This window comes from Megalops cyprinoides, chromosome 7 (assembly GCF_013368585.1).
Source record: "Megalops cyprinoides isolate fMegCyp1 chromosome 7, fMegCyp1.pri, whole genome shotgun sequence".
NCBI lineage: Eukaryota > Metazoa > Chordata > Actinopteri > Elopiformes > Megalopidae > Megalops > Megalops cyprinoides.
In genome coordinates, this window is record NC_050589.1 from 24963435 (window position 1) to 25085330 (window position 121896).

Here is a 121896-nt window from a genome sequence, read left to right on the forward strand (position 1 = left end):
ACTGTATGTATTGGCATGTTTTAAATTTCGTGGGAGGACTGTGGTGACACTGAGTTGACGGTGGTAAATAGGCTTTGTGAAAAGAGGCGTCGCTGTTTGTAAGCCAGATGACAGGCTGAAATGCCTGCTCCAGATCCTCTCATTCCCTTGTGCCTGGGAGACATGCTTCCTCCATAGGTGATGGATCTACTGCTGAGGATGGGCCAGAATAGCACCTCTGTGCATTAATTTCCAGCCTCCTCCTCCAACCACTCTGTCTCCCCTCCGCTCAGCCCTGTGCAGGTGTGTGTGCTCTCATACACATGCACTCGCGTGCGCACGCACACACACGCACACACATACACACACACACACACACACACACACACACACAAATATGCAAACACTCATACACAAACATACACACACTCACAAGTACACATTCACGCACCTGCATACACACACATGTACACACATGTGCACACACACACACTCTCATTCAAGCACATGCAAGTGCATACTGACAGGATGCTACACTGCACATTCACTTATAGCAAGACTTTATGCTCTTGAGACACAAGTAACTCTTAAAAAGGAATGGAACTGCAAGCAAAAAGCTACACTGTGTGCCAGCCTTCTTAAGCACCTGGCAGACAGAATTAGGTGTGTGGAACTCACAGAGCAGCACTCTCTGTTTCTATATCGCTGAATGTGTTCCCAACCTGAGATGGTTCGCTAAGTAGGCTAAAAAGATCTCTCGCGGTTTGGTTCCTGAAATCAAACTCAAGTGACCTCTCTCCAGTACTGCAGTTCCAAACGCAACACCATCAAGCCTGAATTGCATTATCAGCAAATCTGCTGACTATGCTCACTCAAAGTATGCTAAATGCATAGCTTCTGTATCTATTGCATGTTCCCTTTATATTCACATACACACTAGTTATAACTGTGTGTACAAACTAATAACCGCAGACTCCTGTCAGTATCAAGAATGATGCTATGAGCATGTACCAAGGATGCCTGGACTGTCTCCTCTAATGTATACCCTCTCTGACACAACCTACCTTACCACCTGGCCACCATAATGCTCCACACTCCATCTCAGCATTCAATGCACATAAAATTCAATTCAATGATGTTAAAACTAATGTCTTTTTCAAAACATGAAAGAAATTATTTTGTTGCAGAAAAACTGAAGGATCATTTCAGAATGATTGCTGTAGTAAAAAGGTGATTACCTTTAAAATGGGAAATTTAGAGGAGTATGTTTATACATTGTGCTTTCACATGGCCGCCAGTGTAGGTTTCCGCAGCAGGGGTTTTAACCACACATTTTTACATTAGGGCTATTTTTCATGCTGTCATTGCTGACACCTCTAAGTCTGCTGATAAATTAGATCAGCCTGGATTTCACTGCTATATAAAGGTAAATAAATAAATACATCAACATCATCATTATCGAAATCAGACTGCCTCAGCCAGATAGCTACATTGGCAAGGGCTGACTTTAAACACATTGTACCGACATAAACTCTGAGGCTGAGGAAAGCTTGACGGATGGCTGAATTCTACCAGCATCCATCATTAGACAACTAGTGCTAAGTGAGTTTTGGCAAGCTATTATTTCTGCATGTTTCACCATGACATTTATTACGTGAGGTATATCAATACAGCAAAGATTATCAGATTCTCTATGTAACATCAGAATATCTGATACAAAGCACTGCATTAACCACATTACTTTGTCCCCTTTGTTTCCTCATTACTTAGTTGGCTGAACAGATGGCACACATTTCAGAATCCAATTATTTTATTTATTTTGTATTTTAAAAAAGCTCCTGGTAGGATATTTTTGCTTAAAAACAAAAAAAGCAAAGAAAAAAAAAACCATGAGTTTGAAAATGGAACAGCTAACGGTTATGCTTATGGTCAATACTGTTAGAAATTTCAGTCTGCTATAAGCTTTATCTTTCTGGACGCAATAATGTGAAAATGCTGGTTTTAACGCTGCATCCTTACCAATGAACAAAATGTTTAGTGTATTATTCATTCAATTTTCTACTCCTGGACTTCAGAAAGTCTTTTAGACACTGTGATTCTGGTTTAGCAGGTAAAATAACAGCCAATAGATGAATACAAAATAAGCAAAACTACAAGATCAGCAGAGGGTACAACATCCTTCCTTTCAAACACTAAAAGAAAAATACAGGCACATCATTCTTGATAATTGGATTCTGTGGAACATTACTGTAATGATTATGGTGAGATGATTGCCCTGCAAGAAATTGGAAAACAAAAATTCCCTGACATGCTTTCATGATAAATGTACTTCTGTAGTCACCTGTTCCAGTAGTTTCCATCTGTAATTTGTGCATCTAATGGCCTAGTAATTGTGGATATGAATTTGGGAGACCTGATTTAACTAAATTGAGCTCTCTGTAAGATTGTATTCCTGATTCTGCTGTTATTGCTACTACTTCACTCTTCAGGGAAGCATTTTGGCTTCATTCAGATACAACAGGCAGTGAAATAATTTATCACTGCTCATCTTAAAGTGAGAACGATGAAGTAAAATTGGTTCCATGAAAAACTCTCAGCAGAATTACAATGCAGAGATTCAAATATGCTCAGCAGGCAGGTTATTGATATGAAAAAATAGACACACATTGATCATCAATGGTAATGTTTTTTTTTCCTGGAAGTTATTATTAACTGAAATACACATATTTTATCATAAAACTTTTTGTTGAAATAAAAATGCACAGTATGTATGAAGAAAATGGAGCACAAGGGGCATTCAGTTTAAAAAATCTATGAGCTAACTGGATGCATCAGCTAACCAAAATAACAGGAATATGTCACAGTATTGACATCATAATAGAATACCGGACCTTGTTCTGGAGCTGGTTGTGTGTAACATATTGGTGAATTTTCCAACTGATTTTTTTCTGATTGAATTTTTTAAATAAAAAAAAAAACACTGACAGCTGTCAACTGTCTGTACAAAGCTAGTCATACTCAGCATCTTAAAGTTATATCAGATCAGTCTGAGAGCTTTGCAACTGTGACTCATCTCCATTTGTCCAGGCAAAGTGTTTAACTGCAGGAAACTGTTCAGAGCCTGTGTCCTCAATGATGCATTAAAAACAAAATGCACCCATGAATACATATGCCCTGTTTCGTTGTTAAGAAGCAAACACTTTAGGAGTCTGTCCCTCCAGACAATGTGCAAAGTTCACAATGCAACAGATAAACTCACCTGTTGATAGGACATGCTAAATAGTGCATAATTCTCCCAATTTAAATCAAATGTGTTTGTGCCATTTATAACTGCTACCATGCATGATATGATATGAGAATTATAATGTATCACAATGTAACTTATTGAGTTACTGAGCTTTTTAATAATACACCCTTGTGTATGCTTATCACCCCTCAACTGTACTAACATGGGCGGTTTTCTTGTAATTTGTGCACAAGCAATGGAATCTGAAACAAATGGTAAACATTGTGTAACCTTCATAAAGTAAAATAGCATGCGTAAACTTCAAAGTTATAGCCAAACCAGTGGAGTTTTTGAAGTAACACACACAGACAAAAAAAAAACTGGTCCATGCAATTTTTGCCTGTTACTCTTGGGTGTTAGTGTGATTTGCTTCCTAGTCAGCCAGACAAGGTGAGGAAAAGGCAGGCAGAAAAAAGCGAGTCACCAGTTTAGCCCCACTCATGTTGCTCATGTGACATTTTCAGGAAGAGTTCATACAGTTTTCTATGGAAGGGCAAATGGCTGAATGCTAATCATTGTCACTGATTGAATAATTCATTGGCCCTTGAATTCCCTAATGAGTTTGGGCTGTAAGAATGTTTACTATGGAGAAGCGCAAGAACAGAGAGGAGTATGACAGCAGTGTAAGTCAGTGTTACAAAAGCACGCTACAAATGTGATGTGATCATGTTGAGCCATTGTGAGATGAGTAATTTGGCCCAAGTGACAGAGTGAATCTGAGAGACAGAGCATACTAGCAAGCTAATGGTCAAAGATACAGTTACTCTAGCACATACAGTGAAATGTGGTGGCTGGTTTAGCTGGTCATTAGAGTGTTCAATATGTTAAGCTTGACTGTCATTCCTCTGGGGCCTGATAATGTTCTTGTGGTATGACCCTTTGTCCCATGGACTTGTGCAACTTACTGTGAAAAATGTTCATCTTTGGCAAAGGCTTTATTCTGTCAGCACGGTTTCTTGTCGTGTTCTTCGTGCTCTCCTCCGTGTCTGGGTGTTTTCTGGGGAAGGTTGCATCCTCTGTGCCAGGCCAGCATTTCCTGGTTTGCGGCTAAATTCCCCCCACTGCTGTGCCTTCTCCGTTCTGTAGCTCACTGAGGAGTGCAAAAGAAATTTGACAGCCAGAGCTTGGAGGTAGTAAGGGACACTTGTACAGTAAATGTTGTGTAGACGGTCTTTGATGTAAGTTTGATTTTTGCTTTGCTTTGACTTTGATTATTGCAAGCTCTTAAATTTAGGCTGTCACAAGTTTGAAAGTACCTGGGTCAAGAAGCAAAAGAAAATATTGGTTTTGCTTGCCCAGTTCTTCCTCCATCCTGTCTATCTCATAACCAGGATCACCACAACTTAATGATTTAAGCCTTCCATGAGCAACACAAGGTCTAGTTTTCTCTACTTGCTCCATATTTGCGTGGAGGGTCTACTTAGTCTGCACCTCTTGCTTCATTGGATAGTGCTCTGCATCATAATCACCTTAAAGTTCACCTGTACTTTTCTTAGGGAAAAAAGCAACCTTTGGTTTAATGCCAAGCCTTATAAATCAGTCTTTTAAAGGCCATTTACTTGGTGCATGCGTGGAACAGAACGTCCAACCAAACATTGCCCTTGGGTTCTCATCTCTAAGACTTAATAAATTGCTCCAAGGGCCTTGATTGTGAAATAAGTTAACACTCCTCCTGATGTATGCACATAAAATAATAATGGGAAGGTGAATTAATGCTGATTGTTATTAGCAGTGCTGTGGGGAAGCACTTAGAGTGTTTGCACGACACAGAGCTGGTATGATTCTCGGGTGAGCGGTTCCCCAGCCCTGCTGTGCTCCTCTCCCTTGCCTTTCAAAGCAGTGAGTCCGGTGCTTTCTTCATGCACTGCATTCCCCTGAAAAGGTCAGCCTGTCTCCTGTTGCAGGTCATCGCTTTCCAGCTTGTGTCCCTCTTGTGTCCTTGAGTTCTGAAGCAGCATGCTTCTGTCTTCTCATTTTAACAACCCTAATGCAGGCAGGCCTGCCTTACACTGTTGAAAACATTCCAGACATGACTGAATATTATTCATAGTCTTATTAATAAACATAAGAGTATGTTTGCACAGAAGATGCCCTTATCCAGTGCAACTGCCATTGTTTTCATTTTGGTCAAAATAGTTATGCTCATCCATATGTAAAGTGAAGGATTTATTGAAGTTACAAACAAAGGAGAATTTACAGACAAACCTGTCCTGTTAATAAAAAATAAAAACTGCGCTTACCACATCCTTTCCACATTTCGTTTCCCTGTTTATGATGTCCATATGGGGGGTCAACAGCCTTGGCCCACGGCCATGTGCAATCCCTTCTTCAGACTACAATCCAAACAAAGTACCACCATAACCACAGCAAATGTCACCTTCATGCTTTGACTATATGGAAATTTGTATCTACTGAAGTGGGTGACTCCCTGACTTTGAACTGATCATGCAATGCTCCATGCAGTACAGAAGAATCAAATGGGGGAGACAACACTAAAAATGGATGTATCTACACTTGGAAAAAAACAACAGCTGTACCTGCTTAAGAACACAAGACAGATTTCAACAGGTGAAATATTTACTGAAGTAATTTCTGGGAAAGGACATCGCTCAAGAGTCTGACAGCGGAACAACACCTGGGAATCAAACCTGCAACCATATGGTTAGGCACCCTGTTCCTTAAACATGATGCTGAAGTGCTGCCCATGCTGTTTCTGTAGCGTGAGATCAGGGGATTTGACTTTTCTTGCAGCTCGTCATAAAACCCATTTGATTTCCCGTCTTTCCCAAGATGAGTCAGCTGACAGCAGACGGGAGCGGGATGTTTCCGGAGCAAGGGTTTGGTTCGACATGACGAGCGTGCAAGCTTGGTCAGAACCTTCCCCCTCTATCTGAGTGTAAGGCATTCCAAATGTCAATTAGAAATGGCTTTGGAGAGGTGCTCCATCCGATGAGGGCATATGCATAAAAGTTTACCGCCACGCTAAACCTGACGGAAACACAGATGCTGTTGCTTAGCGATGCGTGAAAGCATACACTACAAGATTCTCTGGCCACTTCGACTTTCACTGTCAGAGACGACAGCAGGGACAGAAACACCTGCATTCCTGACCTGCATGTAAGTGAGGTGATGCATAAGAGGAAATCGCATCACTATTCAAACCTAACATCTGTTTTTAGTAGGTGTAGCCAATTTTTCAAGAGGAAGACAATTCATCTACTGTATAATTCATAGAAAATGATTGCCAATTAATTGTTATCAGTAATGTAATCATTAATAATCAATATAAATATGCACAACTGGCTTAAATACCACTTTTCAGCTTCCTTATCAGTCAGCACAGTATTGCCATGACTAATGTGCACTGCTGGAGGAATCTTAGAAAATGGATTTGTTTGAGCTATGCCTGTCCTGGTGATGTGCGATATTATTCTCACACTGCACCATCCAGTACGTATAAAATGAGAGGTTTTCCCTGGCACCATGCTAATTTACATTTACATTTATTCATTTAGCGGACGCTTTTATCCAAAGCGACTTACATAGGTTACAGTTCTTTACAATGTCATCCATTTATACAGCCGGATATTTACTGAGGCAATTGAGGGTTAAGTACCTTGCCCAAGGGTACAGCAGCAGTGTCCCAGCGGGGATCGAACCAGCAACCTCTCGGTTACGAGTCCTGCTCCTTAACCACTATGCTACACTACCGCCCCTAAAGGTTACCAGCTAAATGCTGATAACCTCTTCAATTTTATGCAAACTTGATCTTATCTTCATAGGGCATTGATGAACTGTAGTCTCCAGCTTTCCAATCTACCTTGTTTTGGTGAAATAGTAAATGTTTTAATTGGAAAAAAAAAAAAAAAACAAAGTCTGCGAAAATGACTGTGGGCGACATTCGATACAGGTGGATTGTATGTAAGCAGTGACAGATGGATACATTTGGTGAATGAGGTTCACTCAAATAATCTCCTCTCTATCCATCAAAGATCAGAATGGAGTGACCCATCGTGGACCTAATTTTAATTCATCTCAGATCAAGCTGTATTGGTACCAGGGTTAGGTCAAAAAAAAAGAAAAATATCATACATATGATGAAAACTCTGGTTTTACCACATTACTGTCCAAACCATTGCTGAAACAATATGGTTTGTGTTTCTTATATTCATAAAGACATAACTGCTTTGGCCTTTTCCCACCAGAAGAGAAAGAGTTTAATATGTTCCCCTGTAGCAAACACATGACTGATGTTTCCCGGCTTCTTTGGAATAACCCCTGCATGTAGCGTGTGTTGGAGTGGCCTCTTGATGTACAGACACGCTCCACACTCCTTAGCGCCTGCTGTCTTGTGTGTTGCTTTGCCCCACACTTCGGGCACGCTCTGGCGTAGCGTGACTGTCCGTTTAGTAATCCCACCCGAGTGAGACGTAAAACACGGTCAAAGATCCAGAGATTTTGTGGATTAAACAGTTCTGTGACCAGATCCAGGCTCTGCTGTGACTTTGGGGAGTGCTAGAAAAGCAATTCCCTTTAATTACAGTGTGGATTACTGTGTTGATCTGACTGTGACTGCGCATGCACAAGCCTTTGTACAGTCACCAAAGGCAGTTCATTAGCAGTGCTGCCAGAATTCTACTCACTTCAATGTGCAGTAACTTATAGATCCTACAGCATATCTGAAAATGAATTTTGTGCAAAGAATCAACAAAAAAATGTTTAGAGGATATCTATTTTTGGTCCTTGATTGTGATAGAGGGTACAAATGTGCTCAGATCCAGTTTCACTGAATTACAAAACGAATTGTAAGCATCAGGACTGAAACAATGCCTTTCAGAGTGGATGATGTGGTAATGACATCAGAGGGGTGTGAGGAGGCTTCACGCGTAATTACTCTCATTTTTCCTACTGGAAAGTTCTGTGATGCAAGTGAGCTGCCAAGGCATCCTGGTATCCCCCTTGAATCACTTCCTGTCCACGTAAATCATTCAAAGGGGTAAGCAGCGTGAACATGATACCGTGCTGTCTCCAGTGCTCTTGGGTTAAGGATGACCAAACGTCATCCATAATGCAACGCAACACTGAACCAGATCCCAGTGACAACGTACCTCTGACCACTTCTGGACCACAGTGGCTCGGCGATGCGAACCCTGTCCACCCACAGATTACAGCCAATGAGACCTCCGCCGCTAGTGTGGGCAGCCCTGCAGGCAATTCTGACACAACTGTCACCATTATTGAGCACTCAGTGTTTGAGGAAGGGGAGGGTCTTACAGGGTGGAAGTGCCCTGGTCATTTCATGTAGGTGCATTCTGAATGTTTTTATATATTTACATTTATTTTTCACCTTACATGTCATGTTATATGTTATGGAGTAAACAAATCATTAGGAGCTATCATCTCATATGAATGAATACAAGAAAGTGAGCCACAACACAAATCTTTTGATGAAAGTTGAGACAACACCCCAGGACTCAGTGTGGCAACAAATGATTTTCAGATCATCGATTCATATGAACAAGCTTACTTCAGTCTAATGACTGGGTACTCTGAGACTGCAGACAAAATGCAATCCCTTTGCTTTCTGTTTCCATTTTGCCTCCAGCACTGATACTGCCATGATTATAAAAAACAGTGACTGGCAACAGATTAGAACAGTGCAATTCATGTAAGTCACAGTTAAGGTAGTTGGTATTAGACAGCATTTGACAACACATTTGTATTACAAGAACAATTTGTCTGGTGTCTTCATAACAGGAGATGCTGTAGAAAAAAATCTCAGCATGTATCTGCCGATATCTTATTATTCACTTAATCACATGCTGTGCATGATGTTGAATGTTTTTTTGTGGTTCTGTGTCTGCATTTTACCAGCTTCCTGTCTGTAAGTGAACTGTCCCTGTCGGTGGTTGTATTTCTTTTTTCTACTGTCCCTGTCTGTGATTGTATCTGTAATTGATAAGCCCAGTCCCGTTTTTGGGGGTGTGTGTCTGTTTTTTAAAGTGTCCCTGTCTGTATTGTGTATCTTTTTTCAGCTGTCCCTATCTTGTGTTTGCATGTCTGTTTTAAAGCTATACCCTTGTGTGTGTGTGTGTGGATTCAGGCGTGTGGGGAGAGAGGCAGTGTTGGTCGGGCTGACGTGCAGTGAGGACGTCCATGTGACTGGAATATCAGAGAAGGCTGAGGTCACCGAGTCCCCTGCATGTGGAAAAGCCCTCCTGGTCTGAAAATGAGTCACCCGCGCCCTCCCTGTCACACACAGTGTCCTCACTGATGTCTACTGGCAGAGGGCAGGGGACAGCTCTCTCTCCCCTTCACAGGAGCACCTTAATGAGGGAATCGATCGGTTTTAATAGAAAGGACGGACGCGCCGCAGAAAGCATCATTCACTGAGTGTTCACCAGGCATATCGCCCGCACTCGTTTTGGTCAGCGTGCCATTCGTACGTAGACACGCTAAACATACATTTGGCAGACAGATGCGCTTTTTAGCATCTGTTATTTTACCACTGAATGCTGCGGCTCATTTACTCTGTCTTGTCTTCCTGTCTACCCACCCACTGTTATAAACAGGGCTTTGACGTAATTGCTATTACATTACACTTAAATGCAAACATGCATTTAAAAGCAAAATGCCCAAACTGGCTCTTTGCAAATGGACATTGCAAATGGTCACTTGAAGGACACATCATCTCAGAAAAGACTTAATGTTATTTTCATGATAGAACCTTACTTTCACTATTTATCTTTCCATATTTTTATTCATATGTATATGTATGTGTATGTTTACTGAAAATTGCGTAAATTTTATAATTCAATATATTTCAATGTTCTATTATACATATATCCATATAGCTGATCTATATATCTCTTTGTCCAAATAAGATTTTTTTTTACATCTTACAGTACACGACACCACCAACACTTACTTTTCACCAACACTCCAGCTTTTCATACAACTCATAATTTATGAGAGTTATGAGAAGTTATTTTATGACTCATTTCTCACACACTTCCCCAAATAATTATTGTTGTGATCTTTGTCCTGGTGATTCGCTCCATTCCTGCCATATATAACTGCTTTGAGCATGTGCCAGTACCAAATAATATTTATTTATTTATATTGAGGCATTTTCCTACATATGATCTCGCTAGTGCAATCTCTGAATTGAAATCCTTTTCTCATGCAAAGGTAGCTAGGTGAGGTACGGGGGTAGAAGCTCCTGGGTCTGGCACTGACATACGGAAAGATCAATCACTCTAGGAACAGGGACTTTGTTACAGCCTATACAGATCTGTCAGTCTATCCCTCTCACCAGCTGTAATCCTAACTCTAATCCATTAAAAGGGGACACTTGCTGTAACCTATCTCCTCTGTGACTACACTCAAGGTGCTGCAACTGTGGTCTCTCAGTGTAATATTCTCTATATTAAGTGTAGGACACTTTTATCACAAATGATTTATTCCAAGGGCTTTACTTTACACTGAAAAAGACAGCTTTGCTGTCAGTTGACAATTAAAGTATAGTGACAAGATTGGCCACATTTCGGTACAATTTTTCATAAGGGCAACAACTTATCATTAAAAAAGATATGCATTAAGAATTAAAAAGGAACCTATAAATACCATTGACACCTATAAATACCAATGGGAAGAAGCAAATAATGTAACATAGAGGGAAGAATGAAACTGTAATGGGATCTTGAGGATAATTCACATAGACACAACTACAGCTGTTGAATGGAATAATGCATGGACAGCATGGACTATTAATACGTGTAGTGATTCTTTTGTTCACCTGACTTGATTATGGACAAAAGTATAGGAGACACCCTATAATCATAGCACTGGGTGTTAGTTCAGTTTCATGTTAGTTGTACTGTGCATTTTGTGATGTGTTCAGTCCTTCCTCAGATCTTTTCAGTCATAACTAATCTAATTTCCAAAATCACTCTTCTTTTTCAAATTACTCAGCAAAATAGCTGGTGATGTACAAAATTTACAGTGATCAGTGCATGATTTGCAGAGTACTTCATACAGCTAATGCAAATTCAATGTTTTAGAAAGATTTACTCCAAAAACTGACTCTGACCTCAACTGAACTGAACTAAACAATAACCTCTGTGTTATTGGTAATTCCATAACTGAGGTTCATTTTTGAATAATATTTTAAAATATTCAGGTACCGTTTTAAATATTGGTTATTAAATGATCAAGTGAAACATTATATAGATCTATTTTTGTTCTTTTTTGAACTAAAACAGACTGCATCAATACTAGTAAGTACATAGATATCATGTCCACATCCACCTGTATCTGGAATTCATCTGCATGAGAAAACTGGGTTGAGGAGCTAATGAAACAACCAACCAAACAAACAAGCAAACAAAGAAAAATCCTCTGTCTTAGGCCCTTGGAAGATTGGATGTCCCAAACTAAACCAGACACCTGTCAGACAAAGAGCCCCCTGTAAGTGAGCCCTGCTGAGCTGTGATTACTGCTGGAGTTAGAGCTGCCGTGTCTTTGGGTGTCTCAGTGCTTCACGTCGTCCAAAATTCGCTAGCCTTGAGATAACTGGAAGTCGTGTAATACCTCATCCACACTAGAGGGAATTTGAGGGGTGGCTTCTGCTTTGAACCGAAAAATCCCCAGATTACAACCCACGTAGGAGACCTCAACTCACTTTGCTGCAAGTGTCAAGTGGCTTCAGACGGCCAGCTCTCCTAAGTAGGTGGTTTCAAGTGGATTAAGGAGACTGTTTTGAAGAAAAGAATCATGGATTTAACCCATGAGAAAAAGTTTTTCAGAGAAATTCAGTTGTGCATTTATTCGCAAATAGTTAGCTAATGGCAGAAATTGGTTTTATGATATTTTTGACCATGGAAGTTGAAAAATGCAGTTGTTGGAGCAAGGCTGAGACAGCTTTTTTTAACCTCTAGGCAGGTGATGAAATGTTTTGACTGTGCAAATTTTACAGCTGACAGATGCTAGCTAAATCATATGTCACTCAGATTTATTTTGGGCTGTTAGGTAACAAGCAGTAACATCTTGTTTTTTTGATGTTTCGATCTACACATTTCACATTCAGGGCTCAGCGGTCAAATGTTGCATATGCACTTATCTTATATTAAACTCACCTTCTCCTTATTCTATAGAAGTAGCTGTGAATGTTTCCTAAACCATGTCTGGTTGTGGCAGGTGTCAATGCAGGCAGTTTGAATATGCTTCAAGTGGACCTAGTGTAAAGAGAGTTTAAGAATTCCTTCCGAGATACCCTTGACTTTCTTTGTTTAGGAAGGCCTTTGGTTTTGCCATCAACAGTTTTTTTTTTTTTTTTATCAGTTTATTTTCCACTTGGAACAGTGCAAGACACATTGCTTCCATATCAAAAGCAATGAAGTTACATCAAGGGATTTACCCAAAATAACAAAACAAAAGAAAATATTTTCATGGACATCTGAGTTGAGTCTTTTTACCATAAAGAGGAAATAAAGTAATACTACACCTCTGCCTACTGCCTTTAGAATTATTGTTCCACTTTATCAAGAATTGCATCCTCTGCTGTAAGTGTTTTCCAGGTGGCTCGGTGCCGTCGAATGGTATATCTTTCCAGAAGAACAATCAAGTAAGTAGTCTGGACATGTCAAGTATTTTTAACAGGGAGGCGTTGATGAACTGCACCCAGCGACGGCTGTCTTTTGTGGAATTTACGATAAAGGTCGAAAGAAGGTTTAATCGCATCCTCGTTTTCTCACCCTGGTTAACCGACAACTGACATGACGTGTCTCCCCTCCCCCGTGCTATCTCTTTACACGCAGTTTGGTCTGATGCCAGATAAAGATAAAAACCACGCTGAAAATATGATTCATTTGCGTGATGCAGGGCTAAACCGAATCAGTCTGTTTGTACGGGGGCCGATAGCGAGTGGTTCCGCTTTAAATCTGTCATCTGGCGTCTCCTGACTGCCTGCTGATGACAGCAGCGGATTAACTCTCTTTTCTGTGAAATCCAAAATCGGTTACCAAAGTGGAAATTAAACAAATGGGGTGTTCTCTGCACCTCCTAGGGAAACGTCGATGCTGGAGCGCATCACGACCCAAATCTTACGGTGGGATTATATAATCAGAGTGATTTATGTAACGTGTGTCCACTGAAACCTCGGCAAACCATGTTTATCTGAAAGAGGAGAGAGGAATGCAGTAATCTCAGGCCGCAGTCTCAGAAACATGCCTATCCGTTCGTGCATGGAAAGAACAGTGGTAAGAGCATTTCTCCAATTAATGCTTCTGCACACCTGGGTAGGTATTATTTTCTTTGTAATGTATGAATCATCTTTTTGTAAAATTTCCCCCCTTTTTGAAACATCCATATCGACTGTATTAATCTCTGAATGACCTTCAATGTGTCTGATGACACGCAAAAAGTTAGAAATTAGAAGTTAGATTAAATCAGATTTAGTTGCATGGAGAGTGGGTCCATTGTCCTAGTCTTTAACACCGTGTGCCATTATAAAGCACATGAAACATGAAATGTGAAATCGCATGCACTCATATTAGAGAGAAATTGCTGGTTGCTTAGGGGTATCACAAGTCTTCTCAATTACCGTTCAAAATGTATAAGGTTATTATATTATTATATAGGTACATTCAAATGTGTAAAGTGGAAACAAACCTTATGTAGTCTGTATTAGCCCTGGTTGGGAACTCATTTTAAATCATTATGCCATTTCCCTATCCCATCTGCTCCTTGTTAATTATTGCAGTACATATTACTGCCCTTCAGAGGTATAATACCAATTTAACAGACCCCCACAGAGAAATCAGCCATGCATCATTAAGAGGGATTGCTTCATTTTGTGATATTGGAAAAACAAAACAAAAAATAGAGCTGATTTTCATTTTGCATTGATTTGGCCACTAAATTATTTTCACATAAAATTGTTTTAATTTAATTTCCTTTTGTTTCATCATTAAAGTCAAAACACTGCTAATGTAATGTAATGTGAAACACTGAGATGCATTGACGTTCACTGTTGGTTGTTGCTGCTGTCACGCAAAGCCAGAATAGCATGGTAAGCAGTGTGTGATGTTACTGGTGTGATTAGCAGTGTGTCAATTACAGAAGACAGCTACCTTGCGTTACTCTGACCCAGTTGTTGGCTAGAGTGGGATTTTATAACACTTTACTGTCTGTTTAATGGCTGGGGCAGTGATTTTAATGAGCATGTGACCTCATGAGCGTGTGAACATCCATGATTGCAGTAACCAAATTATTAATGTCAATGCAACATTGCATAATGTGATCTTTTGTGCTCATGATTCAATAGGATTTATCTTCCCTGATATCGTGTTTCACCATTGTTATGGCTTATTATGGTCTGGTTGCATTCGACTGAAACGCACTGTCAGAAAACACTTGTCTGGTTCTGTGACTTAATCTGCAGTGCAGTAGCATATGTGTGCATTTGCTGATCTTGATCCGAGTTGAGACAGAATGCTGCAAAAGGAAAACCTCTGAAGTGCTCCCAACAGGATAGAGTGTGCTGCAGAGGGGAGTTAAAGACTACAACTACTGATGCATACCTCTTTGCCAGGTTGATGTCAGGTTATTTCAGTTTAAGATCAGGGTGGAAATGACAGACACAAGCCCTGTAATGGGGATAGCTGGCCACTGCAAAATTGGGAGAATATTCCATTGGAATTGTTCACTAATAAATGAGGTTGCCCAGAGAAGTGCCGTCAGAATGAAGTTTATAGACAGGGCCAGAACCATGATGAGCACAACAAAGGGTGATTATTGCTGTTATATATATTTTTAAAAGGACATGCGTTCCATTATAGTCATTGGTGTTTCCCACAGTGCTCCTTGTTATCCCCAAGTGCCTTTCCCTCTGGTGTGGTATTGCCTGCTTGGTTTGATTGCTGTCATGGTGCTTGACCACTATGTATGACCAACCCATGGCCACACTCTTAAGTTGATGGTACTATCTGATTCTGGTATGGACGTGCAATGGGTCAGTTGCTGCTACCATAAATGAATTATCTCAGGCAAACTTTGGTCTGGGAGCTGAAATGCAAGGGAAATAAGACAGGGAAGAATCGTAGCCCCTGCACGCTGCTCAGTGCTCCCTTGTGCAATTTATTGTTACAGCACAGCAAGTGACAGAATGGGGTCATGTGACTAAAGTGGAGCCATGTGACACAGCGGGAGGCATGTGACAGAGTGAGGTCACATGTTGGCTCGTGGAACCAGGAGACGGAACAGAGCCTGCACTTTTACACCTTCGTGAGCACAGCTCTGAGTCCGCAGATGCGTGTTTCTGACGTCTCTCGCCTAGCCTAAAAAAAAAAAACCCACCGCTCCCACAGCAAATCTGTGAAGGGTGTGAACCCTGCATCCCAGTCACTCCTACCGCCTGTTCACACATACTTACGAAGCTATTTTCAGTACTGAAAAGTTTTCATGCAGGTCACAAAGCCTTTGTCATAAGTATTAACTTGGCATAGCTAAGTGCAATTAATATCGGGTATATTGTAACATTGATGGTCATGAATATTCTCAAAAAAGTGAAAGAGATATATCGACCCCGCCAGAATTTTCTGGCAGCGCTGGTTCATAATTTACACAGGTATGAATGTTTCTTGTCACAATTGTAATTGTGTGCTCACAGATGATTCTGGAGAGATAGAGTGCAGGAGAATTGATTGCACAAGCACAATTCAGATGTTACTTTGGGATGATAAAAATGACAGCTTGCATCCTGAGCCACATTAATCTCACTGCAGTAACTGGCTATACAGGAGTTTTCCCAGACAGATAATTTCATCAAAGCAGCAAAGGGCAAGACGATGACAAAATAAGTTTGCTTCTGAAAGGGTGCCACCTGAATATAAATAGAAGCCATTAATCATCTTCAAAGGTAGGCTAGATATTGTGGTACCTAATGTACAAAACAATGTCTTCCCAAAACTTTTCTCTGACGTAAGTATTTTACGAATACATAAAGATGATTATAACTCTAGTGAAGATAACCCTTTCTCCCCAAATTTCTTTTGCAGTCACCCAGATGAAAGCTGATACCCAAGCAAAGCCAACCTTTACATGTTCTGCAGGATTTCTTTGTGTACTTTTTGATTTTTTCTTGGTATTAGAATCAGGAAAGACTTGGAGGGAGCGTCATGTTGCCGTGGTGATGACCCTTAGTGAGGAGTACAGGGATGTCTCTGAGCCTTTGCAGCTATGGGAAGAGATTATTCATAAACGGACTTGGCACTCTGGCGCTGCCATCTGGGCACAGAGATGGGATCAAAGAGTGTCCCCATCCCCTGTCCCGCACAGGGTGACACTTTGATTGAATCTGTTACCTGAGTTTGCCTTCTGTCATGGCTCTGGCCCTGCACTCTACCCTTCGTCACATGTCTCTGCACCAGCCAATCCCATCCAGCCTTGTGTGAAGTTGGCACTGTGTGTAATCTGGGGGTTGATTGTAAAGGGGAATGGAATCAAAATGTGTCATTTCCAAAGGCAAGATTAAAGTACAGGCTAATGGTTTGCTGTTACTCTGTTGTCATGGTAACCCCTTTGACTTTGCCGTAGTTTTTAATGTTTGAAAGTTTAACCCGCATCTTCTACAGTCAGGCTCTGTCAGTCAGTTGTGACATTTTGCACTGAGTACAAAGAGGCATGTTTGATTGAAAAAAAAAAACACATCCCTTTGTCACTTTGTTACTGTCTCATTGCAGAGTTTAATCTGTTCAGGTGGGTTTCCTGTTTAAAGAGCTGTGCCACCTGAGTCTCTGTTAAATGAATCTGTCTGTCTTTTTCCTTTTATCTTCCTCTCTCACAAGCACATATTTGCATGCTTTCATGCACACGTGCACAAAATGCATACTTAAATGTGTGTGTGCTGTGCATACATTGGAATTACTTCTGTTTGAAATCTAGTGTTTCTTGTGAATAGTAGGTGTTCGGGTAGATAGTAGGTTTAACATACAGTATCAGCCAGGGATCACAGGAAAGTCAGGCTTGAGCGAGGCTTTTAAACAAAACTCGTCCTAGCACTAGCACTATTCCATGCCAGCACTCTAAATCTCACTGGTGTTAGAATATCAATGACAGCACATAGACTAATTTTTCATTTTCATATTGAGCATACGGTGTCAGAGATTTGGTCTCCTCTCCTCCCTGCACTGAAATTGGTGGTTGATGTTTGGTTTTGGTGGTCAGGAAGTTACATGGTAAGTGGTTGAATAAACCTTGAATCAGCTCAAAAAATGAACTTGCAGTGACATTCAGTTATTGGCAAACACATTTGGCAAATGAGGCGTGGTCCATTTTGGAGCCTCTTTGAAACGGACAGGGCGTTTGATTTAGGTTTGCGAGGAGGCCTTCGAGCATGACCGCTTTTTTACCACATTCAAAGCAAAGATGGAGACGGTGATCACTTCCTGTTACTCGCACGCTTGCCTCCGGGGCCTGCCGATGACGGCTCGCCCCACTCGCTCAGCGCCATTCCGGGAAGACGTGGCACCTGCACGGCATGGCACCGCACACAGAGGACAGGGATCCATACAGCTAGCGACAGACACCACTTTGTGGTCAATAAGCAAGCGTACCCCACGATAAAAGTCTGCCGCCCTGGTTTCCTCCTGTTCAACTTTCAGAGAAAACTTCGCCTTTGTCTCCAAGCATCACGTCAATTCACTGTCTTCGCCTACTGCATCCCACACCTTCTCCACACATCGCAACATCTTCCGTGTATAATCCAGGAACAGGTTCTCAGTTCATCAAGTTCGTTTCTCACTTGTCACATTCACGTGTCTGTTACCTAAGACACACACACACAAAAAAGTAATTTTGTTTAAAAGAAAGAAATGGGATTTTGGTAAAACAAGAATTTTTAATTACATAGATGTATAAATTGGCAGTATATTCATGGGGGGCAGCTGGGCTGCATCTTTAAATTTAAAAATGCATGCCTCATTCTACTCTGATGCATTTAATAACCTATAAAATATGGTCTTTAAAATCTTAATACATTTCCGGTATTATCTTCATTAAAGGGCTGGAGGCAGGGGAGGCGGTGTGACATATATCAAGCTGACAATGCCTGAATACTGAAACCGTGCCATTTCTAGATTAACCTTGATGTATTTGTATGCTGGAAATATTTATTACAGTCCTCTCTTGTAAAAAGTATAATCAACTTGCTGATTGTTTGAAGCAACAAATAAATGATGTTGTCCGTGTTTAGTGGTGTGTGACATTAATTACTTCCACTTTCCCTTCAAGTATAATGTTGAGAATGTTAACCGGAAATTCAGCCAGAGATTCAATTCACTTCAAAATTGTTTATGTTAATTAATGCACCTTTAACATGATAAACCTATCAATATATTCATAACTCTTTGATGGGAACATGGTTGCTATGGTTGCCCCTGGTTTCTCTGTTCATCTCTCTCTCAGATGCACATACTCACATATTTCTTCATTTAACACAAAGGTTATAAAGCTATGAGTTACAAATATGTGGAATATTCATATCCAACATCCAATGAATGAATGTCAGTTTCATTTTTAATTCATCTTGATGTTGAAGGTAAACATTCTTTTCTGAAGACCACAGGCATTAAGAGATGTTGAGTTTTAAGGTGATCATGCCCTAAACCTTCACTTCCTGTTTCCCGTCCCTTGCAGGCATTCAAGGCATGGAGTGCTCACTTCCTGTGGACGGGCGGCGTGTGGCCCTGAGCCAGCTCTCTGAGGACAGTTTCCGGGAGTGCCAGGTCACCCTCACGCTCACCGACTATCTCATCGTCATCTTCTCTGGCATCTCAGTCTCTGTGGCCGCCATCATGGCCAGCTTCTTCCTGGCTTCCACTGTCCACTGCTTCCAGCGCTGGAGCAAAGCCAACAAGACAGACGATGAGGAGAGTGATGCCTGAGAAGCCCCCTCCCCACCCTGGTGACCGCCCACTCCGACCCTCTGCCAGGACATTCAGGAGAGAGGCAGAAAAGCTGTCCCACAATGCTCTTACCATGTGAAATCCCGCTTACCACACAGGTGCCCCGTATGAATCGGTGTCGACCGCTCTGTCAGGTCAGAGTCTGGCCCAGATGCTGAGAGGGGTGGACGTGGTGAGAACCACGCGATGAGGACAGTATTAATAACGTGGACTGATTCATATTGTTTTATGTTTCTTAAATGGGAGCATGTGCCCCGTGAAGCCTGGGCCTTGAGATTGAAGCTGCCAGTGATTGGCAGCACAAAGTGATTCTTGTGTGTCCTGCCTTCCAGCGCTGTAGTATTTAACCGTCTTTTCATGCGAGTGGTGGGAAGTGAGCAAGCAGCTGATCTCATCTTTCAGCTGATGGTTCTTTTAAAAATGTAATCCAAGTCCAAGCAAGCCACAAGACAATAATGGTTCAGTATTGACTGAAGGTGAAAAGTCTGCACTTTCTTTTTTTAATTATTACCTTCAGACATGTTCCTGTAAGGAGTATTATGAAAAAGTATTACCTGTCTGCTCTTTTTTTTCCAGACTGTGCCAGATTTGCTGATATAACTCACTTTGGTCATGAGAGATTTGCACTGTATCCCCATTACCGCTGATAGACAATAAATATTCATAACAGAGGACAAAGAGCAAAGCTGGCACATTGCTTCATTGATTACTTTTTATCATTCTGTCCTTTAAAATTCCTGCTGATTGAAAATAGAGAATTGTGGTAGATTCCATAACTTGTAAACAGCTCACTTGGATTGAAATGGATTTGCTCTGTCTGCTGTTCCATATCTTCACCACGGTAAATGACTGTGAGGTTTGCCAGTTTGCACTTTAAAGGGTGGGTGGGGGAAGAATTGCACATGGGTTGATAGCACTCTGGTCCATTTAATGAAATGGAATCATCCTAATCTACCAAAGATCAGGTTTAAAGACATGGGGTTCATTTGTCAGTGATATCTGAAGTGGTTGTGCTGTCTACCATGACTAGTCTAGTGAAATACCATACTGCTTAGACTATTTCTATGAGATTTACCTCTGTCCATAAACTTGTTTAAATATAAATACTTAAGAAAAGATAGGTTCCATATTCTCTCCAGTGGTTTTGATTGCACTGGATATTACCTTGTAAAGCTGGTCAGGCTGTTTTTGAAGAATTTATTACACATCCTAATTTTTTTTTCATTCATTGCAATACACTGTTTACTCTGCTAACAGTGAGATAGACAATTAAAAAACAACACAACCTGAAACTAAAAGTCTGCTTGTGTTTAAATATAGATTGTAGATGTAACTGCATTCTAATCTTTATGAAATTTGTAGATTTAAGAGAACAAAATGTCCAATTTATTTAAGAGCAACAATGGAAATAGCCATTGAAGGTAGGCATGCTTCACTCTAGTCTCTGTATTACTGAATTTTGTGGGCTTAAGTGTTATTTTATCATTATCTCAACAATGGACCAAGACATTTTTGTTTGTTTGCTTTTTTTTTTTTTTTTAAAAAAAAGGTTTAAGTTGATTTACCCCTTTTATGCTTGTATTGTATGACTTTGTATTGCCTTGCGCAGCTGTTTACGGGATTTCACATGGTAACAGGATTGACAAGCGGGATTCCTCCATGGACTCATGTCTCTCATATCTCGGCCCAACTGGGTCGCTGCATTTTGAGCGATTAGAAGGGAACTTTGTCTTGGCACTCTATACCCTCCAGACTGTGTTACAGCGGTGGAGTCTTGGACTTCCAAAGAGTACGTCGGCTTTCCTGTTGTTTAGGGGTTGCTAAACTAAATGATGTCTTATTTGTCTTGATTTTGTCTTACTGCCCTCTCTGAGCTTGTGTTGCCGTGGTAATAGGCTGGATAAAATGCCCTAATGCAGAAACACCACATGGTATATATTGGTTGTATGACAGGATTTACTTTAGAAATACAGGTATAGTGCCTATTTTGAGACAAACATTCGTTTCATCAAACTCATATCAGGCAACAAATATCAGAACCTTCTTGAGACAGAGCAGTTTGTTTTCTGATACTAAAAAGTATGTGATGTAATCATTAATGTGCTTCAGTGTTCTCAGAAGTAGTTTTCACATACAGTACATGAAAAGTGATATGCAACATATATCCTGCAAAGGGGGAAGAAGAACCCTTCATGTCTGTGAAAAGTCCCTTCAGCTATTCCATAGTTATTATTTGGTTTGCAACCCCTAAATCATGACTACATTTTCCTTAGGATTTTACTTGATAAGTTTGCACTCAAAGAAACGAAACCTGTCTGGCCAGAATTTATTCATTTTTGAGTTTAGTTTGAGTTGAGACATACAGGTACAGTTGTGGTGTAACATAAGTTGCCGTTATCATTGTCTACGGTATAGCTACAGCGTGTGCAGTAAATGATCTTGTACTGTCTTTCACTAACAACAACAGATCATCGAGGTGTGTCCTTCCTTCCTGCCATGCCATGCAGTTCATTTCCAGTGGAATTTATGTACCTGTATTTTGAACCCCTGTGCATCCCTGTTTTTTCCGGTTTCATTCCGTACATTTCTCTTTTGTTTTTTTAGAGGTATGGCCCGCCCCCACTCCTGTTAAGGATTTGCTTTATTTCCTTGGTTCCTGACAATAAGGATGTTTTAATTAAGAGTGTGAGGTGAGCCTCCCTGGTACAACACTAGCGTGCTTTACTGCGGGTAATTTCAGTATCTTTGCTGGTGACCTTAGCAAGGACAACTCGCATAACATGCATTTCTCAATTTACCCATTTTGTCCACTTGATATTTACTGAAACACTTCGAGTTAAGTGCCTTGCTCAAGGTATTTAACCTGCAGTCACTGGCCTGTGATCCAAACCTATGACCGTCTGGTGCAAGCCCAGTTACCTAACAACAACTCCACATTCCACATCCACATGTGTTACACTGGGAGTGGAGGGGGGCAAGCAGCACGGTGGTCTGAAGAAAAAATGTGCAGTCTTCTTGTCAGCTCTGGTTCTGCCAACCATTAGAAGGGGTCTAGTTTAATAAACTCAGCTGCAAATTTCCATAAAAATTCTGGCAAGTGAAATGCAAAAGGAAGGGTGACCTCATAACTCTGCTCCATTACTGCATTTCACTGTACAGTTTAGTAGGTCACAAGGAAACCACTGAAGAGAAAAATAAATGCAACCAGTAATGTTAGTAAGCTGACATGGTGGACCCAACTCCACCTTTGACATCTGCTCCTGGTCACCAAAAGACTATATTCACAGTACTGAAACTTTGCTTATTGATTTTGGTCAAGTGACAGAGTAATCCTTTAGATATTATCAAGGCAGGGCGCATGTTTCTGGAATATGTTTCTGCAAAGATAAAAAAAAGTCGGAGTAGTTTCATCTGTGGATAAAGGTCAGCGATTCCCAAGACTGTAAACATTTGTATGGGTCATATATATGGGTCATATGGTTTATCTTGATAATGCATTTTGCACACAATACAGTACCAAGTCTTTGATTTGTATGAACACAGACTGTAAACATTAGTTTGGGTCATCTCCATAACACATTGCATATGCAGGATATTACCTAGTCTTTAATCTGTTTGAACATTTTCCCACATGCTGCGATTTAGACACACACTTTGAATTTTATGCACAACGGAAGTGACAGACCTTGCTGCCGGTAATATCTGCCTTTTGTGTGTTTTTCTAGGTACCATCTCACCTTTCTTAACCTTTGTTAAGACTATTAATATTTTATTGTTCTTAGCATTTTATACGGTTCCTATTTATACCAAACTCTTCTTTTTTTTGCTGAAGTGAATATCCCAATTGCCATGCTGTCGAATCAGTAACTAACACTGTAAGATCGAGATATATATGTGTCTATGTTTAGTTATAAAACTCAAAATGATAAAAAATACATTTTTTAAAGAGCTGTGTGTTTGGTTCGTTTGTTCTCTTTGGAGAAGGGTTAGGGGAAAATGGAGCTGTGATAAAAATGTGCTTAGATAGTCTCATAGGAGGTGAGTACACCTCAGTGATTATAGGCTATGTTGTAATGTTAAAGACACAGTGTTTATTTATTTGGCAACATTAACATGTAATGTAATGTAATGTAACAGCTATGGTGTAAGGAGCAATGTGTACTTGAAATAGCTAGAAGATTCCTGAAAATATTTCATGGTGCTCCTCTCTCCTCTCTTCAGTAATTCCATCTGACTGGCATTTTTGACCTATTGGTCTCCCCTGTGACTGCCTACCTTAGATTATTTCAGCTGTGAGGAGATATTTGCCAAAAAAGTTCAAGCTAACCTTTCCTTCTTTTTAAATTAATAGACGGGCGATTTCATCACAGGCTTGGAGCGCAGGTCTCCAGGGGGGCCTTGAAAAAATGAAGCCATTTCAGTCGCTGACCACGACGCTTATCCAGTGTGAATCTCCTCTCCTGAGTGTAGTGCAGATTTCAGATCAGCTCAGTGTACACAGTGCAGTCACCTCCCAGCTTCCCATCGGGCACTGAAGAGACACTTCATCCCCTCCTACCAGCTCACTGGCCAGAGATAAATTCTCTGCACCACACTGCAATGTGACATCAGAGGTCCATTACCCCAGCTCATAATCTCAGTGATGATAACCCTGGTAATCATAGGATTCCTGCCGAAGAATTCCAGAGTATTTTAGAAACATGTCGCGTCCCTAGTAAATAGCTCCTGAAGAGCTGTTGTAAACAAATATGCAATCTCACAGTGGCTGTGCACCTGTATGGCCTGTGCCTGCGCACCTGGGTGGTCCGTTTCTGCAAGAGTAATCGATGGATTAATGCACGACATTCACACCTCTTTCACCCTCTCTGTAATCTCCCCTGCTTCCACTCTACTGCTGCAGAGGTGTTTACTGAGTGGGGTCTGACAGAGTGAAATTTCAGAGGTGAAATAGTGGTCTAGGGGGGCTGCAGACCGGAGGGCTTTGGAGACAGGACAAAATTTGGACAGGAATTGGAAGCCAGTACTTTCACAACCAAGCCGGCGTGCCATGAAAGAATCAATCTTATCTGCGCCTGCACCGACACGCACAGTCTGAATAATGTGCCATGATGGACTGCCTGGCTTGTCAACTGGATGAGGTTTATCAGTTTGTTTTATGTGCCCTGTCAGAACGTTAACCTCTACCTGCGAAAAATTCCAATGAGGGAGGATTAAGTTATCAAATCTCTGCTCTTTTTTAACACATCAAGAAATATGCTTTTATGGCGTAGCGTGCAGAACACTGATAAACTGTGTTGGTCGATTTCATGATGTAAGCAAAAGGTGAAGTCCATCCAAAAAAATTAATATATCGATATGTGGCAAGATGGGGAATATTTTGCAACATTTCTTTTGGCTGTTATATTTTTGAAAACATTTGAATGCCGTTACATTTTCATCACAGCATGGGCGGCTATAACGCAAAGCTGTGGTAAGATTGATGTTTGAGGAGTTCTTGAGAGTTTCTAAATCATCAGCCCTCAGAAATGTGTTTGACGTAAACGCTGCATTGTGAACACAACCCCCCGTGATGTTGCAGCACGTCCGTGAGCGTTCCAGCAGTACAGGGTATTTCTGGACATTGCCGGGGATAGGGGGGATCTCCGGGAGTGAGCTGCACTGACTCGTGTTGTGAACCAACCTGACAGTGCACAGTCGAACCTCCCGGGCAAACAAGCGCACAGAGACAGAGCAGGGAGTATGCTGTTAGGACATAGCTCCTCCCCGACGGTCCCTCAGACAGAACAGGAGCGTGTGAGAGACGGGGGGGAAGGGGTGGGTGCAGGGGGGTGTGTGTGTGGGGGGAGGGGATAGGGGTAGTGAGCTTGAAGCGTAATAACGGTTTGTGCATTTCGCCTCGTCATCTTCTTCAAAAAGCCAGACAAATGGAGTAGGAGCAGGAGGGGGAGAAAAAAAAAACAGAAAATGAGGATTCTCCTGCCATCCATTTCGTTCTTACGGTTGCTATGGTTACGTGGCTGGGAGCCAGTTTTGTGGAAGGCCACGACTGGCAACAAGAGGGAGAGGCATACAGCTTACAGCCTTATTACGTCCTCTCTCTCTCTCTCTCTCTCACACACTATCTCTCTCCCCCCTCACCCTGTCTCCTTCGCCCCTCACTCTCTCATGCACCCTTTCTCTTTCTCTCACTCTCTCTCCCCATCTTTCTCTCTCTCTTTCTGTATTAACAGGACTTGGCATTTTGGGAACTGCACAATCTTGCCGTGCCCACTATACTGGTCTCACGCTCCTGATTTTAAAAAGTAAGAACATATAACGTTTTCAATGATTTTTTTTTGCTTGTTCCATTTTGTTCACTACCACTTGCAGCCCACGCGTTTGAATTAGAGAGCCACCTGGTTAGTCCTCCCAGATTATCCAGCCCTCACCTTCTGACCTCTCTTTCTCTCTGAGACACTGCAGAGTCCTGTTGGTGGACAATGTTTCTGACAGCTCTCTGTGGTTTAGAGGAGCATTATGTGCTGAAAATGCCAGGCCTATAGTTTAAGCCTAATCCTCCATGCGTTGTTGTGATATTTCTGTTTTTTTTATACTGAGTGTGGAATGATACACAGTGTCCTGCTGTTTAATGGAGTGGGTCAATGGATATAGTGCATTTTAATATGGTAGGATCTGTGCAAAAATAAGCAAGTGAAAGCACACAGGATAAGCTGCTAGCACATGTTCTGATTATAGATATAGCACCTTCAACAATGGAACAAAGACAACAAACTGCAACTGTTTTTAAGGAAAAATACATTTGTACAAGCAGTTTATGATAACACCGCAATATCATCCAAGGGTGGTAAACATTTAGGCCAAAACACGTAACTGTAAACACATAATCGTAAATCACACTATTTTATTCTGTTTAACCCATTTGCTGGGTGATTACAATTAGCTAGTTACCTACAGTTTTAACTTTTAAGCCTCTGAGTACTCTTTCAAAGGTCAAGGAAACTGGTATAGCAGTCAAACCAATGTAAAGGAATTTGACGATTTGACGAATGCAATATGCACTTGACTGTTGTAACCAAGATGAGTTTCTCTTCACACAAAGCGAAAAGTGCTGCTAGTTGGCTATTAGTTCAACCTCTGTGGAGTTGTTTTTTTTCCTTTGCAAGGCGTTGATTGCCTTGATAAATCCCCATATCTGTTGTGAACTTTTAATTGGTTGATTGTTAATCAAGGGGGAACTGTAAACTGGGTCTGTGATTTAATTAATTGCAGATTAAAATTTGCTGATGTTTCTGAAGGACTAAAAGACAGGACAAGGTCTTGCTCTTTTTAGCTGCATTGGAGTTTAGCATGGACCTCATAGTAGGGTTTCGTTTTAATCTTTTTTTGTATTTCTTATTAAGAAAGTGTATTCCACATTTATTTGGCCTTGTTTGTCATTTCATCCTATTCTGTGGACTCATCCTGCAAAAAGCTGCATAAGAAATTTACCAGCAATGCAGTTTACGTAATCATTCCAAACATTTATTCTCTCCTGCTTTGCTGACAGCCAGTGGTATGACCTCATTTTGCTACTCTTTCTGCTTTTTCAGGCATTTTTTTGGTTCTATATTTTCCAGCACAATTTATTTAATTGGTCATTATACTGAAAATGTTTCCCTCCCACACACAAATGATGAATGAAGGAAGCCATAAGCCTCAGTCTATCCCAGCTGACCTTCATTATGACTAGGCTAGAGGATTGTCCATCTCACTGCAGGGATGGAAACATTGTTCCTAATGCACAGCGGTTTAAGCCATTCTAGCTCTTACTGGGAGCAGGTTATAGCACCATTAAAAGGCAGCTTCCATGAAGTCCACTAACCTGTTTTCAGTAAGACTTGGAATGACTCAAACTGCTATGTACTGGGATTGCTATTTCCATTCCTGTCACAGTCTACATCAGCTCAATCAGTACCAGCAGGTCTGGCTTCAGCTTTCTACATCAGTTTGTTTTCTACCTTAGCCTGTTTCAGATGTTTGCATCCATGAAGCTTGTGCTGTGGGCTGTTCTCCTTAAAGGCCAGCAGGCTGTGTGTCATTGGCTACAGGATCTGCACCTCTAGCTGCACATGTTGCAGGGATCACCACAACATGGACACCTCCCTGTGCAGCTCTTTATGTCTGCATCCATACAAAGACCATGGAAGACCACTGAGAACCTTAACAAAGGGAGCCAGCCTGGCTCCTCCTCTGCAGTGGGAAAGGGCCATAGGAGTGATTGTCCTCATTTCATTCTTCATTGCAGTACTGAAGTCTATTTATCCATGTTGATCTAGACATCCTGAAGACCATTCTCAAGGACAGGGATACTCTATCATCTGTTCTATTATGGTGACTGGGAAAAATAATAACACTTACATTCCTACCTCCTCCACACTTCAAACATTTTTTTTTCTATTGGCACAGGTGTTCGGGATACCTTGGGGGGGGGGGGGGGTATTTAACCTCTGCAGTGCTGGGATATGGCTACGGTCTAGGTATAGTTCTAGAAAAAAGACAAAATTAACAAACCATGAGCTTTTAATTGACACTAGTGGAGTTAAAACATTGCTGCGCAGTGCTGCCCACAGTTGAAGGTCTCATTCACCACAAGCATAAAACATTATGAAGTCGACAACCCCTGAGCCCCAGGCAGGAAGCTGCAGGAGGTAGATAGGATGTAACGCTACACCTCGATGGAGACGCGAGGTATGAATAATTCCGCGATGGCTCACTGAAGGATTCAGGTTGAGAATGAGGTCAGGTTGCAGTGTAACGGGAGCCATGTCAGGCTTGGCTGCTACAGTATCTCCCAGGACAGGACTGTTTGGATAACAGTCAATAATGTTTTTATTTTTTTTTTAATCCAGTGACAGTCACACCGGTCCAAACTCTGATCCATTGTGGAGTCAGGGATCAGGACCCCAGGGTAACACCAATAGGAGTGTGAAGCCAAAAGCAGAGACTGTTTCTCTGACATGGCAAGCTTTCCTGTCCTCTTCTGTAAGGGGTACCCCATAGAGAAGGGCACTTTAATCCCCAAAAGTGTGCCAATGGATACAAAAGATATCTTACACTCATGTTCTGGAAAAAAAAAAGAACAGGTACTGACATGAGAAAACCCATTGTGTCACAAAACAAATACAAGAACATGTAAACTGTTAAATGTAACAATTCAATGAATTTGTGAACATTAGAAAGGAACCATGTGCAAAAGGCCTTTGCACAATCAATGTTTGCAAAGGGAGTGGTGAAAAACCTTTGTGGGCTGCCAGAGATTTTTAACTAAAGGTGTAAAACTCATCTATAATCTGATATACATCTTTTCTATTAACACTCAGCACCATTCAACCGGTCCATGTGCCAGTGACACTCAAGGCCTGACATCACTTTGATATGGATGTAGGAAGAGCACTGTTAAATTATTATACAGTAATTTTTGCTATCTATTAGTGACAACAATTTCCACTCATCTGCCTTCAAATGTTTCCACATACACACTTGTTTACTGTCATCATAATTCATTTTCCTAGACAGTGCCACTTACATAATATCCATTTAGGCAACTGGATATTGTAGAAGCAATCGTGGCTAAGTACCTTACTCACTTTATTAAAATTGGCTGTCATTAGTTCAGGTCTGCTTGTAACCCTGAGCCAAAGCTATTCACAGCCGGTTGCATTTCAGTCGGTGCTCCTCATTCGAAGAAGTGAGTTATTATGATCTTGTCTGTGAGCGAGGAATAATTTGATATCGGGAAGGAGTGTCAAACAATCGAGGTGCGTTTTCTTCTACCGGCACGCTGCTGAGAGTGCGTGGTGTTCGTTCTGAATCAGTGACACGAGCATCTTGAGAGTGACAGCTCAAGCCACGTGCTGCATGTGTTGCAATCTCATTGCTTCCGTGTAATCCACGCTGCACGAATATTCGCAGTGCAACCGTACACTCAGCGCTTCAAACGCATGTTGAGCCAGCCGAAACATCTCACTGTTTCCGTGGCCAGGCAGACTCATCTGCACATCTCATCCGCAGACATCAGCAGCTATGATCAACAGAAGGAAACAGTTATTTTATTTAACTGCATTGTGAGGATTAACATCAATTTCCAGGAGGGCTGTGGTTTTAAATGAGGTGTATTTAAACAAGAGGGATTCTGAAGGTAATGTCTCTTAATCTGCAGTACAAACCTCAAAACATCCCTGGGCTAAATGTGTAAATAACTCTGATGTGTGTTTTAGTTGTCATCAGAGTCAGAATCAGATAGGTACATGGGAATCATCCAAGTGGAGTATTTTATCTGGTAGTTTTTTCCTCTCTCAAAAGAGTGAGAAATCCATGCAAGCAAAAAGGCACAGTAACACAAAGGACTTCTAGATTTTTTTCAGTTTTTCTGTTTGTTTGTTTCATTTTACACTGGGACATACTTGCTAGAAGAAGGAGAAAAAAAGATCCTTTAAGAGAAGGTTGTTATCTGTCTGTCCCCAAAAAAACACAGTTGTGCCTTACAAAATCACGCTTGGCATCGGTCAGCCACTACATCTCCTTCCACTGAGGCAAACAACCTGCCCACGTAGCAACCAGCCCTAACTTGTGTCACAATTAAATTTTATTTTATTTTATTGTGAGATGTGGTTCTGATAAAAAGAAGTTACAGCCCAGAGGAAGTAGCTGAGATTTAATACCTGACTGCCCACCAGATGAACATCTTATAATATGTTTACTGGTTTGTGTTTGTACATCTGGGAGAATTAATCCTGAGAAAATGCGCTAAATGAAAACAAAGTCCAAAAGTAGATGAGAAGCCAACCTACACAATCTTTTTAAACTCAAACACACAAAATTTCATAGCTTTTCCATGATGTTAGGTGAGCATCAGTGTCTGACCAGTCTAAAGTAATCTCATGGTGTCTTTTAAAAGACATGCCTGCTCTGCAATCACTCCAAATGTAGCAATCAAAAACAAATTTTGACACCAATTAAAGATCCCACAGCATTCTTCAGATGAGTCTAGCTCTCAGCTGAATGTGTCACTGTGTACAGATGATTTTGCCTCAAATCGTGCTCATGTCTGACCTTTTTAATTAGAACAGAGCCAAATTAATCCACTGGCTCTACTGTACAATGTGGGTGAACGAAACAGAATATATTTTAGCATAATTACCTGTAAATTCATTTGAAGTTTGGAGCTCTGTTTATTCATGCTCCCATCCCTCACGACCCGGAGTTATCCGCCTCTATTAATTGTTTTCCTGGTTTCATGCATAGGAGGAAGGCGTCCTGTGGTGTCAGATCAATTCTTGGCGCTGTTGTGACAACCCCACACCACCTGACCATACGGAGGGCAAGAGACAGAGACCATGTTTCAAATTTTCGGCCCGTTTTCAGCGGCCCGACTGTCGGCATAGAGTTATGGAAGCATGGCCATATATTCACCCTGTGAAGGTCAGTCTGCTCTGAGGTGCTTAATGGTTTCTGTCATGTCTGGCCTTATCCAATCTCAGCATGATTAAAATGCTTTATTCTCAGAGTTTTACAAAAGGGAGGCACTCCAGAGGTGTGAATGTGCATTGATAAGACAACAAGCAGAGCGATCAAAGACGTAACAGCACTTTGGATATTGCAGGCAGAGGGTCAGGGCTGGTCTAGGCTGAGTCACGTTTTACACCAGGGCCGCTGCAGTTGAGAGGCAGAGATTAATCTGTGCTTTAAATAATCGCTGTGTTAATTGGGTAGTGCTCATGAGAGGAATGCAGATAGCGTTTCTAATTTTCCTCAGTGTAAAAACAGAGTGATTTAATTTACATCAAATAATCAAACAAAACACCGGCTGTAATGTATCCATGGTACATCCTAAACACAATAAAGGTTGATAATGATCCAGTCGAACGTGCAATGTGATGAGGAGGGGGAGCTATGCTACTTTCTGAAGGACAAATTTATGGCTGGGTGATTGATTTATTCATAAACAAGACACCATAGACAAATTACATTTGTCATACTGCACTACATGAACTATACAGCCAGGTACTTAAACCCACTCCCCAATTATTCACCTAAAACAGGTAAGTATCAATCAAAGGGTCCATCCCCCAGAGCATTTTGGCCCGCTGTCCATCATTTCTCCCATACACATCCGTGATTCATGCATCTGAAAAAAGTTAAAAGCAAATCATACAAACCTAACAGACTGTGTGCAATGGTTTCCTGAATCTGTGTGCTCAAATTCAAGTTATAAGGACCCAAAGAATTCAAACAAGACCTCCAACTGTCAATTATTTCTCGTATAAATATCCATTATTAACACATCACAAAAACTACCATTGGTAAGCATACAAAAAGAACATACGATGTACATCATTGTTTCCAGAACATGCATGCTGAATTTGAGGTCCTAAAATGGTAGGAAATTCAAACTGGACTACACAGTGTCAATCACTTTTCCTATAGACACGCACAACCTTAACCCTAGCTCTAGCCCTAACAATAACCCCAAAGATTAAGCACCTGAAGTGCAGTAAATTTTACAAATGTGACTTTCCTGTGTTACTAGTCTAAAGAAAGCTGGATGGAAATCATGCTGGATGATGACCTCACAAGACCAGAGTCCAGCAGCCATGCTATACTGGGAATTGGGACATCACCCTCATCTCAAACTGACCATGGGATCTGAGTACAGCAGTGTAAAGAGTTCTAAAATCTCAATTCATGATGTTATATACATTTGAAATCCCCATCCTCCATCCTCCCTGGTGACCCATTAAACCACAGTGGGATGCTGTGGACTGTCTTGCTAGATGTAATGATATTTATCCCATGGACACATTAGCAAGGGCATCGCACCACCCCCCCCCCACCAAAACTAGTGGCCAGATGTGGAGGGTGGGGGATCAGCGATCTGGAACAGATGGCGCACTGTGCCTGTGCGGGTGTATTTTTGGATTACATGGTGGCAGCGGGCACGACACCGACCCGGGACGTGGAGATCCACATCTGCACTCCTGACTCATAACGAGAGCACTCTGCAGACCGCTACCGGACTGGCTCATGAGTTGGAGGTGAGGAGAAGAAGATATTGAATGCCCCACAGAAAGTGAGATAATATCACAAGTCTCTTTTTATTTAATTTCTCTTATACTGTTTAACGTTGATTTTTCATGTTGTTTATATTATTCATAGATCGCTTCCGAATAATAAATATTAACTTGTGTGTTGAGGGGGGTTGTGAGAGGCAGGTAAAGGACACCTAATATACCCTTTCCACAGACATGAACTCTAGTAAACCTAGCATTGCACTGACCACTGCACTGTAGTATTTATTCAATGCGTTCACTCATTAAGTGGGTCATGGGATTGGAAGGTTCGGGAGCCCCTGGCACACAATAATGTAACTGATAGTGGGGATCACCACAGATGACTAAGAGACAGAATCTCCCATTACTAGATACTGGGGGCCTGAAATGTTGTCAAACACACTGTCCAGTTGCAATCCTTGACTGCACACTGACAGGCCCCTCCAGAGTCTTCGGGCCTTATAACCAGTGTCAATGAAAGCCATCTTCACTTGAACAAAGAGTGTAATTGCGGCTTCAAACTTCACAGGGAGACAAAGCCCAGCTGCCACTCTGTGATGCAGTGCACTTCAACTGGCTGTCTGCTGTCTTATCATAGGTTGTCATCCACAAATCAGCAGCAGCTGCTTCAAACACACAGTGCCCCTGCCTCCTCCTCGTGTGTGAGCTGGTCTGACAGGTACAGTTGGTTTCATTCCAGAGGCCGCAGATGTTTCAGTGTTTGTTTTGTTGTTTTCTCCCCTCACAGAAAATGACTGAATACCCCTCTGTGTATTAGATTTTCACTTTTGAAGTGATAAGCTGTTTATGTGAGACACAAAGGGAATTGACACAGGCTTATTCAACACACAGTACTGAGATGTCAGTTGAAATGCATTATGCAGACTACATGCTTCTGACTTCACTCTCTATTTCTCGGCCGCAGAGCTCTGCCTCAGCCTGCTCTCATTTACAGTTATTTCACATTATACATTTATTTATTAAATTATCACATTACATGAAATTTGGTTGTTTATGTGTTGGGGACAAGTCCCCACTTGGACATTGGTGTATTACTGACAGAGATCAGATTCATAAATTTCCCCATTTGTGGCTATGTATAGTGTGTTTTTTATGTATGTATGTGTATGCAATATATACATTACATATACATTAAAAACAAACCATAGAGATTCACAATGACAATTATGAATTATTATAAATTTCATCATAAAACACTTTTGACTCATAGACTCAAATTTGAGAGGGTTGTATATAAAAAATAATGTCAGTCTTTAAAATGGAATGGATTTGGGCAATACAACAAAGAGGATACAGTTCACAAATTAACACAACATTTCGTTGTTTTGGTTCAGCTATGGTGAGTAAGAATAGCAAGCCTGTGTAATCAACAAGTTTGTCTTCTCAGTTCACAGCCATTTTTGAGACATTCTGTTTAGAAATGTGTTAGTGGCACAACTCGCTTCACTGTTATGTCAATAAAGCTCACTTTGAATTTAGCATTTTAATTGACTTTGAAAGACAAAATACCATTTAATATAGCTTGACTCTAAGGTTTGTGCCTCAGCTAGAAGCAAAAAAAAAAAAAAAAAAAGGTGGAATCTTTTACCTACTGGCCGAGTGACCATCTCTGTAATAATGAGACTCCCTACTGGCTTGGGGGAGTCAATGCATGGGTTACCATGGCAATAAAGTGGCTGGCTGCTGTGTGGAACACAGGCGTGGGTTCTGGGATGTAAAAGAGAGCAAAAATAATCTGTAGTTTACTATAAATGGATCTCCCTCCCTCCCTCCCTCCCTCTCTCTCTCTCTCTCTCTCTCCCTCCCTCTTTCAGTCTCCCCTCTAGCATACTAACAGCCATGCTGACTCATTTAGCCCCACCTCCAGCGAACACATCACCCTCTCTGCTTTTATCTGCTGTCACCTCATTTCCCGTGTTTTTAATGCACCACTCACTCACTCACTCATTCACTCACAGCACTTTGTTATTCACATTGGAATACAGTCCAGTGGTTCAGAATTTCACACCAATCCCCCTTCCACAGTCTGCATTCTCTAGCTTTCTTTCACCTTTTTCATTTGTCAGCTCTCTCTCTCTGTATGTGATAATTAGATAAAAATGCAAAATCACACTTCTCCTGTGATGACTTCTGGGTATTGAACAAGAATAGGCAAGATTACGTTTTTTGTCCATCTGAGCCCCATGGATAAGAGTAAAATACAATAATGACCAAAGGTTAAAGGTCAAAGCATTTTGAACTAACTTGCATGTATTTTAGTATTGTGCCTATGACGCTTTTCCCAAGGGTGACCTGCAATTGAAATATTATCAAGCACAGCTGAAGCAAACGGTACATAATAAGTATTTAACGTATAAGTGGAACTGTGAAGAATGCAATGCAAAATATATTAGGCAGTGCACTTTTTCATGCATGACATCGTATTCACATATTGTGGAATGTGTGATATTTCTACAGTACATGCATAGGTGCATGATAGTCACATTTAGGGTTTCACGCTTTGCCATCTTTTTTCTCTTGCTTATTCGTTAGAAGATAATCAGGTTCTCCAGTGCCTGATACATCCATGACCAGCGCGGTAATATCGCAAGTGTCAAAGTCTAACATCGTTTCTCCACAGAAACCGTTTCTCAATCAACATGCATTGGCCAATTCCTACCTAATCGTCAGTTAAGGTTAAACGTTCATCGTAGCAAAGTACCAACTCTGTATTGAACTGCGTAGTCTCAGTAGTCTCATGAATTGTTACCAGGAATTAAACGTTAAATATTTACAGAGAATCACTCGCTGAGTAGGGAAAACATGCCCTCTTGCGATAAATGGTTGAATTACAACAACCGGCGTAACAATGTACTAACGGAAGCACATGCTAATCATTTTTACTTGCAAACATGTTAAATACAACCGTCAAGTTATTTGTACGCAGATTACAGGTTACCCCCAAACCCTGAAACGCATTAGTGTTTTCCACGTTAAACTGTGGTATTATCCCGTAACTGTTAGGATGCTCGAGGTGTACCTTTGACCTCCGCCCACTAGACGTCCTCAGTTAAATTTGTACATCTGGCCGCTGTGTTTTGGTCATGTGACAGGAACATCGAGTTGGAAGTTCAGCGAGACAAGGAAGCGCATACTGTTGTTTTTACACCCGTGATGCTGACATCTAAGGGGAGGAGAGCAGAAAATAAGCACAAACGAAGCGGCGATAAACAAATACCTGGCTTGCTGGCTGGCCGGCCAGCCAACTTTTCCTGTCACGCCACCACCGACACAGTATGCGTTCGGACGCTGGTGACTCGTTAAAATATGTGCACCAAAAGAGAGCACCTCAGTTAGCAAGACTAGCGATCAAATTCACTTGCTATGTTAGTTTCGGTTACAACCTTGCCTACGCCTCTCTTTGCGTGTAGCTAGCTGACTGCCTGCGCGGTGACATTTCTGTGTAGCTACTCTTTCTCGCACTAACTGGAAGGATATTGTAAACTAACCAGCGGATGATTTCTGGGATACGTTCCACATCTTATTTCAGACGCTTTAGTTTGTCGCTAACGTTTTACTACCTGACAAGGACAAGTGTCTCGGCAGTAGTTTCTGTCACCATGGGTTCAAATTACCCCTACACTCCGATGTGCTTGTGAAGCGCGTTTGAAAGCATCCACAAACAATGGTAAGTTTCCTACGCTCGGCAGCTAGCCAAGAAGCTTTCTAACTACTACAGCAGCTATCTGACATGGTAGACTGGCTAGTATGTAATTTTGAAGGGGCTTGTTCCAACTAAATATTTTAAGGCGGACGTATGGTTAACTAGTCAAACTAGTATGGAGATCACATTTTTCCTCCAACTACCTGTATCAGTTCAGTACCCACCTACTTTTCTAATGCGAATATCCCGTCAGAGCTTTTCCAGTCCTTGTCAACATTGATTGCTGGATAGAGGCTACCCGGTTAGCCAGCTAGCTTCTATTTCCAGATATTAATAGTCACATTTCATGCTCTGTCTGAAAGCGGACATTGTGGCAGCATGGACAGACAGTTGTTCTAAGTAGCATAGTTAGCCAGCTACTAGTATTTCACTTTAGAGAAAGGGAAAATGCTAGTCAGTTAGCCACGATCGAATGCCTTTTGCACGTCGTAGCCTGAGTTTCACTATCGATTCTAGCAAGCGTAACACCGTCATGATGACAAGACTAATTAGGTCAGAGTGGCTCCTTTTGCATCTGAAATACTTTGATAAGATGACTCTCGTGTAATCAGTAAATTTCACGTAGAATCAGCCACTCCTTCACTCTTCAGGGAGGAAACGAAATCCACACGACGAAGCTTGAGTTTTTCATAAATAGTAGGTTTGACCTTAATGGTGGATCAAACCAGTACTTGTTGATTCTGAAGTGGATAGTTGGGGTGGGCTTTGAGTAGTGTGTGCTTGAGTGAGTGAAGTTTATTAATTTGTCTCTTTGGCAGGTTGCAGAAGTTGGAGAGTGACCTCTGAGTCCCCCCCCCCAAGCCTGTCCTTTGAACCCCCAGACCCCCCTCCCCACTTCATCCCACCCCACCCCCCCTTTACCCCTCTGACCCTCATCATGTTGGAAGGTCTTGTTGCCTGGGTACTCAACACCTATTTGGGGAAATATGTCAGCAATCTTAATACAGACCAGCTTTCCATTGCTCTTCTCAAAGGTACTCATAAACTGTAGATTTGTTTGGGTGTTTTGTGCATGGACAAATATATATACACACACACACACACATATGTATATATACACATACATACAATTCAATTTATATATTTATATATTGTATATGGTAGTCTATGTTATATATATGTGTACAAATACATATATGTAGTTTGTGTGTTTTTTTCTAAAAGGTTATAAGAGTGTATATGCATATAAATGCATTAAAGGGTATTATTGTTTGTGTGCATTAAGGGGGGCCACATGTCTAGCTGAGTGTGTCTCTGGTTCATTTGTGTGTGTGTGTGTGTGTGTGTGTGTGTGTGTTCAGGGGCAGTGGAGCTGGAGAACCTTCCTCTCCGACAGGATGCACTGCGAGAGTTTGACCTCCCCTTTGAAGTCAAAGCGGGTGAGTGTCTGAGCCCAGAGGCTCCAGTGATGTCAGTTATCCTCCGCAGTGGCTCTTGCCACAAAGTGTCCAATGGAGTGGAGATGAGATTTGTTCTCTAACATACTTTCCATTAAAGAAATCATAATGAGTACATCTGTCTGTCTGAAGAATGGCTAAGCAGGTAGTCATTGCTTTATGTCTTTGAATTACTTTCATTTTAAAACATCAGTTCCAGATCTTACAGAGAACATAAATATAGTAGATGTGGTGGGAGACAAGTCTTGCATAAATAAAAGAAAGGACAGCAGAAAATGAACAAAACTGCAGTGATGGTTGTGCTTGCTTTCTGTGTAGGCAGTGCACTCAGTTCTGTTTTTCTTCTGCATAGAATATCACATCACAGGAATGTCAGCAGACACGTATATCAGGCAGAGTGGCCTCATCTGCTGATGGCGTGTGTGTTATGGCTGGTGCAGAGAAAAGCACATTGCTTCCTAGTATGGCTATGTGCTGTGTTGCACTCTGCATTGTAATGAGTTCAGAACTTTTTTTTTAAAAGAATGTATTTATGAAGTAAAGTCTCCAGTGCAGTTTGCTCTGTGATGATAATGCAGTGCTACAATTGTGTCACCACTGAGTCTCAGCACAGTTGAATTGAACAGCGATGGGGCAAGTTACATTTCAAATCTGAAAGCAAGTTTTACTCCATTATGCTGTGCTCCAGGTTGTGGTCACAAAAAGGTCTGGCACCTGAATAATTAGTATCCTGTAATTTTAATAACTCTAGGCTCTAATAAACTCTAATTAAGTACAAGTGTAGCAGCGTTGTTAGCTTGGTATGGCATTTGAAAAGCCTCTATCCTTCCTCCAGGCTTCATTGGGAAGATCACCCTCCAGATCCCGTTCTACCGGCCGCACAGCGACCCCTGGGTCATCTCCATGTCCCAGCTGAACCTGATCATCGGGCCCGCCCGTCTCCAGGAGTACGATGAGCAGCGGGAAAGGGAGGCGGAGCAAGAGCGCAAAAGACAGCTGCTGCAGGCGCTGGAGGACAAGTGGAAGGTGAGAGTGGATAGAGACTCAACAGGTTAACCCCTCACAATGCATGCCTACTGCGAGCAGGAGTCAAAGCTGCATGTCCTCCTTTGAGTCATAATGTGAATGGTATTTAAGCAATGCTGAATATTGTAATCTCTTCATGGATTAGATGCCATTATCCAGGGTGACATCCACGGCATGAGATAACTATGGTAATAAATGCATCATAAAACCAGACTCATGAAAATATATTAGAATAACAAAAGATCATATTAGAAACACTGCAATAAAAGGCTATGTGGAATAATTTTGATACAGTACAATTTAAATTATAATGGTTCAGTAAGAAAAGCATTTCCAGGGTTGTTAGATGAAAATTTCAAAGGTTGTTAAAATGTTCAAGAGCAAGGCAAATGAAAGTTAGTAAATGAGGCATGGACTGAACAGCGACTAGAGAGCAAGGCGAATGCTGAAGTCCTGTTTCAAGAAAAGTTGTTTCTCCAGGAGATGGCGAAAGGCAGAGAGAGACTACGCCGTTCTCATGTTGACCGGCCGTGCACTCCACCAGTGGAGAGCAAGAGAGGAGACAGAGACAGAATTAACATCAGGAGCAGGGAGGGACAGGATAGTCTGCCAGGCGATGTACTATGCCACTTTTTCTCTCCGTTTTAGACGGCCAAATTTGACTTTACCCAAAAGAGATAAATACAGTGATGTTGTTTTGATGTTGAGCAGTGCTTCATATGGAAAGTGCATTTGTCACATGATAGCTGTACTGTGAGGTTTAATGCCTCTGTATTTTTCTGTCATATACTCTCTTTGTGATTTTTTGTGCTGCTCACCATAAGCTTCCCAGTATTAAACACCTTGTAGCATGATGCTTTGACCTTTGATTTGCTCCTCTTTTCCCCAGAGTGAGTGTGAACAGAAAGGCGAGTCTTACTGGTACTCTGTAACTGCTTCTGTAGTTACCAGAATAGTGGAAAACATCGAGGTAAGCTGTGGGGTGCCTTCATTTATTTTATCATTTCATCATTTTGTCATCGTTTTATTAAATGAACAAGCCAGTTAAATTTTCGTGTACGACACATTCAGAAGGGTTTTAGAAATTGCTAGCTGAATATTGCAGTATTAATATCAGGGTGTGAGAGATGTATTTTTTTATATGAATTTGAATCAGTAAAGTCTGCAGCCATGTTGAATAGAATGTTACTCATTTGTTTCCTGCTACGGTCCTCCCTGTAGCTGAAGATTCAAGGGGTTCACTTGCGATTTGAAGACAACTTCTCCACTCCTGAAAAGCCATTTTCCTTCGGCGTGTGCATTAAGAACGTGTCTGCACAGAATGCTTCCAAAGAACCGGTGAGCTGCTGTTCCGAGGTTCCAGAAGGTTTCCAGTGAGTATCGGCCAGCCAATCACAGGTTGTGGGGTCACAGGAGCCATTCGGATGTTTTTCCCTCCCTGCAGGCAGAGAAGCTCCTGAGGCAGAAGCAGCTAGAGATAGAGGAGTTCAGTGTGTACTGGGACACGGAGTGTTGCGTGCTGGGAGATCTCCCCACAGCTGAGATCCAGGTAAACCATCAAGCGCAGAGCACGGCTGAGAAATGGGTGATTGATATCGCTCTATTTTTGTCTCATGAATGGATGAACAGCAAATATTAAGGCGGCACTATGGGCAATGGCAAAGATGAGCTTGCTAGAAAAAAAATGACTGCACAGCAACCAGTCAATTTTCCAGCTGTGCCGCAGAAGCGACCTGTTGTCAGCTTCATTGCAGCGTGCACAGTAGTGAGCTAATTGGTACTGCGAGATAATTAACTTCTAATTATTAAGCTACTTTGGGATGAGTAACTTGTAGCTTCAGCTTGCTCAGATGTGGAAAATAGTTTTCCCCATGACGGACTATCTCGGTAGTATAACACGGAGCTGCCTTTTATTAATAAGCATGAGGTTTGCATGCGCTGTAACCTGTGCCTTTTTTAATCATTATTCTGTGTTGTCGCTCCCATTGAATCCCATAGGAGGCCATGACGAAATGCATGCAAAGCCGAGAACACCAATACATCTTTGAGCCTGTGTGTGCCTCTGTGCTGCTCCGGAGGAACGCCTCCAAAGAACCCCTGAGGTCCCGCCACACCCCACGAATTGGTGGCCAGGTGCAGCTGGAGCCCCTGTCTCTGCGCCTGTCACAGGTACAGCTCCACCCCACGGGGCTGCTCTCATGTCAGCACTGGGGTTCAAAGGGAAACAAACGGCCATAATACTGCGATGAAGAGCGGTTGGTGTCATTCTGAATAGAATGGCCACTCTCAGGAGTGGTTATCCTACGTTTACATTGTACTGTTTGAGACCAATCCATCGTTTGTTAGGTCCAGTACCAGCAGATCATGGCCTTCCTCAAAGAGTTGGACCGCAGGGAGAGAGAGATGCTGTTTCGCAAATGGAGGCCCAAAGTCCCTGTGTCTGGAAAGTGAGTCATTGTTTATACAGTCATTATGATTATGAGCTGCAGATCTGTCTTCTCAAAATCCCAAAATGCTGGACGATTTCCAGCAGAGGGAGGATATCTTTCCTCAGTGACCACCAATGTCTAGTGCCTACCTGTTTGATACATGAGCCATTTAATGCCAGTATACTCCACTTGTCAGCTGTAGCACGAAGGGAGGGATGTATGTAGCCAATTGGTGCATTTTTACTTTACTTATTGGGCAGACTTTTCCAGGAAGGCTTATAGAACAAAACAAGAAATGTCAGGAGAGGCAATGTTAAGAGTGAATACACAGTTTTACCTTGTTTTATTACCAAAAACCACACGATCATCAGCAGTTTCAAGTTCACATTTACATAGATTGCTTCGTATTTGAATTTATTGGACGGAGGACCTGCCATATTTTTCTGAGGCCTTGCTCGATATCAGGCTCATGGTATGTGTTCGTCTCTCCCTTTTTACACTGTTCCATTGTTGGTGAATGACAGCTGTCTGTCTCCTCCAGCTGCCGGCAGTGGTGGATGTTCGCCATCAATGCCAACCTGAGTGAGATCCGGGACCAGCGGATGAGGGGGAACTGGGATTTCGCCCTGCAGCGGGCCCGGGACGCCCAGCTATACACACACCTCTACTTCCAAAGGCTAAAGGGGTTACCCCTCAGTGCACAGGAGAAGGTGAGGCGGTCTCCGCCAGCTCCGATACTGAGTGCACTGTGCATGCAATGTCCATTTCTGGTTCCATTAGTGTTTAAGGAACTGGGACTGCTGTTGGTCTGAATCCCGGGTAGACCATTTTAATCAGTGATTATCCGGCTGTGTAAATGGATAATATGTTCAAATATGAGCGCAGTAAGCAGCCCTTGATGAGATGGGAGTCTGCAGAGAAAGACAATAAATACATTAAATCATAATGACATGCACACTGTGCTAACCCTGAGAATCATCAGACAGGCCAGAGTAGAACTGTACCACTGTGTGCGCTTTAAGTTTGTTCAGTAATTTTGTTGTAGAAAATGAGCACATAAATATGAAAATAAGAACCATACAAATTGATCCAAAAAGTTAAGTCGGAGTTCATTCTGAAAGTTCTCGCCTGAAGTTAGACCCTCCATTTTACTTTTTTTAATTCCATGATTTATTTGCAGGATTTACGAGCGGGGTGCATTAAGGGAATGTAAATGTCAGACGTTCAAAGCAGAACGTGTGGACTGAGTGCCATATTAAAGCCACATGTTAGCTGTTAGCAGGAGGGCCCCTCACTCTGCAGTCAGTTAAGGGCAGGAAGTGAGCTGGCTGGACGCAGACACAGGACGTTGGCTACAACAAAAATAGAGCAGCAGCTTCTGCATCAGGGCCGTATGACCCAGACTGAGAGGACAGAGCAGTCCTCTCGTCGGTGCCGCTTTCGCCAACTCTGATCCCAAGATCACGATATGACAGAGACAGGAAGGACAAAGGCAACAGTCACTGTTTGACGTGCTGGTATAACCTTGAACCGAAAGTCATTGACCGGTTCTGTTGCAATGTAAAAACAATCAGTCATTGGAGTGGAACCTGGGTGTTCATTTAATAGCAGTTCGGCTGTGGAAATGGTTTCTAACAAGAGTTCCTATACAATTAGAAGTATGAATTTCACTTATTTTTAGGAAGTTTTAGGAACTTAGTTTTAGGAAAAAAAAACAACGTCACCTTGCCAATCAGTGCAGTCAGCAAAAGTTTTATAGGTCATGTGTTTGCATGCTGATTGGCCAGTGGATGGACACTGCTTGGTCACTTCCTTTTGGCGTTAGTAGGTGGTCTGTGGAATGAAATTTGTGTTTACCCTTCTCCTTTTCATTCGCTTCACTGTTGTTCTCATTTATGTTAAGCCAGTGACGTTGAACCCCACAGTAAATCTGGTGACATATGATCGCTGGCCGTTCTCACTCTGTGTCCTGAGGCACATGTGCTTTCTCTGAACAGGCTGAGCTGGAGAGAGTGGAGGACGAGCAGGACCTTGAGGAGCTGAAGAGCCTAAGGGAGATTGTCCATGACCGCTTCCGCAAGCAGGAGGAAATCGCAGAGGCAAGCTAAGATGATTTGCACAGGGGCTTTGAGGGAATTAGTATCGTCAAGGTCTTTGCAGAAAGCGCATGTGGATGAGAAGTGAGTCTAGCATCTGTGCTAGAGAGGCACATTGTTGATCAGCGCGACTTACCTGTCTGCTGATTCCATTAAAAGTCCCCAAAGCGTGAGTGAGTCAAGTGTTTCCTGTGCTTAATGTTATTATTCTCAGAGCAAGATGGACCTTGGGCTCTTGCAAGTTTATAAAAAGGGTCATATGATTATTGATTGCACTAACTGCCACCATGAAGTGCTGTAATTAAAACCAGAGGTAGAGTTGAAGCCAATTCCCCGAGCCTCTCAAGTTTTCAGTTGTTGGTCCACAATATTCATAGCCCTTTTATTGTGTCTGTTTAATGGGTCAGGTTCCTGAAGAGAAACCGACCCATTAAACAGAAACTGAGGAGTTGTGACGTTGGCTCCAGCTAAGGAAGGACTGTTGCTCTGTTGCAGCTACCTTGTCACCTGACCACCTGTCACATGACGTGTCACATGACCCTGTGTCTCCCCTTCCCTGCACACAGAGTGTGAGAGATGCTATATCGGATCCAGCTTTGTCCTCACCGTCCCGCTCCATCCCCAAGAGTGGCAGCTCTGGCATGATCCAGTACCTGCAGTCCTGGTTCCCTGGCTGGGGTGGCTGGTACGGGGAATCCCAGGACCCAGAGACGGGCGTCGACGGGCAGACAATGTCCGCAGATGAGCTGCTGCCTGGCCAGGGCTCCTGGGACATACTGGGTCAGTGTTCAAAAGCGGTATTGCAGTTGCCTTATGAGACATGCTCATTTACATCTAGCCAAGGTACATCAATGCATATATAAGACTGCATTAACAACAGTATCGGCAGAAATAAATAAACCAGTCAATATATTGTTGATGCAACCCATATTCCAAGGTGGGATTTGAACCTGCAATCCCATGTTTGAAATCCATTGTGTTACACAGCAGGACGCCAGACAGAGTGAGGGCATTGCATTATTCAGAAAGATATGGAGAGTACAGCCCTTGTTCCCAGTAACAGCCTTGTAGTATAAGCTACACTCATGCTTTTCTCCATGTGCTTCCCATGTAGCTGACACCGAGGATCTCTTTGACCCTTTGGAGGACTCCCAGACTCTGAATACCTTCACCAGACGGGACCATCTCTTTGCCCGGCTGGACTTCCTGTTGGAGAAGGGGGCCGTCACTCTTTTCCACCAGGACAAGAAGGGCAGCACACCCCACGAGAGCGGTGTCATCCAGCTGGAGTTCTCAGGTATTATGGGGCCCTGGCTCTTTTAGTCAATTTCTGCAGCTTGCATTTTCGATGGTGAGGAGGATGGGGGGAGGGGTGTTCATTTGTCCTGAGTGTGGTTTTTTATTGTGTGGACGGGACTGTGTGATGGATGATTTGGGGTGGGTGATTTTTGCAGAAAGTGGTTCTTATTGTGAAGAGATGAGTGTAATGGATGGATTAGGTTTGGTGATTTGTCCCTACCATACTGTGCTCAATGGTTCAGGGGTGAAAGTTGGGGTGGAGTCCCTCCCTCGCTCTGAGTCCTCGCTGTTCTCCGTGAAGCTGGGGGGACTGTTTCTGAGAGACCTCACGACCCAGGGGACCATCTTCCCCTACCTTGTCTCCCCCAAACCAGTGAGAATCTTCTTTCTGTACCTTGTTCATGTTCACATCCGGACATTTATTATGACAAAGTATTTCTGTTAAACCTGGAGGAGAAGCAACACCCAGAGATCTCTAGTATGCATGTTTTATAGCTGTTGTATATCCATCCACGTGGCCTTTTCTTAACCCAGTTATTCCGCCTGTTTGTGCCTGATTATCTCGTGGGATGCCCTCAGAATCTGAACAGTAGCCTTGCATTTCATTCAGCACATCTGCATGTGTAATCTTTGGAGCTACTACATATGTTGCATATGTACGTATCTGATGTTATTATTGTATTGTGCATTCAAAGGACAAAGTGGCCGTGGCCATTAATCAGTCTTTTGGACAGCCCAGTGGCTCAGAAGCCACAAACTCAGGTAGGCATCCTTTCTCGTGGATAAATAATTTAAGTATTTTTGATAGTGGTTTATGTGTGTATTTGGGATGCTGTCATTCTATGTACCAGCAATATCACACACAAACAAAAATAGGTTATGCATTTTGTGTGTATTCATTTTACAGTCGCACTGTGTTGAGGTATGTAATATTGTTGTGGTCTGGCAAAAACAGATTTAACTCATGTCATTTACATGTCAGCTGCCAATATGGAGACGTCGGCACCCCCTGTCTTCGAGATGATATACGAACGCAACCCAGCTCGGAGTAAATTTGAGAGGCGTCTGGAGGTCAATACCAGCCCTCTCAATATCATCTACAACCCCCAGGCGATAAAGAAAGTTGCTGACTTCTTCTACAAGGGCAGGGTCCACACCTCAGGTAGAGGACCTGGTGTCTGTGTAATGACAGCTGTAGCAGAACATCACAGTGTGCACTGACATTCCAAAAAGGCATTCTGTAAGGCTGCTTGTGCATGTGTTGCCAACAATCTGCTGATGTCGTGTCTCGCAGGGTTTGGATACCAGTCAGAGCTGGAGCTCAGGGTGGCGGAGGCAGCCAGGAGGCAGTACAACAAGCTGAAGATGCAGACTAAGGCAGAGATCCGGCAGACTATCGACCAGCTGCTCGTGGGAGAGTTCATTGTAAGAATAGCTCTTCAATGGAATCGTGCTTATTTCTTTGCTAAAGTGGGAAGGAGACCTTTGCATAATGCAGTTGTCAGATGCATTACGTTCAAGTATTTTCAGCTATGGTTACCCTCTGGTGCCAGTTAAAGATTAAAGATTAAAGTATTGGATCTCCATACTTAAATGTACACGTGATTGCAGTTAAAATTTCAAAATAACTGCAAGTTTTGTGTATACTGTCAAAAACCGTACAACAGCTACAGGTGATCCAGGGGTGAAGTTTAGAACATCACTTCCTTTAAAAGAATGTAACAGTTGACTGAAATGCTTCACTTGCTGCTGGAGGTGTTGTGGCAAATTTGTACCACAGTTGTGATATGTCCTTTTCTCTGCTTCTGTGAATTTTCCCTGGCAGGAGAACAGCAAGCGTTGGACGATGAAGCTGGACATCTGTGCTCCTCAGGTGATCTTTCCTGATGACTTCCAGACAGAGGACCCCATGCTTGTGGTCGTGGATCTGGGGCGCATTCTCCTCACCAACTCCCAGGGTACGTTAATCGAGTTTCTTGGCAGTGTGATGGGTAATAATTGTTGACATTCACTTTCTGGAATCTGGAAGAGAAGTTCTTTATTTGTATATGCACACTATTTGACTTGGATACATTTCTGGCCAAATGCCAGTCTTACACATAGACTGAGAATGATCCTAAACTGGAACTAAAAGGTCTTTGGTTGCATTGTACTTTACAGCTTGGGACAGAGGGATCATAATATGGTAATGATGTTGTAACTTTGCCATTAAATTAAGGATACCTGACATTTTGGCATTTGTAAAACGAAAACAACAAACTAAATAATGAGTACATTAGTGTATTTAAATGACATCAGATCTTGTATGCTGTGTTAGGTACATTTCAAGTGCTGCCTTTCGTTTTTAATCTAACTAACGTAACTAATGTAACCTTCTAATTAATCTAATTATTTGTGTATTTTCCCATAAAGAGGACCTCAAAACAAAGTCAAAGACTGCTCCAACGGAAGGGGAGGAGTTTAGTGATGATGAGTACCAGACTCCGCTGGCTACTCCCCCAGGTTCTCCCCACCCTGAACCAGAGATGGAGCTCAAGGATCAAGGGAAGAGCCCTGAGCTGCCGAGCCTGAAGCTGGCAGAGGGCGCACAGTCCTACTGCCGAAACCTGTACGAGAAGTACTCCCTCTCCTTCAATGATCTGCAGATCATGGTGGGCCGTTACAAGGACAACTGGAAGCACCTGCAGGAGAGTGAGGTGGGGCCCACCCACGTGGTGGAGAAGTTCAACGTGCTCCTGCAGCTGGAGCAGAGGCTCCGCTACACCTCCGACCCCCAGCTGCCTGGAGCCGTACTCTCCGGCACCCTCCCGGACCTGAAAGTCCACATCAACCTGGAGAAGATGACGGCCCTGAGGAGCTGCCTGGCTCGTCTGAACAGCCCGGGGGCGGAAGAGGACAGTGACCCACGGAAGGGGGAGGGTGCCAAGTCCCCTGACCCTCTGACACTGCGCCACGAGAAGATCTTCCAGAGGGAGGACAGCCAGTGGAAGCTGCAGGGATCGACTAAAAATCTCACCCAGAGTGTGCAGACTCTAGAGCAGCACACTCGGGAGGTCCTGGTGGAGTCGCGGCTCCTCCTCGCCGAGTTCAACATCAACTACATGCAGCTGGGGGTGGAGAGTGGGGGTCGCTACATATCGGTACTCAAAGTGTTCGGCACCAACGCCCACTTTGTCAAGCGGCCCTACGATGCGGAGGTCTCCCTCACTGTCCACGGCCTGCTCCTGGTGGACACGCTGCAGACATATGGCTCTGACTTTGACCTCTTAGTGGCCTCTCACAAGCATTTGAGCTTCGATGTGCCAACGGGCAGCCTCCGTGAGAGCCAGCCCACTTCCCCCGTCTCCCCTGACCACAAGCCTCCAGAGATGTCAGATTTGCGTGGAGAAACACCCCCAGGGTTGCCTTTTGAAAAAGTCTCTCCGTATAGCTCTTTTCTCAAAGACCAGGAGGCCCTCATCAAACTGGAATACCAGTTTGTTAGCTCTGACTGTCCATCGATGAACCTGGACAGCTCCCTCCAAGTGACCTCCATGCAGGTCAATAACCTGGACATAATCTTAAACCCAGAAACAATGGTAGAGCTTCTCAAATTCCTCCAAAAGTCGTTCCCTAAAGAGGAAAGCACTTGGACTCCCTCAAGCCAGCAGCTGTCCCTTCAGCCTGATGTGGATGGTCAAGAGGAAACCTACCAGTCAACATATGACCAGAACACAGAGGTCACTGTGGAGATCCACAGACTGAATCTGCTCCTGTTGCGCACTGTTGCGACCGGCACTGTTTTGGGGGGAGAAAAGAAAGGCATGAAGATTGCCACAGCCAGTATTAATGGCACCAAGGTCAATGTCTCCATGGGAGGCCGGCTGGATGTCAATGGCTCCCTCGGGTGCCTCCAGCTGGTGGACCTGACTCAGGAGGGCCTGAAAAGCCAGTTTGTGGTCAGCATCGGGAATGTGGAAGACCTTCCCACAGCCGGAAGTATGGCCTTCTTCTCAGACACTGCAGGAACACCCTCTGAAGCTCTGAGCTTCCACCTCCTGGAGAAGTCCCAGGGCGAGTGCTCTCTGCAGCTGCAGATGGCCTCCTTGCATTACAACCATTCAGCCAAGTTTCTCAAAGAGCTCAGCCTCTCCGCCAACGAGGTGGAGGACAACTTCCGCTCCATGCTGAAGACTGCAGCCACCAAAGTTTCCACCGTGCTCGCCAACAAGACGGCGGAGTATAGCGGCATGGTGTCGCTCTTCGAGACTCCGCCCAGGAGGTCGAGGACGCAGAGCCAGAGTCACTGGACTTACCCCTTCGAAGATGAGGAGGATCTAGTCGTCACTGAACAGGAACCCAGCTTAGACTCCTTTATGGTCAAACTCACTCTAAATATCAGCATTGACTCTCCTGTGGTTTCCATCCCTCGAAAGCCAGGTCATCCTGAGCTTCTGGTGGGCCATTTAGGGAGCATAACGATTCAAAACTTTGTGGCTGGCCAGAACAGCTCAGAGAGAGAGAAGCTGCAGGTGGAGGTGAAAGACATTCGGCTGTACTCCCTCAACACTAGTTATTTGGTCCAGCGCAAGGCCACTCGGTCAGACTCTACCTCTTCCTCAAAGTTCTCGCCCTCCCACAACGGGAGTGTCAGTCAGGACGAACTGCAGTTCACTCGCCATGACTTCTTTGAATCCCTGAGCCGTGGCAAAGGTAAGACAAACAAATCTTTTGCTTTGTAAAAGATGGACTTAATTAATTGAGCAGTGGTATTTGAGGACTCATAGGGGGAATTATGTCTTCCTGTCAAAGTTACTTAACTGTTTCCCTGGTATTCAAACTGAGTATTGAATTACCCATCATTGTAAAATTGTATCTCAGTACCTGTAGGAGTTATTTTGAATTGACATTGAGGATAGAATGACAAACCCAAAATGTTCTCTTTTGTAGTGGCAAGTGTTTTGTTGTTTTTGTTGTTTTTTCATTCAAACAAAATTTTGTGTTTTGTTTGAACACCGGAGATGATGAAAAATATTGAAAAAACCATTGAAGAGGTTACTTTTTAAAGTTTTGTTTAATTTTATGCACAAGAGGACAAAAACCGACAACAAACACATTAAGAAAGAGATGTAAATGCCAAATGATACTCTGGCAGAGGGATTGAATGGTTGAATGAGTAGTTTGAGTAGTTTAGAGGGTTTGAATCTGTAACCGTGTCACATGGTGGGTAACATAATGACAGTGCAACGGCATGTGGCACCTCATTTGATGGGAGTTTGGGGAGGATGAAAATGGCAGGTAGCTCAGCTGAAGATATGGTGGGAAGCAGCAGTCATTTTTCCCTGTTTCACAGCCTTTCACATCCTGAAGGACACCACTATCCAGTTCACCGTGGAAAAGGTCCCACTTGATGAAGACACCCAGTTCACCTTTCTCACGTGTGATGAGCCTTTTCACAGCTCAGGGCTACTGAGAGTGGAGGGCAAGTTTGTCAACCCTGTGCAGGTAAGATGCCATTAGCAGTATCAGGGGTCGTGCTGAAGCTGTGTTGATTTCTTTTGGATGCCGGTGTCTGTTCCTTTAGCTTTTTCCTTGTTTGTGAAATTAGGCTCAGAGGAAGACACGCTTAAATCGCTTAAATTGCTTAAATCATTATGAAATACTTTGCAGTTAGACTGAATACAGATCATATTTGGTGTTCATTAAAAAGTGTCTTTTGTCGGTCTCAAGATCTGTTAATTACTGCTGCAGTAGAATTTTGCAGTAGAAAAAATCAGAATTTTAGCTGGTGGCTGTTTCTTCAGACCTGTGTTTTTCCTCTTACTTTTGTAGGTGTTTCTGGCTAAGTCTGTGTATGAGCAGGTGCTGCAGACCTTGGACAATCTTTCTTTCATTGACGAGCAGCGGGCGACGCCCAGCCAGCCCCCAACCCCACCTCCTCCCACCCCCTCCTCCACTAAACCCCACCGCTTCCCAGACCCGCAGGGTGGACTGTTTGCACGTGACCCTCCCCTCTCAGGGCTGTCCTATGCCTCCCTGTCCTCTTCCCTCTCCACCCCCATGCCCCTGCAGGCCCACAGCCCCCCGCCCCAGCCCCCCTCTTTCACCCAGGTACGAGCTAATTTCCGCGTGGCGGAGCTCCAGGTGCACCTGAGTGCCGACCTGAGCCAGGGCTCGCAGGGGCTGGTCAGCCTATGCTTCCAGGACCTGGAGGGGGACTTCTCCAAAGACCACCCCCACTCCTTGGCCGTCCAGCTCACCCTCCGCTCCCTGCTGATGGAGGACCTCCTGGAGCCCAATCCCGACTCCAAATACAAGCACCTTATGGTGTCCCGGGGTGCTCCCAAGCCCTCCACCTTCAGCCCCAAGGAGTACCTCTCTCAGTCTTGCCCGTCCCCCTCCAATGCACAATTCCCCGAGATGCCCCGCTCCCTCCCCGCCCAAATGGAGGAGGCGCAGAACGTCTTCCAGTTCTACCAGAGGCACCCCAGCACATCAGCGGCGGCAGCCCGAAAGAGCAAGAAGGACCCAGAGTGCCCCAGCACCCCGCCACCCTCCCCCACTCGCAACACCCCATCCCCACACCCTGGCCCGGACTTTGATGATTCCCTAGTCCACATCAACGTCCTCCTGGTGGACCGGCGCCACCCAGAGTTCAGGAGCCGTTACGGCAGTGTGGGCCGCAGTGTGGATGTGGACTTCAACTGCCTAGACGTCCTCATCACCCTGCAGACCTGGGTGGTTATCCTGGACTTCTTCGGCATCGGCTCCACTGCCAACAACCACGCGGTGCGAGTGCCCTCCGCCTCCCCCCAGCCTATGCCTGGACACCCGCTGCCGTACCCCGACTCAGACGACCTCTACTCTGAGAACAGTGAGGAGGAACCCCCAGAGGCAGTCAACACCAAGCTTGACCTAAAGGTACCCCAGCCACAGTGCATTGTAGTGTTCCCACAAGGGGAAGACCCAGGCCTTCACTCTCGCCATCACAAGATCAACTGCAGAGACTGTAGAAATGATACTTCCACATAAATGGCATGGCATTTTCGTCAGGGTTCTTCACATTTGTTTCCATTCTTTGTCTGGTATAGAAATACTTTCATATTTAAACGAACTTTACTGTATTTTTCACAGGTCCATTCCCTGACTCTTATTCTCAATAAGAAAACCAACGAGCTTGCTAAGGCCAGTGTTTCCAAACTGGCTGCCCACTTAGAACTGATTGGTATGTATTAATGTGTAGTTATAGTAGCATTGGTTTATGAATGTTTAACAGAGTCAGAACAAAATATCTCTTGTCCTTCAGTGTGGTAAGTAACTGCCTGATATCGACAGAGACTTGACCATGCATTCATGCATAGAGCATATAATTTGTACTTTCTGTGCCTGTTGTTTTGGATTGCATTTCCTGATTTCATGGTGAGCATCCTGTGTTACAGAGCGAGACCTGGCTCTGCAAGGCAGTCTGGGTAGCCTGTCTCTCAGTGATCTGACCCCACACGGTGACCTCTACAGGGAGCGCTTCACCACACGGGGTGGAGAGGCCCTGGTCTTCAACATCCACAAGTAATTTCAGTTTTAGCAAGTAATTTTGCTTTACCAACATTAACAGGCTGTTTCACAGCTGTCACTGGTATAAGACATTATGTCAAATATATAGAACTTATTTTTATTTGAAGACATTTAGGTTGCCTTTATGGTGTCATGATGGAGGCAGCAGTTTGCTTCGGGTGCTTAAAACATAGCATGTAAGTGACTTGCATACGTAGTTGTTAACTGGTTCGGACAGGTTGAGTTTTTTGGAGGGGCTCTAGGGAGCATTTGTGGGTCATAACGTAGAGCTGTGTTCTGTCCTTGCAGATACGGTGAAGCAGATCCTTTTCTGGAGCGTGACTACGATATGAAGGTGTCACTGCAAATGGCATCGGTGCAGTATGTCCACACCCAGCGCTTCCAGGCCGAGGTGGTGGCCTTCATCCAGCACTTCACCCAGCTGCAGGACGTGCTGGGGAGGCAGAGGGCCGCGGTGGAGGGCCAGGCTGTGAGTAGGCCTCTTTCGTATGGAAAACGTTTTTGAAATGGCGGTTCACATCTTTTTCCTCTTTAAAGTGTCAACAGGAAGAATCCATGTGAAAAATGGATGTGTATAAGCCAGTTTACAGGACAACCACGAGAGATACTCGCTCTTGCAGGAGGGTTCTCAGATCATCCTACAGGAGTTTAGATGCCCTGTGCATCTGTGTTGTCTGCTGTCTTCTGTACAGCTGAAAATCCTGCAGAATGTAAATGGGCGGTTATGGTCCGACGTGGGCTGTGTAAACGCAGTATGTTTTTAAAACGATGCTGTGCCATTGTAAAGGCCACTGTGGATGGTGGGTGTCTGTGGTGAGAAAGCTTGCCCTTTTTACGACAGCAGAGGTGTTTGTGATCTATCAGCAGTTCTTTTCTTTTGCGGCTTTTAGTGCTGGCCAGTGAAATATCCCACTGGGAGTTTTTTGGGTGACATGTAGGGACGTCAGATCCCACCTCTGTCAAACACCTCTAATACAGGAATCGCCCTGTCTTCTACGATGAAGGTGGATGTTGAGCCCCAGTTCAGGATTGGGTCTAATCCCTGACATTGAACCACTGGTCAGGGTTGGGTCTAATCCCTGCCCCCATGAATCCCACTCCACCACGCTGTTCTCTCATGGTAAAACAGTTAATGATATCTGAAAGGGTGACAGTAATCCATGAAGACAGTACTTAAACCTCTCTGTGGATCTCGTGAATACCAACACAGTTATCTGCCAGCCTCTGTTTCCAAGAGGATGTACTACTAAATGTTAAAAGTCCAATTCTGAAGCAATTCTGAAATGTATTTTTGTTATGTTTTCTGTGGTTTCCTTCTACAGGTCTTTTAAATCTAGATTAATTTAAATCAATAAAGTACCAGTAGTTTCCTTGGAGCTGCAGATGGAGTGAGGTTTGAGTTCACATGTGGATTATCGAGTCCTGGCTTTGGTGGCTTGGTTTGATTCTGCTCAGGTGATCTAAGACGATTAAGAAAGGCTTACTGGGTGAGCGTGATCCGCATTGATCTGGCAAAAGACACTGATTTCTCTGGTCGTACCTTTTTCTCTGCCAAGTCTCACTGCAGTGACCTGGGGGAACATCTTTGGGACTGTCACCAAATGCAAAAGAGAGTAGACACAAGACTAGGTTTTATTTTGTGCCTGTCTCTTAATTCATGTTGTAAGTGGCAGAGGGTATATGGCATTTGTTTCTGTTGGTCATCCGCATACAGTATTCCACATACAACACAGGTAGCATGGCGTCAGTCTTGGACAGGACCAATAGCTGCCGTACGTCACTAATCTAAGTCCTGTTGATGTCGGGGGCAATTAAAGGAGCAAGGGGTGACCGTCTGTTCAGATTTTTGTTAACATTTATAGTTGCTTATAGTTGCTTATAAACGTTATAAAAGTTTTTGAAGGACCATTTGATGACAAATGGTAACACTTCACAAGCTGTTGCATTATGTATTTGCTTCACAGAAACCTTATCAACAGTGTTATCAGCAACAACCTTAACAGTCAGTTACATAGCTCACATACAGTTACCGTTATGGTGATTTAGCAGATGTTATCCAGAGCAGCTTGCATAATGCATATGATAAGATGAGCAGTATTTTTCATGAACAGTAACAGGCACTGCAGTTGTTCATAAAACAATTGAAACTGTGCTGTTTTTGCACAGTGTGCTTTCATACAGCTGTGGTCTGATTTTCTGAAGCAAATCTTAAAAGCGTTTTCTTGTATGAGAGCAGTGCCTCAGCCAGGATTTGAGCTGGGAGCAAGTCAAGGTCATGAACGACCTCAAGGCCATGAACCATCACCGGTTACGTGAATGTGAGTTTCTCCTTTCTGCCTGTCCCGCAGGTGCGCGAGCGTCCACAGCGGGCCTCCCGCGTGCTGCTGGACATCGAGGCGGGCGCCCCGGTACTCCTGATCCCCGAGAGCTCCCGCTCGCCGCGCCTCATCGTGGCCAACCTTGGCCAGCTGCGCGTCCGCAACCGCTTCCTGCCCGCCGGCTCGCGCGGCACCTTCTCCCTTAGAGACAAGGTAGAGAAACTTACCATGGCACATACCTTTTTCCCCTCTCTGGTGAGTCCTGCCTCCTGCTTTCGCCCCCCCCCCCCCCCCCCCCCCCCCCCCCCAGCTTATTCCTAAAGCATTTCCCACCAAGCCGCTGCCACCCGTCAGCGCTCTCTTTCAACAAACAGAAGTAAATCAGAACCGCCTCATGCTCTGAATCCAAAGTGATGTGTTTCGTCTCTGATGGCATTAGTGTTACGAATAAGAGGGCTTTGTTATGACAGATCCTCGTTTGATCACAGTTACGTGGCTAATGCTTTATGAATGAAGGCGTCTCTTTCTCTTTGTCTGGTTTTGACCCTGCAGCCCGTGTGTTATTGAAAAACAGCAACAAATACAGGAGTTTTAAATAAAAGATATCTTTGCTGTCTTCTTTTTTGTCACAAGTTGAAAGTTTAGTTTAATGTTTTCTGCCTTCATGTTTTCCTCTGTTTTAAGTGCATACTTTGTAATTTGTATTGTGAGTGCTTGCCCACTAAATAACTGCATTTGATTAATTGTTTATTTTGGACACTTTACTGGAGTAGCATGATGCATTGAGGTCCTAACTACAACTATCCATATGTAGCTTAGTATGGTTTTGTTCTAAACATCATCATTCTTTTGCAAATGCACTTTGACAATCATCTGTGAAATAGGATGACAGCACATAGCAGGTTATTGTAATGGAATCCATCCATTGCCACTAACATGTAGCCTTTTTGATTTTGTCTGAAGAATTTGATTTTGCATGCTAATTCATACAAGGACACTGCCCATTATAAGGTACTGAGGAGTTGGGAGTTGCATGTGTATTGTGGTGTTCTTCTTTCAGTTTAAGAAAGAGAGGGTTTCTTTTCTTGTCCTCTTTTGGTCGTTTACTTGCACATTTTTAATGACAGTATCATTTTTTCTGGCTTATTAAATATGTTTATTACATTGTACTAGGCAGAGTTACTCAAAAATGGCAGTACAGCCAGTGTGCCTAAACAAAAGCAATTTGCCTTGTGTTTTCCCTAAATTCGAGTATTGCAAAGGTTGGCTTGGATTTCATTTCCAGTGGATTTAAAAGCATATTACAGAAATTGGAAATAAGGTTCCCCCAAATTCTATGGGGAAGGTGTTTTTATGAAAACTGATACTATATATATACATGTAATAATTCCATGTAATAGCGTTACACACAAACATCAGTATTTAAACAGAGTTTAAGTTTAGTTGTTTTTCTTTAGGTACATGGAAAGCTATCAGTGTGAACCAATATGCAATTTACAGAGGAGAAAATTAAATTAATTTTGCTGATCAGTTCTTATTTAAAAAAAAAATACTTTGACCTACAGTTTAAGTCAGTCCTACAACTTAAATCTATTCTCTACGCCTTGGTTTTACACTACATTGCTTGTGCTGTACCTAGAAAACACAGTTGTATTTTACTCTGTACAGTATAGGCTAATCAGCCACGCAATGCACGTAGCATGCCAAGGTATGGATGTTAGCCTTGCAGTTTTGGTATGCAGGAGGTCCAGCCTATAGTGTTGAAGAACTAGGAAAACCAGTCTTCCAAGGTACAGCCATTGTCAGGCTCATAGGGTTATTAGGAATAACTGGCCCTTTAGATGAGAGCTATTAGGTATAGTGCTGGAGCCCTGGAGTTGCTTATTCCTCACAGGTTTAGAAGCCTGATTTTGTGAAATTTAATGTGTGAAGACAGTATTCCACACAGTGTCTACTTACATCAGGATCTCTGCATGGTGTGTCTGGTTTATTGAGTGTTAAGTGTTTTACCATGAAGTTCTGGTACCACAAAAATGAACTTTGTTGCTCTGAGGAAAACAGAAAGTGATTGCTTGTCAAACAGGATTTTAAAAGTCATGAAAACTTTTAAATAATATATTTAAAAGTTTCAAGTTTAGCTTCCAGTTTAAATTTTCTTAAGATCAATACAGTTGTCTCCATATTTCATATGTCAGTTTTATTTTGCTGTGATTTTTGAAGTTTGTCAACGTGGAAACCATTTAAGTGTTTACACAGCGAGCAAGGTGCATGTCTGGGTGCACCAGCTAGATTTCCTTCATCTGATACACCATTACGAACTCAGGAATTCTCGTTAGTCCTGAAAGCACTCTCGGTCAGCAGTGACAAGCCCATTCTCTGATAATCTGCCCGGATCCAGTGCTGACATTATGCCTTTTCTTGTGGTGCTTGTATTGAAGGTCTTCGTGCTGTTTTGGATTTAGCTGACATTCCTCTTTTCCCACAGGACCGTGTGAAGAACACATCATCTGCAGAGTCAGGGAAAGAAGAGGGCGTGTTGGGGAAGGCCGAAGCAGGGGCCTCGGGTAGTACAACTTCCGGCTTCAAGCTAGGCCGGCCCCAGCCTGCTATGGGGAGCATTCCTGAGGCGGACGTACCTCTTAGCCCTGGTGAGCAGCGGGAGAAGTTGTGTGGTGTTTGCAGGTTTAAGTCCTGGCTTTACCCTTGAACAGAGTATTTACCTTGAATTGCTTTATTGAATGGTCATCCCTGTCAGTGGACAATATGTAATTTCCCCAGATATGGCATCTAATCACCAAATAAATGATGATAAAATGTAATGTATTTGTCAAGGGATGCATTTTGATGTATGTATAAATACTTTTGAGTTGACTTGTACCGTGTGTGTATGTCTGCCTGGAAGCATGTCCATGTGAGCTTATGTGCATGTGCACATGTGTGTGTGCGCATTAATCTTCCCCTCTGTCTATGTCCCTGTGCACTCAGATGGAAACTTGTGTGTGCGCCCGCATTAATCTTCCCCTTTCTCCATGTCCCTGTGGTGCTCAGATGGATATGTGTGTCTGCTGGACTGCATCACCCTGGACCTGCAAGAGATGGACATATTCGCCGCGGAGCGTCTGCCGTGCGAGCCGTGGGACAAACCCACCACGCAGCCGGACACAGACCTGCTCTTCCCCTCCTACTCGGTGCGCCGTACAGGGGGCAACCTGCTGAAGGAGCGCTGTCGGCTCAAGCTCAAGGTGGAGAGGAACCTGGACAAGTGAGAGGACCCCCAGCCTTCTAGCATTCACTTTTACCAGATCAGCGCACGTCTACTGCCCCCACGTCCAGTGTCCGCTCTGTCAGACCCCACCGAAGCACTTGAAAGCTCTCAGCAGGACTGCTGCACGCTGATTAGGAAGTGAACTGTGTCTTTGTGTTTCTCCTTTTTCTTTTAGAGCCACTCAGTGAACTCAGGGCGTATCATGTTTGCTTTAGATAAGAATAAAAAGGAGTGTATTTGGCCAGATGTGAAGTCAGCCCTTTCTTTTTAGTTGTAATCTTTTGGCAGGGCTGTGTTTGCTGCATTTCATTAATTTGCTCATTACATCGTTTCTGTCTCTCATGCATCCGTTCCCCAGGGAGCTGAGCCACGCCATACCGGACATGACCATCCATGGGAGCTTGTCCTCAGTGCACTGCTCTCTGGATCTGGACCGGTACCGGCTGATCCGCGGGCTCCTGGAGAACAACCTGGGCGAGCCTGTGGAGGAGTTCCTCAGGCCCTACAACCTGCAGGACCCCAGCACCTATGTAAGAGACATTACGTTACATTTGACCAAAGCACTCTTATCCGGTGACATACATATACATCATCCAGTTATAGAGCTGGATATTTTACTGAAACATTTTGGGTTAACTACCTTGCTCAGGGATACTGGAGCGATACCCTACCTGGGAACCAAGCCCTGATCGTTGAACCACCAATCATTATTAAATTACGGATTAAGACACTCCTTGTAGTGTGAAAGGAGTTTGGCTAAACCAGACTCACTTCAGCATTAATGAGTGTAGTGTGACTCTCGTGTTCTTTATGCCATTCATTACATCATACACTGAGGTCTTTGTATTTTAATGTGCTGTGTTACCTGCGGAAGTCACAAGGCAGTGCGCATGTGACCAGTCTTTAAAATGAAATGACGCCAGCCCTATTTAAGCATCTACAGCTACTGTAATTGCATGTGAAACGCTAGTTCGGTTAACAGGCCTTAACTAGACGAGACACATCCCTTATTTGTTCATTTGAAATGTCACGTGGCTCCAGGTTGAGCAGTAGCACATCAAAAAAGGGCTTGCCAAGAGTTAATATTATGAAAGTTTTGGAAGTGCAGTGTAAAAACACCATTCAATGCCTATGAACACTTTTCAGGCCTACATGCCCTCTTGTGGTAAATCTAGGTATAGCTACCTGCCTGTCCAGTGCATGAGCGAGTGAGTGAGTCAGTGACTTAAGTACTTAAGTAAAAAGCTTTTTTGTGTTTTTGGACTCTGTCCTTTCCTCTCTTCCAGACGGTGTTGAGTGGTGATGTCTTCACCTGCCTCTCCTTCCTTGTTGACATGATGAACGTCAGTTTGGAGCTGCACGACACGCCCAAATCCACAGGCCAGAAGCGCTCTTTGGCCAGGTAATTCATTCCCTTCCAAAATAACAAGCCTCTCATCTTTAAAAGCAAGCTAAGCTTCAGTTCCACCGCAGCTGTTGTCAGGGTTGTTTGGGTTTTCTCTGGTTATGACCTCCATAAGAACAGAAGTAAAGCAGATTTTACTGACGCTCTTTTGCCCCTGTAGGTTTGACTTCATGAAATCAAAGCTGCTGTTTGAGAGTTTCTCCAACGGTTCCAAGTCTGTGAACCTGGTGTCTCACTCCCTCCTGGCGTACGACACCCGCTACACTGGACCCGGGTCCAGCGCTGAGGGCAAGCGGAATGCGTTCGACTGCATCCTGCAGCCCTCCAGAACCGGCACCAACCGGGCCTCCCTCCAGCTGGAGCTTCACTACCGGTACACCTGCAGGATTTTCACCAGGCAGAACAGCTGCAAAGGCCATTAAAAGCCACCTTCACAAACTGAACTAACCTGTTTGAAAAAGAACTGACCTGACCCTAAACAGCACCCATTTTCTTTTCCTGAAAATTATGCTTTACTTCAGCACTTAGTCTTATATAACAAGGAAAATGTTGCTGTTGGACGCATTGCGATAAAGGTCATCTTTTTTATGTTCACTAACATCTGCACAGCCTGTCTGTACTGTGGAAAAAAGAGGCTAAATGTGACGATGAGGAGTGCCTTAAGCTGAACTCTGTTGCATTGTGTTTCATAGACTCGGCTGAAATTATGCTGTTTCAATCATCTCTGGCTTCTTCTCCATACCCCCTTCTCTTTCTCCCTGTCCGTTTTTTGTCGTACTTTCTCTCTCCCATGGTCTTCACCCTCTCACCCTCCCTCCCACTGCAGATCAACCAGAGACTCCTCCTGCTTCACAGTGGTCCTCAACAACCTGCGCGTCTTCCTCATCTTCGATTGGCTGCAGCTGGTGCGGGACTTCCTGAAAATGCCCACGGAGAAGGGCGCGGCCCCACCCAGGCAGCGCTGGCCAAGCGGGAGCAGTGACCCCGGCGCCACGGCTGCCGTCAAGCCCAAGACCGTCAAGAGCGGGGTGGTGACCAAGAGGTCCACTGTGCCAGTCACTCAGGACAGACACCTGGAGGTTAAGATCAACGTGACCGGTGAGATCCGCGGGGCAAACGCCCTGTTAGCATTGAACTAACGCTCATCTCTACATGGGTGTGCCAATGTTTCTGTGATGAATTCAGTGCAGATTGTGGAGCCTTGCTCCTCTCTCATGGATTGTGTCATGCGTGTCAGCTTTAATGCTGTGTCCATCTGTGCTGTTTCTGTTGTGTGGTATTTGCTTTTAGAGCCAAGCTCTTAGTCTTTTAGGTTTTATTGTAGGATGAAGGTTTTGACTGGAAGGCTTAAAGAAATAATGAGTGGTCTGTGGTTTGCTCTGTCTTAGGGACGGAGTTCGTAGTGGTGGAAGACTCGTCCTCCCTGGATACCAATGCCATCATCCTGAAAGGCACTACAGTGCTAACCTACAAGCCACGCCTCCTAGACCGCCCTTTTTCTGGCAGCCTGGCTGGCATTGAGGTTAGTGCAGATGTTATCTGAACAGAGCAGAAGAACAGCAGGCCATCGTTTAAAGACAAAGGCTGTCCGTTGAGGATTCTTGCGTTGCATTTCATCTGTTTTGGTTGGGATCTGGACAGCTGCCATACCACCGTGCAACTCTTCTCTGTCGGCTGAAGTGAAGTAGCTTTGGGCTTGGTTAGGACATGGGTGGGAGACCATCTGAGGAAAAAACAGGACCTCACAGGAGATCAGTGCCCCAGTGCAGTGATGGAGACACAATGCTTTAGGAGATGCCGTCTTTTGGATGATATGTGAAACTACTGGCTCTTTGGTCTTAAAGATCCGATGGCACTTCTTGCAAAGAGTAGGGGGTTCCCAGGAGCCCTGGCTAACTTCCCAACTAGGCTCTTTGTGTATAAAATAGGTCACAATTATAAATACTTTTGTATCCTCATTGCAGTGTTGTTTGCTGGTTTAGTTTTGTATTTGTACAGGGCTAGTGCTGTATCAATCAGCAACAATGCTGTGTGTAGGTTTACTTTATGATTTCTCAGCACAATTCTGTGTGTAGGTTTAGCTCTGTGTTTGTCAGTACAGTGCTGTGTACTTTAGTTTTGTATTTCTCACTGAAGTGCTGTGCAGTGGGTTAGTTCATAAGTCTCAGAGCTATGATGTCACTGTCTTGATATGTCCCTGTGCAGGTGTTCTCTTGCCGGCTGGGCAGCGAACAGGAGACAGCCTTGTCCATCATCGACCCCGTCAATGTTCAGGTGGAGCTCTGTGGAAGCCCCACCTACCAGAGCAGCTCCGGTCTCTTGGACGCCTTCAACATGGAAGACTTTCCCCCGCTACTGGAGGTCAGAACACAACGCAGGGGTGCTAAAGAACCATGAAAGGCCTGTAAAGATTAACTTTAACTCTGCTGAACCAGCCACTGCTGCAGCTCTCCCAACACTAGTGTTTTGCTGCCACAGATCCAGTTCCCTGCCCTGGATATCCGTCTCTCCTACAACGATGTCCAGCTCTTCCTGGCTATTGCCAAGTCCATCCCCACATCTGGCTCCTTGAGTCAAAGCGATGCCGCGGCCACAGAGACAGGCACATCCTCAGCCGGCTCTGACCCCACCACCAGTCAAAAGGACCTCTTCAGGCATAAGACAGAAGCTCTGTTAGGTATGTGAGCATGCACGTTGCAGGAATTCAAAGTTTCTCATCTTTCGTGATGTGAAAAATTTCACTCTGTGTATCACATTTTATGAATTTTTCCAGCTAGCGTTTGAAATGGTTGTAGTAATGTAGTAATGTAGTGTAATAGCATGGCGATAGTCCACCTCCTTGACAATGTATTTCTGTGCAAAGATGTCCTATGTCATATTGTGATTCAGTGAATGATGAGGTAATGACCATGTGTCACCCACATAGAGATAAGTCCCATGTATGATGTATATTGCACATACGTACAGTATCGTCTTCCACAATGCACCCTATAAAAATGTAGCTGTTACCTGTCCTATCGAGAGAGATGCTTTGGTATGTTTAAGCTGCTCCCATCAGTGTCAAAATACTATCCCAAAAATATATTCATATCTCAAGCCATTTATGTTGAAATATTTTATTCCAGGAAGATGTTAAGAGATGTTTTTTGTTAAAGAAGTTGTTTTTTGTATCATGGTATAAAATGTATTCACAAAAATATTTTTATGTTTCCTAAAATTTAAAAAAACCTTTTTTTCCATGGTTTTTTTTTTCATAGCATTATCAGTTACCTACAGATTAAGATTAGTTATCGTAAAGAGAAAACAGCTGCATTTCACTCATTAAGACAGACAGAAAACCCAATAGCCAAGTGTTGTCCCGGCTGATGCATGAGCACGTCCCCTGGACAGTGTTGCAGTCTGCTGTGCCAGACAAACCTCATGATGCCGCCTCTGCTCAGTCAGCGTGCAGAAACCACTGCACATTATAGTGAAAGACAGATGGGGTGTAGCTTTCAGACTGAATTAACAGTGTTGGGCTTGTTTCCAGAGAGCCAGCTGTCGAGGCTACAGGACCTGGGCTTCAGAAAGGAGGACTGCAAACGGGCCCTCGTCCAGTGTAAAGGTAAGGCCTGCTTCCTAAGTGCAATGATGTAGGTGCATCCTCATCCCTTTCACCTCATATTTATCTATTGCGGTCATTAGCTGTTTGATGCTAGCGTATACCCTGAATGTTCCATGTAATTCTTTGGCTGTCCTAAATAGGGCTTTGCAAGCAGGCTTGGTGCGTTACTGAATGTGTATGAAGACAGCTGTCGTTGGGTTTGCTCTGATTTGCTGTGGCATGTTTGCAGGACAACTGGATCAGGCTGCTACATGGCTGCTGGAGAATGCCGAAGCAATGACATTACACTCTGGGGGCGGGGCTGACTCTGGGTCAGCCAGTCACTCTTCGCCACCCCTGTCAGGAGTGGAAGTCAAAGCGGAGAGTGTGTGCATCTGCTTCATTGATGACTGCCTGGACTGTGACGTCCCGCTGGCCGAGCTCACCTTTTCTCGTGAGTCTCACATGCTCCCAGCAGTGTATCTGCAGCGGGGTGATTGTTTTCTAATTCACTGTGCTTTTTCACAGGTGCTCCTAAGCAGGGGGTTTAAGCACAGAGACGTGTCACTGCCCTCACTGGTCTCACTCCATCTTGTTGTCATTGCAGGGCTATACGTTTTGCAGCGCATTGGATCTACACAGGAGGGCAATGCCAGTTTCACACTCTCTGGAGATTACTACAATAGAGAACTTTCAGGTGATGCTCACCTCCACTTATTTACTGACTTTGATTTACCCCCTGGGTCAAGAATTGGCATCTGGCGCTGATGCCTCAGGGTACAGTGGTGTGAGGCTGAGAAGCCACAATAGCCTACATTCAGTTTTCTGTATTGACTGACGATTATCACAAAATTTTACAGCATGTATTAAAAGTGTAATGATTATTTCTTAGGCTCCACATCATCCTTGTCATCATTAAGCACTGGATAACGGGATTGCTGTTCATTTTATTTGTAGTAATGTGATTTGTTTTGGATTCTGTGATCTACTGACTGATATATGTGGTAATATACTTGGCTTCCTTTGTCTAGTCAGGTTGCATAAGTTTACGTAAGTTAGGGCTTGAGTAGTATTATGGTCACACTCACTGGACTGGGATTGTTGTTAGCCTGGTCTGACACTGTAGCTTTTTCATCTTCAATGGATACACATGTTCTATTGTGCTGGGAGTCACTCTGGATAAGAGCGTCTGCTCAATGAATGTAATGTCATGTAGTGGATGAAATTAAGCCTGATTAACATGTACGTATGAGCACGCTATTACTAGTTAGCTGCAATATGTATTTGACCTTGTCTCAGTGGCCCTCAGAAGCTCAAGCGCACTTCTGTTATCCAGCATGATAATGTAAAACAGTAGTGCTGACCACACATCAACACAATATTATTGTCCAGTGCACATTTGGGAATGCTGTCCTCAGACACGCGGAGCCTGTGCTCTCCATGCTGTGCGGTCCCGGGAAGTGCTTAACCTGTGTTCTCTGTGCTGCTGCAGGTTGGGAGCCTTTCATTGAACCCTGGCCCTGTTTCCTTACCTGGCAGCAGCAGGCCGCAGGACGCCTCCACCCGCCACGCCTCAAAATGGGGGTCCGAGCCAAGCAGAGACTGGACATCAACATCACCTCTGTCTTGCTAGGCACGTACGGCTCGTAGGAAAATGGCCATAATCAAGGCCGCGGCAATCTGCTAGTAGAGGACCAAGTGCTTGAAAAAATATGACCCTCTGGGTAGTTATCAAAAATAGCCCTCAAGACATAGTTCACCTCCCTTTCCACTTCCACAGAATAAATATGCTGAATAAATATGCTGGCAAGGGAATGAAAATTAGAGATAAGAACCCGTGGCATTATTCTGAATTAGCCATAGCCATTAGCCATTTAATGTGCTGAGACTGTAAAAATAAATGAAATTTAATCCTGGCATGTATGCAAACCGGGCTCAGAGTCATACCCGACTTGTGATTGGTGGAGAGACTCGTGGACACAGCCTGGAAGATCTTAAATGAGCTGAGAGAACTGACAGCTGAAGGCTGTTTTTCATGAGATTCCAGGTGTTGACAGTCTAAATTCTGCAACTGAAATGATGCCTCTAGTTGCCGCAGTTTCTTGACGTCATAGCCCTTTTTGCAGAAGCCAGTCATGTCGATTTCTTTTGAAAGGGTATGGTTTCTCACTCAATGCCATGGCCTCTTCTCTTGTCCCACAGAGCAATACAGCACCACCAAGAGCTCCTGGCTGGCTGATTACTGTAAGGAGAAAGTGGAGGAGCAGCCCACCCAATCGGCCGCTGCTCTGTCCTGGATGGGATCCTCTGTGGACCCGCCCAACTTTGGCCAGAGTGAGTCTTTGGGCTCCACAGCTGGGACACAAAGCCAAATGGGGGATTTATCTCCAGCTTTTAAAGCAGCTTATTCTGGCCTCCTGAAACTTTTAAATGGCCTTTGCCAGCACTTTGAGAAATGAGTCTATTCTGTTGTGTTTTCTGGGTTTCCAGTATTTGCCAAATCTGTTACTCCTGTTCCAACAAATTTTACGCCATTGTAGTGATGGACATTGTCAAAATGTATCTGTCAATGTTACTGTTGCATCCATCAAAGATGCACATTTTGGGTGGACATTTCAGACACACGTCATTTTCAAAGATTGCAGTAGGAGCCAAATTTTAGCATTACATCTTTATTCACAATTTACTCCATCGGATAAGTAGTGCAGTGGATCAACATTTAAAGCTGACATTTGAACATAATGACACAAATTTGTGCAGACTGAAAAATGGCATTAATTTTTATTCACTTTTTTATCAGTTAACATTGTGGTTTTTTTGGAAAAGGATGGGGAATTGGCATTTAATGGCAACCCTGCAGAGTTTGTGTTAGCATAGAGCTTTTAAATGTAGTAGTGACACAGCAGTGCAGCTCTGACTAGTGCTCTGGTTCCCGTTCCACTAACCGTGTGGCCTTGTTTTCTTAACTGCAGTGTGCTGTCCTGCATGTGTCTGTCCTGTCTGTCTCTCCACTGTTAGGTCTCCCTCTCTCCTGCCTTAGAACTAGGAGCACTGCCAGCTTGACTTGCCTTGAGCAGCAGATTCATGCCAGAGGTACTGTTCTTAGACAGTGCAGCAGGCCTCAGCATTGGCTCAGCTTCAGTGCTTGGGAGACCCGTTGTTTTCCCAACAAAAGCAATGTCATGACCTTCAAGATTAATCTCCATGATTTTCCTTTCTTTCTATGTGTAACTCCCATGTGTTTTCTTTCTTTGTATTTCACTCACATTACTAACCCTCTTAGCATTCAGCAAAAAAAACGCATCCCCCCCAGGCTTTGTAATAACAGCTCATTCGTTCTCTTGTGTTAAACAAAGGCCATCCTTGCTTGTAAGGGGAAATGTCAGTGCAATATGGTATGAATTATTATCTGCCTAGTTCATATATCAATATAAGGGAAATATTCATCCTTGATCATCTCCGGTCAGCTGCAGCTGTGGTAATGTAAGTTAGTGTGATTGTGATTGTCTCCTGAACAAAACCGAGTCAATCAGAAGTCTCCAGACTATACCACTCATTGTCATTGACTTTTGTGTGAAGTGCCTTGTTATACATCCTGTCAAAAACATCCCCCTTCCATTGCTGATATACAGCTTTCCATTTTCTCACACTATACAGATTTGTTTATACTGTATATGTATATATATATATATATATATGTATATATATATATACCTTACAGTAATGTCATTACCCATTTGTATGTTACATATTTTCTGAAAAGTCAGCACTCTAGTTCATATAGATTTATATTCATTATACCTTAACATGAATTTGTATATGTTAACTCTGGTCTGGCAGGCTGTCCCTCAGAGTTCATCCTTTTGACAGTTGTGAGACCAAGGGTCTTTACATTTACATTTACATTTATTCATTTAGCAGACGCTTTTATCCAAAGCGACTTACATAGGTTACAGTTCTTTACAATGTTATCCATTTATACAGCTGGATCTTTACACTCAAGCCTAACCTGCACACCAGTTACAGCAGCTGTAACATGAATCAGTGACCAGAGGCGTAATTATCCACAGACAGAAATGTAGTGGGCTGCCAAAGGAGCGCTCAGAAGGGACCCTCGTTAATGTTGGCGGTGGGCTGAAGTGGCAGGCAGGTGCCTGCTCTGGCCAGACATGCTGGGTTGACGTGCCCACTCTTCCCTTGCTGATTTACAGCGGACGTGAAGCTGTCCAAGAGAAGGCAGCCCTTCATACCCTATGCCCTGCGGAACCACACCGGCTGCACCATGTGGTTCGCCACCCTCACCACCACGCCCACCAGGTGACCCCCTGCCCCCCACCTTTATGTCACCACCCACTGCCCAGCCATTAAATAGCTTTGACTGAAACATATATGTATGCATGGCCAGGAGACACAATCCATTAATATATACTCTGTGTGAGGTTGTCACAGATGGTAATATCCAGCCACATCAGCCCCAGTCAGAGTCACTGACACATGCAGGTAACAGGTATGCTCTTGCCCACAGGGTGGCGCTGTCCCACAGCGGGAGTGCCGACTCCATTTCTGACACGCACGGGCCCGGCACGGACGACACCCACAATGTCAGCCAATGGAGAGAGGTGCTTCCCGGGGAGGAGATTCCGTTTGAGTTTGAAGCTCGTGAGAAACTGAGGCACAGGTGTGTTATGAAAGACTTCTTCAGCATATTTTTTCTGAAGTTAATACAGCATTAATACCAGGCATACTATCAGATGTAACTCTGTGAATCCTGAACTGCAATGTCATTGTTTTCCTGGCTTGCAGTGATGTTTGGAATGGTTCCTCTTCAGTAATTAGTGTCTAAGAGAGCCTGTGGCCATGTGAATTAACGCATTTGCAGTCTTAATAGTTTAATGGGCGCAGAGAATCGGTTCTTGGTTCACAGTGTTTTCAGTAATCAGGAACAGTCTGGGTTTAAATAATGAGCTGTCTGTGTGGATTAAAGTTCCACTTGTATGCATTGCAGAGTAAAGTGTTTTTGTATACATCCGTGTGTGTGTGTGTGTGTGTGTGTGTGTGTTCTAGACACACCCATGAGCTGAAGCTCCACCAGCTGCTGGTCCGGGTCGGGGGCTGGGAGCAGGTGAAGCCTGTCTCGGTGGACAAAGTGGGAGTGTTCTTCCGCTATGCCGCCCCCGACCGCAATAACCCCTCCAACACGGTGAGTCACAGCTGTGGACCGTGAGCTGGGCATGGCTTCAGCATCCCAGAGCCATATCTATGGTTTTAGACTTTAGCAAGGTGTCAGGGAGTTCGTTTCCAGCTTTTCCCATTCAGTCTAAGATGTTTGTTTTTTTCTGTTCTTTTATTGGCTTTGGAAGTAGTGCACTGTAAAGCACTCTAATTGCTTTACAGTCCAGATTGTAGGTCTAGATTGTATAGACCAAATAAAAGCTAACGGTTATTATTATACAGCTATTGCTGATTAAATTATATTTGAAGTATGCAGGTCTGCTTGTAAGCTCATGCTTTCTCATATATGCTCTATTGCCGCGTTTCAGTGGAAGAATCACTTAAATATTGAGCAGTTCATCACAGAATTTTCACCTTTATTAATATCATTTTCTCTTAATATCATCATTCTCTTCAATAGATCTACATGCATATTAATTGAGCACAGTATGCATTATTGCTTTGAGGTCTATGAATAAATGTCGACAAAGGCAATAAAAAACAATGAATTGCCTGCCTGTATATCAGATTTATGATCTTGAGTTTGTGTGTATAAATTTGGACACTTACTGGCTCTGTGTTGCCTTGAAGGTTGGCAGCCCAATCAGCAGAACCAATATCATCCACCCCCACGTTTATGTAAGTTGCCTATAAATAAGTTCCTCATATTATCAGTGTAATTCATTGCCCTCAATCCAAGCAAGTGCTGGAATTCTACTCATATTAATTTCACTGAAAAACTTTACTGATGCTGATGTTTCCCATTGCTAGTGCTAGTGTGGTATGGTACATTATTTTATTTTAATGTTATATTACATAATTTTTCATGGATCACATGCTTTGTGCCGCAGTAAGCTGTGGTGTTCTTGAGCAGGCAGTTGACAGCCGTGCTTCTCTTCATTGGTGCATGTTGAGCACTGTCTCCCCTGTCTGTCCAGTTCTCCGCTCTTCCTCCTGTGAGAGTGGTCTTCGCCATTACCATGGAGGGCAGCGCCCGCAAGGTCATCACAGTGCGCTCCGCCCTCATGGTCAAGAACCGGCTGGAGGTTCCCATGGAGATACGCCTGGACAGCCCGTCAGCTCCAGACAGTGAGTAGGCAGGCCTCACGGACCCTGCCCCATGACACTGGGCCAATCCTCTGCTGTGAACTCTGCTGTGAAAGGGCAGGTCCAAATTGTCTTAAGTGGCAGGTCTTGAAATTATGCTCATATTCTCTTGGCCTCCCTCTGTTTTTTTGATAAGTCCTTCCTCAATTTTTCTTTGTTACTGATAAATATGGTGGGAAAACTTTCAGTAAGGGACATACATTCAGTAACATCTTAATAAATATATCATAATTCATTTTCGTGTGGTTGTCCCCCATAGAGCCGGTGGTCTTGCCCCCCATCCTGCCAGGAGAGGCACTGGCTGTGCCCCTGCACCTCACATCCTGGAGGCTGCAGGCCCGCCCCAAAGGCCTGGGCCTGTTCTTCTGCAAGGTGCCCATCCACTGGACCAGCGTGGAGAAGCCGGGCGAGGTCAACAGCAGCAAGCGGGAGTGCCAGTCCACTGACTTCGATGACACCCTCAGACGCAGTTTCAGGTGACACAGCGTGAAATGGTGGGGAGTTGAGGTCATGCCAGTGACAGCCCCAAATGCAGCTTCACATGCAGTGCAGCGCTAGAGGGTACAGGACACAGTTGTTTGAGAGCATGACCAAGGAACTGTACCCTTGTTTTGTCAGACCATGGCTGTTATACTCTTAACCAAAGTGCTTAGTCTAAACTGCTTTAAAAAAATGACAAACTGTGTAAACACATTTGAAAATGTAAGCTGTGTGAATTGCCTTTGATTTGGGCATCAGCTAAGCATGTGAATAATTATCGTTATATTCCTGGAAGCAATCCTTGAAACAGTTTGAGGTTTATTTTCCCAGCTTGTTTGTGTATTTCCTTCCATTTTCACGGTTTGCTTTTTTCACTCCAGATTTTGCGTGGTGATAAAGAAGGAGAACTACCCAGACCAGCAGCCTGCCAAGACTGTGTCGGGGGGTGCCAAGCAGATATACCGCCAACCGGGTCACACCATCTACCTGCTGCCCACCTTAGTGCTGGCCAACCTGCTGCCGTGTGACCTCAACTACTACATCAAGGGCACCTCGATCAAGGGCTCCATGAAGCCTGGCAAGGAGGCCGTGCTGCACGCGGCAGACACGTCTCAGAACATGGAGCTGGGTGAGGAGCCCATTGTTGCCAGTGTGCCCCGCTCATTTAGACTGATCTGAAGTCAGTTGGCGGACTTAGGATGGCCTCTTTCTGTTCCCAGGGGTGCTGCTGGAGAACTTCCCTGTGTGTAAAGAGCTGCTCATCCCTCCGGGGACTCAGAATTATGTTGTGCGCATGCGACTCTACGACACCAACAAGCGCCTGCTGTGTCTCACCATCCGCATCGTCCTCCGAGCTCAGGGGGCGCTCAAGATCCTCATCTCTGCCTCCTACTGGCTCATCAACAAAACCGGTACACTGTGGCTGACCTGAGGTTCAGCCAACTAGACTGTTCTCAACTACAGCTCAAGTCAATATTTTTTAAAAATCCAAGTTTACATGAGAAAATGAATCCAGGGAAAGTGTTTGGCTGGACGTACCAAACATTTATGAGTCTTACTTACAATGGCCATTGACGTGTTATATGCTCTGTACACATACATGCAAACTCTTTTGCACATTAAAAAGGAAGCTGCTGAGAGGTTGTTCAAAGAACAGCCTTCGGGGCCCTTAAATTTTAAATTTAACAAAAAACAAGTATATACATATTCTATAACCTATTTTAATGTAGCTCTCTAGCTTGTGCTCAATATTGCTATGCATCCAGGTGTGGGCTGGTTGTGTTGACAGCGCTGTTTTCTCACTCCGGGAACTTCCCAGGGCTGCCGCTGATATTCCGTCAGGACAATGGGAAGACGGACGCTGCTGGGCAGTTTGAGGAGCACGAGATGGCCAGGAGCCTCAGCCCCCTCCTCTTCTGTTACACGGACAAAGAGCAGCCCAACATGTGAGTGTCCCACCCACCAGACCACAAGTCTCAAGTCTCCGCCCCGAACCCTGAAGGCTGTGGATTCAATCCCCAGCTGTGACCACAGATAACCAGGATCAGCTCCAGACCGTGAGCCCCATGGCTGAGGCAGTAATCCCTCTCTTTGCCTCTCTTGTCTGGACAGGTGCACAATGCGGATTGGGAAGGGGATTCATCCGGACGGAGTCCCGGGGTGGTGCCAGGGTTTCTCTCTGGATGGGGGCAGTGGGGTGAGAGCAGTCAAGGTCATCCAGCATGGGAACAGGCCGGGACTCATCTACAACATAGGCAAGTAGATGCCTCAGTACAGCCAGTACCAACATTGCTCTTTATCAAAGGTCAAGTGCTGACACCAAGGCTCTGATTACAGGCATCAACGTGCGGAAGGGGAAGGGTCGCTATCGGGACACCCACATTGTGACCTTTGCCCCCCGCTATCTCCTGGACAACCGGTCTTCCCACAAACTGGCTTTTTCACAACGGGAGTTTGCCAGAGGAAAGGTAAATTATGCACTCCACTTGAATTCAGCATAGCCAGGATTCTGATGTCGGAGCTTAAGAAACTGTCCCAGTTTTCCCATTCGAAAAGCAAAATAAAAATCCAAAAAGCCTAATTTCTAAAACAGACTCAAATTTTGCCACACCTGAAACCTCTTTCGTATAGTATGTGATGGGATTGTTTAACATAGAGTGCCACAGTGTAACCTCAAGTGCTGATCATACCATTGTTAGAGGTTCCTGATAGTTCCTGATAGATTGTAGAATTGAGGAATTCTTGTGACGCACACGGTGTTGGCGTCTTTGTGTCACAGGGCACAGTGAACCCGGAGGGCTACATCTCCACCCTGCCCGGCTCCAGCGTAGTCTTCCACTGGCCCAGGAACGACTACGACCAGCTGCTGTGTGTTCGCCTCATGGACATCCCCAACTGCACCTGGTCAGGGGGTTTCGAGGTCAACAAGCCCAAGTCCTTCCACGTCAACATGAGGTACTGAACCCAGATCAGTCTGAAAAGCACCTGACACATTGTTTTTTTCTTCCTGGTTTCCAGGAGATATTTTGGATCAGAGTTGCTGCGTGAAGTCAGTTTGCAATAAATCTGTATGTACATTACATTAATGTCGGTACTTTTTTAGACAAAAAACACAAAGATATATCTTTGTAAAGTAGCAGCTATCTGGCTGATTTGCATTAGAGATATTCCTGATGATTGTCATGGCCAGAGAGGCATCAGCTGTCTTTATGCTGTCAGTATTTCCAAATGGTTTTACTGTTATTAGAACGATAAGCACACATTTTAAGAGTTTAGATTATAAACATTCATAAGCAAACTCGTTCATGAAAAAAATACTAAAAAAACAATGCAAAAGAGAAATGCAAATGCATATTAGCTGGGCTGAAGAATTTAGCACTGTTTTTGAACTAAGTGGAAGTACACTCTGAAACAGATGGTAGTCAGCTCAATCTGCTGGAAGCTTCATGGTTTGCGAGTACTTGACATGACAGCCATGTACATTTGGCAGGTATGGCAGAGTCACATGTATGTAATTACCCACTGTGGGTACATGATGTAATCGTTCATGAAGCTTACCTTCTCCAGGGACACTCTGGGGAACTGCTTCTTCCTGCGTGCCGAGATTGCCCTGAAGGGGGCGACGTACCAGATCTCCTTCTGCGACACGGACCAGCTGCCCCCGCCGTTCCGCATCGACAACATTTCAGAGGTGAGAAGCCCTCTGTAAATCTGTCAAATCCTGCAATGCTGCTTTAACACGCCAGTCTGCGCAAGAGTTCCATACAGAGTCATCTTTGTGACACATCACCTAATATACAGAGAATATCAAAATATCCCTTCTACATGATTTAAAAATCAGGGAATCTATGTATGATTTTGCACAACATGAAATACAGAATTAAATTTTGCTTTTTTTAAGCTGAGAGACTTGGGCTCCATATGGGCTGTTTCTAATGTGTGAAGACAGCTGTGAAGTCACTGCCAAAATATGGTATGAGCTTATTCACCTTGTGAATAACATGCTGTCAGATAAGTGGAGCATCTCAATGAAAGGATACAGTTAACAAGTGTAGGGAAGTGTAGGCGTTTTGCTTGAGCAACAAATGGAAGACAGCAAAACAGATCACATCAAACATCACTTTTCAAGGCACAGGAAAGTTTAAACTTGAACGAAACATAACATTTCAAACAAGACTCTATCCAATGTCCTTTACTGAAGGATCAAAGATCAGACTGGCTGTAGTGGCCCCTCAGATCCACCCCGTCCTAGCTGTGCAAGAGTTAATAACTGTGTGTCTGCTGTGCCACAGGTTCCCATTCAGTTCTGGCAGCACGGTGTGGCGGACATGCGCCTGCACACGGAGGTGAAGGCGGGGTCAGTGCTGGACTACGCCTGTGACGAGCCCACCCAGCCTCCTTACCTCGTCCTCACGGTCAAGGGGGCGGGGTCCTCCGAGGTCACTTCCGACATGAACTTCTTCAGGGAGTACAACAAGCTGTACTACGAGAACTTCATCTACATCGCCGCCACCCACACCTTTTCGCAGTACGTCCACAGCCAAGTCTCACACAAACATTGTGTAACCCATATTCAGGAGGGTCTGTGTGATGTCATAATGTATGATGTATATAGCGGTGTTGAGTCATGACCGTATGAGATAAATCCAGGTATCCAGAACAGGGCTGCTCTGGTGTTGGAGTGCTGTTCAAAGAGAGCAGTTTTTCCAGCTCTCTTTAAACCATCACAGTCACAGAACTGGAGAGAGGCTGAGGTTTAATAAACATGCTGAATAGTTAAATCATAGATTAAGTTCCTGGCAGGAACCAAAGTTTGTGTGCACTGTGGTTCTCCAGGACCTGGGTTGAGTTGCATTGCTCTCGAGGATAGGTCTACAATAACTATTGTAGTTAACCTTATCAGTGTTAGAGAAGTAGGAACTCTACACTCTGCTGTCGTGGCTAGCTAACTGGAAGTTTGATTCTATTAGAGACACTGAAGACAGCTCTTCAGAAAACAGTTTGACAAGCTCATTTGGAGTTCACATTTAGCTCAGAAGTGCTCAGTGGATGTGCATTTGCATCCCTTGATGCATAGGTTGAATAGGATGCGTAGCTTAGAAACAAAGCCAGTGATGAGATGTGATTGCAGGGACGCTGGGAAGTGGCCGGTGGGCAAAAAACGGGCCGTGAGCTGCGCGGAGCTGGTGCTGGATGTGGAGACGAAGACTCAGAGAGTCATCCTCAAGAAGAAGGTGAGGAGACGCCCGCACACTCTCAGAAACTGCACAGAAGGCGAGTATTCAACCTTATCTTACTCCTTGTCTGTCTCAGGAACCGGGCAAGCGCTCTCAGCTGTGGAGAATGACGGGTACAGGAATGCTCTGCCACGAGGGCTCTTCCCCGCCACAGAGCAAGCCCGCCCAGCCACGCCCCCTCAATTCCTCCCTTGTCCTGGACATTGCGGGATTAGCGGCTGTCACTGACAACAGGTGGGAGTTATTAAGGTCGAATTGTCATGGTTTTGTTCCCAGAGCAAATTATCCAGAGAGTAGTTGCCTTTTAACACATTGTCACCTCTCTCCACTATCACTAACACTATCTTCTGTCTAGTCTCTGTTGTAGTCTTCCTGTCTTTTTCTCCCTCTCTGTTTTGATTTCTTTCTCTGCTATTCTCTATCCCTTTCACACACTTTTTTACTTGGTTTTACTTTCTCTCTCTCTCTCTTTGTTTCTTTATGTCTTCCCCCCCCCCCCTTCCTGAAATAGCTAGAACCAGAAGCAGGTCACCCCTGTTATCTAGGGGTGGGAGAGGAATGCCTCCTCTGTCAGGCTATGGAAACAAAGTTTTTCAAAGTTTATCTTTGAAAATATTTAACTTTATCACACCTCTTTGTTGAATGTGCTCACGAAGGGGTCCTGCTCCAAGTGGTTAGGGGGGAGGTGTCAGTGTTTGGGGGAATATTTTCTCTTGGGGATTGTTTATTTATGTATTTAAAGTATAGGAGAGGAGAAGAGGAGAAGAATTGTGCTATTGAACTTTGTTTGGTCAAGCCAAGATGGCAATATGGCAGTGCAGAAATTTCAGGGAGGGGTTCAACGAAACGATCCTGTAGAGTTTTAAGAAGATTTGAGTTGACCTACTGTTCATTGATTAAGGACTTGGCTGCTTTCAAGGATTCATGGGAAGTTGAGGAGTGCATTTGTGGGGTGGTTGAGGATCGGGCACTGAAACTTAATTTTTGAGTCCTCCTGGAGGGTTGTATTTTTTGGATTTCATTCTATTTTTCCTTTCATTTAGGTTAGAAAATAAACGTGAGACACCAATAACATACATGGAATTCCTTGCTCCCTCTCTGTCCAGCTATGAGCCCCTCATGCTGAGGAGGCCGGACCCCCGCCGCAGCACCACCCAGACGTGGCACTTCAGCTCCGGCATGCTGACCTGCGGCCTGCCCAGGCTGGTGGTGCAGGTCAGTCCCTTCCGCTCAGAGACCTGAATGGGGGACTGTTTCTTATGTTACACCCACAGTGCTATGCTCGGTCTCATACTCACACAGCCATATGTGCCCTTTCACATAGTGGCCGACGAACCGGGCTGGTGACCAGCTTTGATTGGCAGGTGGAGCACTGTAGTGTACCATTGAGCGCATTGTGTAAATTGATATTAAGTGCTTTATTAAATGAATTGTTTTGGCTGATAAATGGGTGCATAAAATGAATAGTATGTAAATATAAAAAGTATATATACAGGATATATTAATATGTAATATAAAAATTATATTAATAACACTGATCACCCTGGTCTCCATGCAGTCCCAGCATTGAGTTTCCTGAGTCTGTCTCTGTTCGTAATATTTTCTGCCATGCTTCTTAATTTGTTGACATAACCCCTCTCCCCATGTGTTCTGTCCCCCAGGTGAAGGGCGGGGTGTCGGGTCTGTATGACGGGGCGGAGGTGGTTCTGGGGCCAGACTCCGGCCTACTGGACCTGCCTCCAGAGCAACAGTTCATCAATCAGAAGATGCGTCCCGGGTCGGGGGTTCTGTCGGTCCAGGTTCTGCCTGATGGGCCCACTCGGGTCCTACAGGTGAGACAGTGTGTTCTTCTCCATCTCTCCATCCCCCTTCCACTGCGCTTGTTTCACTTACTCTGCATCCCAAGGGTTGATCAATGCTTGACTCCACTACTGTTATTTAACAGTGTTCCTGATCCCTGGTCCCTGAAGCATGTCTCTTTATGTTGGTGTCTGTTCTCTCTGAGTCCTCTGTTAATTAGGCTTGACTCAGTATACCAACAGTACACCAGGCAGATGGTCCTCAGAGTGGTGTTCGATAAATGTGTTGGTCATGTCCAGGCAAGCAGTGGAGCGAATTGGGCACCCTGTAAATCTCCATCCTTTCTCATGTCACACGTATACTAGAGACACACAGAAGTGGTAGTCCTCACACATGCCATGTGCCATTTTCAGATCAGCGACTTCAACCAGCGGCGAATAAATCGCACCTCTCCCAGCACTGAAGAGGACAAGGAGAACAAACAGAGGAAGGTCCCAGAAGAGGAGCTGGAGGTACCCCCCCCCCCCCCCACCTTCACATAATCCCATTTGCTGTAGGGCTTAGTGGAAAGTACTGGAAGTTGAGGACCTTGTGTCTGTCTGTCTCTGTCCGTCTAGGTGGTAGTGAGCCTGGAGGAGGGTGTTGGGCTCTCTTTGGTCAACAAGCTGCCAGAGGAGCTGGTATTCACCACACTGTCAGGCATTGATGTCCACTTCACACGAACCGCTGCCAACGAGGTGCTGGAGCTCAGCATACAGAACATCCAGGTAACCTTCAGGGCCGCATAGCTGTCTTAGAGTTTAGCTGTAATCCACTCATATGGCTGAATATCTACTGCAGCATTGCCCGTTAGCTATTTTACCATTGGGGGAGCAACAGCAGTGCAAACCTGCACACCCAATACTCTTCCAAGTCCCAGCATGCCATGGTGCTGAGACCTGTCTTTTTCCTCTCGTCTCTTTGCCAGGTGGATAACCAACTGCTGGGCACCACCCAGCCAGTAATGCTGTGCGTGACGCCCAGCTCCAGCGAGAGCAGCAACATGGACACAGGCCCTGCCCTGCAGGTGAATGCTGTCAAGGTTCCCAGCAGTCTCATGCTGACTGACCTCTTCAAGGTGAGCCCCCCGAAACCCAGCTCTCCCCCAAATTCCACAGGAGTACCAGAGCAGAGACAGTCACAAGGGGTGGGAGACTAGGTCTCTGTTGTACAACTCAGCTGGTTTTCTTTAATTAGTCCATCCATGTTTTTTCATACTTTTACAATATACTTTTGAGACTAAAACAAAGAGAAACATAGTTACTTCATGCTCAAGTGAACATAGAGCTCAACACTGTCTTAAAAAAGCAACATGAGCTTAAAATATAGCGATGGCCCTTAAGAGCAATATCAACACGCATTGTACTCCCATGTTCATAATAGCTAACAATGATGTGAATGAGCAGATTTACACTATATAGGTTGAAGGGATCAGGTGCATGCTTGGAAAAGGGCAGGCACAAGTTCTGGCAACAAACCTGAACACGTATGTTGTCAATATCAGAATGTGTTGAGCAGTTCTTCTGCTGTGAGATGTGGTAACTACAGTAACTACACTAATAGTTTGAGTGTGTGCTTGATGAAGTGTAATCGGAGATTTGAATACACCAGGTAGCGTCACCCATATGAAAAGGTAGTCGTTGAATAGGCACATTGCACTGGCAGAGGGTAACCATGTCGCTCCTCTCTCAGCACCTGATGGTCACAGCCCGACGGTTCACGGTCATCATCGAGGAGAAACTCCTGCTCAAGCTCCTCAGCTTCTTCGGTTACGGCCAGTCAGAGGCAGGTGCGTGAGATCCCGAGCTCCCCTGGAGAAATGAGCCAGGCCCACAGCGACAAGTCTGAGCTCATTTGAATATTGCAGCACTGTGGATTGGTGTGTGGTGAAAGGTAAACTTTAGATAAGGGCCATTCAAAGGAGCGTTGTTATTTCAGCTTTTCAAAGGTGATGAAGTATTACTGTTATCGCGGTTCCTGAGCCAGGCGAATGGAATATTATTAAATCATTTGGCTGAGGCTTGCTTAGCTGTCTAAAGGGCAGAAAGGCTTTTCAGCGAAAATGACCTGGAGGTTATTGTAAATGTGAAAAGGATTTCAAAAATACCCTAGGGACAGTGTACACCAAGTTCATACCAGGTAAAGGCTGCTTAAAGGGCAGCTTTTTACACTTTGTTCTGGATAAGCTGTAGCTTCAAGCTAGTGCGCTGTGTTGTTGAACATAATCCTTTCTTGTACGAAAGAGCTGTAACAGATATGCCTATAATGAGATTATTATTTGATGTGCGTTTCTTGTGAAGCCGTTACATTAGCAGAGTCGCCTTACCTTGTGTGTGTTAAATATGCAGGTTGATCTGATCTCTTCCTGGTGGGGTGAGCTTGAATTCAGGTGGAGTTGCGGAAGAGAAAATGGAGATTGTGAATTACATGGGTGGTTTTAAGTGATGGTAATGGTTCTTAGCCTTACTCATCGTGTGTGTGTGTGTGTGTGTGTGTGTGTGTGCGCGCGCACGCCTGTGTGTGTTGGTGTGTGCATATATCTATTTCAGAGCTGGAGAAGCTGGATGAAAACCTGTATGAGAAGTCGAGTGAGGATGCAGGGACACCAAAGCGATATTACTTTGAGAACCTAAAGATCAGTCTTCCCCAGGTCAAACTGAGTGTCTTCACCTCTCACAAACTCCCTCCTGACCTCAAGGTACCAGAGGACTAACAGTGTGTCTCTACCTATACTTCAGTGAAATTGTTCTAATTGCATCACGCGTATCTTTGAGTGGAGAAAGAAACATATTTCTTAATGTAATCACCCCCTCATTCTGCCCAAGTTCATTTACCGACACTTCCACTTTCAGTCACAAGGGGGTGCAATGACCTTGTTTTTCTACAACTATGAACAAGATTACATGTTGCAGGTATATATAACTGTTACCTTCAAGTAGGGTCAACAGCATACAGATGTATGTTCTGCTGCTGCATTTATATTCCATATATGCATGTAAGTATTCAAATGTCAGTCCACTATGAGGCATATTCTGTATTCAGATTGAACACATATTCAAGGTAGGCATGAGAACATTCTGTCTGGTGGTTGTGCAAAAGGATTTGAGCTGAACTTACTGACTGGAGCTGCGAGTTTTATGCATAAAGTAACCCCAATTCCCGAGATTAATTCTTATAGTTTTAGAACTGCTGGAATTGTACCGCATCCTTTCCCACAGTTGTCTTATCGATAAATTTTACTGGAATGAGTTCCTGCATCATCTGCTGTGAGATCCTGTATAGGCTGTTATGAGTTACTGTATTGGCTCAGCCTCAGTATGGTCTGTTTTGTGTGCAGGCCCTGAAAGGCACGCTGGGAATCCCACTGATTAGGTTTGAGGATGCTGTCATTAACATGTACCCGTACACACGGGTCCACCCATACGAGACCCAGGAGATCATTGTCAACGACGTCCTCAAGCACTTCAGAGAGGTGAGCCCGTCCACACAATCAGTAGGCTGCATTCCCAGACACCGCAGTTTGACTTTGCGCATATTACACCTGGACACAGTAAGCCCTCATTTGCATTGCAGCTGCTACAGGTGGTCCTGGACAGGTGGGGTGGGGTGCAGTGCCTCAGTAGCAGCCACTACAGACTGAGGTTTCATTCAAGTGTTCATAAGCAACTCTTATTTGGGAGAGACAACAAAGCATTTTTACACTAAAATGTTTATGAACTGTTGGAGTTAAACATGCTTACAGAGTACTTGAATGGAGTGCTTGAATGGATACACTTCTGTTCTTTTGTGCTGGGAGTCATTCTGGATAAGTTTGTCTGCTAAATGTATGCAATGTAATATAAGATACTGTGTCTTCAGCTTGACCTGTTCACTGTGATAATTAATATTCCAAAATATTCTGAACAATTCCCCTTCATACACATAAACAGTAATAAGGGCCACTTGATAACACTGCATGTATGCACAGCAGATAATGCTCGGGCTGCTAAGGATTCGAGATTCAAGGAAGGACAGAACACTCTGTGACAGGTTTACTGGACGGCTGTCCCATGTCACATGTCCCCCTCTGTCTCAGGAGCTCATCAGCCAGGCTGCTCAGATCCTGGGCTCCGTGGACTTCCTGGGGAACCCCATGGGGTTGCTGAACGACGTCACCGAGGGCGTGTCCGAGCTCATCAAGTATGGCAACGTGGGCGGCCTCATCCGCAATGTCACCCACGGTGTCTCCAACTCGGCTGCCAAGGTAGGCACTGCCACTGTGCAGGGTGAGGGACACGCGGGGGCGCGTGTCCATCCTCATGTGCATCTGTCCTAAAGCAAGCCCACCTACTGCTCGAACGTGCATCTGTCTTCACCTGTGTCTTGTCTCTCATGGACTTGTCCTCACATGTCTGACCCCACGGTTAGGGTGTGAGAATTGTCCTCTCACCGCATGATGGCTTGTAAAATGAACTCCAGATTCACAGCTCGTTCCAAATTCCTCTGGCCCTTGAATTCTGGGCACAGTCACAGTTTAAGAAGCCTCACTCTAATGTTGGTCGGTGCAGATGCTCCCGGCTGCCAGACCTGAAGGTTCGCCTCCGTTTGCCAGTCCGAGGTCTCTGAGTTCAAAGCTAAATGGAGAAGAAGCTAAAAGTGCTCATTCAGTCGAGGACTCTGCTTGTTCCGTCAGCAGAGTTATCAAATGTCTTTCTAGGAACTGCATGTGTGGCAGCTGTGTTGTGTTTTTTTATGTCTTCCTGGAAAGGAGGCAGAACAGCAGACAGAGGTCACAAGGTCTGTTCTTATTAGCTAATGATCCACTGCCTTCTTTTTATGACGTATATGCAGCTATTCAGGGGACCTTATTAGAGGGCTGACGTGTTTTGGTATTGCACTTGAACAGACGCTGAGGTTGTCTTCTTGATTGAAGTTCTTGATTGATTGTCTTGGAGCCCCTTAGTGTTGGCCATGCCAGAACGCACCACTGCAAGATGTAGGCATTAAAATATGCAAGCTTCGACAGCAGGACCCAGTCACACAATTAAACTTAAAAAGTTCATCATTTAGATCAAAATCAGACCAGTTGTTTTTTACCACTTACTACATTCACACACTAAAATACACCTAACCAATCAGTGCTCTACTAAAAAAATGTCAGGTTCAGATCCACGATCTTGAATGAGCTGAGAATTGTTTGACAGCTGTTATAAGGCGCAAATTATTTTCTGGTGTGACTGCTAGCTACGCCGTGGCCGTGTCTTACGGTAACTGTTCTTAGTGTGACCAGGGCTTTGCACCTCCTGTTGGAGTGAGGCCTTGGGACGGTTGGACTGGCAGTGGAGTTCGGCCTTAGCGTGTGGTCGGGGGCCCATCAAAGCCCTTGCTCCCAGCCCCGTGGCCATGTCCCAGCATGCATCTGTGACAGCTCGCACAATCCCCGCCTTTCAGCCGCAGCCAGCTTAGTGTCAGCCATGCTACTTCGCCTGTTTTCTTCCCCTCTTCTCTCAGTGCATGCTGATTTATCTCTCTTTGTGTCGAGCAGGGAAGAGATGGCGTTTCACTTCGGTTAGCCAGCAGGTCGGATGCTACCTCTTGACCGGTCCTGGGCTGGCTTGTCTGCTGCCTCTGACTAATGGCTTAGCTGCAAGCATTTTCTCCGAAACTGCCAATCAGATGCAGCTGTGAGAGGGCAAACTTTTGTCCCTGCTTTTTCAGTGAAGCACATCTTATATTTTAATTTAATTACCTTTAAAATTCTGCTAAAATTGTCTGCAGATGAACTATCTGTAACACACAAGGAGGTGCGGCAACAAGTGGCAACTTTAATAAAACAACAGAGCCCAGATGCAGTCTAACAGCAGCATAATTTGTTCTTAACTCTGAGTATTGAATCTAACCGCATGGTATTTTTTTTGTCCATACACAATATTACAGGCTTGGTGGGCACTGAAGCGGGTAACTAATAGTGTATGAATTGTATTGTGTGAATGAAAAAAGTAACACTTTTAAAGGATGACACAGTTTCCTCAGTACTCAAAAGTATGGACTGTGTCCATTAAAGATGGGTGTCACCCAGCCTTCACTTTTCCAGTCTTGTCACACAGACTGTGCATTTGTCTTGGTAAAGTCAGGGGACACTTTTCCCTCTCTTGAAGTTTCCATTCATTCAGTGGAAAATCGAACGGGATCGTTACGCCCCTGATTCATTGGCTCTCCTGTTTTGGAAAACCCCTGTCATCGATGTTGTTTTTCAAATGGAGCCGCCAGTGCAGTTTTGTGAGCAGCAGCAAAACGCTGCTCCCTGCGCACACATTCTGATCTCCCAAGCTTTTCTCATAAAACCTCCATGCCAAGACAGCGGCCCGCCTAGTAGAAATTCCTTGCCCTAGCATTCAATGGAAATTTACTTTTCAAAATCTCATTTTAAGATGTATCCATTAAGTCCAGTGCCCAGTGGGGTTTTAATTGGATATGGTTAGGGCAAAAAGTATCCCACATTTTTCTCTTAGTCATAACACATTGGTTTGACAGTGCCTGGGGAGGGGACCTGGGACTCCATTCGACTTGTGTCCTGGAGCAGTCTGGCCTTGTGCTGGGCGTTCCCATGATGGTACTCACGTTTTCAGGCCCCGAGTGAGAAAGCCAGCCCGTTCTTTATGGGCCTGCCTGTTCGATTACTTTCACTGGGTAGCAGTGGTGCAACTTTGTCATACCTTTTACAGGTTTCCCAAGCCTTTGAATCCTGTGTGCATGCTCCCAGCCACTGAGCACTCCCCATCCTGAAAAAGAGCCCTCCATTGGCAGCATCTGTACTCAACTGTGCTGTATTGTACTGCTCTGAGGTCTGCTAACTTTATTTTGTCTACAAAAAATAAACCCAGCGCTTGACAACGTTGAGCACTTTACCACAATCATCTGTGCAATCCCTTAAATGGTCCCCTGGTTCAGTTCTGCGGCTCTTTAGCTCCAGCCACATTGTGCAAAGACTAAAATGGAACCCTTTAACATTTCCAGAACTTCTGTTTATGACCGACAGCCCATCACCCTCTCCCCTGAGAGTCCCCTCTGAGTCCCCAAAGCCTTCCTTGGCCCCCCCACCCCCAATGCACTTCGGTATAGGGGTGGGCTGTAAACTTGAAAGCATTCTCATCTTCTCCCTCTCTCCCTCCCCCGGGACTCTGTCCTAGTAAGTGTATTGGTTTAGTTTCACAGAAGAGGGAGAAGAAAAAGGAGGAGGGGGATGGGGGGGGGATGGAGGGGAGTGGGAGGGAGGGAAGAGTCGGAGCTGCCCTTCACATGAACCCAGCAGGGACTTCGCTTGACAGGGTCATCCCAAGTTCAGGCCTGGCTCTTGCTGACTCGGTGTGTGTGTGTGTGTGTGTGTGTGTATGCGAAAGGCAGAGAGAAGTGCACAGAGTGGAGCAGAGCGAATCCTGTTTACACAGCTCTCGGGGCCTGTAACACAAGCCCACTTCCAGCACACACCTGCTGGGCCTCTGAGGAGACCTCTCTGGGCAAAGTCAGGTCAGCTGCAGGGAAGGGTGAGGGCGAGGGCGGGACACGCACTTTACTAGCTGATATATTGGGCAGATGGGTGAAGTGCTGCCAACAAATCGGTTACCTCAGAACGTGTTTGGGGCTCAGCACTGCAGCATCATGGTGGGTTTCACACTTTTGGAGCTGCAGCAATGCTTTTTCCTTCACCATGCATTTAGATTTATAAACCATAGCACCTGTTCCGGGAGTTCTGCAGGATTAGAGTCTAGTTTCATTTAAAACGATGGTATGCAGAATTTCAAGGGCTGGTGGGAAAGGCTTTGGTTTGGTAGCCCAGCACAGAAATTTAAGCAAAACATTCCAGTTGCACCCATGAGACTTAATTTTAGACATAGTTAAAAATTCTCTGTGAGATTAATGGATTTGGTTTACACAAAATGATACCACACCATACGATTTAGCTAAATATCCAGCAGACCCGCGCGGCAAACTAAGAAAAAGGTCCTTAATAAATCATTAAAGAGATCTTATGTGAAGCAGACTACATTTCTGAGAATCCAAAATTCTTTTTCCGTTAGGCTGCACTGTTCCCGTGGATGTCCCTTTTGAAATGTTCAAAAGCTCTCCTCCAAAGCACAAGGGGGATGAAGGGGCTGGGGGGGCACTAACAGTGCGGTCGGAAGGCCTGCCAGAGCCTTTGATTGAGACAAATGAGAGGCAATCAGTCACACTGCACAAGTGAGCCAGTCAGCAGGGATGGCTGGCTAATCAGGCACTTCACACAGACAGCCCTGTAGGGGTCCTTTGACAGGTTAAATAGCTCCGCCCCCTTGTGTCAGGACCATGGAGTCTGGTGGGATGGTAGGGAGCTAATGAATTTAGCTGGGTGGTAATTAGGAGGCGGATGGAAAGGGGGGTTCAGCATTGTGACAGGCTCCAAAATGGGGGGGGGGGGGTGATGTACAGTCATCAAAGACTGTTGGGGTTTCATGGCAACAGGCGAGTTTTAAAATGTGCTTAATGTCAAGATATGCAAGTCAATGCTCAGTGCCCTCCTCATAACAAAGGTATGTGATTGCTACAATCAATTGCCATCATAGTGCTTGGAGGTTTCCACCCTACCACCATGCTGGGGTAGGAAATCTACTCATTAACTTATCCGCAGACGTCCCATGGAATCTATTCACGATCCAGCCTCAGAAACAATGTGAAAACCGCAGCTATCATAAACGAATAGTCGCAGGCCAAGTTTTGTTTGGAAGCCATGTGAGTGTTATCCTGGGTCAGGCAGCGGTCAGCAGGGTTAAACCTGCAACAGAGAGAGGGAGGCGGATCCAGCCCTTTCCTGCGAGGAGGATCTGATGGTCGCTACACATAATGGACAGATTCTGTCCAAACCCCTTGTGTCACTGCACTGCCAGTCTTTTGTGTGCATGGCTGAAGTATAAGAGTGTAAGTTCAGGGACAGAGAGCTTTTCCTGTGTGCAGAGCAACTGCTTTGGGACTGCCCGCAGTGAGCTTGTCAAGCAAAGACACTTATTACCTAAGGAAACATTCAGGGTGCTTAAAAATCAGAATTCCTTTGATAAGGCTGTTATCTAGAGTTCAAGAGAACAGGTCAGCTGTTATCATTATTGATGAGGTCTGAGGATTTATTTTTTGGTTGTTTTTTAATAACAGAAATAGGACCTTGTGTAATTTTTCGACCTTGTTAATGGGTTTTTAATGTTCCATTGGCCTTTATTTAGTGCTGAACTTGTGACTCAGCATCTGTTGTCGGAGCTGACAAAAAAGCCTCTTAACAGCGACACTATTTGTATTTGTGCTTGAAAGCACAGACCTTTACATAATCTACTGCCTCATCATTTTTCCAATGTTCAGCAGTCTCTCTGCATTTCACTTCCAGTGGGGCTTGTTTCATTTATTTTGTCTCATATTATTTTTGAGTGTGTAAGTGTTGTAATGAAAATGAAAATGAAATGCCTGAAATTAAGTTTAGAAGCCTGACATCACCATGCCTTTCAAAATTGAAATGATCTGATTTTGTTTTGTACCATACTATCCACACCCTGAGTCCTCTTGGTTTAATATTTTATCGCATTCACTTTTGTCTATTCTTGACATCATTGAGATCTGACAACTTAAATATTTTTGATTTGGATTTTCATTCTCATGAGTTTTCACCGGCATCCTCCAAGGGTTTTCCAAAAAACAACACTTAATATTGTGTGTTGTGTATGATACTTTATTACTTTGCTTCCTTACTTTATTCCAGTCCATTGATGTGTTATTGAGTCTACTAAAATACAGGTAATACATACAACCTGGAGTTTTAACTGAATTAATGCATCATTTCACAGTTGTTTACATATTTTGTGTAAAAAGGTGGAATAACCATTGCACGATTATATTGAACCTTACTATGCACATGGCTAGGAACATAAACAGTTGAACAGTATTACTGTCAGGACTGATCAGTCAGTCAGTCAGTCAGTCAGCCAGCCAGCCAGCCAGCCAGTCAGTCTGTGAACGAGGGTGTGACAGCACCATTTGTAGGGCTGCTCCCTCCATTTGTGGCCAAAGAGGAAAAAGAAGTTGGCCAACGGCAGGATCGCTCTGTTCTACCAGTTTGCAGGAACCCTTTCAGACGGGCTGGGAAAAACCATGGACAACCGCCACCAGAGCGAGAGAGAGTACATCCGTTACCATGGAGCCACCAGCGGGGAGCACCTGGTGGCTGGGATCCACGGACTCGCACATGGTACAGAGAACACAAGGGGTTGGGGTTTGTGTACTGGAGACATGCTCTACACTATGGTTGTTATTATCGTATTATTCTTTATATGACTACTTACTTATGTTTTGCCTGTTACACATATGAATGTATATGCATATACGTTGGGAACAAAGCAGCAAAATGACCAAGGCACACATTTTGTGAATGTAAAAAAGCCTTTGTTAATTAATGTGAGAATAACACAAGTACTGTGCACTCGACCTTGGAGTTAAAAATGCTAGGAAAAGTGAAATATTGACTGTATACACCATAATGTGCTTGAGCACCATATCCTAGTCCTGAATCAAGGCTAGACAACATCAGAACGCGCTCCCCAGTTATCGAATGTCCTGTTCTTTTTTCCGTATTTACAAAAGTAATCAATACACATTCGTATTCTGCAGGGGCCTGTGTTATGGTGCAGAGAGAGAAAATCCCTTAACAAGCACTATGAAACTCTGAATCAATTTAACAGCAAACGTGTCACATTTTTTCTCTTTGTTTATTGTACAAACCACATAAAGGAATTGACTTTTTGTTTGGAAGGACCTTCCTCAAGTCTGGGTCGAACGTTGAGAAAGGTCATTCTGAGTGAAACGTCGATTCGTTTATGCAGTTTGTACATTAAAGTGAGAGCACAGTTGGAACAAGTTTCTTGTGGTATTGAACCAGTGTTTTGGACATTTCAGTGCTGGTAATAACAAATGATGTCAGTGTCTTAATTAGGTTGCTCAGTCCCTGCTTCTCTATGTGGAAACTAAGTCATAAATTGACCAACTCGGAAGGCTCAGTACATAGCAAGTCTTATTGTCCATCTTGAAACAACGTGTTAATGTAATATTATTAACAAGTTTGGAGATTGTACGAAAACATTCTGTACTCATCCATCATGGAGTAGCTGTCAGTGAAAAATGCATATTATCGAATGAGGCTTTCAGGAGCTCAATTCATGCTCGCCCTCTGCACTTGTAACTCCGTGAAGGACACAGTCCCAGCTAAAATATACTGCCGTGAATGTTCACATCAGAGTTGCTGGATGTAAATGCTTCAATTAGTCTGTGTCTCTGCATTTTAAGGCTTGTTATTTTTTCTGGAAATTTCTGTGCTGTCCAGGCAGCATGCTTGTTGGCATTCAGCCAAACAGAAATGTAAATACTGATTAGTGGTTGCTGAGAGAAAGGACTTTCTGTTTATTTTTCCTTGTGTCTGAGCCTCATTTGAACCTGATCTGGGACTCTTTTTTTCCCATGAACGCTTAGATCATAATATGGTCATCCACAGATTGTTTTATCACAGTGTACTTATGTTATATCAACATACGTTGGTGTGGAGTCCCGAGTGGCTGAGGCGGCAAGACGTTTGCTTTGAATGCAGGCTCAGATCTACGGTTGGGTTTTAAGCTGGTCCTGTCATCTGCCACCAATGACAGGGATCCCACAGCAGGAGACCAAATTGGCTTCATTCTGCCAAGGATGAGGGTGGGCACTGTAGATTGGCCGGCATTCCCACCTCACACTGCTTCTGGGCACGCTGCAACTTGTTGCACACCTTTGAGCAGAATGGCACCTATCTTCCAATGAGCTCCCACTTCTTTGTAGTGCATTGTGGGACTTAGAGTGTGCAAAGTAGACACTGTTTGCATGTCCAATTGGTGATTCCAAAGAGGGTTGCAAAAGCACTGAAAACAAGGTGGCAGCAAGTGGCGAAAGGTCATGTAGTGAAAAATGTGCACCATGCTGGCATTGGGAAGTGCAGATTTTGGAGCTCTGTCCTGTGGGTAACAGTGTAGGTGTAGTAACAGTGTTCAGGGGGTTACTGTTTCTGTGGGTTACGGTGTTTCTGTGGGTTACAGTGATCACGTGAGTAACAGTGTGCTTGTGGCATCGTGTCATGCAGGCATCATCGGCGGCCTGACCAGCGTCATCACCTCAACGGTGGAGGGTGTGAAGACAGAGGGTGGTGTTAGTGGATTCTTCTCCGGTCTGGGGAAGGGTCTGGTTGGCACGGTGACCAAGCCAGTAGCCGGAGCCTTGGACTTCGCCTCTGAGACAGCCCAGACTGTCAGGGACATGGCCAGCCTGAGCAATCACAGGTACGAACTGGGGTCTGTGCTAGAAGTGCTTGTCACTCACATCTCTCAACTAACCATCGGGGAGCAAGGTTTCACTGACCACAAAATGAGTGGCGTTATCACCCATTATCGGACTCAAGAATTTAAATGAATCATGGGGTTTTGTAGAGCAGAGCAAAATGATTTCAACTGGTTGATATGTCAATGATTGGCAGCATATCATAGCTGTACCCTTTATGGGGTTCATGAAGACTCACTCTTTCATTTTGTTTTAAGTATAAAGCATGTGTTTTTTTGCAGGGGGAGTGATGGGTTGTGTGTCTGCTTTTTCTTTAATGTGAGGATAGCTTCTCAAGCTGGAGAACAATGGGGCTAATTCACCATTCTTCTAAGGGCAAGGTTTAGGGCACTGATCCAGTTTGAGAAAATATTTTCCAAATAAAATGGAGCAAATCTGGCTTCCAGGAAAAAATACCAAGATGCTGATCCGATGAAGTTCTTCCCCACAATGATAGAATGTCAAGTTAGGTCTGCTCTTTCCCGCGTCCATCTAAACAGAAAACTGTTATGAAAGCTTCATTTTTTTTCACACATTTTGTTTTGTTCTGCATTGATGTAGGTGTGGGGTTTAATTATCTAGAACTCAACATTTGCCAGCATCATCTGTTTTCTGTTACAGGATCGCTGTGCAGAAAAGGCAAGCGTGTCATTTAAATTATGAAACAGCTCTTTAACCGCCTGCAGCCTTTAATCTTCTGTTTGTAGGTGGCGTAGGAGAATGCATTGTGTTCGTCTTTAGGGGCACCTGTGGAGAAAGCTAGTTCAGGAGGAGGTCAGAATACACATGGCGGTAGTTTACTGCTCTTCTCCCTGCCCTCGGTCGATTCCTCAAACAGGGGATGCTACTTTGGGCTTCTGAACCCAAGTCACTGGCTTGTTTGCGATGCGGCTATGAGAGGTATCACGTAACCTGTAAAATAGGCCTTCCTGCAGCAAAAGCGGCTGTTTTGCGTCATTCAGGAATCTTACACTCGGAGCAATAACGAGACACACCAGCCGCGCTTGTAAATCCCACCTGCGTTTTAATGGTACAGCTTGAAGCTGGGAGCTGCCTGGGTCGGGTTGCACTCTAATTAGTGTCTAAAGTAGGGCCGGTAATGATCCGGACTGCAGGACAATGGGGCTCTGTAACTCTTACCCGCTGCGTTAAAAGCGAAAAAGAGGGTGGAAAAAAAAAAGGTGGAAGAAAGGCGACCTAGGTGTAAAACCCGGCCGAATCGAAAGCGTCTGAACTTTGATTTCCAGCCTGAACCCCGCCGGTCGTATTACAGAAGGTGTCTGGTATGCGCAGCCATTTGTTGTGCAGTTGCCCACGTACACGTGAGGCAGCCAGGCGTCTTTTTGGAAGGGGGGGGCCTGCGGCGGCGGCGCGGCTGTGGGTTTTTTGGTCTGGAGGGAATGAGAGGGTTTCCTGTCCTCTGCAGCGGGTCCCAGGGGCTGTCAGCACGGAGGGGGAGGTGCGCGCAGGAAAGGGACCTCCTGGTGAACCGTGCTGCTGTGAGCGAGGCCGTGGGGGTGGGTGGGGAGGTGGGGAGGTTGGGGGGGGGTTCGCCGGAGCGTGCCTGCAGCAGTGTGCCTGGGAGTTCAGCCAGAGTTCACCCAGGGAATGTGCAGGATCTACTGCCTGCACTGGGCACTGTCCTGGCACACTCGCACGTACACATGCACTCGCATACACACATATTCGCACACAGACACACACACGTACACTTGCACACATTCACACACGCTCACATGGACACGCATAAAGTCACATACATTCACACATACTCACACACTCAAGCACGCTTACACGCTCACATACTCACACACATATACACTCTCATACTCGAATACTCATACACACTCACATTTACACATGCAATTGTACACTCTGTCTCTCGCTCGCGCACACACACGCACACACACACACACACACACACTAGAACTATCTTGTTTTTGTGATAACACACCAGGATCAACAAACTTGAGGTCAAGAAAGAAAAATGACTTTTGCGTCAGTTATAATTCTTCAGACCTTTGTCAGAAGAGGATCCACACTCGCGCTGTCATAGAGATTGATTTTTTTATGTTTGTTTTTTTGCCTCCTGCTCTGAGTAACTTGTTGAAAGTAAGCACCGTTTCACTTTTCAGTTAAGCCTCCTTCTGCTGCAGTTGTCCCTTGTTATTTTTGCTGATTCCGTGCAATCCTGCATCTGACATTATGTTGAATAACATTTAAAAGGTGGTGTTGCTTTTGGACCGTGTGGAATGGCAACTAGAATTTCCTTAGAATAACATTCTGGATTATATAATCACCGCGCTGTCATTCAGCCTGTCAAAATCGACCCCGCGGCCGTCCTCCTCTCCTCTCCTCCTACATACGCCCCTCCATCTGCGCTCTCGCGTCGCAAACAGGAAATAAACAAGTAAATGAAAAGCAGACATCCGTGCGGGCCTGGGCAAGGGGGATTGTGGGATTGCCCACACTCCCTCTGCTCCCCTGCCCTGCTCGTGAACTTTCCCTCCCCCCAGACCCCCCCCCCCCCCCACACCACCCTCGCCCTCGCCCGCCCCTCCCTCCAGAGCAACCCAGGCATCCGTCCAGGGTCAGCTCCATTACAGTCCCAAAACAAAGGGTGAGAAGAAGGGGGGTTGGGGGCGGTGGGGTGGGGGCTTGGGGGGTGCAGCAGGTTCCACCAAATAAGCGTTTGCCCCCTCAGCCCACCCCTCCCTCCTCCCTGTGCTGTCAGTTTAGATGGAAATCCAGAGCTCTTTGTGTAATGTGCTCTACCTCACGGCAGTGCCGAAGGTCTGCCTTTGTGAAGGAGCAGCCCAGCCCTATGCTCGGAGTGGGCCTGTCTCACGAGAGCTGTCCTGCGTAGTGTGACTGTGCACCAGTCCTGAATGCTCCCCTTTTTTTCGATTAGATTTATTTGCCTAACACACTCAATTCCCCAGGGCGACTTGCTTAGTTCACATTGTTACACATTATCCATGTATACAGCACAGTATTCACTGGAGTGACTGAGGTTAATAACCAGGCTCAAGGGTACAGCAACCCACCCTGGAACAGAACCTGCTGCTTTCTGCTTGCAAGAGTGGCTCCCTATTAAATTTGCCACACTGCCGTAGGTGTCGGCCGTTTAATATGGAACTGTAATGTGCATCTTCGTGAAATGAGCACTGTAGTTCACAATTAGTGCCGCTGTAGGCCTTCGGCTGGTTATTTTGTACAAATTTAAATGTGCTTTTATTGCAGCCGGTCGCATACAGAGGAAGATGCAAATGACCATTTAAGAAGAGAGAGGTAAAAAATAGCACGCGTTTTATTGAGAGGTGAAGATACGATCAGTTTACATTTAAATACTTGCCCGGAGTTTGAACCTGAATCGAGAACTTCAGCAATTCCGAAGTGGAATTTGCCAGTGAAATTGCAGGACTGGGAACAGTAAGATACGATTGTGCCTCCGGTCGACTCCACGGGATAAATACCAGACATGCAAATGAGGTGTCTTGCCGCAAGCCATGCGAGCGGTGCACGGGTACGGGGCGGGAGTGCGTTTGAAACTGATAGCGGCCGCGTCTGAACCACGCGTCTCGCCCGTGTTACTTAGATAAGAGCCTGGCGAGGATCAGAGCGGCAGCAGCGTGTGCTCTCCCTCTCGCTCCCCCCCGCACGCCCTCGCACCGTGTCAAAAACTCGGGGAACAGAGGCAAGGCTGAAGCCCCGTCTGCTCGTTCCTGTCCCAGGGATGGCAGCAAGAGTCTGGGGTCCAATCCCTGGGCCTGACCCGGAGCTGAACCCTATTGTTCTGCCACTCCAGAGGAGCGTGGGCCACTGTGACAGAGAGGGGGGTGTTGTGGGGGGGGTGGGGGGGGGGGATTGAGCTGAGAAAAGGAGAACATGTTAGGAGCCCCCCAGATGTCTCTTCACAGTGCTAATCAAGGGCCTGGAAGAGTGTTAAGATTGGTGAATGCTGGTCCTGTAACAATGAAAAAGAAATTTGTGTGTTATTTCTCCTTACCGATGCCTCTGCACTGCACTGTAGATACAGATGGAAACACAGACGAGCATGATCTTTTTCCTGGTCATGTGTGAAACCAGAATCCCTTAATATTGTTGTATTGTTGCAGAATTTTGTTTGTTGGCTTCGTGCCGCAGTTTTTCAGTACCGTGCCTTCCCTTAGCTCAATTTCTATGGGAGAACAAATCGGGAACCGTATTTTCACAAAGTCCGAGGCGTCTCCAGTGCCCCCGGCAGCAGGCTCGCCAGGGGGCTCCCCTCAGATGAGCAGTGGCAGCTGTGGGCGCCAGCCGCCCCCATCCCCCGCCCCCCCAGGTCCAGGGAGAAACGCGCACGCCAGCGCAGGCCTCAGCACACTGCCGTCTTTGTGAATCAACTGGAAACCATCAGCTCTAATCAAATGACCGCGGGCCCAGATTCAAGCCAGATGTAGGAATTCCAGCCCCGGCTCGGCCCAGCGGTGGCAGCCAGGAAAAGAGGTCATCCACAGGAGACGCGAGACCCGAGCTCCGGCTTGGCACCAGCACCGGCGCCGACCGGCCCGTTTTATCCGCCTGGCCCGGGCCGCCGTGACCTCTTCACCCCGCAGAGCCCCCGGCGCACAAAGCTGCAAGCCGTTCTCCCCCGACAGGCTGGTTTTGTGATTTTAATTACGAGCGCTAATTGGGACGGTATGCGGGGATCATCGTGAAATAGTTACACGGAGCGTCTCCTCTTGCTGGAAGACACCGCATGCCCCATATGCTTGTAAGACTTTCAGATGAATTGCTAACATCATAGATCTGTCTAATCGGTGTTGCAGATGTCAATTAGATAATTCCCTGACCTCGTAGTCAAGCTTCCATAAATCTGCATTAATATATACTGTACCTTACTTAAGTCATTCCCAGCCCTAATAAAAAAAAGCTCATAAATTTTGGTGGCTGGAAAAACTGCAAAACAAACGCTGTGACAATCCCCTAGTCCCTCAGCTGAGATGTCCCCCCCCCCCTTCATATTTTTTGCGGCTTCTTTTTCCAGTAAGCCAACTTGCCTTTGCAGTGAGACAGATGTTCAAAAAGCATAAAAAATCCCCTGCAAGTGAGTGCCAGTATCGAAAGTCAAACACCATTACTCAATTAATCCCTCTTCTTTTCTGTTACGTGTCAGTGGCTCTAACCTTCACACATTCGAAATGAAATTAACTAAAATGCAATAATGAAACCCCTGTAATCCTTGCCAGGGTGCGTGGGGTCGCGCAGAGTCGGACCGATTCCATGTTTGCATATTCATTATATCTTACGCAGGCCTTCGGGCCCCGCAAAGCAGCATCGGACGCTTTCGAATCGAACGACCGCAGTGTGCTTCAGTGGAAAAAGGAACAATGAGACTGTGCTCTGAGACAGATAAATCAAAACAGAATCTGGCCGACTTCAAAAAGGGGTGTCTGCTGGGAACAAAGAGAGCTATTTGTAGTGCGGTGTTTTATATAACTGCATGTGTTTGAATAATCATGAGGTTGATTGCTGTTATTTCTTTCAAAGGAGGTGGCTATCTCCCGTTCCTGATCAGTAGGAAATGCTTTGCGGGTAGTTTGATTAAAAAAAAAAAAAGATCTGACTTGTGTGGTGCACTCTGCACATGAAAGAACCACCTTGCTGTTTGGTAGAGTCTAACACATTTTGGTCGTGGTGCTGTTAGATGAAAGGCGTTTTGATGGAGCACCCCAATAAAATTGCCCTTGAAAAGATTACTTTGTAATGCATTCCAGTTGAGATTTATTGCTCTTTCTCTAAAGTTTGATTTGTTACCCGGCTTTTATTTTACACAGCCTGTGTGTATGTGCGTGCATGCATGTGTGTTCAAGTATGTTGACAATATGTGTCTGCTGGACTAATCATCTTGGGCCACAAGCCCTCAAAGTGAACATGCGCATTGGATTTGAAGGGATGGGATTTGCTGCGTCTGATTTGTGTTGTAGTTGTTTCCTGCTGTGTCTGGAGATGGTGGTGGGACTGTGGTTTCGTGTCGTGTTGTGATACTTGCAGACCTATTAAATCACCACATCCCCTTCAGAGGAAAAGAACTAGTCTAACGATGGGCTAACAATGCTAACTGAAGTAGCCTGACATGAGAATTTTAGAGTATGGCCGCTGTTTTAACATACGCATATGTGTACATGCGTGCGTGCATGTGTGTGTGTACACAGGCTGAGCGTCCAGCGGGTGAGGAAGCCTCGCTGCTGCAAAGGGCCCCAGGGTCTGCTCCCTCGCTTCTCCGCCATGCAGGCCGACGGACAGGAGCAGCTCTTCCGCCTCACCGACAACATCCACTCTGAGTTGTGAGTACAGACACGCTTCCCGCCGCTCTCCCAACACTGACGCGGGGGTTACGCTGCCGCCCTGGTGGCCAGACGGTGGCAGCTTCACATCCATGACCTTAACCTGCATTGCTTCCGCACGTCCCTAGCTGGGTAGTATGCAACATAAAAGATTTTCAGTAAGGGTGTCCTTAACAAAGGTGTCTGTTAGTCAGTTAATGGCAATTAAACAAAGGCAGTAACCTGCAATGGAAGAGTGTGAGGAGCAATGTCAGGTCAACAGGTCAGTGTATAAGACTGTCAAATCTGGGTCCTTGTAGCGTTTTTATGGACAGTTTGGATGGGTATTTGCGCACAGCTGAAACTGTCACGTTTTCAGGGAGCACAGATAGTAAAGTCACATAAAAACAGTTGTGCAAGTTGCAGAAACATCTCATGACTTACCCTGTGAGGCAGGATGTATGTTTGAGATCTGTGTGTGTGAAAGCGCCTCTCTAGTAGAGATTTTTGAGTTATAAGTTAGTAATTGATTCCAAGAACAGATTAGTACTTTCCCTGAGTGTGACGCTGTGTTTGAATAAAATAACTTGGGTCTAATGAGCTAGTGAGTGTGGAAGAAGTTGTATTAAGGAACAAGGTATGTGACAGCATGTGACGGGACTGGTTTTCCTCCATCAGAACCGTGTTCCGAAATAAAGGCATTGCAGGTCAGGTTTGTGTCAGCAGTATTTGTGTTGGTCGTCTTTCAGCGCACTGTAATTACTTAAGCGTGTTCTTGAGGGGGAAAGTACAGGCAGTCAGCTTTCTCTTTGGAGGTCGTGCAGTCTGAGCTGAAGGAGGTCTGCTTGTTTATCTGTTACAACCACAAACAGAGTACCTTCTGGTTTAGGAATGCCTGTGTCTCTTAGAGGTGTGTATTTGTGTGTCTGTAGAAAAGTTCCTTTCTTCTGCATCAGCAAATTGCTGGAAGATGTGTTGTGCAATGGCAAATTTATTTTTGAGGGTTACTTGGGGTTATAGGTATGTATATGTATAAATATGCGCACGCACACACACACACACACACACACACAGGGCTTTAGCCTTCATTAGCAGCAGTCACGTATCCCGTATTTACAGTTCTCATCTTGTGAGGTGTTTTCAGGCATGGTTTGGTCTCGGAAGGTTGGCTTCAGAACGGCTGTGTGTCTCCATACAGGGAGCGGAGTGACCAGAACTGCGGCCACAGCTTCCCCACACTCAGCCACAGGGAACCTAAAGAGGCTGTAAATCAAACTAATTAATTTGGGAGCTGACTCAGATATCCCTGTCTGACAGAGAGGGGGATCATAAATATGTCGGAAGGTGTCGTTCTGTGGAAGGATGGTGAGGGCATGGCAGGGGGCCAGGGCGGAGCGGGACGGAAGCCGTCTGCTTTGCAGCCTGTGATCAGTGCGCTGTGTCATTAGCTCCCGGCTCTGGGTCCCTGCCCCTCTCCCAGCCGTCCTGAGAGAACTCATTTGTCACCCCGCAAGCTAATTAGTCCAGATAGGGAGACCCCCTGCCTCCACAGCCGACCTTTCACCCTCGAGGTGTTAAACGGGCAATTACTCTTTTCAGCTCCTGTGCATGTAGAGCGGCCACACTGCTGTCGGGCTCATGGCTGGGAGCATGCACGCGTGCTTGTGTGTGTGTGTTTGTGTGTTCTGTGTGTGTGCAAGTTGTGGCTGAAGGTCATTTTCCTCTCACACCACCCTCTCACCCTGCACCTTCTCCAGCCAGCATGGCGCACACAGTGCTTTGTGTGTGTGTCCACGTATGTGTGTGCGTACTTTGTACTCCAGAATCTTAGCTTGCCCACTCATCAAAAAACCAGAACCCCTGTTGCATTAGGTGCAAAGGAAACTTTTACAGTCGACCTACAGCAAACTCGCCTTGCATTCCAAAAAGCATATTTCATGGACAAGCCATCATGACTGTGCATAGTTTGCGGCTGCACGTTCATTCAACCAGAACCAAATCATGGCACCTCTCAGGAATGATATGTGGTGTTGGACAAAGAGGCTCCGTCAGTTTTGAAATAATGAAGTCTGTTTTGTTTTGAATCCCTGTCAGCTGCATTTTCCAAACTCTGGCTTCTTGGTTCATGCTTGGATTACATTCCTGAGTCGGTGCTGAGTCGCGGCCGTAGCGGAGCGCTCCAATATTCCCCTGCGCTGCTTAATTACTCAGAACATTTCCTTCTGCCAGCTTTCAGCAACACTCACAGAGGAAACTCACTTTTTATTGTGTTTTACAATGTGCTATGCACATGTCTGAATGTCCTGACTTTGTTCAATTCCCTCCCTGTCTCCTCTCCTGGCCTCCAGCTTTATCGCCGTGGAACAAATCGACACGTACTGTGTGCTCATCTCCTCCAAGGTGGTATACTTCCTGAAGCCTACAGACTACGTGGACCGCGAGGCCATTTTCTTGGAGGTCAAGTACGACGACCTCTACCACTGCCTGGTCTCCAAGGATCACGGGAAGGTGTATGTGCAGCTCACAAAGAAAGCAGAGAGCACCAGTAGTGGGGTGGCTATCCCAGGCCCCTCCCACCAGAAGCCCATGGTGAGAGAGCACCAGAGGTGCCATCCAATCACATTGGAGACACGCCATTTCTGTTAGACAAACTAACTAAAGTCAATGAGATGATTTTCAGCATGCCTGCAGTTAGGGTTGTGGGTTTGCTATAGGAATGGAGAGTGTTTGAGAGATTCTTTTTTTTTTTTTCTTTGCGTGTTTCTTCACGCAACCTTTGAGCTGATGTCCATTTTGTGCTGCAGGTTCACGTGAAGAGTGAAAGCCTTGCCGTCAAGATCTCTCAAGAAATCAACTACGCCAAGAGTCTGTACTACGAGCAGCAGCTCATGTTGCCGCCCAATGAAAGCGAGGATCACCTGCTGCTGGACGCCTAACTGACCAATCAGCGGCAGACAGGTTTTTTTTCTGTACAGGAAGCAATCGGTACAGGAAGCAATGGTGGCATTCCCTGAACGTATCTAATTGCTAGAAAAATAACATTATATAAGGGAGAACTGCCTAAAACTATGAGTTAAAGTATGAAGGGACTTCATTTTGAATGCAAAATAATGTGTTTGGTATCATACAAGTCCCAAGAAGCACAGCTGTGTAATATAAAAATATGCAACTAGTATTATTTTATCAGGTTCTATACATGTAGAGCAACATAAGAGAGGACTACAAAGATATTTTATTTTACAGAGATGTTTATAAAACTGCTGGTTTGTGTGGGATATATATATATATATATATATATATATATATATATATATATATATATATATATATATATAGTGCTTTATGGTTACATGCACATACATGTACACAGACATGTACAAGGACACACAGTATGTATATACACGGTGTAGCACTACCAGTCATGTACATATCGAGGATGGAGGTTTATATGAATTCAGATGGATCTGGGAATGCTGTATAAAACTGCCTTTAATTAAAATTCTCTCTATTTTTTTTTCTTTGTGTATAATAGTACTTGCTGGTTGGAGCCGTAAAATGAATTGCACTGATAGTGATGTGGGAGACACCGCAGCTGCTCTTTCCACCCACCCGAGTGATCAGACTCACACACACACTCACACACACACAACCACACACACATACATACACACAGTACATGTGCATGCACACATACAGACACACAAACACACACTGCACGAAACTGACCCTGCATATTCTGGCCCAATTTAGACCAGTAGATCGTGGGTGTGTGTTTACAGTAGGGTTCTTTTTATATGTATTTTTAAAATAAAAAATAAACGCTCTCCTTTTTACCCTGCCCTATGTATGTTGCAAGGCAGGGCCATGGCTCTCTGTTACCAACCCTCCCCTCCATAAGAGCCATGAAACACAGACAAAAAAAAACGCTTCCTGTTGATTTGACCAAAAAATAAGAGGAATATTCAGTGACCAGAACATCTCCCTCTAGCTGAAGCGTCAGAGCTTTGCAATGTCAGATATCTACATTTGTGCCTTTCATTAACACAGTGCGATATTACAAGCTGGCTGTTAATTCATACCAAAAAAATGCTGTGTTGCTTTCCAGGGCTCCTAAACACCTTTCTTTTTAATTATTCTCCACACAGACCACCCTCCACCCTTTGTCACATTGCTGATCCTAAGTCTTTTTCACGATTGGCATTCTTGCATGTTTATTACATGATTCAGGCGAACAGTGGTATCACTTCACCCCTCCCTCAGCAGTAATGAGCCCCAGCTTCAGCTCAACCGCTTCAGCGCTCTCTTTAAACTGGCCACACCAGCGGACGGCCTCTGACTCCCTGTCGCTGACTAGCAGCCGCCTTGCTCTGCGCCTCTGTCAGAGGCCATGCCCAGGCCCTGTTCTCCTCTGCAGCTGCTCCATGTGCGTCGTGTTTAAAGAGGGATATTTGTTTTGAAAGCGGCCGAGGAACACCAGAGTATACCCTTTGCTTCGTCCAGTGCTTGTTGAAACAGTAAAGAATGCAAATATTTGATTCCCAGTGCTTGCGATTTGCACATGTCCAGATCCCTTACGTATAAATGCCTAGCACATGTGTCTTTTTGGTTCAAAAGAGAGAAAATTGTTGTATTTTAGCTTTTCAAAATTTGGAGTACGTTCTAGTTATATTGAATAATTCTGACTGAGTGGCACTGATTGAAGGGATTTTTTTCTCACTTTCTCCCCCCCCCCCAAGAGTTAGAGTAAGATTAAATGCTGTGTTGAATAGCAGATGATGTGTATTAGCAATAACAGTAAGCTCTTGGAAGTGAACATTTTGTCAGTTTCAGTTGTGCTTCCCATACCACTGGCTCAATCTGGCGAGTTCCCTGGTGATTTGTAGAGTGTTTCCAAATATTCAGTTTGTTCCATCTTCTTTTGAATCTGTTGGATTTACAGAGTTGGTCATGTACATTTTTTTAAAAAATAAGTGAATGGTAAAACAAAGATGGCGCGGAAATGCTCCTGGAAGTGGCAGGGATTGTGGTTGTTTTGGTTGTATGTATAAAATAATTTAATCTGGTTGTGCTGCTGTGCTCCGTTCTCTTGAGGGAACGCCCCGAACACGCCCGGGACGTTTCTAGTTCATGACCCATTTTTGCTCCAGCTATCTTATCGCGTGCCGCTATCTGCCGGGCCAGTTCTGCGGAGTTCACCAGAGTTCAGGACGGTTACGCAACCAACCAGGAAGCAATTTGGCTGTAAATTATCGGCCCTGGATGGTCCTGCGGGGAATTGGCGTTTTGACTGCTTCAAAAGAGGCCCTCGCATTCTCCAGGCTCCTAACCCAATGCCTGGTGGGCTTTATAAATAACCCGAGACATAAAATACACTGTGTGAATTATGTTTCCCCTGCGCCTCTCCCTCTCCGACTGTTTGCTGAAGGGGTTCTTGGCTTTTTCAGTTTTGTTTTTCTCTTCATGAGAGCCCCTCTCCCTTGTCCTTTTTTTCCCCACTTCGAAACGCTTGTCCTCATAACCGAGGAGCCCTGAACGTAAAGGTCCCTTCACGAAGGTCCTCAGTTGTCTCTCAGGCTCCGCTGGTTGGCACAGGCAATAGCCACTGAGATTTGTTGGACTGTTTGCAGGCAGTGACTTGGCAGGGGTTTGACTCATTGTGTTGGGACAGACTGCACCGCAGCTGAGGATTGAGGGAACTGTCACCACTCTGTCACGACTTCAAATACTGGTCCTCAGACACTAGGCTGTTAAGTCCCCCTCCACCAGAGCGTGTCACCAGGCGTTTCCCCATTTCCCTGGACTCTTGGTGACGCCCACACTCTGCCCTCCCAGTTTACTTCAATCTGTCACTTCAACAAAAACAATGAGCCGCCGCAAGATCGCTGCGTACGAATAAACCAGGACCTGTCTGGCTGCGAGACGGCTTTGGTCATCCTCTGCCCATGGTTTTAAGAGCGCTGTCAGCAAGACTGCGCAGTGTGGTTGTTGCTGGGTGTCAGTCTGTTTCCAAATAGACTAAATAGACTAAATTTGACTACCACTCACTTCCCCTGTTGTGATTTGCGACCGCATTTGCTTGCGAGCCCTTGTGACATCCACATTCGCGAACCACATCGTAAACGGGGGGGGAAATCAAATGAGGAACTTGATGGCCAGATGCCTTGTCTCATGACTGTCTGGATCCCCTCTTGTCAGCGCCATTTATTTTTATTCTGAGACAGTATGAAGAAATGCATCAATGAATAAGCCCTTTCATTAAAGGGACTGCAGGTTAGAGTGTTGCATAGTACTCAAAGGACCCACCACTCGCCTAACCATGTCTTGGACTTGTTAGGAAATGTCGTTAACATAAACTAAAGCTCGCTGCTTTGTAGTAACATGACATACAACCATCAACCTCTCACAATCGGTTTAAGTCTCACCACTGACCCACTTAGCCAAGTCTGTGTATCCCTGTCTACTGATTTATGTTAAGGATATAAAAAAATGAACTTATGTTTTCTATGGTTTTAAAGTGTACAGATTATAATGCTTGATAATAAAATGAAGTGTTTAAACCGCATGCCTGTGGCTACTGCTTTTTGTGTCCTCAAATGCAACTGAATCATATTTTTGTGAGTGCTATAGTGGTAGAATTGTAAAGCCAGTCACTTCTAAGAGAATTAGGCAGTTGTTTTTATATGGTATACACTACCGTTCAAAAGTTTGGGGTCACTTAGAAATTTCCTTGTTTTTGAAAGAAAAGCAAATTTTTTGTCCATTAAAATAATATCAAATTGATCAGAAATACAGTCTAGACATGTTAATGTTGTAAATGGCTGTCGTAGCTGGAAACGGCTGATTTTTAATGGAATATATACATAGGTGTACAGAGGCCCATTCTCAGCAACCATTAGTCCTGTGTTCCAATGGCAGGTTGTGTTTGCTAATGCAAGTTTATCATTTATCATTTTAAAAGGCTAATTGATCATTAGAAAACCCTATTGCAAGTATGTTATCACAGCTGAAAAGTGTTGTGCTGATTAAAGAAGCAATAAAACTGGCCTTCTTTAGACTAGTTGAGTATCTGGAGCATCAGCAATTGTGAGTTCGATTACAGGCTCAAAATGGCCAGAAACAAAGAACTTTCTTCTGAAACTCGTCAGTCTATTCTTGTTTTGAGAATGAAGGCTATTCCATGCAATTTCCAAGAAACTGAAGATCTCGTACAACGCTGTGTACTACTCCCTTCACAGAGCAGCACAAACTGGCTGTAACCAGAACAGAAAGAGGAGTGGGAGGCCCCGGTGCACTACTGAGCAGGAGGACAAATACATTTGTTTCTAGTTTGAGAAACAGACACCTCACAGGTCCTCAACTGGCAGCTTCATTAAATAGTTCCCGCAAAACACCAGTCTCAACATCAATAGTGAAGAGGCGACTCCAGGATGCTGGCCTTCTAGGCAGAGTTGCAAAGAAAAAGCCATATCTCAGACTGGTCAATAAAAAGAAAAGATTAAGATGGGCAAAAGAACACAGACACTGGACAGAGGAAGACTGGAAAAAAGTGTTATGGACAGACGAATCTAAGTTTGAGGTGTTCGGATCACAAAGAAGAACATTCGTGAGACACAGACCAAATGAGAAGATGCTGGAGGAGTGCCTGACATCATCTGTCAAGCATGGTGGAGGCAATGTGATGGTCTGGGGCTGCTTTGTAAAGTGGGATATTTGTACAGGGTAAAAGGGATCTTGAAGAAGGAAGCCTATCACTCCATTTTGCAATGCCATGCCATAACCTGTGGACGCCGTTTGATTGGAGCCAGTTTCCTCCTACAACAGGACAATGACCCAAAGCACAGCTCCAAACTATGCAAGAACTATTTAGCGAAGAAACAGTCAGCTGGTATTCTGTCTATCATGGAGTGGCTAGCAAAGTCACCGGATCTCAACCCTATTGAGCTGTTGTGGGAGCAGCTTGACCGTATGGTACGTAAGAAATGCCCATCAAGCCAATCTTGTGGGAGGTGCTTCAGGAAGCATGGGGTAAAATCTCTTCAGATTACCTCAACAAATTGACAACTAGAATGCCAAAGGTCTGCAAGGCTGTAATTGCTGCAAATAGAGGATTCTTTGACAAAAGCAAAGTTTGAAGGATGCAATTGTTATTTCAATTAAATCATTATTTCTAACCTTGTCAAAGACTATTTCCTATTCATTTTGCTATATTATATTTCCTATTCAAACTCATTTCATGTATGTTTTCATGGTAAACAAGGAAATTTCTAAGTGACCCCAAACTTTTGAACGGTAGAGTACATAACATGGTGTCTATATGTATAACCACCAAGAGGAAGTTGGTAAAAGAAAAGATGAAAAGATGCATAGAGCTGTGAATTACAGAAAAAAAGACGTATCTAATTAGAGGCACATTGGCATGAGTATGAAGGTAAATAATTAAAAAATGTTTCCACTTGTCCTTAATATTATGTGTCCTAGCTGCTGCTAGTTATGTGCGTTGGTACAGTACACTCTGTAATTCTCACCTTCACAGCATGTCAGTGAGATTGAACTGCGCACAACCTCAGTCAAAGGGCGGAAGGCTCCCTCGGAAAGCTCTCACTCGACCCTGCGTGTCCTCCCCGATTCTAATCCTTCTTCCTGATTGGCAGGTTAATGGAGGCTCGAGGGTCTCCCCCTGGCTGGGGGGCAGTTCAGGGCCCGTTTGTCTCGCTGCCCCCCGGCACACGCCCCGCCCAGTGATGGATGGGTGCAGTGCCAACCAGGGACAGGGCCCAGCGTGCCGGGATGTCCACTCAGACAGACGAGGCCGGGGTTTCACCCAGTGCAAGCCAGAGTGCTGTCCAGAGGTCACAACAAGGAACTGTCAGCATCCGAGGTGGATCCTCCAGAGTCTTTCTCTTTGGTCTTAAAACTGAAACACATCAAATCTTTAGATTTCAGTATGGTGGTGAAGTGTCAGTAGTGGGGCAGCAGTCTGGTGTGGTGGGTAAAGAATGTTAAGTTGTTAAGCAAATAAATCGCATAAACCCCTTATTTGAGGCCATTCCATTGGGGTTCTTTTCCCCCCTTGTTGCGACTTGCACCTCAGGAACAGCGCGACACATGTTCTCAAATGCCTCTTGCATTATGGATGACAGCGTTCTGCCAAGTGTCTTTCTCTCTTTCTCTCCCTTTAAAGACACGCCAAAGAATATCCTCTCCAGTGTGCTCATATGTTAAATGGAACGCGTTCCTGGTTGTCGCTCGCGCTGAGAATGAACAGACGGGAGCGCAGCTGTCGCCGTGCCAGCGCGGGCCTGCCGCCGGAGACGCTTGCTAAATCGCTCCCGTCCCGGTTGAACCCGTGCGCAGCTCTCCGCCGCCGTGAAATAAGCTCCGCTGGGGACTATGTGGCTTTGCAGCTCATCGGATCGACCGCGCCAGTGCGACTGCCCGGAGGTTCGGTGTCAGGATTCCAGAGACTACAGCGCGTGACGGACGGGGGAAATCCTGACCCGCCCGGGTAGATCCGTGCGACGAGTTGTCGGATCGGGTTTGTGCAGTCGATGGGTAATTGTGTGCAGACGCTACTGCTCTCTCTTCACGACTTCAGGAGCTAAGCCAATTTATAAAGCAAAACCATGCACCGGACATTACCCTTCATCTTAGAGGTTGTTGGGTTCTCCAGGGGAGCCTTCTGCTTGATGGGTGCTCACTCTCCATATTAGATTGTACGTAGGAAGTCATAATCTTAAGTCTGTGCTACCTGGTATATGTGATATGATATTATATATATTGGCCTTGGGTAAGTATTTTGGAATCATGTTGCACAATAGCTTATTTGCCCTTTTGTAATGCACATTGCTTTTTTATCTCATGGAACATTTTTATTTTTTAATTTATAGCTCCTTATTGGATTTTCTTAATTTGATTTTGATTAATTTTGATTCATTCTTAATTTGATTAATTATAAAATTTTCAGCAGCATGTAGTTCAACAAATACAAACTAGGAATGCATTTGCTGGCTGTAGCTACATCATCAATGTGTCATTAGCAGTTGTTTAGTTTACATTTATTTATTTAGCAGACGTTTTTATCCAAAGCAACTTACAAAAGTGCATACAGTAAGTACAGCGACAGTATGGGAACAGGATGTGTACAGGATAGTTAGCTGAATGAACTTGCAGGTGACAGAAATGAGCTGGAAAGTAATAATATAGTCTGTTTTAAGCGTTTTTAACACCTTCATAAGGAGTGTGTTCGAAGCTGTGCTTCTCCTCAGCAGTGCACTGGCACACCATGAGCGAAGCCACAAAGGGCCTCACTTAGGGTTCATGCCCTGCTTCTTTCCAGTTTACATGACTTGTGATTATGAGCGCATGAGACGACATTCCTGGGTTTTTTTCAGTGTGTCAGTGTCACTGGAGTGAACAATCAAGCACAGCCTCATAGGAAGGTTACTGCGAGGATGCGGTTAGGGGCTGTCTTTTCACTTAAAAGTGGAGCAAAGATTGCGTACTAAGCCCCTAGCCCCCCCGTTCCCCCCACCCTCCCAACAGCGGCCCCCTTACCACATCCCTTCTCCTTTCCACCTGTGCCGGAGTCCTTGGAGCAGCTCTTTCCCTTGGGTGAAGAGTTCAGCACGGGGTGAGCTGTCTGTCTAACAGCCTCCTCTAATTTATCCACTATTTGGCTAACCTTGCTCTGAACTCGCCCCCTGAGATTTGAGCTGTCTTCTCTAACACACATGCTCTCAGCTCCACGGCTCTCCGCCCCCCCCCCCCCCCCCCCCATCCCGTTCTCGCTCTCACCCACACAGAGCTTGCCTCTGTTGCAGCCAGGGCCCCCTTCTCAGATGAGGAAAGGTCCCCGAAAAAGATGTTCCTTTTGGTTGTGCGTCTTCACAAAAAAAGAATGCTTTTACAGTATGTACAATTACTGTTTCGACACCCCCACGCACACACACACACACACACACACACACACACACACACACACACACACCCTCGCCCCCTCTGAGGGTCACATGCTGTTCACAGCGGGGCGCTTGAAGACGAACTCCATAATCACACAGGAAGGTATTTTTGGTTCGCTTAAATTCGAATGAATGTTTATGAGTGTTGTACCGTCGCCAAAGCCCCGGCGCTTTCCCCCGCTTACCGCCAGTGTTATTGTTTGGCTCTGGGCTGTCTGCACTTTTTTGGAAAGGCGTTACAATGTGGAGCGACCCGGCCAAAATTCTGGCCACCTCCGAGTAGTTTGATTGTTGCATAATTGATCAATTTCAGTTGTTTGCCTCATATGTTGAGAAAGGTATGTTCTTTCTCACAGCTGTTTTTGAAGGGTCCAGCTGTATGTTTATATCATAACTTTTGGATGGGGGTAGCACATTGCTTTAAACAAGGGAGTATGTGTTCATTTCATTAAAAAGATGTCATGACTGATAAAAATCCATCAACGTACTGAGAGACTTTAAGTGTATAACTACTGCGTAGGTGTACCTTTCAACACTGCCTGCTATGGTCTCTATTTAAGTTGTAATTCAGCTACTTAGATATATACTGGTAATGATTTTCCATACATGATAGATGAGACTTGCATTGTACCTTACTATGTGCAATTTGAAGTAAAAAAAACTGCCTTTATTAAATGTCTGTTAAATCTGCATGAGCAAAATGTTTTGCAAAAACTGTTACTTTGAGAGGACTTCTTGGTTTGTGCTAGAACCCTGCACCAAATATACTAAGATGATTTATTGGACATGTTGAACTAATTTTGAACACAGCAAGGAGAAAGATGTGACTGATTCCTGTTTTGGATTTGTATTGCAATTGCTGTTGGGGCTAGAAGATGTATTCATCCACACTGAATCACAGATAAACCTAGAATCCCTTCAACTCAAAGCTTGTAGACTTCTTCAGTGATACCAGAGCAGGATGTTGCTCAAAGACAACTCCACAAACTCTGAATGTGTCACATGCCTATGACAAAGCAAAAACGATATATGTTTTTCAACTGTCAAAGCTAGTTTGTGACTCTTACTTCGTGGTAAATTGGGATTCATGGCCATTTTAGGACAATGTTCATGTTGACACTACAGTTATTGCCATTTAGGCAAGACTTCAAAGTACAGTTGACCGGAGAGTAACTAGGTGGTCTTGCAATGGACACCATGCATTAGCAGGACTTGTATTCCTCTCCACATTGTTCCTTTTGCAGGCATTTTCTGCCAAACAATGATTTTATAAGTGGAACGCAGGGAGAGAGAGTCCAGCTGCCTGTACAGCTCATGTAAATTGGTCTTTATGTGGCCGCGCTGCCTCAGATCTCCGTTCCAAACTGGCAGATCCAAGAGAGAGGCCGAGTCATCATGTGGATTTCACCTCTAATTTGATTTCTACCTTTCTGCAGCTCACATGGCGGTCGAGGACCGTGACGGGGGGGGGAGTTGGGTGCGTTTGCCAGAGAGGAGGTCAAGACCTGCTGGTTTACGTTTGAGTGTGTGTGCCCCCCCCAGCTTCTAAACGTGGATCTTTCCCCAGCATGCATAGCCAGAGAGCACTGCGTGTGTTTTGACAACAGTACCAAGCACGCAGTGATCTCATGACTGGCAGAACAGCAGCGGTGGAGTCTTGACCATGAAAAGGGCCGTCAGCTTTGGCAGGACCCAACCGCATGTGCTGAGAGAGCTTTGTCCCACCCCCACAGCACTGCCGTCATTGGTCCTTTTCACAGCGCAAAGGAAGTCCCCACAGTCTTTTTCACTACAGAATTTTTTTCTTTGTTTTACATTTTATTCAATGTTTTAATACAGAGATACATGAGATGTAGTTTTTACTTTAAAATTCACATTAAAAAAAAAAACTTGCAACAAAAAAAGATTAAAAGAATCAAAAACATGATCTACCTACAAAACAAGAGAATGAACAATTACACTGAACCAGTCCTTTTGTTTTGGAGTGAGCTCAGCTTCTAGGTTGGCATATGGATGGTCAGTTCCAATCCCTCCACCACCTGCCAGTAGGTTACTGTTCGAGACCCTTCGACAGAAGAGAGAGGCAGTGGGGGAGGTAAATGTCTATGGATCGAAGTTCCTTACAACAGCAACTACATAATGCTCAAGTCATTGTCATTGGATCACGGCAAATCAGAACGACGTGTCCGGGAGATGCACTGCCATGGTGCAACGTGGGATTTCCCCACTGTCTCCTTCCTGAAGCTCGAACTTGAGTGGCATTCCAGGGTGCCCAGCTTTGCGTTGTCCAGTAAGTTAAAGTTTCTCGAGTGTTACTGTCTTTAACATTCCCTGCTTTCAAACCCCCCGTCACTCCACCTATGTCCGCCCCTTGAAAGTGTTCATGCACGTGTAGGTTCCTGAGAACCTGTGGATTTCCTCCAGTGCAAACTGTGGCAAAAAACTGTGGAGGCAGCAGACATGAATGCGTCAGTTAATGGGCTCTCACACTGGAGAACATGCTTTTTTAACCATATCACTCAAATTGTGGCTAATTTTGAGGCTTTCTTGGATTATGGGTCTTCCAAAAAATTAAAAGATTGACACTTCATTTGGACAAAGTAAAAAATTTTAAGGTAAGGTAATTCCATGAACATCCATCACATAACATGTATGACTCAGTGTCCTTAACACAGTGGCCAGCTCACCTCTTGAGGATGACGAGGGCATGCATGGTCCAGGGCAGGTAGACAAATGCTGTGTTGCTTCGGACCGCGTCAACAGTCCGCTGGGCCACCATCTCAGGGTCCAGGGGTGGAAAGAGCTGGGGAAACCTGGGAGACACAAGCCCAGTGGAGCTTAGATAGGGCAGCAGTGTGGTGTGGTGCTTAGGGATCTGGGCTTCAAATCCCAGCTGATACACTGCCACTCTACCTGAACCATAACACATTGATTCACGTTAAGTTGCCATGCAAACAAATGGATTGTGAGTTTCTACTGCATGATGACTACCTCTGTATTCAATACCTAGGGCTGCGGTACCACATATGTTGGGGTCAGTATGACTGGGCAGTAATGTGATTAGTAAAGTGATGAGTAAAGGGCATTAGGGATCCAAAGGATCACAGGTTAAAAACCCAGGTGAACCTCTGAGGTACTTAATTTCCAGCTATAGTATATACGTCAAATGTGAAAGACGTTAAGTGTGACGTTAAGGACAAAAATAAAGTATGTGTGTCCTCACCGGACTCGCATGCCCTGGAACATCTCGGTGTTGGTGTGGAAGGGCAACACAGTGGTGCAGCCCACCCCGGGGCAGTCCAGCAGCCCCAGCGTCAGGCTCTCCATGAAGGCCAGGGAGGAGGCTTTGGAGGTGCAGTAGTCGATGGCGCCGGGGATGGAGGAGAGGGACAGGATGGAGTTGATGCAGACCACGTGTCCGTTCTGCAGCTCCAGCATGCGCGGCAGGAAGGCTTTTGTGGTCTGGAGGGAGAGGGAAGAGACGTGACCGGTTCTGCATTGCGTCCAGTTCCCTTTCGTGGCTATTCCCCTCACTACCCCCCGGAATTTGCAACAACATGCACACGCGCACAAAGAAGGCCCTGCGGCTCTCAAAGATGCAGTCTGCGGCCCCCCGTTTCCCAATCCCATCGGTGGAAGACCGCGGCCAACTGGAGCCTTCAATTTCTTTAGCAGATGTCTGGGTTTTTTCAAGCGCTCGGCTCTCAAAAAGTCAGCACTTGATCAAATAAAAGATCCCACAAGTACGCAGGCCCAACTGTTGAGCCCCCACAGTTCCTTGCTGTGTTCCAAGTACCCTGCGCCTGACCCCCCTGCTCAGCACTGTCTCCAATTTAAGGCATGCAGTGTCAGATCACCAGAAGTGATTTTGCCAGCCACCTTCTGCTCTCTCACATCTGCCACAGATAAACCCACGATCAACAGGAAGAGCTGAAGGAGACAGCCGGCTCTGTCTCCGGGCTTCTGTATTCAGGCCCGTCCTCCATTCCTGTGCTTTATCAAACAGGAACACAGCGGTCCACAGGGCACCTTTGAAGAGCAGCCAGCTATTATTAATGGATTTGTGTAAGAGATTCTGTTGTGTGGAGTAGTGTTTATTTTGCATGTGGAATGCTACGTTGACCGCCTGGCTTATTTTTCTGTCTTGGCACAGACGTGCTTTACCCACGGTGGAAACATTCCATGAGACGGAATGAGCCAGGAGGCAGGGCAGGGGTTATATAACCACAAACATGTTGATATATCCACACGACAAATGTGAATGTATTGCATTTATCATGCGACTGATAACTCTCTCTCCACCTCCCTCTGCGGCCTTGCTAGATGGAGACACAGTTCGTGGTAATGTGACTGAACTGTGGATTTCTGTTATGCTTTGTTACTTAAATCATCAACTCTCCTCAATGCTCATGGGAAAAATATACTTTATTAGTTATGTTACTAATATGTTTTCACTACGAGCCAGAGCTGGTGCTTTTATAATGACTTTTTTCTTTTTGGCCACACCTCAACTAAGCATTTTTTGAGCATAGCTGTTTCTTACAGTTAAATAATCAATATAAATGTGCATCTCTTGGTTGTAGAAAAATGCATCTTTACTGGCTAATATTCAACATCAACAATATACACATTTACTACATATTCAGCTGTACACAGCTGACTCAGCTCAATACAGCACAGCCTTCCAGTTATTTCCAGTCCAGTACTTACCCAGAATTGTCCTAGCGTGTTGATGTGCTGTGATTTCAGTAGGGCATCATCATCACTGTCCATCAGGCTTTTCCCATGAACCACGGCAGCATTGTTCACCAGGATAGTGACATCCCCCACCTAGTCACATAAAAACAAGAGGCATTTCCTTTTTGCTGAAGCCCTCTGCTCCACCATGGTTGAGTCATGTAAGTGAAGTAATTCATGTCATTTTTTTTTTTGTGGTTTTCCTTTGAACTTTGTTCAGCAGCAGATTTAGGTAACTTTGACAGATGGCCATATTAACTGTCAGTATCTTATCCAGACATCTCAAGAGCAGTGTAATCCACCTCCCAGATGTTGAGTTGGAGGTTCTCATACACGCACAGCCAGCATGTTGAGACATGGAACAAAGTAAAATCGAGAACACTAGATGACCTTTGGCAGTGCTACTGGTTTACAGGAGATGTTTTGGTGATCTGTTTTAACTGAAAAAAGTCTATACCAGACTTTTCTCTCATAGGTCAGCAAGGACAAGGAGTCCTACCTTCTCTCTGACCACTTTGGCCTGTTGGTACACCTCCTCGCGGTTGCCCACGTCACAGATGAAGTAGTGGCACTCTGTCCCCGTGAGAGAGATCTCCTCGCAGGTCTGTTTCAGACACTTCTCCGTGCGGCCCCACAGAATCACCTGACATGAGTGAGGGTTCAAAGGTCACGGAAGGGAATATGCGGCCGGTTGGGTATATTTCAGAGGAACAGAGAAAAATACATAGCCTCACGGATACTGGAAAGCCAATACCTCCCTGAAACCACACGATCTCTGCACCGCATTTCAGTCTAAGGTGCTCACCAGTAAAGGCCCTTGGAATATGGAATTACTGCATGGTGTTTGCAGTGCCACAGACTACAATTTGTCATCTTTTCAGAAGTAATCTCAGTCTGCCGGTTCTGCAGGGTCCCTCCAAAGGGTGTGTGGAAACTCTGTCACACTGCAGGCGTTCATCCCACCAACTGGATTTCACACAGAAATTGAATAAAAGGAGGAATGTATTCAGAAACCAGATGGGCTCGATGTCGGCCATGAGAGAGATGTCCTCTCTGAGCCAAGGAAACGACAGGAACGTTAAACAGATGACAGCTCCACAAAATACCTGGAATTCATTCCAAAGCACAATAAAAACAGCGGCGCGGTTTCTGTCCCTTTTCTGCTGCGAGCTCAAGCAACTGTGCTTAATTGTACCATGCTGACAAGACAGTGTGGCCTTGACAATCAACTTAACCTATTTGACTGCATCCTCTGTTCCACTGTAGCATGCATGCATGTTTCAGACATAATAGCACCTTTAACAGCACAGCATGCAGGTCTCAGAGTTCAGGCCTTCCCCCTCTCTGCCACGGGGACTGCATTTCTCTCAATGCGAGCATGAGAGTCTCAGATTTATCCTCTTGTCTTTTTAAAAAGGGGTGGAGGGGGTTCGCATGTGAACGAGAGGGCCCGGGAGAGGGATAAAGCGCCGGGTTGGGGGGGGGGTTGGGGGCGCAGTCATTGGTGATTAGATCCGTCAGTCTTCGGGGTCAGGGAGAGGTAAAGAAGACAGGAGTGAACCCCCCGCCCCCCTCCTCCTTGTCTCTCACACACACATTCTCAAAGAGATTACACGGCTCGCTGGGCAGATGAACCCTGCAATTTTCTGGTCAGGGAGTTTCAAACAGAGCGTGTGTGGAGAGCAGCATAGCGCCTGGGACATAGCTTGGCTGGGCGCCAGTCACCAAGGGTTATCTTTGTGCTGGAACTCCTCTGGAAAGTGATCCAGTTTTTCACTTCACCCTGGTGTGTGTGTGTGTATGTGTGTGTGCACTTATTAGATAACTGAATGTGTCAACAACCTGTTCTTGAGTCTTATATCACACAGTGGTATGACTTATGTTAAGTTCACCAGTGTTGGTGCAACAGATATCTCTTACATTACGTATTGTGAATACCCTGCCATGATGGCCTTGTACATTGCCCTAATTCAGAGTGTCTGCAAAACAAAAATGTATGATCCTGTTAATTCCAATTTTAATGCAAGAGATCTTTATTTCTGCACAATGAGCCAATGGACCACAGCAAGTCATTCTAATCCAGTTTAATTGTACTTGAAAATACTGACTTCAGAGCAGTGTAACCCTAAAACCAATTCATAGTTCATATTCTTCTGCCTGACAGCATAATGTCCTGGTTGCCCACTGATGATAGCATGACACTCAGAACTACCTGCTGTAGGTCTCTGACGGTCACGCCTACAAAATATGACTGTTGGAGGAAAGATCTTTGGTTTTGGTTTTCTTCAGGAGCAAATTCTTCATCACATCAACAGGGTTCATATTGGATCGTCCTCTTCATCGATTTACAGATTCGAATTCAGCAACCCAGCCCTTTTCTTTTCCTCGCTGTCTTATGTGGAAACCACACTCGACTGGTACTTCGGTACAAGTCAATCCTCATAACTTGTTGCAAAGACTATGACATTAGCAACTGCAGTTCACACTTCATCCATCTGAAATCATCTTATGCGGTACTTCTCCATTACATCTGATTGTTCCTGGTTGCCAGAGGGTTACCTGTACATATATGCAGAGGTAACCTTTGCATACTGTACACACGGGTATGGGTTGCTGGAAAAGGATCCAGGCAATGGTACCTTCACACATAGAGGAATGGTATGCACCCTAAGCTCACATGCTGGTGCACGTGAACAGCCCAACACACCTGCATGTTTTCATGAAGCTGCTTGTGTTTCTGAAGCTATTTAAAAATCCACTTTGTGTCTCAGATATCGCATTGTTGCTGTTTTCAAGATTACAGTAAAGTCCTGTGACTCATATATACTCAAATAACCCACCTCTTAAATATGAGAAAGATGGCAAGAAAGTGGAGTAAAAGTAGACAGCTCTGTGTCGGGAAGCTGTTTGCCATTAACTAAACAGTAATAAAGTTACTCTTTACCTGGCATAAGAATTTAACTGACTGAACATGAGACATGTTTTTCAACTGCTTTTAAATAAGCAAGATATTTCAAAACATTGTTGTGGTCTGAAGCTACCATTCATCTCAAATTCTCAACAACATATTAAATTATTCTTATTAAGTCAAAAACAATGCACCGGCAGTGACATATAAAACCCACCAGGGAAAGTGAGCTGTAAATTAAAAAAGTGATATTACTCTTAATGATTATAATAAATAATACCTTATAAGAGAATAAGTGACACTGTGAATGTATAATCAATCATCAATCAGAAACTGAGACACAAGTGACAGATAAGGCTATCTCATCCTCCCATCTGCTATAAGACAGGGAAAACCCCCCTGCCAACCACCACCACCGCCACCCTTGCCAGATCTCCAGCAATGTCAATCACTAGCGCAACATATGGCTAGCGTCCCATCATCAGGAAAAGTTTGAGTGAGCGTGCATGCCTCTCCTCCCTGCAGTCCCTCTGCAGAGAGAGGGAGAGGGGCGGGGCAAAAGGGCACAGGGAGTTCAGGAGGCAGTTGCCTGCCGCTGCCCCATTAGCGCGGAGACGGCGGGGTCAGGATGAGGGCATGGCCCAGCTGGGAGCTGAGAGCAGGCCAACCCCCACCCCCCCACACACACACACACTCACTCACACACACTCGCCAATTTACATAAAGCTCACTTCCTCATCAAGTCACTGTCGACCCGGGCCCTGACACTTGTTTTCAGCGTCAAATCAACGGGGTGAAAGCCGTGACGCGGCCCCTGCAAACGCGGGCCACGCTCTGCCTCAATCTCTCCTTTATTTTCTCTTCAGCTTCCTTACCTCTTCAATTATCTACCTCTCGCTCAGTTTCAAGTTCCTTTCCATAGGTGTTATGGCAGCGTATGGCCATAACAAATGCTACTTTTCTCTGATATCCTGAGTCCACCACTATTCTGAAAAATGCAAGCCTCTCTTGGAGATGTCAGAGCTCATATTGCTCTGTGCAAAATAACCCAAGCTATTCGGTGGATGACTGACGTCAAGGACGCTGCGTTGTAAACATGACGTGTTCCCTCATTATCAGGCCTTGGCTTGATGAAGCAAACTCTCAGGGTCTGATATAAGAGAATGCTCTCTGAGCAGTAAAGTCGTAGCTGCTGCTCCCCTCCACCGTTTGGTTTTGATTTAGTGGGTTCCTCCTCCCTCTCTCTCTCGTTCTCTCTCTCTCTGTCTCTCTCTGTCTTCCCCTCTCCTTCTCTCTTTTCGTGATGTTCCAGCGATCCGCGAGCCAAGCGAGAGGAGTCCCAGTGCTCCGGCACGCGAAGCCCTCCTGGCCGGCGGCTGGCGTCCCGGCCCAGCCTCCAACCAGCTCCCTGTGCGTGCTCTTCCTCCAAGGCAGGGGGAGGCTGTGCAGCGCTGCCAGTGACATCATCGCCTCCACTCTCATTAGCTGGCTGACCTGCCGGTGAACTCGGCGCTGGTAAGCGATCTGCAAGGTGCAGTGCCACCCGCCACACCACCCCCCCGAGCCCGTTGTCCATTCGCAGAGAGCAGGGGGCGAAAACAGCTGGGTGGGTTTCACAGGGGCTATACCTGCAGAGCGAGGGAGGGGGGCGGGTGGTACTAAGGGGGGGTCAAGTTTCACTAATCTGACCACCGAGCTGAGATTCAAAAGAATTCTCCTTCAGAGCAAACTTTGACCTACTTCTGAGAGCTGCCACTTCACATGCATATTCACTCATACATTTGTCATGCAGACATCAAAACAGTGACTTTACAATTTTCTATCTTTCTGTTCTCTTTGTGAGAGGAGTAACAACTCAAACCTCACACTGAAAAAGTTCTAATTTTTTTGGAGGATTAAAATGTAACCATTGTGAAATGGTATGCGCACTGTGGGTTTTGGAAACATTCAAAGACTTAGAAATTGTAATACAAAGCATTCTTTTCTACCCACTGGAATGGAAAAATAAAGTAACATATAGACATACACTAGAATAAGGCACAATGCACATTTTGTGTGCTGTAAAAAGACTGACTAAGTGTGAGAGAAGACTTCACCTCCTTCACATTGGCCTAGGACTTGATGTTTTATCTCTTTTACTGACTCCAGGAAACACTGTTCCACTGCACCAGAATTCTTCAGATTTGGGTTTCTGCCATCCATCTATGAGACCTATTTCACAGTGTTTAACTGTAACTCCATTTACTGGAGGCATCTATGTGTGATGTCTGAATTTAAAATTTAAATGCTACCTCTTTTTCACCTCTCTCTTCACCCGGCTCCTTGGGGACGAAGGTAGGCGGAAGCCAGGAGGTTAAAGAAGCCACACATCATTGTAGTAGTAACAAAGACAACCTCGTCGCCTGTCAACGCCCAATTGCTGTGCATTGTGAAGGTGTGAAAACTCGGGGAAACACCTGTGTTTGTGTGCCTTACAGTGACCCCCCCACCCCCACCCGAGTGGGAAACTGGGAAGCCCATGCAGTCTGTGATAGCACTACAGTGAAGTCAGGAAGACAGTAAGACATTCCCATCCAATGTATTTGAAATTTTTTATAAACCCTTCTACATAACTGAAAGGAAATGATAAATCAAGGCATGTGTCATCTGTCAAACTAGCATCATACCTCTTCTATCACAACTGTGTTGAGGGTTGCAGTGTATTTTTTTTGAAAATGTGCTTCTAATTATTCAAAAATAATTTCCTAAACATTGAGGTAATCTACCCATCCATCCATCCTCTCACAAACAAAACACTGTCCCCTGACACTGACAAGTTCTCCGGGACAAATATGATAATGAATGCAATGATAGCATTCCATTGCGCGATCATATCTGGACAGAGATTTGGACAGTAGAATGTTCCACAATTTGAATGAGGGTAAAAGTTCACCGTTTAAAAAAGAGAAATCTGAGACACAGCCGAGTGCCGGGCTTGCGGTGGAAAATGGTCAGAGTTGATGAGTGTTAGTTACAGCAGCATGGAAGAAGTGCAGTCACAACAGTTTAATCACCAAGAACAATATCGTGCCATTTCAAATATAGACAGGATAAACGATGTAAGGGGCCAACATTTATCACGTTTAATAGGTACGGGCACTTAAGGAGCCTTTTGTGTTTGTTTCTCTTGGACTCCACAGTGTTATACTTATATCAGCCGAATAAAAATAAATCACTACAAGGCAGCCCTGGTCCTCCACCCCCCCTTCCCCTAACACCAGCCTGTCCAGAAAAACAAGCAAGGCTGCTGTAGAGATGTCCGCATGTTAGAGTTGGCCGTGTGCTCCGGTGCGAAAAGTTCATCATGCTCCTTAGAGAGAAATCCAACGCGACAGTTACGGGAAACGCAGCCGGCCTACCGGTGAGGCAGTGCCCTTATTTGTGTTGGGAGCTGGTAGCACACCAGGCTATTTTTACAGGCCCCTGTGGCTCGGCCTGCATGTTTCGGCAGGGTGGGGCGGCTGCCACAACACCCCCCCCCCCCCGACCCCCCACCCCACATCTAGCACGGCACTGTGGCTGACACTGAGTGGAACAGTGCCACTGTAGAGCTATTGACAAGACAGGATTTCTGCTCAAGAGGGGAGGTGTGGGCTTACTCGTGCCATGTACCAGCTTGTCGACACTATTAATCACAATGAAGAACTGGGGAAAGTTATTTGAAATTTAGCACGGGGTTGAAATGCCTTTGGCTCTGACAAGGTCAAGGCCTTCAGTAATGGGTCCTGTTAAGCCTCACAAAGATGATTAACTGCCACTTGGACCCTCTTCTTTGAAGTTGTAAACTGGTGAAAATGTTGTTCTCAGGAAAAAAAAAATCTTTCTGCAGCTGGCTTATGCTGCTGTTATTCAGAGTTCTATAATTTGTCCATCAATGATGCTGGCACAAAAGAAGTTTCAAAAAAGCTTGAAGTTGGCTGCTGTTTAACTGTATTTCTGTCTTGTTGGCCATAGTGACAGGATATATTAATAGAGCTCTATTCATCATATTTTTCCAGTCATTTATTACTCACAGAGCATGGATGTTGAAATCCCATGGTAAAATTACTACTATTTTAAATATGGAAGAGGTTCTGGTGCCTAAACCTGCTGCAGCTTTCAGTGTTTAAAACATGGTACCCTTCCAGTCCTCTTAACTCTGAGCAGATGAGGACTAAGTCATTTTAGGACTCCAACTAGAAATACAACCAGAAACACAAGAGATGACACATTCAGACTTCCTCTATGGGCAACACGTGGAGTTCCACTTGCTACTGCAGAATCTGAGGAATTCAGAAGTGGCGATGGTGGCAGAACATTCGACGGCAGGGACAGAAGTTGTCAATATTTTGTCACCATAAGAGAATCTTTGTTGAAACTATAGATGCAAACTCAAACATTCCAAGCTAGCCTTTTTTTTTAAAGCAGAAGCAGTGAAGCCCACTCTCTGCATCTTTTTCCCCAAATTGTGTCGCTGCTGACTTCCATCAGAGGCCGACAGCCCTTTGTCACAGCTTGGCCCGAATGTGTGGCAGACTCTGCTTTATCACATCAGAGGTCAGATAATCCTGCATTAATAGAAGCAGAGTAGAATGAACCCTTTCTTCCGCAATGATCTGCCCTCTGGTTGACCCAGCCTGTTGTGCAACTTGAGCCAGAAATAAGGGAACCGTGCTGTAATCTTATTGGCTGGACTCAAGAAAAAAAAAAGTCCTGCAATGACCCCTAACATCAGTATTTCTAAAAAATAATTGAACAGATAAAAAAAAACAGTGTTAACAACTGGTTCTGAAATAGGCCTACACTGGGAAACAATTTTAGAGGCATTTTGGTTGAAGAAACCACCTCAACCATGGAGGAGCTGAACTGAGCTGGAGGGTGACTGTAAACTTAACCGTCATTGTTTAGGTTTAAAGAATTGATCACACTGTGGCCTTGCATTTAACAGCATCTGTGGACAAAGGGGTGCTCAGTCCACCCTTCAGATACTCTGCGATAAGGTTTGCACAAAGGGCAGTTTGTAAAAGCTAAGTGGTCACAATGGAGGGAAAAGTCACACTTAGACTCTACCTGGAGTGCAGGGTGCTCTCTCTACTAGGAAATGGTGGTCACATGCAAGGAACTGTTTCATCTGGACCAGACAGGAGAGACTGGTGCTTACAAGAGTTGACTCCAGAAAATAGATACTAAAAATAAATGTATAAATAATATTCCTAAACACACCATTGTTGTTGTTTATAATAAAGATACAACAATACCACTACTACTGCTACCATTACTACTATTATAATAGTTTTGCACTTCTATAGCACCTTTCAACCTCTTTAAAAGATTTCAAATGCTTGACCTCCTTACAGTGTGTCAGTGTTTGCTACTCACCTGAGCCCCCAGTAAATACTAAAAATATGCAGTGCCATTAGTCAGCTACTTTGCAATCAGTGCTCAGAAATCAGGACTTGCTGTATATTGAACTCTCACACTGCACAGAGACATGCCCCTTTGAAACCCACATAAATCTTGAGTTGGAATCAAGCTCAGGTTTTCCGTTTGTGCTACCTTCTGCCTTTCCATATGGTTCACTTTTACACTGGATCTCCAGCTTGACAGTTTCGTAACAGGTGCTTGCAGGGTTCTCACTGTCAATACTGGGCAGGCTATTAGGCGCTTTACACTTTACCTGGCACAAACCCAGGAAAACACGGACCCGTGAGTCAGAACTCTGCTGTTGTTACAGTAGCTGGTCTGTGGCGCCTGTAGCTCACTCTGGCTGTTGTTATGAAATCCCTACATACGGGATCACTGATTGAATGGTTCTCTAATGAATGCAAGTGCCCTGTGTTTCTAACTTTAACAACAATCAAAAATATTCCAACTGCCATTGTACCTGCCCCCCCCCCCCCCAATCAAGTATTCCAGTCTCAGTATTCCGTGAGGTGTAACGGAGTTAAGCTACTGAAACATTGCACACATCTGAATCACCCCATAACATCTTTGATTTCAACTGGTACATTGCTGTTGTCTGCGACAGTAAAGATGTGTACATGGTTGTATATAACCTCCTCAAATTCAAAAGGCTGACATGGTGCAGGTATGACAATGCAGAAAGGAAACAAGCCTTACCAACCAGGTTCAGCTAGCTTCCAGCATTGCTTGACTCAGCATGGCTCATCAGTGAAAAAGCTGTAGCAGGTAGTTTAGGGGCAGTCATGGTACAGGGGTATATAGTCTTGTCTGAGTCCACAGCCCACTGAAGGGAACCCCCCTATTGAAGGGAGTTTTAGATGTAAAGAGCCTACAGTTACTATAAGGAGAGATATAGATTGTTCACCTTGAGGTCTCTAATGATATAAAGTGAAAGAATCCTTGGAGTCCAAGTCTGCTAAGAGTCAAATGGGGCTATGAGCAAAAGGAGAGTTGTGTCATCCAAAGATGTGTGATGAATTACCCCAGCTCTTTGCTCCCCCTTGACTCTGAGAGCCCATTCATCCCCAGTCTGCCATTATTTTGAGACCACCTCCACCACTCATCACACAAGCAGTGTACTGTTCTCCCCCATGTCATAGACATCACCCATGAAATCCACCTAAATCTTAAACTTACAGAGAACACATTATGGTCAGGAATACTGCTTGAAGATTAAATGTACCTCAAGTCAAGTCAAGCACTATAACAACCTATAAAATTATGTGCATTCCAACAATTTTATTTATGTCAAGGAAAGAGGTAACCATGCTCTTTCCTATGTGTAGTATTGTACTTTTATTTCAAACAAATAAGTATTTTGGGAGCATGCCTCCACTCGTCCTCGCTGGCCTTGCAACAGCTGTTGAGAATCGCTTCAAAGTTTGTTGCGAGAGCTAATTATTAGTGCTCTCCTATTGTCCTGCAATAGGTGGGATCGGTTGAATAAGGCAATGGGGGGTGGGTGGGCGGTTCCGGCATAGCACATGGGCTTCGGTGGGACAAAGTCCGACCCTGCGTTGTCAGACGTGCTGATAAGCAGAACCTTCAGCGATTTAACTCTATGCTGGTAATACACCGTATCAATACTTTAGTTGCCCTCACCTACTTTAACATGTCTTACCAAAAAGTTAACTAATCGCATCCAACGAAAGTCTATGTCTTCAAATATTAGCCTGCTACATGCCAGTGGTATACTACCATGCCGATTGGAAACACTGCTCTAAAAACAAACGGCCAATCGACTTGTTTGGTCCGTTCTGCAAATAAACGTTGCGACCTAGAGCTGACACCTTGCCTGTCATGTTTTACACAAAAGGCAACTGTTCGACAAACTCAGCCAGTGAAATGAAAATACAATTCGCTTGAAAACCTATTGGCTTATGCACCAGCCGATACGTTGATACTCTGCTGGCTCATTTACCTTTTTTGCTCCTTGCTTAGCAAACTCCTTTGCCAGGTGACGACCGATGCCCCTTCCTCCGCCGGTGATCAGCACGACCTCGCCGCTCAGATCTTTCCGTCTGCTCGGTAGCAACATGCACACGCTTGCTTTAAGTATGTAATAAAACATCTGTATTGGGAAAAGTACCGCGGAGCCGAAATACTTTAGATCCATTTCTTCTGGTAAAAATATTTTTAGTCTAAAAATAGCAAATTAGGTAATCCTCTAATTCAGTTTAACCTCTCCAAAATAAATATTTGCCAGTTTCTCCTTGGTAAAGTCGCACTTCCCTTGCGTTTCTCTTGTGGGCACGAGTCGAGTCACTTTCGTCTCTGCTTTTCCTTCAACTGCAAATTAGGACTTCATCTCCAAACTAAAAGTCTCATTTAAAAGGCGTATTTTAGGGTGATGGTAATCTCAGTGGACGAGATTGTGCTTCGCTCCAACTTGTCTAAAACCCGAGCCGGTGACATAAACTTTGCCCCGTGTCAAATTCAGGCAAGTTAATATGCCCCTCACAGTTCTGGAAACGCACGAATGTCGCTCGTCCTTTTCTTGCTTGGCGTGCGTTCTCTCGCTTAAACGCAGAAAAAATCAAGTCTATTGGTAATGCTTGACCTAAAATGGAATATCCACGCAAAAGAAACGCAGGTTCAGATGAAAACGGGCTCAGATGAAGCGCGATAGGGTGTCAGAACCAGTGCGGGCTTTTAGGGTGTTTATACGAAGGGCATTATCGCATCTCACCAGTACTCTGCTCGGTAGTCTATTTCCATTCCCTCAGTGTCTGGGAGAGTTGGATCAGATGGGAGTTTTTATAGGCCATTAATCCTGATTGACAGTTTAAGTGTTTGGGAATATTGCACTACTGTGTTGTCTGTGAGTGGCTGTTTTCGTCTCCTCGTTTCCCCACCCCCAGAAGCGTTGCAACAGCTCCGATCAAGTCACTGTTCCACCTCATCGTGGTGCATTCTGTTTCACTCGTAATCGGACTGTGGGTTTATTTTCGCGTTCACATTACATAATTCCGTCTCATCTTCATTGTGCTTAGATATATTACTCCGTTGGAACTGCACGTAAAAGATGATGCGGTTTATTACATAAGAACAAGTAAACCAAGCTTACAGCTTCTTATGCATAATTCGCGTTCGCTGTGTTGAGCGACCAAACAAACGCCCTGTCAACTTTTGTCTAGTTCCCTCTTCTCAGATAGTCGATTTGAGATAACCTGCTATTGCCAGGGCAGTGTCCTTATCGTATGTGGTTTCATATTAAATTTCACAGTGATATATCTCATGCAACACTGAAAAAAATCATTATCCCCCTTTCTTTCATATTCATTCCCTTTTACTACTAAAAAGTTTAAAAGTTTTTCCGTATTATTAATTTCAGCT

At 44.6% G+C, this 121896-nt stretch overlaps 3 protein-coding genes across 4 annotated transcripts in view; 2 read left to right on the forward strand and 1 right to left on the reverse strand.

The window, feature by feature from the left end:
• The window catches only part of LOC118781280 (leucine-rich repeat-containing protein 38-like), a 22571-nt gene extending 2505 nt beyond the window's left edge, over window positions 1–20066 (forward strand). Inside the window, exon 2 of the mRNA XM_036534246.1 lies at window positions 18962–20066. Within this exon, the coding sequence (XP_036390139.1) occupies window positions 18962–19209 (248 nt within the window). The 3' untranslated portion in view covers window positions 19210–20066. The remainder of the gene's footprint in view (window positions 1–18961) is intronic.
• Window positions 20067–36919: 16853 nt separating this feature from the next.
• On the forward strand, window positions 36920–97744 carry vps13d (vacuolar protein sorting 13 homolog D). Of its 2 annotated transcripts, XM_036534436.1 has the most exons (69): window positions 36920–37016; window positions 37344–37421; window positions 38275–38465; window positions 39355–39435; window positions 39687–39803; window positions 39910–40014; window positions 40464–40634; window positions 40812–40912; window positions 41436–41604; window positions 42892–42993; window positions 43557–43770; window positions 44105–44287; window positions 44532–44662; window positions 44985–45051; window positions 45272–45451; window positions 45584–45714; window positions 46115–46247; window positions 46702–48981; window positions 49622–49773; window positions 50101–51189; window positions 51403–51493; window positions 51708–51834; window positions 52129–52309; window positions 54189–54371; window positions 56644–56806; window positions 57207–57420; window positions 57782–57953; window positions 58710–58825; window positions 58989–59201; window positions 59655–59926; window positions 60217–60350; window positions 61034–61189; window positions 61307–61505; window positions 62358–62432; window positions 62662–62865; window positions 63019–63108; window positions 63904–64044; window positions 64614–64745; window positions 65430–65504; window positions 66623–66728; window positions 66937–67089; window positions 67476–67611; window positions 68214–68261; window positions 68561–68711; window positions 68989–69205; window positions 69590–69837; window positions 69929–70120; window positions 70528–70654; window positions 70821–70963; window positions 71046–71176; window positions 71488–71663; window positions 72276–72399; window positions 73001–73236; window positions 73840–73942; window positions 74022–74179; window positions 75052–75160; window positions 75607–75777; window positions 76159–76257; window positions 76363–76512; window positions 76713–76862; window positions 77477–77573; window positions 78334–78482; window positions 79122–79256; window positions 79860–80027; window positions 85892–86024; window positions 87936–88131; window positions 94366–94497; window positions 96825–97065; window positions 97281–97744. In XM_036534436.1, exons 1-69 carry the CDS (start codon window positions 36920–36922, stop codon window positions 97410–97412), a joined length of 13221 nt encoding a protein of 4406 aa, XP_036390329.1. In that variant the 3' UTR covers window positions 97413–97744. The 2 variants fall into 2 exon arrangements, with proteins under 2 accessions (XP_036390329.1, XP_036390330.1); XM_036534437.1 differs by lacking the exon at window positions 65430–65504.
• Window positions 97745–107429: 9685 nt separating this feature from the next.
• LOC118781412 (short-chain dehydrogenase/reductase 3-like) lies at window positions 107430–121287 on the reverse strand. Its single transcript, XM_036534443.1, has 6 exons — window positions 120482–121287; window positions 110671–110814; window positions 110145–110264; window positions 108658–108896; window positions 108122–108247; window positions 107430–107877 (listed from the first exon to the last, which is right to left on the reverse strand). The coding sequence occupies exons 1-6, from the start codon at window positions 120674–120676 to the stop codon at window positions 107793–107795; spliced, it is 909 nt and encodes a 302-aa protein (XP_036390336.1). The 5' UTR covers window positions 120677–121287; the 3' UTR covers window positions 107430–107792.
• Window positions 121288–121896: the final 609 nt, after the last annotated feature.

Coding starts and splice junctions, on each gene's coding strand:
- vps13d (XM_036534436.1), top strand. CDS start 36,920: ATGTTGGAAGGTCTTGTTGCCTGGGTACTCAACACCTATTTGGGGAAA. Junction 57,954..58,709: donor TGCAGGACCCCAGCACCTAT/GTAAGAGACATT, acceptor CCTCTCTTCCAG/ACGGTGTTGAGTGGTGATGT. Junction 88,132..94,365: donor GCCAGCCTGAGCAATCACAG/GTACGAACTGGG, acceptor GTGTGTACACAG/GCTGAGCGTCCAGCGGGTGA.
- LOC118781412 (XM_036534443.1), bottom strand. CDS start 120,676: ATGGATCTAAAGTATTTCGGCTCCGCGGTACTTTTCCCAATACAGATG. Junction 110,815..120,481: donor CTAAGCAAGGAGCAAAAAAG/GTAAATGAGCCA, acceptor CACTCATGTCAG/GTGATTCTGTGGGGCCGCAC. Junction 108,897..110,144: donor ACACGCTAGGACAATTCTGG/GTAAGTACTGGA, acceptor CTCTCCCTCCAG/ACCACAAAAGCCTTCCTGCC.